This window comes from Triticum urartu, chromosome 2A (genome assembly GCF_056163025.1).
Source record: "Triticum urartu cultivar PI428250 chromosome 2A, HENAU_Tu73, whole genome shotgun sequence".
NCBI classification, from domain to species: Eukaryota; Viridiplantae; Streptophyta; class Magnoliopsida; order Poales; family Poaceae; genus Triticum; species Triticum urartu.
The window spans coordinates 420,634,603-420,778,781 of record NC_141874.1 but is presented as its reverse complement, the minus strand read 5'-3'; positions in this window follow the sequence as shown (position 1 = coordinate 420,778,781).

Here is a 144,179-nt window from a genome sequence, read left to right as displayed (position 1 = left end):
TATACGCCTCGTAGAAGGCCAATGGATCCTACGGCCCGTAGAAGACCAATGGATCATACGGCCCGTAGAAGGCCCATGGATCATACGGCCCGTAGAAAGTCCATGGATCCTACGTCCTGTAAAAGGCCCATGGATCCTATGACCCGTAGAAGGCCCACGGATCCTAGGCCCATAGGAGGCCCATGGTTACAACAGTCCGTGTGTTGCCATGATTATTGTGGCCTAGTTACCAAAACTAGGTTATTGTGGCCACTAAAAAATGCGGAAAAAGAACTGCAGTGACTACAAGCAAACAACTAAACAAGACAATAAGGAAATAAATAAGCAAGCAACTAACGCTAGCCTATTACAGCTACTACACATATTACATCCACTAGGGATCAAAGTTCGGCACCAGTGAAAATATAGGGAACAAAGCAGCATATTACATACACTGGCCGTCAAAATTGGCCACCAGTGCAAATAAACGCAGCAGCAAAACAAGTCCATAACTGAAACAACTTCAGAAGAGCTCAAGAAACATTATCCTGGGTATCCACCATGCTGGCAATAAGCTTAGAAAAGTTATTTGCTTTGTCCTGTTTGGCGCTAAAATCCTCGAATGCCTGCTGTTGCACCAGAAAGTATGCATCTGAATGCTCCAGGGACTTCCGTAGTCCTTCCGCTTCTTGTCGCAGCACAGCTGATCGATGTCTTTCAGCTTGTAGTTGAGACTCAAGAAACCGAACTGATTCAGATAGTGAGTTTGAATAGCTTGTTTAAGCGGTAGTGGCCAGTAACTCGAACAGTAAACCAAGACAGGACTTTGGGGTTGCCTCACTGTCTTCAAGATAGTTTTCCTTAGCTGTTTTGTCAGCTTTGTTGGAGACCAACAAGGATGTCTCACGATCCTGAATCTTATCTGCATTACTTCCTTTATCATTTCTTAAAAAGGCACTCTTCCCCAATATTGTGTCAGCATTCTAAAAGAAGAAACAAGCAGACACATAACAGGTTTAGCATGTACTAGTATATGAAACTCATTTTAGTGAACCAGTTCATTAGTAAGTTGGACAAGATTAAACTACCAAGTCTTCTATTGCCAAGTAGTACATTATAAAAGCATCAAACAAACATATATCTATGTCCTATGGTCACTACATTGTCTTGCCAAATCAAAATAGAGACACGGTTCAAATCATATCAGTTCAAGAGAAAGCAGCACTGAAAGAATACAAAGCATGGGAAACTAAATGGCACAACAAGATTTTAGATGGGTACCATAGGTCTACATGTACAACAACACTATTGGCCCTGCTATGATGCTAGTAATGTGCATGATATGAGAAGTCAACTGTATACACAATTGAAAATGAAATCAACAGAGCTATTTATAAGAGCAGACCTGTTAAACAAACATGCGTAATCATACATGTTGTGCCATTGGAGTTTCCATTGGATAGTTCAATTTAAAAATAAGTTTGTATGAGTAAATACAGTGATACAAGAGCAAAGCATTATGCATGATACCAATGGAATCTTAAATGAGAACAGTTGTTCTTCAGGTTTAAGCACTTGTTCTACATGAACAGAGTACAGTAAGACGCAAGCATATAGTACTTAAAATAAAATGAGCTCATAGACCTTACAACATTCTTGGTTCAGGACCAGTAAAGAACAAGGCATTCCCAGTCATCGTCTAGTAAATGTGTGTCAGGAGAACGTAAGGGAATTTGATGAGTTTCTTTGCCAGTGAAGTACGTTTTCTTCAGGTAATTCCGATACTGCCACCAAGCATTCTTGAAGATAGAAAAGGTATTAGCAAAGGATACCTCATCCTGAGTTTCCAAATTGGTCCTTCTCTATAGAGAAAAATGGGAAAATTTGTTGTATTATAACCATCATGGAGGTAGAATGTATGGGACAAAGCAAAGTAATTGCCTTGAATAACATTACTTACACATAACTCATGGACAAACACCTTCACCTGGCATTTTCCTTCATCTTCAGTATAATATTTCCATGATGGGAAGATACACACATAGGATTTAACAACATCAAATGTGATAGATGCTAAACTATGAATGGCTGGTTGTGCTTCCTCCATAGGAATTGGTGTACTAACTGGTGGAGTTGGGGTTCGCCGTGGTAGTACTGGCGCTTTGGGCACTGGAGCTGCCTTACTAAGTACTCTTGTTTGGGAGCTCTGTGGTGGAGATGGTGCTGTGTCAACAGGAACTGGGTTACTATCTGCTGGGGTTGGGGTTAGATTGGGTGAAGCTGGTTCTCTGTCCATCGTAGTAGGGGTAAAATCTGCGAGAGTCTGGGTTATGTGAGGTAGGGTTGGTTCTCGTGCATGTACAACCTGGGTGCTATCTCCACCAAGAGGTAGCACTATTTTATTTGAAGACCTTGTTTTTACTCCGCTAGATACTGCCATCACCCGCTCAAATTCAAATGACTGATAAACAGGAAACATAATTGAATGTACAGACATTGTATGAGAGACAGATGCAATAGATAGTGTGGAAAAAAGACGGCATTAAATAATTGACATGTATATTGTTTAACTAAAACGAATAGCATGACATAATTTCACATATATGATGTCTATCTAAACTGGATACCATAGCATAACACAATTCAAAGATATGATGACTAACTAAACATGATCGCATGACACAATTCACATACATGTTATCTAAGTAACCATGATCGCATGATTTAATTCACATATGTGATTTATATGCTAAGTGGAGGGCATTCTCATATATGATGTCTAAACTAAGAACATGGTGTTGAATATTGTGTATATGATGTCTAAACTATGCAATGCAAGACACCATATGCATGATATGAGTAGTAGAACCGTGCGAAGTTAGAGCATACACCTCGGTGGGGGAATAGGACTCGTCATCTGTCTCTGAATCCATCTCCGAGGAGCTATCGGGACCCAACAAGAGATCTGCTTCGACAGGTAGCACTGTCTACTCTGAAGGCCTTGTTTTCACTCCAGATTTTTCCATCACCCACTCAAATGGCTGATTCACAGGAAGAGTATTTTAATGTACAAACATTGTTGACAAATGGAAATTTAATGAAGAAAAGGGTGGGCTAGATATCATTCAAATATATGATGCCTGGTTAAACAGGATGGCATTGCACATTTAACATATATTATGGCTGGCTAAAAGACATGAGACTGCATAATTCCCATATATGATATTGAAACTAAACAAGTGGCATTACAGAACATGTCTAAACTAAGGAGATGACATATATGATGCCGAAAGTAGGCACTGCAAGGCAACATATGATATGACTAACATCATCATGCCAAGTTAGAGCAAACACCTTGGGGCGTAAATAGGAGTGGTCAGTTGCGTCTGAATCCGCCTCAGAACAAATATCTTCCTCTGGATTACAATCTGGAGAGGGGGGGGAGGGTTTGCCATTGAACCCACCATGGAGCGATGTCTGCATGACATTGTATTGCCGCGCAAAACTCTTCTCCTTTTCTCTACATGTTCAGCATGACTGTGTACAATATCTGACATGCATAAAAAATATAGTGAGAGTATGTAAGGAGAGCATGCAGAAATCTAGAGTAATAGTAACAACCAGTGGATGGATCCAAAAATAATGATAGCAGGGTGATGATTGCTTTAATGTAATAAAAACAGATGATGATTTCTTTACTAATTTGTTTCCCACCCAAGATGAACACCATATGCATGCCCTAGGTGAACCAGATATTAGACAGAGATACTATTCATTGATGCCTCGATATGTTCCCCACAACTAATTTAGAACTCAAGTTTGAACATCAATTTGGACCTGACTTGGATTCTAAGAGGTGAACATGACAATAAAGTAGCAGGTAATATTAAGCAATGCATAACATAAGCAGAAACAAAAGAGTACGACATCTCTTGTGGACCTGTGTACTCCTCAGGTTCATCTGCTGAGTCGATGATGGTGATGTCGTTGCGGTGGGTGCCGACGGTAGGGAAGGAGATCTGAGGCGGCGAAAGATGGTCAGGAGTGATGATGTCTTGTTTGGTGGATGCTTCTATCGATGGAGCAGCTCAGGTGAGCTGGACGACGTCGCGGCAGGAGCAGGACAAACCACACAAAGTTTTCTTCGACACCTACCTGTAACTGAAGTAATTCTGTAAGGGCTCATTTGGCTTGCATGATCCTAAAAACGCAGGGATAGGAGGAAAAACACCGGAATAGGATAGGAATGCACACAGGAAACAAAGCATTTGTGAACATAGGATTTCTGTCAACTTGGGTGTTTGGTTCACAGGAAAAGGAGGAGCAGAGAAATGCAAAGAAACATGGCCAAAATAAAGTGAAATCATATGAAAGCGTGTATAGTTAGAATGTTATTCTGCCACTAATGCACTTGGTCTTGTTTTCATGCATAGGATTTTGAAAAGTAGGTCCAGGTGGATGTTTTGCTCCATTCCTTTCAAAAAAATGCATGAATAATTGAATAGTAGAGTGCCATAGGCAAATTTCCTATTGCTATGTTTTTCCGTTGAACCACAATAGCCCTAATGGATCGACATGAATGTAGAGTAATAAGTGATGCAACAAGTGTACAAACTCTTTGCTGTAGCCGTGTCGACCTCAGCATCATTGGGTTGGTCGGTGAAGAAGTTGAGGTAGAGGTGGCTGTCGGAGGTGTGGAGGAAAATCTGAGGAATCTGTAGACGGCATAAAGGGCACTGCTCTATTGTGATGGATCGTTCTATCCTTGGAGCAGCTCCAGTGAGCCGTAATACGTCAAGCCTGAAGTAGCACAAGACAAACATCATTAATCTCAAGTATGATTCTAATAGCATCGCCAATAGATGATGTAAAATGCATTACCAGAAAGTGATAGATGTAAAATTTACATCACCAAAAACCACCTGACTAGAACAGATGAGGTAAAAACTATTGACTCTGAACTTAACTATCGAAATTGAAATTTACTGTGGAATCTGAATGTTACTATCGAAACTGAATGCAATGGTAGCAGAGGAGCACTTCACATGGGATAGTTTAGGGAGGGCCTGCAGTTCGTCTTCAACCTGCACCCCCCTAAGCCGCCAGCCACCACCGGCCGAACTCCGCGCCGCCTCGCCGCCCCGAAACAACTCCCCACTACCGCCTCGCCGCCCCAAAACAACTCCCCACCGCCGGTCCGCTACCGCCTCGCCGCCCCAAAACAACTCCTCACCGTTAGTGCGCTGCCGCCCTGGCCAGTCCCCCCCCCCCCGCCAAGCTTTTTCTCCGGCGATCCCCACGCCACCGCCCCACCACCGTGCACCCCACAGCCGGCGAGCAGTACCCCACCCAAAACCCTAAGATTGATAGTGGGGTACCTCTTCGGTGAGCCCCCTCCCCGCTGCGGGTGGTTCTTCCTTAACTCCGGCGAGACCCACCACCCCTTGAAAATGGACTGACCCAAAAGTCGATTCAGTCGACTGAAGTGTAGCTAAATCGGAGTAGAGCAGTAGCACAAGCGAGGGGGAGAGCAGTAGCACGAGCGAGCGAGCGAGATCCGGAGCAACAACAGCGCGAGCAAGCGAGCGAGAGCCCAGGCAGCAACAGCAGCGTGAGCGAGCGAGCGAGAGCTGGAGCAGCAGCAGCTGGGCGAGCGAGAGCAGGAGCAGTAGCAGCAGCACGAGCGACCGAGCGACAGCCGGAGCAGCAGCAGATCCGGCTATTATGGCCGCCGCCGCCGAAGGGGCCTCGCACTAGGGAGAGCCATTGTGGAGATGTCGCCCACGGCGCCGGCTTCGAGGTAGCCGCTCCATGGGGGTGCTGGATGGAACACCGTCAGTACCGGGAGGTCGATTTAAGGATAAGGTGCGATGCGATGAGTGTACAACCTCTTTGGTGGCGCCAAGTAGGCCTCGACTTCGTCCGAGGAGTCGGTGAGGATGTTGTGGTTCCGGTGGAGTAGATTAAGGCGGCGCTGTGGGGATGGAGCAGCCGCGATAGACGAGGCGATCATCGGAGCAGCTCCTTGGAGGTGGAGGACGGGGCGGCTGAACCGGCGGGACGACGAGATCGACGACGGATCCTCATCCGGGGAGGTGGATGAGGGACGTCGAGCTGTTGAAGTGGACGATGTCATCGGGGAATAGGCTCCGGCTGGGCAGAGGTGAGGTGGTGGACGGAGAAGGGTAGGGTTTCGCGGCTGGAGCGGAGAGGTTATGGTGTCCTGGGATTTCGAATGGCAAAAAAGAGGCGATGGGAGGGGGACCATGACTTAGGGACGTGCTTGTCCAAAATGTAGGGTGTGTTACAAAAGTACCCCCACCGATTTGAATAGCGGCCCTTTCGGCTCAGAGTTAGAAGGGGGATTTCACGTGTCGGGACTTGGCAGCTGGAGGGAGTTTTCGCGCGGGTTGTAATTTCAGGATAGCAAGGCGTGGGTTGTGAAGGCGCCAGTTTTGGGAGCACGATATCAGAATTTTCGAGATATAACAAAGCGCGGGTTGAATTTTAGGGACCAGCCTAACGTGTAATATTGTACTTGTACGTACCAAATCAATTCGCACTTACCTCAATGAAAAACAAGCCAAAAAATAAAACTATTCACACCACACAAAGAGAGAGTCTTGTCCCGTTTTACTATACAAATGCTATTCAAAGCTACACAAAGAGAGAGTATGAATCCATGTTATGTACAATTAAATTTTTTTGCTGGCTGTATAATGCATGTAACCAACTCATACCAACATTTTAGTGCATTCCAAATGTTTATACTACCGCTGCAATTCGAACTAAATTTGAATTCGTTACTCTATTTCAATAAGAATCTACAATCATGATTGTTGCCAACTTCAACCATCATTCGTGTATTACCTTGACAACACACCACATGATTACTATAGAGATAGATATGAACTATGTGTACTATAAGAACTCGAATTCAATCTTTTGAATACACTTGATGTTGATTCCAAATAACAGTACATTTGATGTACTAACTATATATTCATAATCTAAACCATGTTCCATACGTACACTGTGTTTATCACACAATGTATAGTGCCCCGCCCCCTACATTATGACAAGTATTTAGCCCTGAGATTCAAAAGCCACACATTAGCCCAAAATATAATCAATGTTCTATATATTATATGTAGTACTAGCAAGATGCCCATGCGTTCCACGGAACATCAACATGATCAACGGGAGGCCTTATTTGCAAATATGGAGAGGGGTGTGGGTATCTTTTTTCAAAATTGCCATAGTTTCCTTCCTATCCGTCAGATATAAATCAGACGTCCTATATTACAGGATGGTAGGCACCCATCATCGACAACTTTGTTTTTATAAGAGTAAAGATAAAATATATTATATGTAGTATAACATGTTCATAACCACACCATGTGTATCACCGTTATATAATTCACGCATGCGTCGGTATAAAACACTATGATAAATTCTTCAAATATCCGAATTTGCTTTTTATCAAGGTAGTCAGAATCCCGATTCGACTGCTTGAATCCTACGACTTCATGACCCTACGGAAGCATGTCGATTCAAATCCCACTATGAATCCAAATCTGGTAGAATCCATGTTGGGTCATAATCCAAATCATAGAATCCTGTACAAAAATGTGCAATCCCGACTATGCCACGGACTACGTCCGATTATACTAACTTATCTAAGCCCTTTGTTTAGTTGTAGAAAAATAGTATGCCATCATCCAAACCCCTTTCATATACCTCATGGACCTTTATTCCCCTCCCAAGTCCAAACACTCAGCTGTAGACACCTTTGATCTAGCTCTTAGTAATCCTAGACCGAATTTGAGGATCAGGCTGGTCGACATATGGAATTGGCGAGAAAAGGAGGATGCTTCAAGATTGATCGGAGAAGGAGAGCAGGACCCTTCAAGGTTTAGCATTGTAGGTCAGATAGACAAGTGTCCAACTATTCACGCACTCTAAAAAGAACATAAGTAAATTTCGTGCATTGGAGGTTTAAATGTTCTATATATTTCCCTCTCATATATGTTCCATACATGCGAGCTAGATGGTAGGTTAGCCATAAAAAGAAGTGGAATACAACTAACATTGACGTTTACGTTCTTTGCTCCATATTTAGTGTCAAAACTCTACAGAACCGATATAAATTTCTTGTGTGCATACAAAATATCTTATTTGAGTAAATCTAGTAGAATCCTCGATTCCACGACTCGATCTTACAACTTGATTATGTCTTAGGAAAACCAATATGACTCCGAATCCCGACTCTGACTACCTTGATTTTTATAATGAATTATGATCTCTATTCGTCTTTTACACCCACACAATCCTCTTATCTTTGTAGCTAGCACTAACTTTCTCTCGTGCATGTACACGGCCACATCCCTCTCACCCTCCCTCAGCATTATCTAGCTCCATCGCGCAAATTCTTCTTTTCACTTTAGGTCCTTCACCCACGGTGTGTGTAGGCCCCCAACTCCTTCTTTACCGCACACATCGATCGATATGCCTCTCTAGCCAGGTGTGCCTACCACAAACACAAGCTTCCCCTCTTCTCTTCTCACCGTCCATGCCTCACTCCCACCACTCTTTTCATCGATCTCGTACTCGCACACTCCTTCCCCCTCGATATAGTATGCCTCCCGCACCAACTCTTAGATGCACCCCCCTCTCTCTATCCTTCTCGCATGGCCTTATTTGCTTCTAACACATACATGCATGTATACCGATCGGTCTCCCTACATATACCTAGGTCGACTTTAACTATTTTCCCCCCACCCATCGATTGACGTACCTCACAAGTTATGTCTCTCCTTTCTCTGGCAGAGGACGATTGATCTTCCTATGTAGTTATGTCTTCTTACCATAGCCATATCGTCCCCCCTCATCATTCGTGCCCTCCGTTTGTCTAGCAAGCCTCTCCCAGCATTTGTTAGAAGCAACTCCACTACCACCCCTCCAACACTCTAGCTCTGTCTCTCTCCCAACCTTATTCCTCTCCAACACATATGCATGGATGCCGATCGATCTCCCTTAATACATAAGGTAGGCCTCTCTCCTCCTCCACACATATACCAGTCATTGTACCTCTATAGTTAATAAGGCCTCCCCCACCACACACTGATAGTCGAGCGCTGTAGGTAGGTATCCATGCCACAAAGACAAACTGCACATGTCCCCTCTCATGTTCCAGTAGGCCAGCCACCCTATATTTTGATGTGGGCACACACAAATTGAATGGCACTCTTTAGCCATCGCGCGCGCACACACACACACATCATCCCTCTCTTCGATTCTATGGATACCTCAAGCCGATAATACCTCCACTCTCTTCTCGTGATCACCCCCTTTATATATATGATATATCTAGGACTCTATTTTCACACACATTGCATATGTTACATTTTTTTATTGACATCCCCACCAAAAAAACACTCACGAACCCACACACTATATCTCTCTAGGTGGTGTATGTCTGTCACACAACCCCACGTAGGTGGTGTACGTACACGAAGAGAATAGGTGCACGTACTCACGCTTTGTGCCCAGCCACACCCGCTCGGGTACACAGTGGAGCTCATTTCTACACGAAATGGCAGCCCACGTGCTAATTTGAACGCGTGTAGCGGTTGTTTACCTACGGAGGTCGTGTACCACACGTGCACGAAGCAAAGTTCGACTTGATGCATTGGCGCGTTATTTTAAAATAAAGTTATATCGCTCAATGGCACGTACACAGAATATAAAACAATTTTTATGGAGAAAAAGGTAGTCCGCTCTACTATATAAAATGGAGCATGCCTGCCTGGGTTTGTCTCTCTTTAGAGTATCTCACACAAGGCGGCGGTGGTCTCTCTCTCTCTCTCTCACCATTGGTCACTAATCCAGCCGCATCCCGTCCGCCAGTGGAAAGGGAGGACGTGCATCGTTTCTCCGTTCGACAGTGCCGAGGCAGCACGTCCCAATCTGCAGTACCCGTCGTTCCCTCTGACCAAGCTCCGGTGCGGTAGGGCCTACGCCACCTGCTCGCTGCCGCATTATGGCAGATCCCGCCCGCCGCCGCTCACCTAGTTACATCCCGACGCCCCCTAAGTATCCCCTCTGGCTTGGCTCCACCACCCGTCTTCCCACGTCGCTGCATGTGGAAAATCTTGCATGTGGATCTAAAATAATTCTTTGCCCAAAATGTTGCTCGTCCGGCGTACTTTCCATATTGCAATCTCGTCCCCACACAATTTTAGACAAACACAACCGGCTGTTATCTTCCCTTAGGACATGGAATATGCTTCTTTCTTGTCGTCGCATGTGTCATCAACTGTTATTGGCCAGTAATTGTTTCCTTTCTACCTCTTTTTTGCAAACAGGGCTATCCATTTCACCTCGTTGCTATTGCAGCCTTTTAGTGAACTGCACAAATAACTTTTCTCTTAAGAGTGTTTTGTGCAGTTGTACTAAAATGTCACACGGGCAACGTCTACATTTCAGTGCGACTGCACAAAGGGGGATTGGTTTTGCTCTATCCTCCTCATCGAACTTCGGGCCTAATCTTCTCCAACTATTTGCTTAATCTTCTCCAAATAGTTAGTCTTAAGAGAGACCGCAAAGGTGACAGGCTTCTATTTGTGTGTTTATTCTTTCATCAGCAGTCCTCTATTATCGTAATCACACTTAATATCTTTGAAATAGGTATGCTCAGCTCTATTTTAGTGGAACTGCACAAAATGATCGGAATGTTGCATGCTCCAGACAGCTACTTTTTTCCCAACATGCCTTGTTGATTTAGACAGAGCTGGGGAGACGTTGCTGCCAATGAAAGCATGGGTCAATTTTAATTTAACACCTTCTCACAACTTTATCTTCAGTTGTGATGTAAATATTAGCTCTGATCTCCTAATCATTGAGATGCATTAGCAAGGAAGTTAGTTTTTTATTGTTTCCGAAAGAGCATCGATGGCAAGACACATGAAACAAAAGCTGAAAGCTCAGAGCATTGTACAATTTCATGTCGCTGGAAAATTATTTGTATTCTACATCAATTATGTAAACAAATGCTGGAATCTTGATAGCATTGCCAGAAGCCTCTTTAGCATCCGGGTCGATGTGCCATGCACAAAATTATACTTCCTCTGTTCCTAAATATTTATCTTTTTACAAATTTCAAATGGACATATTTTAGAGTGTAGATTCACTCAGTTTGCTTCGTATGTAGTCACTCGTTGAAATCTCAAGAAAGACAAATACTCCGTAGTATATTTAAGAATGGATGGAGTAGTGCACAACCGCATGGGAGACTCAGCCAGGTTGTTGCACCGCACTAATAGTGAGAAGTAATGAGCAGTCAAATCATAAGCCCCACCTTTCCCACTATAAGTTGCTCGGAAGGAGCAACCATCAATACGCTCTAAAGTCTCTCTAGTGGAGGAAATGCATGGAGAGAAATGCATCAGAATGAAGCGCACCCTGTAAACTGTGACGGAGGGAGGAGTAGTATGAGGCCCTGTTTGGATCACCGTTTCTCTTTTGAATACACTTGTAAAAAATACACACATGCGCCCGTCGTTTCAATTCCGGCTGGAATTTTCACAGCGGCCAGTAACTTATCGGTGTAAGTTATACGCCTCCGTATTGAAATACAACCATTCCAAGCATGACCTGAAGGTGCAAAACTAAGTACGCGTATGGCCAGACGGTCAATGCACTCCCTCTTGGAGCAAACCGATCTCAATTGAAGGTAAAATGGCCAACCCGCCATTCCTTGAGAGAGACGAGGAGCGAGAACACACAGACGGGCTTGCACAGAGGCAAGATATATTCGAGCATGGTTGATCGATATCATCATTACATGTTTGATGCTTTTTAACACTACCATTGGGCTACCGTTTTCTGCCCTTCTCCCGAATAAATGTGTACTTTATCAAAGAATAAAATAAAATAAGAGTACAGACGGTCCACCATGTAGTTCTAGTAGTAGTACTACTCATACAACTATAAACCTTGCGCTTGGCTCTTCGCCTCTTTGTGAAGTCGAACAATGATGGTACTCCCCATGTTGGGTACTACAGTGTATGCCTATGGCAATCTGACATCAAATGAACTGCTGCATGTCCACCGCCTGGGCGAAGGTAGGTTGCATTAGTCGAAAGATGTAAGCGAGCTTCACCTTGTCCTACAAGCTTCTCCTCGTTCTGCGAGTTGATGGGACACACCAAAAAGTAGTGCTAGTCCATACTCCCTCCTTTTTTGGTTAATATGGCTTTTTTTTTTGCGGGTAAATGAGAGAGCTTTATTCATATATAAGCATTCTTAGGATGATCAGCCAAGAGACTGGTCACTAGGAAGCGAGGTACCCTGCAAAAAAAGAAGAAGGAAGCGAGGTGTTTCATCAAGCCAGCTATCGGACACATTCAAAGTGCAGCAAGGACGGTTCGCACAAAGATGCGCCGCAAGGTTTGCTAACCGGTTTACATGCTGAATAACAAAAAGGGAGGAAATATTACTGAGGAATCCTATTTGTAAAAGGATCTAAGCCAGAATTAGGCGAGAATTGTGGCGAGTGTTCCATGCAATCAACTTCCATTATCACATGCGAGAACCCTCGAAGGGAACCAAATGTGTTGAAGATTGCTTTATCACATTTTTAAAATATAATAAGAGTGCAGATGCTCCTCCATCCAGTTCCTAGTATGGTATAGTACATACCTCTATATTAGTAGTACTAGTACTAGTAAACTTTGCGCTTGGCTGTTCGCCTCTTCGGGAAGTCGAACAACAATATATACGAGTACTAGTATAGTGTATGCTTCTAGCAATCTAACACCGAATTAACTGTTGCACGTCCACCGCCTGAGCGAGGGGGAGCTTTCATTAGTCAAAAGTTTCTCCTTGTCCTGCGAGCCACTGCGCGCAAGCTTCTCCCGTCCTGCACGCTTCTCCTCATTCGGCAAGTTGATGGGACACAACAAAGTAATGCTAGTCCATACTGCCTCCTTTCCGGTTAATATGGCTTAATTTCAAACGAGATAAATACACTATCTGTCACTATATATTTGTAAAAATACGGTCAGTGGACTTCTTAATATGCTCATTGCGCTCAATATATACATTTTCTGGTGTTTATATGGTCGCTAGCTCACCCTGGCTGAGTATGTGTGTGCATGCACATGTAGGTTGAGCACTTGAGCGTGACCGTGTGTGTTCCATCGTGTGCTCGGACATGCATGAATTAGGGCGTCACACGCGTTTTTGCGTCTATGTGTACGTGTGACTGTTTCATGCATGCACGAGGTTGTAGTCCCTTACATTCACATGTTCATAAGTTAATGCTTTGTCAAAAGGTTGCATGCAAGGTTTAATCGTTCGTTGTTCACGCATGCATTCCTGATATGAATACTACATTGGTAAAGACAAATTCTTGAGGAAAATGAGCCCATGAATTGAGTACAAAGGGGACCAATAAGCCAGGACGGAGGGAGTACCAGTGGTGAACCGGAAGGAGGGAGTAGGTACCAGTAGTACAGTACTATGTAACAACATGCAGTAACAAAATTCCTCTATGCGCATCCTGTCTACTCACGTGTCATGCAAGAAAATAGAGATAAGTACAAGTGAGAGTCAGGAACGGTCATACACGTAGGTGGAGTACGTGTAGGGGCCACCAAGGAGTAGTTAAATCACATAGTAAGTTAGTCGGAAGAAGCAACCATCATTTCACTCTTCAATGATACGTACGCAATATAAAATGGTTGATATGGAGAGAAAAAGAAAACCACTATATATAGTTATATACACTAGCAGGAGCCTAAGTTACAAGCCTACTTGCTTGGGTTGCTCTCTTCACAAGCATAGAACAATGGTGGCCACACCGCTGGTCACATATCCGGCCTGATCCCGCCGCTGGGGGAAGGGAACAATCTTCTACTTAGACGCGGTGGACATCGGCGAGGGAGAAAACCCACAGTCGGTGCGTCCCAATCGGGGGTCCCCGCGGGATGGGCTGATGTCGCATCCCAACCGCCCTTCTAGCTACAGCCCGACATCCCAGGTAGTACATCTTCCTTTTGGAGCTGGCTTGCTCCACTGTCGCAGCTCCCCACGTAGCTCCATCTCCATGTCGATCTTTCTCTACTTCTACGGTCTTCTATTTGTGACTAGTAATAATGTACGTGCAATGCACGTTTATAATAGGTAAGAAATTACTTGCACGTTATATTAGGTAAGATATATCTGTTGCACGTTGGTATTTGGTAAGATATCAATTATCTTGGCCATCAATTACATGGCAGATTTCAAGGGATAGTGTTGAGTCAAAATGTGTTTATAACCAATGGCAGTGGTGGGTAATTAGAGCGTTAAACGTGTTTGGTGCTCAACATTGGAGCGATTTGAACCACTAGATAACATGATTTGATGGCCAAGATGGTTTGGATCTGCCCATTTGGGTCTTTTTATATTGGTATAGATTAGTTTATGTCTCATGAACTAGTGCCAGTACTATTATTCTAATCACACTTCTTCAATATCTTTGCCATCAGGGATGCTCAGCTCGATTTTAGTGGAACTGCACAAAAGCATCATATGATCCGAGGGTGCCCGCTGTCTTTCCTTCGACAAGTTCTACCAAGCCAGGAAATTAAATCATGTTTAGGGTTTAGGGTTTAAGGCATAGTGACCCCATCAGTAGTTTTTCTTTTGTACACGCTCTCACAACTTTTGTCTTTAGTTATGACATAAATATTGGCTATGATCTGTGAATCATTTAGATGCATCAGCAAGCATGTTAGTTTTCCTTTGTATTTAGTGGAATGTTGTAACGGGGCAACCTTGGAGTAGGAATGAAAATGGAGTGGAAAGTTTCCGTTTTTCCGGAGAAAAAATGGAAACAGAGAGAAACCAACGTTTCGTTTCATTGGATCACGCCATCGAGCAAAACCAACGTTTAAATCACGTCTGTCACATTCGTGTCTCACCCTCCTCCATGGCTCGATCCCACACGGTCGCTCGACATGCCACTCACTGCAAACCGAGTATACGCTAACTTCCCGCCTGCTTGTCGATGGATCGCGCAATGGAGTACTAGCACTAGTGGAAGATATTGACGAGTTGGGGGAGGATAGCTAGTTGTAGCATGGACTCCCAAGAACTTTTTACATGCATGTTATGGCCGGCTATTGCGACCTTTGAATGAGGAGCAGTCGTGTGCACTAGGAAGCGGCGTGGGCGACACTCTCTCGGCCGGCGTGCCACTTCAATGTCGGCGCCAGCAAGAGGTCGCGTCCGCTCTGGCCGGGCATGAATGCGGCACTGACAGTTTCAGGCGGGAAGCACGCGCGGGTGATGAAGAGGGTTCGGGTTGGTCACGAGCGGGCGTGGCAGCAGTCCAGATACCCGCAAACAAGAGATGATGTACGTTAATATTGCTGCGTATATAATTAACAACGTAAATAATGTGCTAGTTGGACAAATATGATTAGAGATGGAGATGGAATTTTACATAAACACGGATATGCATGTCTATGTCTTTTTGTTTTTTTGCGGGAACAAACTTGTATTACTCACATAGCCAGGCTACACTCAGAGTTACAAAGTTCGACAATGCCATTAGGGCCTGAACCTAGCCAAACAGCGATACGGCTACTAGTCCTACCAGAATGAGCTAAAGTATGATAGACAATGTTGTTGTTTGGTCGAACATGAGCAATACAAGTGTTTTGGAGTGCCATGAGCGATCTAATCTCACGCACCAAAAAACCAAACCGAGATCTATCAAGATCTTGATTCCTAATCCTCACCATATTTATAGCTTCAAGGCAGTCGGTCTCGATATTGATATTTGGAGCTTAGACTCCCCATGTACTTTATTATATTAATATAACTTACCGTAGAACGATTGTTCTACGGTGTGTGGGTCAAAAACAAAAGATTAGTCCACTGCAATAGGAGCGACAAACCCTCTTTGGTGGCCAACAATTCTGCTTCCAGTGCGTTCGCGCAATAACACAAGCTTCTACATGAAGAGAAAATTATAGCACCCCCATGATCCCTTAGGCCTTGTACAATGGTAGATGCTTAGGGAGGTGCTTAGAAAGATAAACCGGATTTTTCTGAAGCACCAATGCTTATTTCTAAATGAGAGACGCTTAGTTAAGCGTCTACCCTGTACAAATAAGGAATGGTGCTTAAGGAAAGCCTGGTTTATTTCTCTAAGCACCTCCCCTAAGTACCTACCATTGTACAAGGCCTTAGATGCATGTACCATCAGTTCCGTTCTCTGGCAAGAAGGAACCATCTGTATTCAGTTTTACCCAGCCATCCTCAGATGCATGTCTATATCTATGTGTGTGTGCGCGACGACTGTCACGACCTGGAAGCGGGGGCGTGTTTTTGATCGAGTTTTCTTTCTTGGTACGTTAAAAAATTGTCCGCCAGTTTTCGTTTTTTTCGGGAACGTGCGTATTCTATTTAAAACCACTGCTATGGAGAGATTTTTTTACTCCATTGTACATATAGCCTCTTGTTTGATTGGGTTTCTCGCGTCTTGCTCTCTCACCCTCTCCATATCAAAACAAGATGACAGTGTCCACTCTATCTCTCTCCTCACCGGTGGTAACAGATCCGGCTGAATCCCGTCCACTGCGGGAGGTGAGGAGGTGCATCGTTGACGTTGTCACCATCGGCGATGGAGGAAGCCGATGCACACCGTCCTCTCAGAGTCGGCGCTGGTGCGGATGAAGGTCCTCCACACCCTTGTTCGGTGCTGTCGTGTGGGCAGATCCCGCCCGCCCGCCTAAGCGACATCTTGCCCACCTGAGGTCTAACTTCTTGTACTGGTCCAGCTCCCAGGTCGCTGCATGCGGGTTTTCTTCTATGTGACTACTCCCAGCTCCCCATATATAGTAGCTAGCGTTCGTCGGTTGGTCCAACATCACCTACTATTATAGAGGAAATGCCACTCGAAAAGTTGTCCTGATTTATGCCTCGGTGGAGGTATACATGTTGTTTCGGCAAAAAGTACATGGTGGTTGTGCGGTCATTGTCCATATGCTCCTATTGCTGCTGCTAATCTAATACTATTACTGTTTAAATGAAGAAATGCTTTTTTTCTCGGGTATGATGGTTTAGTTCCCATCAAGAGAATCATGATTCTTCTGTTTGTTGGTCTACTTTTCATTAATTCTTATTGACAATCGAGATGTCGTTGTTAATCTTGTACCACTGCCAAAACAAAGTAACAACACTATATCCTTTTTATATTTTTGCAAACAGCGATGCGTATCTCCATACCCGGGCATGTCTTCCTCAATTTTAGTGGAACTGCACAAAATTGGATGGCCATTGTTGTTCCACCTCACTGTCCTCTGCCACGTGGTTCTTCCTTCCTCAAGCTTGATTAATGAGGAGAAACAGACCACAGTGAGGATTTGTCGAACTTCATAGGTTCCTCACCCAAACTTGATGCCAAATGGATGATGCATCACCACGATGACCTATCGATGCTCATGGTTGCGCCTCATGGTTGTGTCAGATGGTGAAGCTGATCGATTTTCCATGAAAAACAAGCTGTCTTCCATCAGTGCTCTTTTCTTGTTAACCACAAAGATGATATCCTTCATCAGTTCACCTTGGTTGCATTGGAGACACATTCATCTTTCACGTTGGTGCAATTTTATCACATAATTGGCTATGAACCAAATGTTTCCTCGAAGAAGGATCGACGTTGGTACTACGAGCATAAGTTTTGTATTGATTCCTAAGCCTTCTCACAACTTTGTCTTCAGCTCCCCTGTAATTTTATTTGTCCAGCTAATAACTTTGATTTAAAAAATGGCATGGACTAAAAACCCGGATGGACGTAGTAGCCCTCCATTTTTATTTACTCCGCATATTAGATTTTATTGAAGTGAAACTTTGTAAAGTTTGACCAAGTTTAGGTCAAACACAACAAACCATAATTATTGAGAGAGGGAAAACTATACATACTATCAAAACTTTCCGATAATTGAAATTAGAATTCTTTATTTGTACACACTCTCACATGTTCCCGATAATTTGGCACATGTGTGGTTGTTCACTTAAGAGAGGGTAGTGTACCGCACGCCCCAGACAGGAAGTGCGACCAGGACGCATGGATCGTTAGTTCATCGGAAGTAGTAGTTTTCTTCACTGGTACGTTAAATTAAGAGTTTCGTTTCGTACTTACACAATTTAAAATGATTGTTATGGAGAGAATAAGAAAACCACTCCACTATATATTAGTAGTATACACGAGTACTATATGGAAGCAACTTCATTGACTTAGTGCACCTGCCTTTGGGTTTATGATAGGTGGGCCCAAAATGTGCCTGACCCACCTATCATACAGGCAAAAGTAGGTGCAGTTAAGGCACCAGAGCTCAGTCCATACTATAGTATATATGTAGTACTATATAAGCTGGAGCCTCAGTGCTTGTTCGCTAGAGTTTGCACTCTCCACACTCTCGCCACACTACATATATATACACGTTGGAGGCTCAGCGTTCCTTTGCTAGGGTTTGCTATATTCACAGTCTCTCACCCAGTCACCCTCTTCACCAAATCTAAACAAGACTGCGTTGGACTCTGTCCCTCTCTCCCCTCTCACAGCTGGTGAACGAGGCGTCAGGATCTCGTCGCACCGAAAGGGGAGGAGGTGCAGTGTTCACTCTATCGCCTTCGGTGAGGGAGGCAATCCACTGCCGGCTGCGCTGTTCTCTTTCACCCAGCGCCTGTGCGGGAGGGCCACCGACCCCTTCTTCCTTGATGACGTACGTAGTGTGGGCATATCTGGCCTCCCGCCCCACGCCTTGCCACATCCTGACGACCCTAAGGTATAAGTTTCTTTGAAACCGTCATTGCTCTAGCTGCATGCGGATCTTTTTCGATTCTGTAATTGAATCTAGGTCTTGGTTCAAAGAGGAAAGAAGGGTGCGGTGGGGTGGAGCATGAATCTAGGACGTGGTTCAACGAGGAAAGAAGGGAGGGAAAGTAGTATAGACTAGCTATCCAGCCGCTTTCTTGGTCGAAAACGGAAAAGGTGGTAACCCAGTACACACATTTGTAAGGAACCAATCCCTTTATTGAAAAGGGAAAGAAACTAGGGGGCGGGTAGTTTGTGCAGGACTAGCTTTGTTGCCCTCACATAGGAAAAAGGTTCAAAGAGAACAAATATGGAACCAACACAGATATGCTGCTTGGCTCCATACTCTGCATCACCCATTTATACGTGTGGACGCACATGGTGTTGGCATGTCCCATACAACTATTTTGCTGTTGTTAATCTAAGAATGCTGCTGGAAAATTGAAGCAATGCCACTATTAAAAGTAAATTACATTCTGAACGAATGTTGTTTTAAGAGAATGCCTTTGTTAATATGAATCAATGCAACCGTTTTAGAAATGCTACTATCCTACTTTGTTTTCCATCAAGATAAGTTAGATGCTTCTTTTTGTCGCCATTTGTTTTAGCCTCCTTTATTGGCCAGTAATTGTTTCCTTTTGCGCCTCTTTTAAAACAGGGATATCTATTCAACTTGTTGCAATAGCAAACTTAAACATCACACCAGCGACTTTGCTTGATTTCAGTGCAACTGCACAAAACGAGATTGGATTTCCTATTCATGTTGGCAGATTCATAGGTGATCTTGTGTGCGTCATGACAGGTTGATACTTGCCTTCATCCACATGATCGTGTAGTGTGTTTTGAGATGATGTGCTACTTGTATTTGTATTGTTTTAAATAAATGCTGAATTGAAGCTATTGTATTGCTCCCTTTTCCCATTAAGTAGTGAACAAAAAAAGGTACCAAAACAGACATGATGCTTGTTGCTTTGTTACAACAAACTCTGCACCACCCCCTTTATAAGTAGATGGAAGCACATGGTGTTGTTGCGCCCACTCTCCCCTGGAACTGTTTATGCTTTTTCTTAATCTAATGCCGCTGGTAAAATTAAGCAATGCCACTCTTAGAAATAACTACTGAACTATTTTAAGAGAATTTCTCTGTTAATATGAATCAATGCAACCGTTTTAGAAATGCTACTGTCCTATACTTTGTTTTCCATCAAGATAAGGTAGATGCTTCTTTTTGTGGCCGCATGTTTTATCCTCCTTTATTGGCCAGTAATTGTTTCCTTTCTTGCCTCTTTAAAACAGGGATATCTATTCAATTTTTTGTTATAGCAAACTTAAATGTCACGCCAGCAACATTGCTTGATTTCGGTGCAACTGCACAAAACAAGATAGATTTCCTATTCGTGTTGGTAGATTCGTATTTTATGTTGGTTGTCTCATGAAAGGTCAGTACAGGCCTTCATCCACATGATTGTGCAGTGTGCTTTGAGATATTGTGCTACTTGTATTGGTACTGTTTTAAATAAATGTTGAATTGAAGCTATTGTATTGCTCTCTTTTTCCCATTAAGTAGTGAAAAAATGGTACCAACCCAGACATGATGCTTGTTGCTTTGTTACAACAAACTCTGCATCACCCCCTTTATAAGTAGATGGAAGCACATGGTGTTATTGCACCCACTCTCCCCTGGAACTATTTATCCTTTTTGTTAATCTAATGCCGCTGGTAAAATTAAGCAATGCCACTCACAGAATTAACTATTGAATCTTAGTTCAAAACTACAACACTTTTTAGGGATTGGCAGAATTACTATTTTTGTGGACGCATGTTTCATCCTCGTTTATTTTGCCAGTAATTGATTCCTTTTTTGCCTCTCTTAAAATAGGGATATCTATTCAACTTGTTGCCATTGCGACATTTTGCTTCGCTACGTGCAACACTTATGTTTTATGAGTGTTTTGTGCAGTTCAACTTGAATGGCACACCGGCGACTTTGCTTAATCTTGGTGGAACTGCACAAAAGGAGATCATGGATTTTCATATATGTGTTGGGATTTCTTTCAAGTCCTCCACACGAGTTGTTTCAAATCTTGGTGAAGAAAGGTCAGTACCGGCTTTCATCCACATGATGCTACAGTGTGCTTTGAGATGTTGTGCTACTTGTATTGGTACTGTTTTGGATAAATGTTTAATTGAAGCTATTGAACTACTGTCTTTTACCATTGAGTGGGCAAAAATTGTTCCAATCCAGACCTGATGCTTGTTTCTTTGTTACAACAAAACGCTGCATCACCCCCTTTATAAGTCGATGGAAGCACATGGTGTTGTTGCACCCACTCTCCCCTTAAACTGTTTAAGCTTTTTGTTAATCTAATGCCGCTGGTAAAATTAAGAAATGCCACTCTCAGAATTAATTAACTACTGAATCTTAGTTCAAAACTGCAACACTTGTTAGAGATTGGCGGGATTACCATATTTGTGACTTCATGATTCATCCTCCTTTATTGGCCAGTAATTGATTCCTTTTTTGCCTCTGTTAAAACAGGGATATCTATTCAATTTGTTGCTATTATAGACCGGATTTCGATATATGTGTTGAGATCTCTTTTAGGTCTTCCTCACGAGTTGTTTCAAATTTTGGTCTTGAAAGGTCAGTACCGACTTTCGGTACCAACTTTCCTCAGAATTAACTACTGAATCTTAGTCCAAAACTCCAACACTTGTTAGGGATCAGCGGGATTACCATTTCTGTTAGGGATCGGCCGGAGTACATGTTTAATAAATGTATTGTTCAGATAATGTCTCTGTTATTATATATCAGTTATAGTGTTTTACAGATGGTACTATCCTTCTTTGTAGTTCTTTCTACATGTTTAACCAAGGTATTGTTAAGATAATGTCTCGTTTAAAATTAATCAGTCGCATTGTTTTAGGAATGGTACTTTTCTGCTTTGTCGTTCTTTATACATGTTGAAACAAGGCATTGTTAAGATAATGTCTCAGTTAATATGAATGAATCACACTGATGGAGAAACGCTACTCTCCTGCTTTGTTTCCTGTTAAGATAAGGTAGATCAGTAGATGTTTTTTTCTGGGAGTACAAGTCATCAACCGTTATTTCTCAGTAATTGTTTCCCTTATACCTATTGTTGCTTACATGGATATCAAAATTAAAGCTCATTTTTATTCTGACTTTGATTTTAGTTGAGCTACACAAAAGGAGCCAATGTGTCTAAGGCAAACTGCTGCATTAGTGGGTCCAGTTGGTTTTACCACTTTGCAGAAAGAAACAGTCACTGTTTGCGCTACATTACAGAAGGAATGATCGAGAAGCTTTACAGAGTATTAGTCGACGCTGGTGACATGACTAGTCCGCAGAGAGCACAGGAAACTCTACAACACGTGGAGTGCACTGGGCAAAAAGTTCCCAAACAAGTACAAGAAGCCATGACAGGACTCCAAGTCTGTCAATGTCATTCTAAGAAACAATGATGGGGCATCTAGGTATGTGTAAGTGCATCTAGTGCCACCCCTAGTTGGTTTTGGAGTATTGATGACAAACCTAGTTGAGGGACTAATGTGTTTGTGAGAATTGCAGGATAACACAGGTAGAAGTCCCTCATTGATTCAGTTTTCCTACCAGAGATGACCCCTAAAAATGTATGAAGACATTGAAGTCAAAGGTGGTATATGAAGATATTCACATTGAAGACTATGACAAGAGAAGACACCACATGAAGCCTATGGAGCTCGAAGACTTAGATCTTTCGTAGTCCTCTTTCTTCTGTGTTGAGTCATAGGAACCACCGTACTGTTAAGTGGGGTCCAAGAGAACCAATCAGAATGACTGAAGTGATGCTTAAACAAAACCTATGTCTTCGAGTGAAGACTTTGAGAGCGAATCTTGTCCAGAGTCGGGCAAGTCAGCTTTGCTTGAAGCCCAAGTAAAGTTGCCATGTGAGTTTGAAATCTGACCGTTGGAACACGTGTCAGTTCCTTAGTGACCCAGAGTCATTTCAGACAAATCAGGTCGGGTTGCCAAGTGGCTATAAATAGCCCACCCCCTACAACCATAAACGGTTGGCTGCTCAGATTCAGAGTACGGCTTTTGTCATTTGAGAGCAACCCACCTCGAAGCCTTTGAGAGAGAATTCCTTGCGAGGATAAAGCCCTAACCACCCAGAGCCAAAGAGAATTAGGCATCACTTAAGTCTTCTTGTCTGTGTGATCTGAAGACTTATTACACTTGAGGACTGTGCATCCTCCAGCCGGTTAGGCGTCGCGTTCTGAGCATCCAAGAGACATTGTGGATTACCGGTGAACGAAGTCTGTGAAGGTTTGGGAGTCTACCTTGAAGACTTACCAGAGTGATTGGGCGAGGTCTGTGTGACCTTAGCTCAAGGGGTATACGGTGAGGACTGGGTGTCCTGAGCTGCGTGTTCAGGACTGGGTGTCCGGGACTGTGTGTCCTAAGGTTTAAATACCTAGCCGCACTAACCAGACTTACAGTTTTCATAGCAACTGGAACTGGTCCAACAAATCATTGTCTTCAGCGAGTCACTGGTTTCATCTTCCATTCCCTTTTACTTACTGTTACACCTTGTGAAGTCATTGCATGTTCGCACTATCTTTTGTCTTCACTAAGTGACTGCGTGTTCTGTGTGGCTTCACAATATCTTCCTACCTGATCCTTACTACATTGCTGCTATTAGTCATTGTGCTTTCACTCTATTGAATACTTGACTATGGCTTGCCTAGTGTAGTCTACCTTCTGCTGCAGGGTAATAGGTTTATTTCTATCGTATGTCTTCATAACTTCCACGTTTTGAAGACTTTCGTAAAAATCGCCTATTCACCCCCCTCTAGTCTATATAACGCACTTTCAATTGGTATCAAAGCAAGGTGCTCCCTTGTTCTGTGTGATTCGGTTTAACCACCTGGAGTTTTAGCTATGTCGACTGCAGGGATAATTAAAGTCTCCGCTGCGTGCCCCGTCTTCGATGGAACTGAATATCCCTACTGGAAGAATAAGATGCGCATGCATCTTGAAGCCATTGACGTCGACCTATGGTATGTCGTCAAGAACGGCGTTCCCAAGGCTGGAGAAGGTGTCACTGCTGCTGATGTCAAGAAGTTCGTTCAAATGGACTCTACTGCCAAGAATATCATCTATGGTCATCTGACCAAAGGACAGTATGGCCGTGTGAGTGATTTGGAAACATCTAAGCTGGTCTGGGACTGGCTCTCCAAGGTCAATGAAGGCGTCTCAACCCAGAGAGATCAGAGAATCAGTGTCCTTCGCAACCTCTTCAACCGCTTCAAGCGAAATGACAATGAGAATGTCCAGCTCACATTTGACCGACTCACTAACATCACAAATAAGCTTCAAGCCCTCAGCGCTACTGAGATCACCAAACATGAAGTCGTCAAGACACTACTAAGATCACTTGATAGTTCATTTTACACCCTAGCCCTGATGATTCAAGAACGCCCTGATTTCAAGACACTCGATCCATCTGACATACTTGAGAGGCTCAACACACATGAGTTTCGGCTTTCTGAGAAAAGAGATATCTACGGTCCAAACTATGGGCGAACTCGTGCCTTGAAGGAAAAAGCTGTCTCCTCATCTGAAGAAGAAAGACAGCAGTTCGGATGATCCTGAAGACATTGGAAGGGAACTTTCTATGCTTGTGAAGAAGTTCCAAAAATTCACCAAGAAGAAAGGTTTCAGAAAGTCTTCCCGATCAAGCTCAAGGAATGATGAAGCTTCTGCTCATGACTACAAGAACAAAACATGTCACAAGTGCAAGAAGCCTTGCCACTTCATCTCTGAGTGTCCACAGTGGGACAATGAGAACAAAATGAAGAAGAAAAGCAAGGAATATGACTCTGACGACAAGAAGAAGAAGAAATAGTCAAAGTCTTCTTCCAAGTCTTCCTCAAAGTCTTCATCACACAAGAAGAGCTCATCTGGCATGGCACGTGCGTTTGTTGGCAAGGAAATGGATTCAGAGGAGTGCGCTTCTGAGGAGCCGGAGGTGGAGTCTGAGGAGGAGTCCGATTCAGGCGTCGCAAGTCTGGCTACAGCATACGTTGCCAAGTCCATCTTCAACACTGAAGACAATGACTTCATCACCGACACCGATGCAAATGACAAGGACTACTCCGCTTCTACCTACTGCTTCATGGCACGCGGTGCCAAGGTAAACACACGCACTACTCACTATCAAACATCTAGTGACGATGACTCTGATTGTGGTTCAAAACCCAGCTACAAAACACTTGCTAAAATTGCAACTGAACAACAGAAAGCTATGGAACATATTCAAAAACTGTTAGACAGAAGCGATGATCTGTTAGGTGCTGAAATGACTCGATCTGAATCCTTAATTGAAGACATAAAAAATCTTCACGTTAAGTATGAGGAACTTGAAAGTCGTCATGAAACTCTCTCAACAACTCATGAAAAGCTTTCCTATGATTATCTTCAAAGGATGCAAGATCTTGAGAAATTGAGAGCGGCTCATGAAGATCTTCAAAAGGAAAACGAGTCACTTCGTGCCAAACAGATCAGTTCCGCTCAGGAAGGATTTGAACCACCATGTCTTAAATGCATTGAGCGTGATAATGCTACTTCTATTGCTGAATGTTCTACTGCTATTACTGTTGCAATATCTTCAACTGTTGATGTGGTAACTAACCCCTCTGCTGAGGATACCACTGCTATTGCTGATGAGAATGCTAGGTTGAAGACATTGCTTGAAACAGGGATGTACAAAAGTCTTAAAGGGCATCAGACACTATGTGATGTCCTCAAAAAGCAGATTCTGAACCGAAACCCGAGGAAAGAGGGTGTTGGGTTCGTAAGGAAAATGAATGCTGATGGCTCTTACTGGAAACCTGAGCAGTACCCCAAAACCACGTGGGTTGCTGCAAAGGAACCTTCAGCAGATCCATCCAATCTATTTGGCTTCACTTGTGCTAACCCCATTATCATTGATGAATCCCTTGATGCAAACTACAAATTGTTTAAGAATCAGAATGGTGAAGTGTTTACCAGGTACATTGGTACTAACTGCAGGAATGGACCGCCTATGAAGAAGATATGGGTTCCGAAAAGGTGTCTGGAGAATCTTCCTGTGAATGTCATCATGACACCTCACGTGAAGAAGAAAAACCTCAGACCAAAGGCTTCATACGGTCCAAAGGCTTCATACAGACAGAGGACTCACCTGAGTCGCACTAACGCAAATGTTTTGCAGCGAAACCATACTCAGGCATATGAATATGAGAGTGGTTCATCAAACCGCCATGTTCATAAGACCAAGAACTATTCTGCTTATTCTTATGAGTACTATTGTCCGCCTGCAAGACTATTTGCTAGGGCTCCAAAGCCAAAGTTCTCAGATGCTGCACTTAGACTTATTGCTTCTAAGCCATCCTTGAAGATGTGGGTGGCTAAGAAAGCTTAACTCTCTTTTACAGGGAAAGGTCTCCAGCAGAAAACCAAAATCGTCTGACACTATTGCTGGGGACCTTAAACATCTTGTAGGGCGCAAGATCAAATGCCCAAATGGTCTTACTATGTACTTCGTTCCTGAATCGCTTGCTACTCACCCTATTAGTCCTAATCTGGATCTAAGCTTTCATAACCCACTGGTTCGTCAAATGTTTTTGCTTCACAATGCTCTTCGTGAAGCCTATCCCCCTAACTGCACTGTAGGGTATGACACCAGCGTCTTCAGAATGGATTATTGATAGTGGGCGTACAAATCACATTACTGGCAAAAGAAGCCTTCTTATGGACTCAACCTTACGTCCATCCGACAAGAGCCACATCACATTTGCTGACACTGGTAAAAGTAAGGTATTGGGTCTAGGTAGAGTTGCAATCTCAAGGGATCAACACATGGATAAAGTCATGCTTGTTGAATCCCTTGGCTTCAACTTAATGTCTGTCTCAATGCTTTGTGATTTAAACATGATCGTAATATTTGGAAAATATCGTTGCCTTTTTCTAATGGAATATGACAAGTCTCTAGTATTTGAAAGGTGTCGAAAAGATGATTTGTACATGGTAGATTTCTCAGCAGGACCACCGCTTGCCGTATGTCTTCTAGCAAAAGCTTCAGAATGCTGGCTCTGGCATCGGAGGCTTGGGCATGCTGGCATGAGGAACCTCCACACCCTGGCAAAGAAGAAGCATGTCATAGGCATCGAGGGCGTCAAGTTCAAGAAAGATCACTTATGCGGTGCCTGTGAGGCAGGAAAGATGACGAGGGCCAAACATCCCTCGAAGACAATCATGACCACTACTCGACCCTTCGAACTGCTTCACATGGATCTTTTCGGTCCCACTCATTACTCAACTCTTACTACTACTGCTTGTCTCTATGGCTTTGTCATTGTTGATGATTATTCTAGATATACTTGGGTGCACATAATCCTTTACAAGACTGAAGTGCAGGATGTCTTCAGACGCTTCGCCAATCGAGCAATGAACAACTATGGCGCCAAGATAAAGCATATCAGAAGTGACAATGGCACTGAATTCAAGAACACTGGCCTTGATACATATCTTGATACCTTGGGCATCACACATGAATTCTCAGCCCCATACACCCCACAGCAGAATGGGGTCGTCGAACGCAAGAACAGAACACTCATTGAGATGGCCAGAACGATGTTAGATGAATACAAGACTCCATGAAAATTCTGGCCTGAAGCCATTGATACTGCATGCCATACAATCAATCGTGTTTATCTTCACAAGTTTCTGAACAAGACATCTTATGAGCTCCTTACTGGCAAGAAGCCAAATGTCAGTTACTTCAGAGTATTTGGCGCCAGGTGCTGGATCAAGGACCCACATCACACCTCAAAGTTTGCACCAAAAGCACATGAGGGTTTTATGCTTGGATATGGAAAGGATTCACACTCCTACAGAGTCTTCAATCTCTTTCATTACAAAGTGGTTGAAATAGTGGATGTGCGGTTTGATGAGACCAACGGTTCACAAAGAGAGCAACTGCCAAATGTGCTAGATGAAGTTCCATCCAGTGAATCAATCAAGCTAATGGGAACTGGAGAAATTGTACCTTCTGAAGCTCATCCTGAAGAAGAACTTATCATCTCAGCACCTGATCAACATGAAGACAATGCTCAGCCTGAAGACATTCCTTCTAACAACGACAATGATCAGCAAGAGCAAAATCTTCGCCCTGTACATCCTCGCGTTGCCAATGAAGTGCAGATTGAAAGAATAATTGATAGCATCAATGCACCTGGTCCACTCACTCGTTCAAGGGCAACTCAGCTAGCAAATTTTTGTGGGCACTTCGCATTTGTCTCAATAACAGAACCCAAGAAAGTTGAAGAAGCCTTCATGGAACCTGAATGGATTCAAGCTATGCAAGACGAGCTTCAACAGTTTGAGCTGAATAATGTATGGGAACTAGTCAAGCGTCCCGATCCTCGGAAGCACAACATAATAGGCACCAAATGGATATACCGCAACAAGCAAGATGAGCATGGTCAAGTTGTCAGAAACAAAGCTCGTCTCGTTGCTCAAGGATATACTCATGTGGAAGGCATTGACTTTGATGAAACATTTGCTCCTTTGGCTAGACTTGAAGCCATACGCATACTGCTGGCCTATGCAAATCATCACAACATACTTCTTTATCAAATGGATGTGAAGAGCGCCTTCCTCAATGGCAAGATTGAAGAAGAAGTGTATGTTGCACAACCTCCTGGCTTTGAAGATCCAAAACATCCTGACATGGTATAAAAGCTCAACAAGGCACTATATGGCCTCAAATAAGCCCCTCGGGCCTGGTATGACACACTCAAATACTTCCTGAAGTGCAAAGGCTTCATACCTGGTTCTCTCGACCCCACTCTCTTGAGGAAGACATATGTTGGTGAACTGTTTGTGTGCCAAATATATGTGGATGACATTATCTTCGGCTGCACCAATCAGAAGTACAGTGAAGAGTTTGGATATATGATGCAAGAGCAATATCAAATGTCTATGATGGGAGAGCTGAAGTTCTTTCTCGGTCTTCAAATACGACAGCAACGCAACGACATCTTCATATCTCAAGAGAAGTATCTCAGAGATTGCCTGAAGAAGTTCGGTATGCAAGACTGCAAAGGCTTCACGACGCCAATGCCAGCCAAGCATCATCTGGGTCCTGACGACAATGGTAAAGAGTTCGATCAAAAGGTATACCGCTCCATGATTGGTTCTTTACTTTATCTATATGCATCTAGGCCAGATATTATGCTTAGTGTTTGCATGTGTGCTCGATTTCAAGCGGCACCAAAGGAGTCGCATCACTTAGCTGTGAAGCGAATTCTTCGATATTTGGCTCACACCCCAACTCTGGGATTATGGTATCCAAAGGGCTCAGAGTTTGATCTGGTTGGATTCTCGGATGCTGATTATGCTGGTGACAAAGTTGATCGCAAGTCTACATCAGGCACATGTCACTTTCTGGGACGATCACTTGTATGTTGGTCTTCAAAGAAGCAGAACTGTGTATCTCTCTCCACTTCTGAATCTGAATACATTGTTGCTGGATCTTGCTGCGCTCAGCTTCTACGGATGAAGCAAACGCTCAAAGACTATGTCATTCATCTGAAGCAAGTGCCACTCTACTGTGACAACGAAAGCGCCATCAAGATTGCCAACAACCCAGTTCAGCACTCGAAGACAAAGCACATTGAAATTCGTCATCACTTTCTCAGAGATCATGTTGTGAAGGAAGATATTGATATCATACACGTCAACACTGAAGAGCAATTGGCAGATATCTTCACCAAGCCCTTGGATGAGAAGAGATTTTGCAAGTTACGATGTGAGCTAAATATCCTGGAATCCTCAAATGTCCTGTGATCAGGCACACATCCTAACCCTTATGCATATTGACGACTTAGATGTGCAACACATGAAGTAAAGTATATCTTCAATCAATGAAGACATACATTCTAAGTGTGAATACATTAATGTGGAATTTGACTTCGGAGCGCCACGATAATTGTGCGCCGTGTCTGGGTCTAATACTTCCTATACGGTGGGTAACGCCACCACCAAATGTTCTATTTTGAAGTGTTTCACTCATGGCGTTACCTTGCTATGTCTTCACATTTGGTTTGGCTTCAATCTCAACATGTCTTCATGATTATCTTCACTATGTTGATTATATATATATACTAGTGTTCTGTCCTCTACAGCATTCACTTATAGCTATGTCTTCTTGTTGAATCTTTTGAACTAAGTGAATGTGATCGGACCCTAACCTCTCTATGCTATCTATCTCAAACTCTATCTCTCCAAATCATATGCATTCTATTGAAACTGTCGAATGTCTTCTCTGCGTCCTTGTCAGCAGAAGATACAAAGACAAACTTAAGTCCACCTTCAATGCTCATTCCTCCACATGAAACCCGGAGAAGTAGGAACGACCACCCAACAATCCAGGCGTGCGTGGGACGTGGAACAAACCCCAAAATTCTGCATAATGGCCACATGTTCCTCAGATGCGAATCGTCAAGGGCACCTATGTAATAACGCAGTGCCGCCCCTGTACCTATAAATACACACTTCACGGCGGTCATTATCTCTTCTTCCACTCTCGCACGAACCCTAGCGCCACCGCTAGCCCTCGACGACGCCGGCGACGAAGCGCTTTGCTGCCGCAACCTCTCCGATGCCATCTTCACGCCGACCATGGACATCGTCCTCTCCGCCGTCGCCGTAGGTGTCCTCCGTCACCAAGTTAGGGCACGGAAGATCGAACTGCTCGGCCTCATCTTCCACTCCGTCTAGCAGTTCTTAGTGTGGTAAATAAAACTTCCTTTTTATGGCACCGTTGATCCTATGGCTTTGTCACTTTCTACCACAAGCAATTTCTATTCACACAAGTTAGATCTCTCTCATACTGCATCTCATAACATGCCTAGTATATTCACTTATGCTTCACAAAGTAGTTAGATTCCTCACTTGTACTGATCTCTGGATTCGTACAAATCTGGAACCAACTCCTTATCTATGAGTGAATGTCTTCGCACGATGAGGTCAATGTCTTCTAAACTGATTTATATTCAAAATCTTCTGAGAATGCATATGACCTCTTCCCCTTCCCTCGCACCTTAATGCTGTCACAGGTACATGTCCGTGGGAGAATCCCTTGGTTCTCATAGTCTGCATTCATTTGCAGAATTGTTACAGCATCATATAAATTCTCCCGAAGCAAGTTCCTGTTTGTCCAGCGAGCGAAAATCTTTGAAGCCTTTGAACGTGTTGAAGCCTTTCAGTTTAAAGTTCATGGCTTCAGAGAAATCAGCAAGGAAGGGTGGCAGAAAGCGTCATGGAGAAACATCTAGAGATCTGCCAGATGACCTCTCAGAACTGTACAAGACAGATCCTGAAGAGGATTACAATCAGCGCAAGACCCGAATCCAATGGATTCGAAGATATTGGGCAGAACAATGGTTAAAATACCGATTTGTAACCCAGGAATATGCTGAGAAAAATGCCATCAAGAGACCGTGGGGAGACATCCTATACAAGAATCTTCAACCCAGGTCCAGAGATGAAGCCATTGAACAAGGCTTCTATCCCTGCATGATCCGTGGGCCACAGCCTGTTGATGCACACCCATCGTCACTACTATGGTGTCGTGACGACATTCTGTTCAAGCGCAACTTCCAGTTTGCCCAGAACTCAGCGAAGCAAAACAAGAAGACATTGGGACTAGACTTCAACCCTGGTCCCTCAGCTCCAAGGGCTGATGGCACACGAGATGCAGAACCCAATGTCGTCGGTCCTTTCTACAACCTTGAAGGCCTCATCACCCATATCTTAGTTCAAGGGACTGCAGTGAATGAGCCTGCAGCTGACGCTGAATCAGATGAAGCGCCTGCAGCACCGAAGCCAAAGAAATTGAAGAAGCCTAAAGCTTCAAAGCCTGCCCCTTCACCAAAAATCTCACGGGCGAAGCCACTGGAAACTGCACCTCCTGAAGATAGTGTGCAGTCCGAAGATTTATCACGCATCTCCGAGCCCTAGAAGGACAAGATGCCTCTGCCACACACCGGCCAAGAGCTAACAGCTGCTGCCATTCTGCGCAATGATGCCATTGATCTGTCAAGTGATGAAGATCTTGCAGATGACGCTCTTGAGAAACTCATCAAGAGCAAAGAAGAAGCAGAAATCTTCAATGATCTGCCTCTCTTTGATGTAACAATCATCCACAACTTCATTGATGAATGGTTTGACATGCCAAACATCAGCTTCGACGATCTCCAACTACCCATTGGCCTCAGTGTCTCCTTCCATGGCGCCATTGCTTCAGAGTTAGCTATCGCCCAGCGCATTGTTGAACTGAAGTAGAAGATTGAATTTCAGAAATCTCAGTTCAAGAAGCATATGGCCAAACTTAGCGTGCAAGACGTGAAGAATTTCAAGATTATGCTGCACGAGCTCAAGGAAGCCTTTCTAAAGAAACGTGCAGAAGCTCAGGGTTCTCGTGAGCGCATGAAGGTCCTGGCTGATAGGTGTGTGCAAGCCTACAATGAGGCTGAGAAGCGCAAGGCCATTGGGCGTCCTGGCATCGACCACAGGATGGCTGCCAAGAAGCAGAAGAAGCCCGCTATGGCTGAACCTGAAGCACCAAGGCAGGAGGCAGATCCCCTTGTCTTCCCAACTAGCATGACTGGCCCGAAGCCAAAGGTCAGGTCAACCACTTCAGAACTGAAGAAGACCAGGACTGCTGAGGCTGAAGCAAGGAAGAGAAAACATCCTGAAGCCTCTACTACTGCCCCCGCCAAGAAAAAAAGAATGACCAAGAAGGAACGGGCTGCTCCCATAGAGCCCTTGATTGTTGAACCCATTTCCATGGTTCACGCTGACGCCGATCCACAAGAACATCAACTGACTCTCCATGAGCCTGCTTTCACAGAGGCTCATGAAGCTGAAGACTTTCCAGCAGCTGATCCCATCGCTGCTGAAGATATTGGTCATCATGACCATGTTGAGGATGATGCAGCCCTTCCTCAGCTAGAACACCAATAGGTATCATCGCCTGTGCTAACGCACAGCGAACTCATCAGCATTGGTCGTCCACTAACGCCAATTGCACAGGATGCTTCATGGGCGGATCGCCCACAAGAGAATGAAGACCTTGAGGCCCAGCCAACAGCAACTCCACAGGCGTCACCCGCATTGCACAGGCTTCGCAAAGGTCCAAGGCCTCAAGTCTCTGCTGAAGACAATCCGGCTGCATCAGCCGCGGAAGAAGAAGTCCCACAAGTTGCCACTCCCCTATCCCACCAAGAAGTAGTTCTCGAGGAGAACGTGATCGTGACCGATCCTCCTGCTCGTCAAGTGGAGGTTGAACATCTTGAGGCTGCCACCACCAACACCACTGAAGCCACTGACGCTGTCATGGCTGAAGCTAATGTGGAGCCCTCACCAACAAAAGCACCAGAAGTCAGCGAAGCCACTGATCCCGCCACTTGTGTTCCTGAGTCTGCTGCCGGTCCCCAGTTCGACTATCATGTTGAGCACATGCCTCAGGTACAGAAGCCAATCCCAAGATTGCCAAGGTTCCCAGGTCCTGCATCAGCACCTGGCTCCTTCAATAGCAATGGCTTCAGAGCAGACAACACATTCTTTAACAGCTCCAGGAACCCCTACTCCAGGGAAAGAATATCACCTGATCGGTTCTGGAGTTATCTGCAGCGAAGCTATTACTCATGCATTCTTTACAACCAAGGTCGCATCTTCCCACACAAGCGCCTTGACATTGAAGCAATAGCTGGTCTGCCCTGTCTGGAAGAAGCTCTGGATTGCTTCAAAGAGGTTTGACTACTTCCATTCGTCACTGACCAAGAGCATTGGAATGAAGAGTTGCTCTAATTCTTTGCCACACTTCACATCCGCGGGTATAGCAGACATCCGAAGACTTGGGTCCTGGAGTGGATGACAGGAAACGTTCATCACGAAGCCAAAGCCTTTGACATCATTGAGCTCACTGGTTTGCCCACTCCTGGCGATCTCTACGAGCATGGCTGTCAGCTTCATAGTGAAGCTATTGAGAGCATCTTTCAGAAGACTGAACCTAATATGAGTCAGATGCTTAGTATGATGAAGCCATTGCCCCAAGATGCTGCTTATCCCACGGAGTTCTTCGTTGAAGACCTTGAATATCTGCCAAGAACCATTTATCACATCATAAGGCGAACTCTCTGGCCAATCAAAGGACATTCTCCCCATGCCAAGCTGGAAGGTACAATGAAGACTTTGGTCTTCTACATTCCTCATGGAAAATGCTTCAATACACAGGATTTCTTCATTTGCCAACTTGCTGCATCTGGCTCTAATCTATTTGGTTTGAAGTTCTACGCCCCTTGGGTGATGCGGCTGATCAAACTTCACTCCGCTATCTCATATCAGCCCTCGGCCCGCAACCATTGGATCTTTTTGCCTGATGTGGATATGTCTATTGAAGCCATCTATCCTGAGCCTGCCAAGGAACCTCTCAGTCTTCAGAATGCAGAGCATCAAAGTTTCACTCAGAACGTTGAAGGCGTGGAAGCCATAACTCGTGTGTATCCTTTGGCTGGCACTACACGTGCACCGCATCCTGCTCTCACTGAAGCCACTAACAGTACAACTGCTCCACGACCCAAGAAGCGCACTCGTGTTCTCAACGACCGAGAGCTTCTTGTGGCTCTTCATCAGAAACGGGATAGGCATCATGACTGGCTGAAGCGTCAGATGCAAAGCCTCTTGGTGGATGTTAATCGCATTCGCAATCTTGCCACGAAGAATGCTTTTGTTGCCCATGAAACCTCTCACCGCACATGGAAAGGGCTAACGCTGATGTGTTCTGAAGATAATCTTCAAGAGGATGGCTTCACTGAGTGATTCAAGTTTGACTCCACACCTCCTCGAAGGGCAGTGCTGCGACAAACTCCATCCCTTGAAGACTCTGAGTTCTCTTCCTCTGCTGCAACTGTGAATGCCAGAGTGATCGAGGATGAAGACGATGCTACTTCACCGCCACCTCCTTCAGCACACTTCGACTCTGCTCCAAGCTCTTCAGCACTGCCAAACACCACCAATGACCCTGCTGCTTCACCTACTCCTCATGGGAACGAGTAGATGCTCTATGTCTTCAAACCTTTTTGGTCCTTACTGACAAAAGGGGGAGAAGCATATGAGGTTGATAGTCTTCAAGCGGGTCCATATGGGCGGGTGCTTTATATTTTGCTTCGTGCTTAAAACTCTCGTTTTGCTACATTTGGTTATTTGAGTTGTAACACTTAAACTCGATGGTCGTCTGCTACTTATATGCCACCTTGTGTTGTGATGATAAATTCCGCATGTGCGACGATAAATTCCGCACTTGGATCATTCTGCAGACGTCCATTTTCCATTATGCATGTCATTATCTTCATATAATTCCACATGCATAGTGGATTGTCATCATAAGTTGAAGTGGATCTCCACAAGTACAACCTGCCATGTGCATTTGCATTCCAAAAGCAAATTACTTATATGCACATCTTCAGGGGGAGCCCTTGCAACTTATGAAGACAATTCCTTATCCTTTACAATTTCACAGATTATATTCCCCGTTGAAAACTTCAACTAGTTTGTCATCAATCACCAAAAAGGGGGAGATTGTAAGTGCATCTAGTGCCACCCCTAGTTGGTTTTGGAGTATTGACGACAAACCTAGTTGAGGGACTAATGTGTTTGTGAGAATTGCAGGATAACACAGGTAGAAGTCCCTCATTGATTCGGTTTTCCTACCAGAGATGACCCCTAAAAATGTATGAAGACATTGAAGTCAAAGGTGGTATATGAAGATATTCACATTGAAGACTATGACAAGAGAAGACACCACATGAAGCCTATGGAGCTCGAAGACTTAGATCTTTCGTAGTTCTCTTTCTTCTGTGTTGATTCATAGGAACAACCGTACTGTTAAGTGGGGTCCAAGAGAACCAGTCAGAATGACTGAAGTGATGCTTAAACAAAACCTATGTCTTCGAGTGAAGACTTTGAGAGCGAATCTTGTCCAGAGTCGGGCAAGTCAGCTTTGCTTGAAGCCCAAGTAAAGTTTCCGTGTGAGTTTGAAATCTGACCGTTGGAACACGTGTCAGTTCCTTAGTGACCCAGGGTCATTTCGGACAAATCAGGTCGGGTTGCCAAGTGGCTATAAATAGCCCACTCCGTACAACCATAAACAGTTGGCTGCTCAGATTCAGAGTACGGCTTTTGTCGTTTGAGAGCAACCCACCTCGAAGCCTTTGAGAGAGAATTCCTTGCGAGGATAAAGCCCTAACCACCCAGAGCCAAAGAGAATTAGGCATCACTTAAGTCTTCTTGTCTGTGTGATCTGAAGACTTATTACACTTGAGGACTGTGCATCCTCCAGCCGGTTAGGCGTCGCGTTTTGAGCATCCAAGAGACATTGTGGATTGCCGGTGAACGAAGTCTATGAAGGTTTGGGAGTCTACCTTGAAGACTTACTAGAGTGATTGGGCGAGGTCTGTGTGACCTTAGCTCAAGGGGAATACGGTGAGGACTGGGTGTCCTGAGCTGCGTGTTCAGGACTGGGTGTCCGGAACTATGTGTCCTAAGGTTTAAATACCTAGCCGCCCTAAGCAGACGTATAGTTGTCACAGCAACTAGAACTGGTCCAACAAATCATTGTCTTCAGCGAGTCACTGGTTTCATCTTCCCTTCCCTTTACTTACTGTTACTCCTTGTGAAGTCATTGCATGTTCACACTATCTTTTGTCTGCACTGAGTGACTGTGTGTTCTGTGTGGCTTCACAATATCTTCCTACCTGATCTTTACTACATTGCTGCTATTAGTCATTGTGCTTTCACTCTATTGAATACTTGATTATGGCTTGCCTAGTGTAATCTACCTTCCGCTGCAGGGTAATAGGTTTGTTTCTATCGTTTGTCTTCATAACTTCCACGTTTTGAAGACTTTCATAAAAATCACCTATTCACCCCCCCTCTAGTCGATATAACGCACTTTCACTATGGTAATCTGTTTACCATACTTTTAGTTTGTTAGTCCACCAATTGGTGGGTTGACACTAGGGCCAATATTCATGTGTGTGCTGATGTGTCTTTGTTTTCTTGTAGCATATAAATACGAAATCCACAGGGATGTCAACTTGATTTTAGTGGAACTGCACAAAATGTTCAGATGGTTCGTGTCCTGCATAATACTTCATAATGCAGAATACATCGAATGGTTCTCTAATCATTCATCGTCACCTTGAGCCACTAGACTATTAGATGACAAACTGATGACAAACCCTGCCCGTTCCACGATCATAGGCATTACATATTTTTAATGGGAAAAGCTTGTCAAAGGTTAATCCTTGATGTTAGCAAGAAGACATTAGTCTAATATATTGGAATTGGAAAACCCTGTCAAATTTTTCTCACTGATGTTAGCTAGAAGACATGCATTTGATATTTTTGAGTGGGACGCCCTTTGCTATGAGAAACGTCAATCGTTTTTCCTATTCCTGTCTTCAGTTCAAAAGTAAATATTTACTCTGATGAGATGCATAGTCACATGAATGTTGACTTATGTAAGGTATTTTAAGAGTTTGTTCTGAGTGTTGTCTATGTAATGCCAGGCCTTGTGAGTTTGATTGCAAAGTTGAGCTTGGAATGATGTGGCATGCGGCATCACGAGCTGTTCACCATGCCTCCTGAGAATATTGCTTCATATTGTTTTGCTTGTTGAGCTAATGTGTGTCACTTGCATATTAAGAAGATCATCCTCTTCTGTTGTTTTTGTGCTTAAGAAGTTCATTGTCTTATGTTCCATTCATAGCCTATACGACAACTCGGGTAGGTTAGAGGTGCAACCATATGATCTTCCAACCAACTCATCATCTTAGGACTTGATTGGATCGTCGTTTTCCAACCAAAACCGCTTGTAAAACTGACGCTTGTACATAAAAGTAGATGGTCTCGGGCGAAGCGTTTGGTTGGTCGATTTCGACTAGTAAAATATATACTGGTCTCTCAAATTACACGTGTAACTCGCCAGTTTTCGCTATAGACCTCGGGCCCTCGGTTTCATTATGCTTCTATTTTACGCGTTGTTTTCGATGACGAGTAAATTACACTTGTATCTTAATATAGGTGTGAAATAAACCAGAGCTCCCAAGCGCGGCCTTACCGTTTCATGCCATCTTAGTCTCTTGAACGTGCTCATAGGTGCCCGATGGTCCTGGCTTCCTGAATGAGGAGCGGGCGCTGTATGAGACCATCCATAAGGCCCGCAAGGCCCTCTCTGTCGTCCTTCGAGTTGTTGCGCTCGCCGTGGCGCCGAGGATTGTCAACATGGTCAACAAACATGAGGATTCAGGACATGACTTTATTTTGACTGGATGATAGTTGGGACCCACTAGGGCCATAGCCGTACGTATGCAAGTGCCTCCTTATTATGCACAACTATATTTTTTTTGCTTCCTCCTGGTTTCCTGACATCACGGTCCCACACCATTGTCAACCTACATAGTCAATAAACTAGAGAATTGCACAAGGAGCGGATGACAGCTGGGACCAAGCAGCTCGAGCAGTATTTGTGTTTTTGGGGTGTGAGCACTGCAGAGTTTTTCTTGAGCGATGTTTTCGTTGTTGTTCAGAGGAGAGCAGGGTATTAACTGGGCGAGCTGTGGCCCGTCTAGCCCACGACAGATATCCAGCCCATATATTAATTTTTTTCAAGTTGAAAATGGCTAGCCCAGCTATACTTTTTTTGAGGAATACCTAGGCAAGGTCGGCTTGTTATTCTCCGCCCCGATGGGCTGCAAATCTTTCCTGGGAGGCATGCATTAGGCTTAACAAGAAAATGAGCTTTAAGAAATAATAAATGGGATGTAATTATAAAAACTGGGCTGTAACTATAAAAAATGCACCGAACACGTAATTAGTTTATAAAATATTATTTTTGGATTTTGAAAATTTTAATTTCATTAATTGTTGCACGTGTAATGTTTCGTTGGATTTTTACGTAAGACAAATTTATATTGAAATTGTATTTAATCTGACTAGAAATTTCGGGATAAAAATATTTCAGATCCCATCAAAATGTGGGAAATTTTATTGAATTCTGTTCTGAACATTTGGTTGAAATTATTAATCATTGTCCTATATAGAAAATGGGTTGTACTTTTAACAAACTATAAGTGGGCTGTAGTAAATTCAATTAGAATTAAAAAATGGGTTGTACATTCTTACAAATCACAAATGGTCTAGAAATTCTCAGCCACACACTTGTGGGCCTAGTAAATTGACGCGTCCCCTCAAAAAAAAGTTGACGCGTATGCAAGGCTTTATCAACTTATAGTCAACACATGGTTCTAGCAACAATGGCCGTTCGATGTCCATCCAATGGATGTCGTGCTTCTTCTTCAATCTCAGATATTCTAGCTTCACCCACCCTAAAACTGATTCCTCCCCCTGACATCTGGGGCGCACCGTTTTGGAGGCAAACCTGTGGGCCTACTAAGTTGACACTTGCCGAGGGCTTTGTCAACTTAGTCAATATAAACGATTCTAGCTGCAGTGATCGTACGATGTCCATCCAACGGCCGTCGTGCTTCTTCAACCTCTGGCCTTCTTGCTCTAGCCTGCCAAAGCAACACCGGTCGTGCCGCCTGCTCCTGCCTCCCGTGGCCGGCTGTGCTGCCGCGGAGGCCTCACAACCCCCTACTACTCCCATCGTTGGCCAGGCCCTGCGGTGACGGTATCCTCACACCGCAGCCGAACTAGTGAACCCTCGTACTCCTCTCCGCGTGGGCATCCACTGCCGCGTCTTCCCCGGCTCCACGTCGTCCCCTTCCTAGGCCTCGCCGTTTTCCACCGCCTTGGTGCTCTCGGCGCGGCGTGGTCAATCTGGTCAATGACCGACTTCCGTCGGAAGAGTACTGTACATGGAGAGGCTGAAGCTGGGTCCACGGCCGCAAGAATGAAGTGCCTCCTTATTACGTGGAAAATAATTATTCCTCCACCTGACAATAGAGACCCACCGGACGAGCAATCGTATTTCGCAAAAAAAAAACATTTCCCCCTGACTGCTAGGACCCACCAGCTACATCTTCGCACGCAAGGAAGTGCATCCACATTACGGGAAAAAATGATTCGACCCCTAACTGCTGGGACCCACCAGCTACATCTTCGCACGCAAGGAACTGCGTCCATATTACGAAAAAAACGATTCGCCCCCTAACTGCTGGGACCCACCAGCTACATCTTCGCACGGAAGGAAGTGCCTGACAGTCGGGACCCACCTGGTCAAAGCGTACGTAGCGTTGCCATTCTGGTCACGAACGTGTACGTACATACAAGTCGATCGGTCTGTCTGCAGGCTGCAGCGATGAACCGTGGCCGTGCAAGGAAGGGCACGTGCTGTAGTAGAGGCGAGCAGGTGTCGTAGTAGAGGCGCGCACGTAGCATGTACACGTACGTACAGCGGCCAGGGTGCAACAAAGAAAATACGGCCACGTACCTACATACGGGCAGGGTCCCAAACACCAACTCACGCATATGTATGGCCAGGGCTCGTGTACATGGCTGTGGCTGGGTCAGAACGGAGAAACTGCGTTGTCGTCGTGTTCATGGGGAGCCAAACGGCTGGCTCGGAATGGAATGCATCGTCGTGTTCATCGGGAGCCAACCGGCTTGGACGGAACAACCGATGGAAACGAGGCCTGGCGTATCGCAAAACGGAGGAAACGACCTTGTGTTCGACCGGCCACGGTGGAAACAGGATCCTGTTCATCGGGAGGGGTTTGGCGTACCACAAAACGGAGGAAACGGACCTCCTACGGTCGAAACGGGGTCCTGTTGATCGGGACGGGTGTGGCATACCGCAAAACGGAGGAAACAGACTTGTGTTGGAGCGCTTCGGTCGAAAAGGGGGTCCTGTTCATCGGGAGGGGTGTGGCGTACCGCAAAACGGGACTCCATGGGATACTGTTCATGTCCACCGTCGACCTCCTCCAGTGTCCACGGGCTACTGTTCATCCATCATCGACCTCCTCCAGCCTCCACCTGCGACTGTTCATCAACGGCCTCCTGTTAATCCAGCCTTCACCGCGCGCTCCTCCACCGGCACGGGGGTCCTGTTCAACCATCCCTCTCCACGGGGGTCCTGTTCAACCACCCCTCCATGGGCTACTATTTGTAGGATCTAGAAGTAGATGTGTCTAGAGGGGGGGGATTAGACACTTAATGCTAAAGTTGCAATTTTTAAGCTTTTTCGGTTTAAGTGGAGTTTAGGCACAATTTCAACATACATAATACATTTCAAGCAAGCATGCAAAGAGTATATGAGCAGCGGAATGTAAAGCATGCAACTTGCAAGAATGTAAGGAAAAGGGTTTGGAGAGTTCAAACGCAATTGGAGACACGGATGTTTTTCCCGTGGTTTGGATAGGTGGTGCTATCCTACATCCACGTTGATGGATACTTCAACCCACGAAGGGTAACGGTTGCGCGAGTCCACAAAGGGCTCCACCCATAAAGGGTAACGGTTGCGCGAGTCCACACAGGGCTCCACCCACGAAGGGTCCACGAAGAAGCAACCACCCACAAAGGGTCCACGAAGAAGCAACCTTGTCTATCCCACCATGGCCATCGCCCACACAGGACTTGCCTCACTAGCGGTAGATCTTCACGAAGTAGGCGATCTCCTTGCCCTTACAAACTCCTTGGTTCAACTCCACAATCTTGTCGGAGGCTCCCAAGTGACACCTAGCCAATCTAGGAGACACCACTCTCCAAGAAGTAACAAATGGTGTGTAGGTAATGAACTCCTTGCTCTTGTGCTTCAAATGATAGTCTCCCAAACACTCAACTCTCTCTCATAGGATTTGGATTTGGTGGAAAGAAGATTTGAGTGGAAAGCAACTTGGGAAGGCTAGAGATCAAGATTCATATGGTAGGAATGGAATATCTTGGTCTCAACACATGAGTAGGTGGTTCTCTCTCAGAACATATGAGTTGGAATGGTGTATGTGTTCTGATTGCTCTCTCAACGAATGAAGAGGAGGTGGAGGGGTTTATATAGCCTCCACACAAAATCCAACCGTTACACACAGTTTTCCAATATCGGTGGGACCGAATCAACAAACTCGGTCGGACCGGAAAGGTAAACCTAGTGACCGTTAGAGATTTTCGGTGGGACTGACATGCAACTCGGTAGGACCGATATGGTTAGGGTTTGGGCATAACGTAATCTCGGTGAGACCGATTACACAAACTCGGTGGGACCGATTTGGGTAATAAGTGAAACTGAGATTTGGTCAAGCAAACTCGGTGGGACCGATTGCATATCTCAGTGGGACCGAGAATATTGCAATGGGTAACAGAGAGTTTGCAAGCCCATCTCGGTGAGACCGAGATCCCATCGGTGAGACCGAACTGATTAGGGTTTGGCAGTGGCTTATGACAGGTGAAACTCGGTGGCGCCGGATAGGAAGGATCGGTAGGACCGAGTTTGGCTTAGGGTTTAGGTCATATGTGGAAGTGCGAAAGTAGCTGAGGATTTTGGAGCATATCATTAAGCACATGAAGCAAGAGGCTCATTAAGCAACACCTCATCCCTCCTTGATAGTATTGGCTTTTCTTATGGACTCAATGTGATCTTGGATCACTAAAATATAAAATGAAGAGTCTTGAGCTTGAAGCTTTAGCCAATCCTTTGTCCTTAGCATCTTGAAGGAGTTCCCACAACCTTTAGTCCATGCCACTCCATTGTTGAACTTATCTGAAACATGCTAGATAGAAATGTTAGTCCAACAAGAGATATGTTGTCATCAATTATCAAAACCACCTAGGGAGCACTTGTGCTTTCAATCTCCCCCTTTTTGGTAATTGATGGCAACATACATCAAAGCTTTAGATAAAGATATAAAGAACAGCAAGAAAAGCTTTGGAAGGACATGTAACAAGCATAGGCTCCCCCTACATGTATGCACCCATGTAAATATGAAATATAGAGGCATGTGAGAGCATAACCATGACAGAGTAGGCAGTGTGTTACATGTATCTTGGCCATATGCATCAGAGCAAAAGATTATCAAGGAAAGTACCTTCATGCTCATGAGTCCTTCTTGCAAACAGTATGTACATAAGCAAGAACTCCTCATACTCATGATTTTGATGCATATACTTACCTTGTGGTCTTGAGTTGGCTTAGGATGAAATGAACCTGCACAAACAAAGTTAGATAATACAGGTACATCCACTAGCCAGAGCAAACAAAAGAAACCACAAGAATACCAAGACTGGGATGACATGTAGAGAGTGAGTACAAGGTACCACATTGGATTCAACATGTCCCCAAGAATAAAGATATGCAATGAATTTGACTGATTTCATTCCCTTAGGTGTCTTGCTCCCCCTGAATCTTACATGGGATATTGGGAGAAGATAGGGAACATAAAATCAGAGCTGAAAGATACAAATGAATAGAACTTAATGCAAATACATGCATCTGGGATCCTTGAGACTTTCTCTCCCTGGAAATCTCTCTCTCCCCCTTAACAACATCTGGGATCCTTGAGACTTTCTCTCCCCCTTGAGGTCTCTCTCTCCTACAAGCTTTGATGTGATCTCTCTCTCCCCCTTTGACATCAATTTCCAAGAAGGTTTTTCCTGGAACCCGTCGAATAGGTTTGGTCCTTGAGATTCAGCACAAAGCAGAGGATAAAATTGTGATGCTTGTAGAGGACAAGATTCATTGAGTGGAGCTGGACCAGAAGAAATGTAGAACAAGTGGCAAACTGTTTTTCTGATTGCAAAGTCGGTGGCACCGAGTGGCATATTTCGGTGGTGCCGAAAAGATTCGGTTGAACCGAAAGTTGCAAGTCGGTGGAACCGAGTTTACATAGAGAAAAACACTTGTCACCTCAGCTCACTAGACATGTAGGATCTCACAAAGATTTGCAATGAATTACCTGAAGGATTTGCAAGGAATTAAATGCAGAAAATGCAGAACAAAAACAAAGAGAAAAGAGAAGAAACTGAAAGATCTAGATGAAGTTTTTTTTGTTTTTGAAAAGGAGAAAGAAAATAAACATGCATGAGACAAATGCTATAACACAGAAAAGAACACAAGAGAACTTCATCTACAGTTGGGCGGTGACATAGTCACCTATGTTAGAGTATATTGACTTAGGAGTCAAGTGAGAACACTTGATCATAGGTCATACTCATCGTTTAAGCTCAAAATGGGGTTACCTTTTTTCGTTTAAGCATCTTGATGTATTCACATCTTGTTGAGTTGCTTTGACTCATGTCTTGGAGTAAAGCTTCTCTAAGATGGAGTAACATACCTTGGGTGGTGGTGTGGTTCTTGCTCATGAAGTTGAACTTGTGTGGGTGCTCAAGGTCGATGTAGCTCATCAAGAGTTGGGAGCACCACTTGGAGTTTGAGTCCATCTACCTACATGGGTTAGTTCTTGCAAGGAAAAGCACTTGTGTATCCAAAAATGACAATCATGAAGCTTAACATATAATTTGTCAAAGGATATGTTTGAATGGTTTTGTGCTTCCTTGTCTTCAACCACTATCGTATAGAGTCTTGGTGATGTAGAGATTGCTCAAGATGTGAGTGATTCGCAATCTCATGGAATTAGATTCAACCAAGCAACTACATGGGTTAGACAACATGCAAGGTATAACTATATCCAAGGCATAAGATAGTTATCATAAGAGATATATCATGGATTAGTCATAAGCTCATGTCTTGCACGTATCCAATGGAGTTTCTACTCCAAGTTTGAAGCATCAATGATGTTCAATTCTCCTCTCAACCTGCAAAACACTTTCTCATCAAGTGGTTTAGTGAATATATCCGCTAATTTCTTATCGGTGCGTACATGCTTAAGATTAATGTCACCTTTAGCAACATGATCTCGAATGAAATGATGAGGAACTTCAATATGCTTAGTTCGAGAATGTTGTATAGGATTATGACCAATTTTGATAGCACTTTCATTGTCACAAAGCAGTGGAACATGTTTCACATAAATCCCATAATCTTTAAGAGTTTGGGTCATCCAGAGTAATTGAGCACAACATGAACTAGCGGCAATGTATTCAGCTTCGGTGGTGGATAAGGATACCGAGTTTTGTTTCTTGGAAGACCAAGACACAAGAGATCTACCAAGAAATTGACAAGTACCTGAAGTGGACTTTCTATCAACCTTGTCTCCGGCATAATCCGAGTCGGAATAGCCAACAAGATCAAAAGAAGACCTCTTAGGATACCAAATGCCAAAATTTGGTGTATGGATTAAATATCTCACTATCCTTTTCACGGCCTTAAGATGACAATCTTTAGGAGCAGCTTGATATCGTGCACACATGCACACACTTAGCATAATCTCGGGACGTGAAGCACATAGGTATAACAATGAACCAATCATAGAGCGATAAACCTTTTGATCAACCGGTTCACCATCTTTGGTCAAATCATTATGTCCACTAGTAGGCATGGGTGTAGACATACCTTTGCATTCTTGCATATTGAACTTCTTGAATAAGTCCTTGGTGTACTTTGTTTGAGAGACAAATGTACCTTCCTTAGTTTGCTTGATTTGCAAACCGAGAAAGAATTTGAGTTCACTCATCATAGACATCTCAAACTTCTCTGACATTAGCTTTCCAAACTTTTCACTAAAGAGAGGGTTAGTTGAACCAAATATGATATCATTGACATAAATTTGGCATACAAATAGTTCTCCATTAACCCTTTTAGTAAAAAGAGTAGAATCAATTTTACCAATTTCAAAACCACTTGTAGTAAGGAACTTGGTCAAGCATTTATACCATGCTCTAGGAGCTTGTTTAAGACCATAAAGAGCCTTGTGAAGTTTGTAAACATGATTTGGTTTCTTAGGATTGATAAAGCCGGGAGGTTGTTTGACATAAACTTCCTCCTCTATTTCACCATTTAGAAAAGCACTTTTAATGTCCATTTGGTACAAGGTGATATTATGGTGATTAGCATAGGCAAGTAAGATGCGAATGGACTCAAGTCTAGCAACGGGAGCATATGTCTCACCATAGTCCATACCTTCGACTTGTGTGTACCCTTGGGCGACGAGACGTGCTTTGTTGCGAACCACTTGTCCATCTTCATCTTGCTTGTTGCGAAACACCCATTTGGTACCAATGATGTTGTGGTTGTTGTCGAGCTTCTCAACCAATGTCCAAACTTGGTTTCTCTCAAACTTGTAGTTCTTCATGCATAGCGTTTATCCAATCCGGATCTTCCAATGCTTCTTCAACCTTCATAGGTTCAATGCTAGAGATGAATGAATAGTTTTCACAAAAGTTAGCTAGACGAGTTTTTGAGCGAGTGATTCTCCCGGCTTGTATATCATTTAGGATTTGCTCGACGGGATGATCTTTGGCAATTCTTGCTCGAACTCGTGAAAGCTTTTGGTTGGGTCTTCGTTGAACATCTTCTTCATCTTGTTCTTCTTCTTGGCCTTGTTTATTGTTGACATCGTCGTTTTCTGGTCGTGGTGGAGAAGGAGTTTGTTGATGTTCGTCTTGATGTACTTCCTCGTCTTCTTCATCTTGATGTGTCCCACTTGTGGATGCTTCCGTATCAACTCTTGGTTCACCTTGTCGTGAAGTAGAAGCTTCCACTTGGACGGACGAGGTACTCTCCTTCACCTCCGTTGGACGAACTTTTCCAATGGACAAGTCTTGGATTGCTTCTGAAGGGTCTTTGTCTCCTACATCAATTGGCAATTGCTCTACTTGCGAGCCATTAGATTCATCAAACTTCACATCTACCGTCTCTTCAACCTTTAGGGTGAAATTGTTGTAGACATGGTAAGTGTGAGAGTTTGAGCCATAACCAAGTAGAAAACCTTCATGAGATTTAGGAGAAAACTTTGAACGATGATGCTTATCAAGAATGTAGCACTTTGAGCCGAATACTCGAGAATAGCCAACTTGGGGTTTGTTACCGGTGAGAAGCTCGTATGCCGTCTTGCCGAGTAGCTTGTGAAGATATAAGCGATTTGTTGCGTGACAAGCTGTCTCAACCGCTTCTGCCCAAAATTGCTTCGGCGTCTTGTATTCATCAAGCATCGTTCTTGCCATTTCGATGAGCGTCCGGTTCTTCCTCTCAACAACTCCAATTTGTTAAGGTGTGTACGTAGCCGAGAACTCGTGTGAAATCCCTTCTTCGTCAAGAAAGGTGTCCACATTTGCGTTCTTGAACTCCGTTCCGTTGTCACTCCGAACCTTCTTGATCTTCACGTCAAACTGATTTTGGGCCTTCCTAGCGAAGTTTCTGAAGATCTTCTGGACCTGCGACTTGTCATTAAGAAAGAACACCCACGTAAATCTTGAAAAATCATCAACTATAACTAGACCAAAAGAATTTCCACCGAGACTCTTGTAGGCGTTGGGACCAGAAAGATCCATGTGAAGTAGCTTGAGTGGCCTCCTTGTGGTCATGATGTTCTTCACGGGATGTCTTCCTCCAACCTGTTTACCTGCTTGACAAGCACTGCAAAGTCTATCCTTATCAAATATGACATCGTTAACTCCAAGGATATGATTTCCTTTAATAAGCTTGTCAAGGTTTCTCATGCCGACGTGACCTAGTCGTCTATGCCACAACCAACCTTTTGAGGATTTAGCAACAAAGCAAGTTTTAGGTTGTGCCTTTTTAGAGAAATCGACAATGTAAAGATCACCTCTACGCAGACCGGTAAAGACCATTTTATGATTGTCTCGACAAAATACTTGGCAATCTACCTCAGTAAATAGGACATTCAAACCAAAATCAGCAAGTCTAGATACTGAAAGTAAGTTGTAGCCGAGAGATTCAACGAGCATGACATTTTGAATGGAACTATCATGTGAGATGGCCACCTTACCAAGGCCAACCACTTTACCTTTTGAATTATCACCAAAGGTGACATATTTTCGAGGGCCGTCATTTTCGGCAAGCTCACGAAACATCTCTTCATCTCCGGTCATATGATCAGTACATCCACTATCAAGAACCCATTCTTTTCCTCCTGATTCATATCCCCGAAGATTTGCCATAAGACCAAAATGTCTCATTGCATCATCAAGATCGAAGTCACTATCATCATCATCATAGTATCCATGTTCATCATGATCTTGTGACTCAGCATTTCCCAGAGAGGGTAATTCATTACATAAATGATCATCAAAGTGGTCACTTTTATGAATTCTTATAGCTTTGAATATGATATCATTAATGATTCCAACATCTCCTTTAGCATGCTTAAGATTGGTAAGTTCAAATAGACAATTACCAAAACTAGGATCACTAGAGTTCATCTTACTCAAGGCAATAGATTTATGGAGAATTTCATCCAAAGTTTTCAAGGAATGATCGGGAAATCGTTCCTCAAGAAATTTCCATATAGTATAGGCATAGTTTAGAGTAGGCAAACTAGCAATCAAATTTTTGGGCAATCCTCTAATGATGAGATCAATAGTTCTAAGATTGCGAATCATGTCAATATCTTCATCTAGGGTAGGATGCAAAGGATCAATATGAGGTGCACAAGGGCTAGCAATATACTTGTTCAAATGATATTGATTGAAGATTACAAGCATCTCATTTTTCCACTCGTGAAAATACTCTCCATCAAGAATAGGCACTCTATGTCTAAGACTCCCTAATGTAGACACATCCATCTTCCTCCAATGGTGATTAAACCAAGGCAATGGAGACCAACGCTCTGATACCACTTGTAGGATCTAGAAGTAGATGTGTCTAGAGGGGGGATTAGACACTTAATGCTAAAGTTGCAATTTTTAAGCTTTTTCGGTTTAAGTGGAGTTTAGGCACAATTTCAACATACATAATACATTTCAAGCAAGCATGCAAAGAGTATATGAGCAGCGGAATGTAAAGCATGCAACTTGCAAGAATGTAAGGCAAAGGGTTTGGAGAGTTCAAACACAATTGGAGACACGGATGTTTTTCCCATGGTTCGGATAGGTGGTGCTATCCTACATCCACGTTGATGGAGACTTCAACCCACGAAGGGTAACAGTTGCGCGAGTCCACAAAGGGCTCCACCCACAAAGGGTCACGGTTGCGCGAGTCCACACAGGGCTCCACCCACGAAGGGTCCACGAAGAAGCAACCACCCACAAAGGGTCCACGAAGAAGCAACCTTGTCTATCCCACCATGGCCATCGCCCACACAGGACTTGCCTCACTAGCGGTAGATCTTCATGAAGTAGGCGATCTCCTTGCCCTTACAAACTCCTTGGTTCAACTCCACAATCTTGTCGGAGGCTCCCAAGTGACACATAGCCAATCTAGGAGACACCACTCTCCAAGAAGTAACAAATGGTGTGTAGGTAATGAACTCCTTGCTCTTGTGCTTCAAATGATAGTCTCCCAAACACTCAACTCTCTCTCATAGGATTTGGATTTGGTGGAAAGAAGATTTGAGTGGAAAGCAACTTGGGAAGGCTAGAGATCAAGATTCATATGGTAGGAATGGAATATCTTGGTCTCAACACATGAGTAGGTGGTTCTCTCTCAGAACATATGAGTTGGAATGGTGTATGTGTTCTGATTGCTCTCTCAACGAATGAAGAGGAGGTGGAGGGGTATATATAGCCTCCACACAAAATCCAACCGTTACACACAGTTTTCCAATCTCAGTGGGACCGAATCAACAAACTCGGTCGGACCGGAAAGGTAAACCTAGTGACCGTTAGAGATTTTCGGTGGGACTGACATGCAACTCGGTAGGACCGATATGGTTAGGGTTTGGGCATAACGTAATCTCGGTGAGACCGATTACACAAACTCGGTGGGACCGATTTGGGTAATAAGTGAAACTGAGGTTTGGTCAAGCAAACTCGGTGGGACCGATTGCATATCTCGGTGGGACCGAGAATATTGCAATGGGTAACAGAGAGTTTGCAAGCCCATCTCGGTGAGACCGAGATCCCATCGGTGAGACCGAACTGATTAGGGTTTGGCAGTGGCTTATGACAGGTGAAACTCAGTGGCGCCGGATAGGAAGGATCGGTAGGACCGAGTTTGGCTTAGGGTTTAGGTCATATGTGGAAGTGGGAAAGTAGCTGAGGATTTTGGAGCATATCATTAAGCACATGAAGCAAGAGGCTCATTAAGCAACACCTCATCCCTCCTTGATAGTATTGGCTTTTCCTATGGACTCAATGTGATCTTCGATCACTAAAATATAAAATGAAGAGTCTTGAGCTTGAAGCTTTAGCCAATCCTTTGTCCTTAGCATCTTGAAGGAGTTCCCACAACCTTTAGTCCACGCCACTCCATTGTTGAACTTATCTGAAGCATGCTAGATAGAAATGTTAGTCCAACAAGAGATATGTTGTCATCAATTATCAAAACCACCTAGGGAGCACTTGTGCTTTCAATCTCCCCCTTTTTGGTAATTGATGGCAACATACATCAAAGCTTTAGATAAAGATATAAAGAACAGCAAGAAAAGCTTTGGAAGGACATGTAACAAGCATAGGCTCCCCCTACATGTATGCACCCATGTAAATATGAAATATAGAGGCATGTGAGAGCATAACCATGACAGAGTAGGCAATGTGTTACATGTATCTTGGCCATATGCATCAGAGCAAAAGATTATCAAGGAAAGTACCTTCATGCTCATGAGTCCTTCTTGCAAACAGTATGTACATAAGCAAGAACTCCTCATACTCATGATTTTGATGCATATACTTACCTTGTGGTCTTGAGTTGGCTTAGGATGAAATGAACCTGCACAAACAAAGTTAGATAATAGAGGTACATCCACTAGCCAGAGCAAACAAAAGAAACCACAAGAATACCAAGACTGGGATGACATGTAGAGAGTGAGTACAAGGTACCACATTGGATTCAACATGTCCCCAAGAATAAAGATATGCAATGAATTTGACTGATTTCATTCCCTTAGGTGTCTTGCTCCCCCTGAATCTTACATGGGATATTGGGAGAAGATAGGGAACATAAAATCGGAGCTGAAAGATACAAATGAATAGAACTTAATGCAAATACATGTATCTGGGATCCTTGAGACTTTCTCTCCCTGTAAATCTCTCTCTCCCCCTTAACAACATCTGGTATCCTTGAGACTTTCTCTCCCCCTTGAGGTCTCTCTCTCCTACAAGCTTTGATGTGATCTCTCTCTCCCCCTTTGACATCAATTTCCAAGAAGGTTTTTCCTGGAACCCGTCGAATAGGTTTGGTCCTTGAGATTCAGCACAAAGCAGAGGATAAAATTGTGATGCTTGTAGAGGACAAGATTCATTGAGTGGAGCTGGACCAGAAGAAATGTAGAACAAGTGGCAAACTGTTTTTCTGATTGCAAAGTCGGTGGCACCGAGTGGCATATTTCGGTGGTGCCGAAAAGATTCGGTTGAACCGAAAGTTGCAAGTCGGTGGAACCGAGTTTACACAGAGAAAACACTTGTCACCTCAGCTCACTAGACATGTAGGATCTCACAAAAAGATTTGCAATTAATTACCTGAAGGATATGCAAGGAATTAAATGCAGAAAATGCAGAACAAAAACAAAGAGAAAAGAGAAGAAACTGAAAGATCTAGATGAAGTTTTTTTTGTTTTTGAAAAGGAGAAAGAAAATAAACATGCATGAGACAAATGCAATAACACAGAAAAGAACACAAGAGAACTTCATCTACAGTTGGGCGGTGACATAGTCACCTATGTTAGAGTATATTGACTTAGGAGTCAAGTGAGAACACTTGATCATAGGTCATACTCATCGTTTAAGCTCAAAATGGGGTTACCTTTTTTCGTTTAAGCATCTTGATGTATTCACATCTTGTTGAGTTGCTTTGACTCATGTCTTGGAGTAAAGCTTCTCTAAGATGGAGTAACATACCTTGGGTGGTGGTGTGGTTCTTGCTCATGAAGTTGAACTTGTGTGGGTGCTCAAGGTCGATGTAGCTCATCAAGAGTTGGGAGCACCACTTGGAGTTTGAGTCCATCTACCTACATGGGTTAGTTCTTGCAAGGAAAAGCACTTGTGTATCCAAAAATGACAATCATGAAGCTTAACATAGAATTTGTCAAAGGATATGTTTGAATGGTTTTGTGCTTCCTTGTCTTCAACCACTATCGTATAGAGTCTTGGTGATGTAGAGATTGCTCAAGATGTGAGTGAGTCGCAATCTCATGGAATTAGATTCAACCAAGCACCTACATGGGTTAGACAGCATGCAAGGTACAAATATATCCAAGACATAAGATAGTTATCATAAAATATATATCATGGATTAGTCATAAGCTCATGTCTTGCACGTATCCAATGGAGTTTCTACTCCAAGTTCGAAGCATCAATGATGTTCAATTCTCCTCTCAACCTGCAAAACACTTTCTCATCAAGTGGTTTAGTGAATATATCCGCTAATTGCTTATCGGTGCGTACATGCTTAAGATTAATGTCACCTTTAGCAACATGATCTCGAATGAAATGATGACGAACCTCAATATGCTTAGTTCGAGAATGTTATATAGGATTATGACCAATTTTGATAGCACTTTCATTGTCACAAAGCAGTGGAACATGTTTCACATAAATCCCATAATCTTTAAGAGTTTGGGTCATCCAGAGTAATTGAGCACAACATGAACTAGCGGCAATGTATTCAGCTTCGGCGGTGGATAAGGATACCGAGTTTTGTTTCTTGGAAGACCAAGACACAAGAGATCTACCAAGAAATTGACAAGTACCCGAAGTGGACTTTCTATCAACCTTGTCTCCGGCATAATCCGAGTCGGAATAGCCAACAAGATTAAAAGAAGACCTCTTAGGATACCAAATGCCAAAATTTGGTGTATGGATTAAATATCTCACTATCCTTTTCACGGCCTTAAGATGACAATCTTTAGGAGCAGCTTGATATCGTGCACACATGCACACACTTAGCATAATCTCGGGACGTGAAGCACATAGGTATAACAATGAACCAATCATAGAGCGATAAACCTTTTGATCAACCGGTTCACCATCTTTGGTCAAATCATTATGTCCACTAGTAGGCATGGGTGTAGACATACCTTTGCATTCTTGCATATTGAACTTCTTGAATAAGTCCTTGGTGTACTTTGTTTGAGAGACAAATGTACCTTCCTTAGTTTGCTTGATTTGCAAACCGAGAAAGAATTTGAGTTCACTCATCATAGACATCTCAAACTTCTCTGACATTAGCTTTCCAAACTTTTCACTAAAGAGAGGGTTAGTTGAACCAAATATGATATCATCGACATAAATTTGGCATACAAATAGTTCTCCATTAACCCTTTTAGTAAAAAGAGTAGAATCAATTTTACCAATTTCAAAACCACTTGTAGTAAGGAACTTGGTCAAGCATTTATACCATGCTCTAGGAGCTTGTTTAAGACCATAAAGAGCCTTGTGAAGTTTGTAAACATGATTTGGTTTCTTAGGATTGATTAAGCCGGGAGGTTGTTTGACATAAACTTCCTCCTCTATTTAACCATTTAGAAAAGCACTTTTAATGTCCATTTGGTACAAGGTGATATTATGGTGATTAGCATAGGCAAGTAAGATGCGAATGGACTCAAGTCTAGCAACGGGAGCATATGTCTCACCATAGTCCATACCTTCGACTTGTGTGTACCCTTGGGCGACGAGACGTGCTTTGTTGCGAACCACTTGTCCATCTTCATCTTGCTTGTTGCGAAACACCCATTTGGTACCAATGATGTTGTGGTTGTTGTCGGGCTTCTCAACCAATGTCCAAACTTGGTTTCTCTCAAACTTGTAGTTCTTCATGCATAGCGTTTATCCAATCCGGATCTTCCAATGCTTCTTCAACCTTCATAGGTTCAATGCTAGAGATGAATGAATAGTTTTCACAAAAGTTAGCTAGACGAGTTTTTGAGCGAGTGATTCTCCCGGTTTGTATATCATTTAGGATTTGCTCGACGGGATGATCTTTGGCAATTCTTGCTCGAACTCGTGAAAGCTTTTGGTTGGGTCTTCGTTGAACATCTTCTTCATCTTGTTCTTCTTCTTGGCCTTCTTTATTGTTGACATCGTCGTTTTCTGGTCGTGGTGGAGAAGGAGTTTGTTGATGTTCGTCTTGATGTACTTCCTCGTCTTCTTCATCTTGATGTGTCCCACTTGTGGATGCTTCCGTATCAACTCTTGGTTCACCTTGTCGTGAAGTAGAAGCTTCCACTTGGACGGACGAGGTACTCTCCTTCACCTCCGTTGGACGAACTTTGCCAATGGACAAGTCTTGGATTGCTTCTGAAGGGTCTTTGTCTCCTACATCAATTGGCAATTGCTCTACTTGCGAGCCATTAGATTCATCAAACTTCACATCTACCGTCTCTTCAACCTTTCGGGTGAAATTGTTGTAGACACGGTAAGTGTTAGAGTTTGAGCCATAACCAAGTAGAAAACCTTCATGAGATTTAGGAGAAAACTTTGAATGATGATGCTTATCAAGAATGTAGCACTTTGAGTCGAATACTCGAAAATAGCCAACTTGGGGTTTGTTACCGGTGAGAAGCTCGTATGCCGTCTTGCCGAGTAGCTTGTGAAGATATAAGCGATTTGTTGCGTGACAAGCTGTCTCAACCGCTTCTGCCCAAAAGTGCTTCGGCGTCTTGTATTCATCAAGCATCGTTCTTGCCATTTCGATGAGCGTCCGGTTCTTCCTCTCAACAACTCCATTTTGTTAAGGTGTGTACGTAGCCGAGAACTCGTGTGAAATCCCTTCTTCGTCAAGAAAGGTGTCCACATTTGCGTTCTTGAACTCCGTTCCGTTGTCACTCCGAACCTTCTTGATCTTCACATAAAACTGATTTTGGGCCTTCCTAGCGAAGTTTCTGAAGATCTTCTGGACCTGCGACTTGTCATTAAGAAAGAACACCCACGTAAATCTTGAAAAATCATCAACTATAACTAGACCAAAAGAATTTCCACCGAGACTCTTGTAGGCGTTGGGACCAAAAAGATCCATGTGAAGTAGCTTGAGTGGCCTCCTTGTGGTCATGATGTTCTTCACGGGATGTCTTCCTCCAACCTGTTTACCTGCTTGACAAGCACTTCAAAGTCTATCCTTATCAAATATGACATCGTTAACTCCAAGGATATGATTTCCTTTAATAAGCTTGTCAAGGTTTCTCATGCCGACGTGACCTAGTCGTCTATGCCACAACCAACCTTTTGAGGATTTAGCAACAAAGCAAGTTTTAGGTTGTGCCTTTTTAGAGAAATCGACAATGTAAAGATCACCTCTACGCAGACCGGTAAAGACCATTTTATGATTGTCTCGACGAAATACTTGGCAATCTACCTCAGTAAATAGGACATTCAAACCAAAATCAGCAAGTCTAGATACTGAAAGTAAGTTGTAGCCGAGAGATTCAATGAGCATGACATTTTGAATGGAACTATCATGTGAGATGGCCACCTTACCAAGGCCAACCACTTTACCCTTTGAATTATCACCAAAGGTGACATATTTTCGAGGGCCGTCATTTTCAGCAAGCTCACGAAACATCTCTTCATCTCCGGTCATATGATCAGTACATCCACTATCAAGAACCCATTCTTTTCCTCCTGATTCATATCCCCGAAGATTTGCCATAAGACCAAAATGTCTCATTGCATCATCAAGATCGAAGTCACTATCATCATCATCATAGTATCCATGTTCATCATGATCTTGTGACTCAGCATTTCCTAGAGAGGGTAATTCATTACATAAATGATCATCAAAGTGGTCACTTTTATGAATTCTTATAGCTTTGAATATGATATCATTAATGATTCCAACATCTCCTTTAGCATGCTTAAGATTGGTAAGTTCAAATAGACAATTACCAAAACTAGGATCACTAGAGTTCATCGTACTCAAGGCAATAGATTTATGGAGAATTTCATCCAAAGTTTTCAAGGAATGATCGGGAAATCGTTCCTCAAGAAATTTCCATATAGTATAGGCACAGTTTAGAGTAGGCAAACTAGCAATCAAATTTTTGGGCAATCCTCTAATGATGAGATCAATAGTTCTAAGATTGCGAATCATGTCAATATCTTCATCTAGGGTAGGATGCAAAGGATCAATATGAGGTGCACAAGGGCTAGCAATATACTTGTTCAAATGATATTGATTGAAGATTACAAGCATCTAATTTTTCCACTTGTGAAAATAGTCTCCATCAAGAATAGGCACTTTATGTCTAAGACTCCCTAATGTAGACACATCCATCTTCCTCCAATGGTGATTAAACCAAGGCAATGGAGACCAACGCTCTGATACCACTTGTAGGATCTAGAAGTAGATGTGTCTAGAGGGGGGGATTAGACACTTAATGCTAAAGTTGCAATTTTTAAGCTTTTTCGGTTTAAGTGCAGTTTAGGCACAATTTCAACATACATAATACATTTCAAGCAAGCATGCAAAGAGTATATGAGCAGCGGAATGTAAAGCATGCAACTTGCAAGAATGTAAGGCAAAGGGTTTGGAGAGTTCAAACGCAATTGGAGACACGGATGTTTTTCCCGTGGTTCGGATAGGTGGTGCTATCCTACATCCACGTTGATGGAGACTTCAACCCACGAAGGGTAACGGTTGCGCGAGTCCACAAAGGGCTCCACCCACAAAGGGTCACGGTTGCGCGAGTCCACACAGGGCTCCACCCACGAAGGGTCCATGAAGAAGCAACCACCCACAAAGGGTCCACGAAGAAGCAACCTTGTCTATCCCACCATGGCCATCGCCCACACAGGACTTGCCTCACTAGCGGTAGATCTTCATGAAGTAGGCGATCTCCTTGCCCTTACAAACTCCTTGGTTCAACTCCACAATCTTGTCGGAGGCTCCCAAGTGACACCTAGCCAATCTAGGAGACACCACTCTCCAAGAAGTAACAAATGGTGTGTAGGTAATGAACTCCTTGCTCTTGTGCTTCAAATTATAGTCTCCCAAACACTCAACTCTCTCTCATAGGATTTGGATCTGGTGGAAAGAAGATTTGAGTGGAAAGCAACTTGGGAAGGCTAGAGATCAAGATTCATATGGTAGGAATGGAATATCTTGGTCTCAACACATGAGTAGGTGGTTCTCTCTCAGAACATATGAGTTGGAATGGTGTATGTGTTCTGATTGCTCTCTCAACGAATGAAGAGGAGGTGGAGGGGTATATATAGCCTCCACACAAAATCCAACCGTTACACACAGTTTTCCAATCTCGGTGGGACCGAATCAACAAACTTGGTCGGACCGGAAAGGTAAACCTAGTGACCGTTAGAGATTTTCGGTGGGACTGACATGCAACTCGGTAGGACCGATATGGTTAGGGTTTGGGCATAACGTAATCTCGGTGAGACCGATTACACAAACTCGGTGGGACCGTTTGGGTAATAAGTGAAACTGAGGTTTGGTCAAGCAAACTCGGTGGGACCGATTGCATATCTCGGTGGGACCGATAATATTGCAATGGGTAACAGAGAGTTTGCAAGCCCATCTCGGTGAGACCGAGATCCCATCCGTGAGACCGAACTGATTAGGGTTTGGCAGTGGCTTATGACAGGTGAAACTCAGTGGCGCCGGATAGGAAGGATCGGTAGGACCGAGTTTGGCTTAGGGTTTAGGTCATATGTGGAAGTGGGAAAGTAGCTGAGGATTTTGGAGCATATCATTAAGCACATGAAGCAAGAGGCTCATTAAGCAACACCTCATCCCTCCTTGATAGTATTGGCTTTTCCTATGGACTCAATGTGATCTTGGATCACTAAAATATAAAATGAAGAGTCTTGAGCTTGAAGCTTTAGCCAATCCTTTGTCCTTAGCATCTTGAAGGAGTTCCCACAACCTTTATTCCATGCCACTCCATTGTTGAACTTATCTGAAACATGCTAGATAGAAATGTTAGTCCAACAAGAGATATGTTGTCATCAATTATCAAAACCACCTAGGGAGCACTTGTGCTTTCACTATTCATCCAGCCCTCCACCGGCTACTGTTCAACCAGCCCTCCATCGGCTACTGTTCAACCAGCCCTCCACGGGGTCCTGTTCATCTAGCCCTCCACGGGGTCATGTTCATCCATCGGCTCGATTGATCGGGGTACTGTTCATCCAGCGGCAACGGCCTCTACTACCACGGGTTCCTGTTCATCCAACCCCCACCGGGAACTATTCATCCAAACCCCCAAACAACGCTCACTGTTGATCAAAAGGCAGCATCGATCGGCTTCAGTTAGCAGCATTAGCGAAGGAATCGCTCGATCGGGTTTAGTTAACAACCATCGATCGATCGCTCGGGTTCAGTAATGCGTAGCCTACAGTGCAATCGCTCGGGTTCAGTTAGAGCCCAACGCCTTGCTCGGGTTCAGTTAGAGCGCAATGCCTCGCACACATGCGTGTATGTACAAGAGAAACGTGCATTGCTCGGCCCCCGACCACCCACCGTAACCGGGAACTCCCCAGATATTTTCCTAGCCCTCGCTTCTACCATGGTTTTCTCCATCATGGATGGCCCAAAGAATGTCATGCAGCTGCGTCTCCAGCCCACCCAGGACGAAAAGCCCATTTTCTAGCATGATTTTTTGTCATAGAAGTAGGAGCCCACCACATCTATGATGATACCAGGTTTTGTCACAATTATCGTCATAGAAGTGTCATAAGTATGACAGAAAAAAATTCGTTCGGCCCAAAATGTCACGGATGTGTCTTTTTTTGTAGTGATCGGAGGACATTCAATCAACTTGCCACAGATATTTGATGTGCCTTAGAAGTTCAAGGTTATGAGCCTGATTGTTGAAACAATCAAGAGGACAGCTGCTAATCAGAAAAGATCTTGTGGGTATGCTCCACATATTAAGGTGCTCATCAACTCCAAGATGGGCACAGGTACTTATCTTTTGGACAAGGAGCATCTACCTTTGAGACCAGAATTTGAGGACAACACTATTGTGATGAATGAGGACGATCCCACATCCGTGCAAGCACAAGAAAAGAGAGAAAAGGCAAAGGCTGAGAAAGCTGCAAGGATGCCAAGTGTTGAGGAAGCATCTCAAGTGTTCTTAAAGACAAAACAAGATCAGCTTGCTTATCTAATTCAAGAAACTTTGAGGATTGAGAAGGGCTTGGCCACCCTGAACAAAAATCAGGAGAGCTTGGAGAGGATTATTGAAACCAAATTCTATGATCTTGATCTGAAAGTGACTGAGATGCAGACAGTTGTTGAGCAGCTCCAGGAGGAAGCAGAGGAGAGGAAAGGGCAGGCTACCACAGATGCATTTCAGAGAGTGCCCAGAGGTCAGAGATCTGCTGCAGTGCCCATGGTTGACACTAGAGCTAGTACTTCAGCACCAGCAGCTACAGCTTTAGTGCCACCTCCAGTTGCCACTCCACCAGCTCCAACAACGTCTACAGATGCTTTCATCCTTGGAGTCCTCTATACACCACCTCCCGAAGACCAAGCCTAGAGACGTATAACACTATGCATTTTCAAACTTTTTGGTAACTTGTTGCCAAAGGGGGAGAAATGTACAGATCATAGGCTTCGAGAGAGAGTGTCTTTGCCTCTTTGGTCTTTTGCTATTTGGTTGATACTTCTATGTGTGCTTATTTAATACTCTTTATGTTTGTGTGTGAGATACTTGTATGATCATGTGTTTGATCATATCCTTCCTTAATGCTTGCTTGAATGATATTATCTTTTATATCTCATATATGATCATTCACTTTGCTTGGTGATAAGTGCATGTTTTTACCTTATATCATTTTGAGCGCTCCACCAAGATGTATGTGACATGGAAGAGTAACCCATGATCCTAATCGATTGTGCATTTGCATTCAAAAGAAAATTTCAAATAATGCACAAATTTAGGGGGAGCTCTTTCTTACCACATACTTCTCAAAGCGACGATGTATTTCAATCTTATTATCATTTGTCGAAGCTTTGATCTATATGTTGTCATCAATTACCAAAAAAGGGAGATGTCATCAATTACCAAAAAGGGGGAGATTGAAAGTGCAACTATCTCTGGGTGGTTTTGGTAATTCCTAACAACATATAGCCCATTGAACTAATGCTACTACAAGATGATCATTTCAGAAAGTTCAGTGACTGGGATGGCATGGATTAGGAATGTGGACCCCTCAAAATGCTAAGGACACAAATTGGCTCAAGCTCGAGACTCTACATTTTCATTTTAGTGATCCAAGATCACATTTAGTCCATAGGAAAAGCTAGTACTATTAAAAGGGGATGAGGTATTGCTTAATGGCTTGCTTGCTCAAAATGCTTAGTGATATGTTCAGAAAGCCCTCAACCACTTTCTCATATCCACATATGTCCCAAACCAAAAGTCAAACTCGGCCCCATCAAAATTATCTATCCGGCGCCACCGAGTTCACTTGACATAGCCACTTCCAGAAACCCTAGTCACTTCGGTCTCACCAATAGGGATCTCGGTCCCGCCGAGATGGGATTGCGAACTCTCTGTTTCCCTTCGTAATGTTTTGGTCCAACCGAGATGAGCTATCGGTCCCACCGAGTTCGCAATGCAAAATCTCTGTTTCCCTTTTGTAACGTTTCGGTCTCATTGAAATGAGCGATTCGGTCCCACTGAGTTTGCCTGACCAACTCTCTGTTTGCCTATTACAGAAACCGGTCCTACCGAGTTTATGTGATCGGTCTCACCGAGATTATGTTATGACCTAACCCTAATGAAATCGGTCTCACCGAGTTGACATGTCGGTCCCACCGAAAATCCTAACGTTCAAATTTTGAACTAAATCGGTCTGACCGAGTTTCATGATTCGGTCTCACCGAGTTTCGTAAATTGTGTGTAATGGTTAGATTTTGTGTGGAGGCTATTTATACCCCTCCACCCAATCTTTATTCATGGAGAGAGCCATCAGAACGTGCCTACACTTCTACCATTCATTTTCTGAGAGAGAACCACCTACTCATGTGTTGAGACCAAGATATTCCAATCCAACCATAAGAATCTTGATCTCTAGCCTTCCCAAGTTGCTTTCCACTCAAATCATCTTTCCACCAAATCCAAATCCTTCAGAGAGAGTTGAGTGTTGGGGAGACTATCATTTGAAGCTCAAGAGCAAGGAGTTCATCATCAACACACCATCTATTACCTTTTGGAGAGTGGTGTCTCCTAGATTGGTTAGGTGTCACTGGGAAGCCTCTGACAAGATTGTGGAGTTGAACCAAGGAGTTTGTTAGGGCAAGGAGATCGCCTACATCGTGAAGATCTACCCAAGTGAGGCAAGTCCTTCATGGGAGATGGCCATGGTGGGATAGACAAGGTTGCTTCCTTGTGGACCCTTCGTGGGTGGAGCCCTCCGTGGACTCGCGCAACCGTTACCCGTTATGGGTTGAAGTCTCCATCAATGTGGATGTACGATACCACCACCTATTGGAACCACGCCAAAAATCTCCATGTCTACATTGTGTTTTCTCCCTCCAAACTCCTCCCTTTACCTTCATGTGCAATGTTTTACATTCTGCTGCTATCCTCTTAGACTTGCACGTGTAGGTTGATTACATGACTTGTGCTAAGTTGCTAGATTACATGACTTGTGCTAGGTTGCCAAGACATAAAATTCGGAAAAGGCTAGATTTTTATTTGGTCAAGTAGTCTAATCACCCCCCTCTAGGCATAATTTCTATCCTACAAGGGGTCTGGCGTACCGCAAAACGGAGGAAACAAACTTCTCTTGGACCTCCTACAGTCGAAACAGGGTCCTGTGATCGGGAGGGGTGTGGCGTACCGGAAAATGGAGGAAACAGACTTGTGTTGGAGCGCTACGGTCGAAATGGGGGTCCTGTTCATCGGGAGGGGTGTGGCGTACTGCAAAACAAGACTCCACAGGATACTGTTCATCTCCACTCTCGACCTCCTCCAGCCTCCATGGGCTACTGTTCATCCACCGTCGACCTCCTCCAGCCTCCACCTGCGACTGTTTATCCACGGACTCCTGTTCATCCAGCCTCCACCGCTCCTCCACCGGCTACTATTCAAAAAACCCTCTCCACAAGATCTTGTTCAACCACCCCTCCATGGGCTACTGTTCATCCAGCCCTCCACCGGCTACTGTTCAACCTGCCCTCCACGGGGTCCTGTTCATCCACCCCCAACCGGCTCGATCGAGGTCCTGTTCATCCAGCAGCAACGGCCTCTACTGTCTCGGGGTCCTGATCATCCACCCCCACCGGGAACAGTTCATCCACCCCCCCCCCCCGACAACGCTCACTGTTCATCAAGAGGCATCATCGACCAGCTTCAGTTAGGAGTAGTAGCGAAGGAATCACTCGGGTTCAGTTAATAGCAAGGGATCGATCGGGTTTCAGTAACGTAGCTAGTGTAATCGCTTGGGTTCAGTTAGAGCCCAACGCCTCGCTCGGGTTCAGTTAGAGCGCAACGCCTCGCACACACGCTCGTACGTGTACGAGAGAAATGTGCAAAGCTCCGTGCATCGCTCGGACCCGACCAACCACCATAAGCGTGAACTCCCCGATATTTTCCTCGCCCTCGCTTCTACCACAGTTTTTCCCGTCGTGGACGTCCCAAAGAATGACATGCAGCTGCGTCTCCGGCCCGCTCAGTACGAAAAGCCCATTTTCTTTCACGATTTATTTCATAGAAGTAGGAGCCCACGACATCTATGATGATACCGAGTTTTATCACAATTATCGTCATAGAATTGTCATAAGCATGACAGAAAAAAATTTCGTTTGGCCCAAAATATCACGGATGTGTCTCTTTTTGTAGTGTATGCCAACTCAATAAACACCTTCGTAGATACATGTAGAGCATATTTATGATCACCCAGTTACGTTGTGATGTTTGATAACACATAAGGTATTCCTCCGGTATCCAGGAGTTGCATAATCTCATAGTCGAAGGACTATGTATTTGACATTAAGAAAGCAATAGCAATAAAACTGAACGATCATTATGCTAAGCTAACGGATGGGTCTTGTCCATCACATCATTCTCCTAATGATGTGATCCCGTTATGAAATGACAACACATGTCTATGGTTAGGAAACCTTAACTATCTTTGATAAACGAGCTAGTCTATTAGTGGCTTACTAGGGACATGGTATTTGTTTATGTATTCACACATGTATTTAAGTTTCCGATCAATACAGTTCTAGCATGAATAATAAAACTTTATCGTGAATAAGGAAATATAAAATAACAACTTTATTATTGCCTCTAGGGCAAATTTCCTTCAACTATGTATAAGAAACCACCTTTTCCTGTTAGGATAAAGGAACATGCTAAAGTTTCAACTGTGGTTAACAAAAGTAATATTAGAGAACCTAGAACCTCTGAACAAATTAAAGTTGAACCTAATGTTGATATGGCTAATGCTCTCTTGGTCGATAATGCTGATGGGCATGTTATTTACTTTTGTGATGAAGCTACTAGAACATGCATGTTGTCTCAGTTAAGATAGGAGATCATTGTGATCATGGCTTATTTGATTTGGGTGCTAGAGTGAGTGCTATTCCATTTACTTTATATCAAGAAATTATGAATGATATTACACCTACTGAGATAGAAGATATTGATGTTACTATTAAGCTTGTGAATAGAGATACTATTACACCACTTGGGCTTGTTAGAGATGTTGAAGTCTTGTGTGGAAAAATAAAATACGCTACTTCCAAAATTCTTGGTTCTCCACAACATGATTTTTGTCCCATTCTATTTGGTAGACCTTTCTTGAACATCATTAATGCTACGATTGATTGTGCTAAAGAAACTGTCAGTGTGAACTTTGGTGATATATCTCATGAGTTCAATTCCTCTAAGTTTTGTAGACAACCTCGTGATAAAGAATTGCCTGGTTAGGATGAACTTACTGGTGTTGCTTCTAGTGCCGTACCTCCTACTGATCCATTAGAACAATATTTGCTAGACCACGAAAGTGATATGCATATGAACGGAAGTATATAAGATGTTCTTTGATCAACCACCTATCCTCAAACATAATTTTCCATTTGAAACTCTAGGAGGTCCTCCTCCGCATAAAGGTGATCCTTTGTTTGAATTAAAGCAATTGCCTGCTACATTGAAATATGCTTATCTTGATGTAAAGAAGATATATCATGTTATTATTAGTGCTAACCTTTAAGAGCATGAAGAAAAGAGATTACTAAAAACTATGAAGAAGCGTTGTGCCCCTATTGGATATACTCTTGGCGATCTTAAGTGCATTAGTCCCACTCTATGTCAGCACAAGATTAATATAGAACCTGATGCTAAGCCAGTGGCTGATCATCAATGACGGTTGAATCCTAAAATGAAGGATGTGGTAAGACCTAAAATATTAAAGCTTATAGATGCCGTCGGTGTCCTGGGAACAAGGGTACCCAGATTTTCCTGCCTGTGGCCCATGACGTGGCTCCACCAGCGGCCTGGTATAGCCCATCATCCGCAACAGCAACTCAAGACCCTCGCGAGGGGCCAAGCCTCGCGAGGCGGATGATGCCAAGACCTCCCTAGGGGCAGCCTCACTATGCTGGCTCCCGAGGAGCAGAGATATCAATGCAATGGGCACCTCCCGAGGTTCACGTGACGTGATCCATGACGACCAAGGCCAGGCCGGCGCCAGCACGCGCAATGTACCAGGTTCCTCTTTGGTGCTAAAGAGGTAGGCACAGGAAAGGAGTCCCAATGCTTCGGGTAAAGGTTTCCATATCGGTGCAACAAGACCAAGGCCAGCAGGATGGAGGTCACCGTGGATCCCACAACAGCGTCACCACCAAAGCCTTTGGCACGCGAAGATCACCTTTTGTTAGGATAGCTTGTACTAGTTGTCCCCCTTCAAACTTGGCTGTTGTAGGACCCCTTCCCGCCTAACATTTGGGAAGAGTATCAGGGCCTCTATAAATACGGCTAGCCACCACCGTAGCAAGGGACGGATCATTCGGATCATGCTCACACACATCAGCTCATCAAGCTCAAGAACATCTCTCCTCAGGAGGCAGTTCATCCATTGTACTAGTTCATCCCTAGCCCTCGAGGCAATCCACCACCACCACATTGGAGTAGGGTATTACACCACAACGGTGACCCAAACCAGTATAAACCTATGTGTCTTGTGTTCCTTAGGTTCGTCGAGCTAGGCCGTGGAATCATCGAGCGAGCGAACTAGATAGGAAGAGTACTTCATGCGCACCCCAGTGTTCGAACCTCAAGGGTTGGCCGGAAACCACGATCCTACATTTGGCGCGCCAGGTAGGGGGTGAGCCAAAGCTTTTCCTCCGACGATCCACGCTCCACCGCTCCGCCTATTTCATGGATGATGCTCGTCGAGCCCGCGCCGAGCGCCGAGCCGCGCTCAATGCTTGCGTCGCTCAAATGGCGCCAGTCGGCGGGCCTCCTCATTGCTCTCCATTGCCCGGTGCCAACGCCGCCACTGGCCCGGTGGCGAACGAGCAAAAGGCTTCGTCATTCCACCCCTCTGTGCAGCGGGACGGACGCTGATACGTCTCCAACGTATCTATAATTTTTTATTGTTCCATGCTATTATATTATCTGTTTAGGATGTTAATGTTCTTATTTATACACTTTTATATTATTTTTGGTACAAACCTACTAACCCAAGGCCTAGTGCAAATTGCTATTTTTTGCTTATTTTAGTGTTTCGCAGAAAAGGAATATCAAACGGAATGTAACCTTTCGGAGAGTTATTTTTGGATCAAACGTGATCCAGGGGACTTGGAGTGGACGTCCAGAAACCAACTAGGAGGCCACGAGGCAGGGGGCGTGCCTACCCACCTGGGCGCGCCCTCCACCCTCGTGGGCCCCTCGTGGCTCCACCGACCTACTTCTTCCTCCTATATATATCCATATACCCCAAAAACATCCAGGAGCACCACAAAACCCTATGTCCACCGCCGCAACCTTCTGTACACAAGAGATCCCATCTTGGGGCCTTTTCCGGAGCTCCGCCGGAGGGGGAATCAATCATGGAGGGCTTCTACATCAACACCATAGCCTCTTCGATGATGTGTGAGTAGTTTACTTCAGACCTTCGTGTCCATAGTTATTAGCTAGATGGCTTCTTCTCTCTCTTTGCATCTCAATACAATGTTCTCCTCGATCTCCTTGGAGATCTATTTGATGTAACTCTTTTTGTGGTGTGTTTGTCGAGATCCGATGAATTGTGGGTTTATGATCAACTTTGAACAATATTTGATTCTTCTCTAAAATCTTTTATGTATGATTGGTTATATTTGCAAGTCTCTTCGAATTATCAGTTTGGTTTGGCCTACTAGATTGATCTTTCTTTCAATGGGACAAGTGCTTAGCTTTGGGTTCAATCTTATGGTGTCCTTTCCCAGTGACAGTAGGGGCAGCAAGGCACGTATTGTATTGTTGCCATCAAGGACAAAATGATGGGGTTTATATCATATTGCTTGAGTTTATCCCTCTACATCATGTCATCTTGCCTAATGCATTACTCCGCTCTTATGAACTTAATACTCTAGATGCATGCTGGATAGCGGTTGATGTGTGGAGTAATAGTAGTAGATGCAGAATCGTTTTGGTCTACTTGTCTCGGATGTGATGCCTATATACATGATCATGCCTAGATATTCTCATAATTATGCACTTTTCTATCAATTGCTCGATAGTAATTTGTTCACCCACCATAATAATTATGCTATGTTGAGAGAAGCCACTAGTGAAACCTATGCCCCCGGGTCTATTTTCCATCATATAAGTTTCCAATCTATTTTATTTTGCAATCTATATCATAAAAATACCAAAAATATTTATTTTATTATTATTATCTCTATCAGATCTCACTCTCGTAAGTGACCTGAAGGGATTGAAAACATCTTTATCACGTTGGTTGCGAGGTTCTTATTTGTTTGTGTAGGTACGAGGGACTTGCGTGTAGTCTCCTACTGGATTGATACCTTGGTTCTCAAAAACTGAGGGAAATACTTACGCTACTTTGCTGCATCACCCTTTCCTCTTCAAGGGAAAACCAACACAGTGCTCAAGAGGTAGCAATAAGGATTTCTGGCGCCATTGCCGGGGAGATCTATGCACAAGTCAGGACATACCAAGTACCCATCACAAACTCTTATCCCTTGCATTACATTATTTGCCATTTGCCTCTCGTTTTCCTCTCCCCCACTTCACCCTTGCCATTTTATTCGCCCTCTTGCTTCGTTCCCCTTCTCTTTTCCGTTCGTCCCTTTTTGCTTGCCTCTTGCTACCATCATGTCTGAAATTGGGGAGTTTATCGTTGATAAGGATACTAATATGGAAAACTTTGATGCTATAAATGATCCTCTTGAAAATCCTACTATTTTACACACTAAAAAGTTTCGGATTGGTAGCGGTAATATTATTGGGAAGGGAGTTATTCAAGATTTCTTTACTTGTGTCGGTGCTTTGCCCACCATGAGCGGGTCTATTCTTCATAAAACTAGTAGTCTCGCGGATGCTATATCTTTGCTCATAGTTGAACTTGAAAGACAATTTTTACATATGCATCCTTCCATACAAAGGATTTTCCTAGAATTTTCTAATATTGAGCATTCTTCTGTTAAGCGAGCAGTGACCATCTTTTTAGCTCATGAGTTCAGATTTATAATAAAATAGGCCAATGAAATTTTTGTGTATTATAGGGTGGATGCCGGCCGTCCTCCCATAGAAGCAACCCTTTTTATCAAGAAGACATTATGCGTTTATGATCTTTAGATCATGTTGCTTTTAATGAAAACCTTAGAAAAAAGGTTCCTACAGATGTTGTTGTTAATAGGATCTCTGAACTTAATGATAATTTTGCTATCCAGAATAATGGGTTAGGTTTTTCCCTTGAACAAAGGCTCATGACTTTTTGCTAAAAGAATGCTTATAATGATGAATTGGTTGTGCAATATAAGGGGCCAAAGGAGGAACCAATACCTCCCGAGCTTGATCTTGGGGGCTTTTGTCCCATTAAATTTAGCCCTTTTGATTACGTTTGCTTGCCACAAAGAAAGCTTGCTACTGAACGTAGGGAGTATGAGATGAGTTTTCGCGATTTACCTTATCATTATCATGGCAATACCTAGATCTATTCTTGCTTTTATGCCTAGCTAGGGGAGTTAAACAATAGCGCTTGTTGGGAGGCAACCCAATTTTAATTTTGTTTCTTGCTTTTTGGTTCTGTTTAGTAATAAATAATTCATCTAGCCTCTGTTTAGATGTGGTTTCATGCTTTTAATTAGTGTTTGTGCCAAGTAGAACCTTTGGGAAGACTTGGGGAAAGTCTTTGCGATCTTGCTGTAAAAAACAGAAACTTTAGCGCTCACGAGATTTGCTTCCATTTTTTACTGGAGAGCGCGATTAGGTTGATTATTTTTGCAGATGATTAATAGATAAATTCCTCACGTCCAGCAATTTATTTTAGAATTTTTGGGGTTACAGAATATTCGAAACCTACAGATTACTACAGGCTGATCTGTTTTTGACAGATTCTATATTTCGTGTGTTGTTTGCTTATTTTGATGAATATATATTGTGTTGAGCAGAATTTATTTATATTGGTGTTATGAACCATAGAGAATTTGGAATGCAGTAGGTTTAACACCAATATAAATAAGGAATGAGTTCATTACAGTACCTTAAGTGGTGGTTTGTTTTCTTATACTAAGGGAGCTCATTAGATTTTCTGTTTAAGTTTTGTGTTGTGAAGTTTTAATGTTTTGGGTAAAGATTTGATGGATTATGGAACAAGGAGTGGCAAGAGCATAAGCTTGGGGATTCCCAAGGCACCCCAAGGTAAAGTTCAAGGACAACTAAAAGCCTAAGCTCGGGGATGCCCCGGAAGGCATCCCCTCTTTCGTCTTCTTCTATCGGTAACTTTACTTGAGGCTATATTTTTATTCACCACATGATATGTGTTTTGCTTGGAGCGTCTTATATGATCTGAGTCTTTGCTTTTTAGTTTACCACAATCATCCTTGCTGTACACAACTTTTGAGAGAGACACACATGAATTGAAATTTATTAGAATACTCTATGTGCTTCAATTATATCTTTTGAGCTAGATAATTTTGCTCTAGTGCTTCACTTATAACTTTTGAGCTAGATAATTTTGCTCTAGTGCTTCACTTATATCTTTTAGAGCACAGTGGTGGTTTTATTTTATAGAAATTATTGACCTCTCATGCTTCACTTATATTATTTTGAGAGTCCTTTAGAACAGCATGGTAATTTGCTTTGGTTATGAAACTAGTCCTAATACGATAGGCATCCAAGATGGGTATAATAAAAACTATCATAGAAAGTGCATTGAATACTATGAGAAATTTGAATGATAATTTTTTTGAGATATAACGATGGTGATATTAGAGTGTGCTAGTTGAGTAATTGTGAATTTGAGAAATACTTCTGTTGAAGATTGCAAGTCCCATAGCATGCACATATGGTAACCGTTGTGTAACAAATTTGAAACATGAGGTGTTCTTTGATTTCCTTCCTTATGAGTGGCGGTCGGGGACGAGCGATGGTCTTTTCCTACCAATCTATCCCCATAGGAGCATGCACATAGTGCTTGGTTTTTGATGACTTGTAGATGTTTGCAATAATTATGTGAGTTCTTTATTACTAATGTTGAGTCCATGTATTATATGCACTCTCACCCTTTCATCATTGCTAGCCTCTTCTGTACCCTGCATTCCCCTTTCTCACCTTGAGAGTTGGTGCAAACTTCACCGGTGCATCCAAATCCCGTGATATGATACGCTCTATCACACATAAACCTCCTTATATCTTCCTCAGAACAGCCACCATACCTACCTATTATGGCATTTCCATAGCCATTCCGAGATATATTTCCATGCAACTTTCCACCATTTCATTCCTGGCACGCTTCATCATTGTCATATTGCTTTGCATGATCATGTAGTTGACATCATATTTGTGGCAAAGCCACCATGCATAATTTATCATACATGTCACTCTTGATTCATTGCCCTTCCCGGTACACCGCCGGAATCATTCATATAGAGTCATATTTTGTTCTAGTATCGAGTTGTAATCATTGAGTTGTAAATAAATACAAGTGTGATGATCATCATTAATAGAGAATTGTCCAAAATAAAAAAAGAGAAAAAAAGAAAGGCCCAAAAAAGAAATAAAAAGAAATAAAAAGGGGCAATGCTACTATCATTTTTCCACACTTGTGCTTCAAAGTAGCACCAAGATCTTTATGATAGAGAGTCTCTTGTTTTGTCACTTTCATATACTAGTGGGAATTTTTCATTATAGAACTTCCCTTGTATATTCCAACAATGGGCTTCCTCAAATGCCCGAGGTCTTCATGAGCAAGCAAGTTGGATGCACACCCACTTAGTGTCTTTTGTTGAGCTTTCATACATTTATAGCTATAGTGCATCCGTTGCATGGAAATCCCTACTCCTTGCATTGACATCAATTGATGGGCATCTCCCTAGGCCGTTGATTAGCCTCGTCGATGTGAGACTTTATCCTTTTTTGTCTTCTCCACATAACCCCCTATCATTATTCTATTCCACCCATAGTACTATATCAATGGCTCACGCTCATGTATTGCGTGAAAGTTGAAAAAAGTTTGAGATTACTAAAGTATGAAACAATTGCTTGGCTTGTCATCGGGGTTGTGCAAGATGAGAGCATTCCTGTGTGACGAAAATGGAGCATGACCAAACTATATCATTTTGTAGGGACGAACTTCCTTTTGCCATGTTATTTTGAGAAGACATGATTGCTTAGTTAGTATGCTTTGAAGTATTATTATTTTTATGTCAATATTAAACTTTTGTCTTGAATCTTTCGGATCTGAATATTCATGCCACAATAAAGAAAATTACATTGAGAATTATGCTAGGTAGCATTCCACATCAAAAATTCTATTTTTACCATTTACCTACTCGAGGACGAGCAGGAATTAAGCTTGGGATGCTTGATACGTCTCCAACGTATCTACAATTTTTGATTGTTCCATGCTATTATATTATCTGTTTTGGATGTTAATGGGCTTATTTATACACTTCTATATTATTTTTGGGACTAATCTACTAACCCAAGGCCCAATGCAAATTGCTGCTTTTTTGCCTATTTCAGTGTTTCGCAGAAAAGGAATATGAAATGGAATCCAAACAGAATGAAACCTTCGGGAGAGTTATTTTTGGAACAAACATGATCCAGGGGACTTGGAGTGGATGTCAAGAAACTAACAAGGAGGCCACGAGGCAGGGGGCGCGCTAACCCCGTGGGCGCGCCCTCCACCCTGTCGGCCCCTCGTGGCTCCACCGACTACTTCTTCCTCCTATATATATCCAGATACCCCGAAAACATCCAGGCGCACCATGAAACCCTATTTCCACCGCCGCAACCTTCAGTACCCAAGAGATCCCATCTTGGGGCCTTTTCGGAGCTCCGCCGGAGGGGCAATCAATCACGGAGGGCTTCTACATCAACACCATAGCCTCTCCGATGATGTGTGAGTAGTTTACTTCAGACCTTCAGGTCCATAGTTATTAGCTAGATGGCTTCTTCTCTCTCTTTGGATCCCAATACAATGTTCTCCTCGATCTTCTTGGAGATCTATTTGATGTAACTCTTTTTGCGGTGTGTTTGTCGAGATCCGATGAATTGTGGGTTTATGATCAAGTTTATCTATGAACAATATTTGGTTCTTCTCTGAAATCTTTTATGTATGATTGGTTCTATTTGCAAGTCTCTTTGAATTATCAGTTTGGTTTGGCCTACTAGATTGATCTTTCTTGCAATGGGAGAAGTGCTTAGCTTTGGGTTCAATCTTGCGGTGTCCTTTCCTAGTGACAGTTGGGGCAGTAAGGCACATATTGTATTGTTGCCATCGAGGATAAAAAGACGGGGTTTATATCATATTGCTTGAGTTTATCCCTCTACATCATGTCACCTTGCCTAATGCATTAGTCTGTTCTTATGAACTTAATACTCTAGATGCATGCTGGATAGCGGTCGATGTGTGTAGTAATAGTAGTAGATGCAGAATCGTTTCGGTCTGCTTGTCTCGGATGTGATGCCTATATACATTGTAATGCCTAGATATTCTCATAATTATGCACTTTTCTATCAATTGCTCGACAGTAATTTGTTCACCCATCGTAATACTTATGCTATCTTGAGAGAAGCCACTAGTGAAACATATGGCCCCCGGGTCTATTTTTCATCATATAAGTTTCCTATCTATTTTATTTTGCAATCTTTATTTTCCAATCTATATCATAAAAATACCAAAAATATTTATTTTATTATTATCTCTATCAGATCTCACTCTCGTAAGTGACCGTGAAGGGATTGACAATCCCTTTATCGCGTTGGTTGCGAGGTTCCTATTTGTTTGTGTAGGTACGAGGGACTTGCGTGTAGTCTCCTACTGGATTGATACCTTGCTTCTCAAAAACTGAGGGGGATACTTATGCTACTTTGCTGCATCACCCTTTCCTCTTCAAGGGAATTCCAACGTAGTGCTCAAGAGGTAGGAAACGCACCGCCACACCGTCGCTGACTCCGGCCGGCTCGTCGTCCCATGCTCGTCATGCGCCCACGGACGTGCAGGCTGCGCTGGTCATGGCACACGAGCTCCTGCGCTATCGCCCCATCAATGACCTCTACGATGTCTGGCTGGACCGCATCGCCGAGCTTGTCAGCGCCGTTGGGGGCTCTCCTACCCCAGCCCTCTCGTTGCCTTGCCCGCCTCCTGCTGCGGGCGACGTGGGCCACGGAGCGCCTCCAACACCTCTGCATCAAGACGGCGCCCTCGAACCTAGACGTGTGGCCCCGCGGCGCGACCTTCCACGTAGGGCGCCTGCGCATGAAGAAGGAAGCTGCCAAGAAGTCCCTCAGCCGCAACAAGGAAACGCTCCTACACTCCCAGCACCACGGCGTCACCACTGCAGGATGGTCCAAATGCGACACTACGATCAGAGACCCTTCAAGAAAATGTGTGCAATGCAATGATTGCAAATGGTGGTGTAGGAAAACCGTCAAAATAGGTGCAAAACGTTTGCGATGACAGATGCATCAAACCCGATTTAGAATTTAGTTGTGTGTGCAATGCAGGGCATACGGTTCAGCTCAATGAACTGTTTGTGATGAGGATGCACAATAGAAATGGGCAGACAGATGAAGGCTTGTGCGATATACAGCATACGGTTCACTGGGATGAACGGTGTGTGATTAGGCAACACAATGGAAACGGTTCAACTGAACAAGATGTGTGTGATTCACGGCAAACAGGTCCGTAATCTGAAATGTGTGCGAAGACCAATAATAACACAGACGATTGCTGCTAATAAGCCATGTGAATTGCTCTGTCTACAGTAGAATAACATGTATATATATAAATGAAATAAACATCCAATTACATAAGTGACTATACAGATCATTCGCACACACCTCAATAAACAATTGCATGCATTCTAAAGTAGGAGAAACGATCGTGTAGTCATCTACTTCTTGTGACGCTCCCGCCACTTCTATGTGGCTCGATCCCTCGTCTGGGTCAGGAAGAAGACAGTTCCTCATGTCAACGATCCGCCTGTACATCTCGTAGCTTGTGTACGCGTGCATGGCCGTCTACTTGACATGTTGTTCATCCAGTCTCTTATGCCACACATTGTGCCAGGCGTTCTTGTCCTTATTGCTCTCTTGCTTCATCTTCGCATAGTAGGGGTCGATTATGGCCGAGGCGAGGTCAACCAAGGAGTTTAGTTTGCTTTTGTCAGTGCCCCAGACCTTGTAGTGGTGCTGGATGTTGACAAGATTCGGGCATTTCAATTCCGAAACCTCGAGCGCTTTTAGATCGTTGGTGGTGTCCACTATAGAGAAACTATAGTCGGAGGTCTTGATAAACCTATAGAAACGCTCGCAAGGCTTTGTGGCAATGTGGAAGTGGTAGACGAGGACGTCATGTCGCACACACAACTGGGTGATGGCAACCTTCTAATCATGCCCGGCACGACCGATGGTGTACTCGAGGTCGAAGCCGACCACTCGGTACTTTTCCTCGGCAAGGAACTACTCCATAGTTTGGATGGAGCTCTCCATCGAGACCGGATCATTCGTGTACACCACCAAGAGGGCCTTCCCCCTCACGTGGGTGTCCACTACATGATGCGTGCTGAACTGCCCGCCGTTGTCGTCATCGGCCTCTAGGAGCACCATTGGAGCCACGGGGAGTGCCATTGGAACCGTTGCATGTCCTCTCTGTATGTGTCCTCGTGGGTGTGCTTATTGTGACGTGTGAGACGAGAGATGAAGTTAAATGGCCGCAGGAATAAAAGGGAGCTGAGCGGCCTTCATTCTCGGCGCGTCCCCATGGCAGTTTTTGCAGCGGGTAACTGCATCGTCGCGCCGCGCTCGGCGCAACCGCTTGCACACGAACGTGCGTGATCGTGCGCCGGCCCAAAACACTGGCAGTGTGCATGGAGGGACAAGGGCAGAGCACCCGGAGGGACGCGAGAGCAGAGCGTGCGCGGCGGGACGCGAGCAGAGCGCGCCGTGGCCGCCTGAACCGCAAGCAACCACACGAATGGAGCATTTGAACATGCAATAAATGGTCGCCTACAAGTCGGCCGACAGTTGAATCGCTGCGTATAGAGCGGCCATGTGGTACCACCTCCGTCTAGTCTATAGTCTCCATTATATTGCATGCCATACTTTGCACTCAAATTTAACCAACAAAATGTTAATGCATGTTTTAAAAACTATATAATTGGAAACTATGTTCAAATACAAATCCAACTATATAATCTTTGGTGACATGCATTCGTATTTTATTAGTTATATCATACTTATAAGCCAGGACGGTGGTATAGTAGGTATTTAAATCGCAAATGTTTTTTTATTAACCATATGTGTACGTGGCCTTTCGTCCTCCTCTCGCATGTCTTGTCACCCTGCTGCCGCAGACAGCTTCCAACGCAAGCTTGCGCAACGCGCGGGGGCGTTCTTTTTGCCAAACGGTGGCGCCAATGAATCGTCGGTGAGCCCGTTCCCGCGCAACCTCGAAGGTTCCCGTGCAAGCTTCACGCCCGACTCGGTGAAATCCCCCAAAATCCCAATGCTTACCGGCTAGCTATAAAAACCCTCACATCCGGCAAGTCCCGCGTCGCATTTTCCCCTCCATCCATGTAGGTTATCTCGTCTGCTTCTCGCACATTCGCCAATGGCACCAATCCGTCTCATCTCTCAGCCACTCCGCCATCATCAGAGGACAGCTCTAGCTGGGAGGCTACACCATGGCGGCGGCGCAGTCCCCGACATAGTGTAGTGCATGTGGCGTCCCTGTTGGGTGTGCGTGGAACACCCACCACATGCTCCGCTACCGGTGCCCATCGGCAGCTGTTGCCGGCCGCAGTTGCCGCCACACCACTGTCGAAAGCCAGGGCCATCACCCGCTCTGCCGCAGCGGCCCGAACGTGGGAGATGGCCGTCATGGCCGCCACCCCACTGCCAGCCACTACGGCTATCACCCGCTCCGCCACTGCGGCCCGAAGGCGGGAGGTGGTGGTCGTGGCCACCACCCCATTGTCGGCCGCCATGGTCGCCAGCCCACCGTCGACCGCCAGGGTCATCACCCGCTCCACCACGGCCGCCCGAAGGCGGGAGGTGGAGGTGGATGCCCGCACGTGCAACAGCGACCTTGCGCGCTACATCGAGTTCCTGCAGGAGGAGGAGGAGTGCCTCATCGAGCATGCAAAGAGCCTTACCACCATAGTGGCAGCGGCACATGCCACCTCAAAGGTGAGGAATCAAGAGATCTACGAGGAGAACCACCACTTCGAGAGGGGTCGTCTGGAGCGACAGGGGGCGTTCGAGGCGAGCGTCGCTGAAGCCGCATTAGCGGGAGGCACCACATTGCGGTTGCCCAGCTCGTCGGTAGGCTCCTCCTCCTCTGCCTCTTGCTTAGCATGCTCGGCAGAGGAGAGGTAGCCGGAAGTAGTACAAAGCCCCTCCGCAGTAGTAGTAGTATTTAGGGGTGATTTTGTTCAGTTCATCTGACTATAGATGTGGCGGAACTGTACAACGTACTTAAAATTAGCTAGTATATATAGTTGAACTAGCTATTTCAGTACGTGGTTGGCAACAATTGGGGAAAAGTTTGGTCGGTTCAGCTGTTGAGTTGAACTGTTTGTATAAATTAAGAACGACTGCTTAATCTATGAATGAAATCTATGCTTAATTACTGAATTGTAGTTGCAAAAATTAGATACTGCTAGTGATTTTTAGCTTCATATTTTGACAAATCGCAGTGCTACAAGGATGGACAAATCTTACCAAATTGTTTGTACATGGTTCCACACGGGTCATCCAAAACAACTGTTTGCGTTGAAGGGATGCACAAATCCTGCGTTGCTCTCACTTTGCATACGGCTGATCTATCTAAAACGTTTGCGATCAAGAGCTGCAGAAATCCTGCTCGGCACTTTTCTCTTGGCTTCCTGGGGAAGCTGTCGGTTTGCATACGGGTGTTCTAACTAAAACATTTGCGATGAGTGTTTTATATTTAAAAAGCGAATTAAACTGCGGCTTGGGCGCCATTAATGGAGAGTATGCGAGCAAGGTGGTCGGCCATGAAAGTCAAAGGGCTCGCTACCTAGTGAGACCACGCAGCGTACAGCTTGCATGCTTCCTGGTGAGCCTGCGCACTCAAGGACAGCTTGCATGCCTCTCGGTCAGCCTACGCACCGGACGGCGCTCGCATGCCTCCCGTTCAGTCAAGGTCAAGCACCTGTCCGCACGGCACCTCCTACAGCCATTAAAACCAAGACATGTGGCATCACATGAATGGTTAACAAAATTTTGGATTTACTAGAATTTAAAAACCAGGCATCTCAATGTTTTGCCGGCAATCAATGGTGCACTGGTGTTTAAAATTCATTCCCATTTATTGCATGGGACCTAAGCATGCACCCAAGGACACATATTTAATTTTTCAACCAATTTATATGCACTGGAGCATGTGCATGTAGTTCAAATTTGAATTACGCACATAAATGCGTTGAAAACTCAGTTAATGCATAAAAATGTCCAAACAAACCTCGAAAAATCACAAAAATTCACACAATACTCCTGTTGTTCTATGATGACACGAGAAAATTTTTTGAAAGCAATAAGATGCAATGGATATTGTTTCGTCCACAAAGGTGGGACGTTCCCTACCGAAAACCATCATGCTTGTTGTGAGAAGCTCCAGTTTGTGAGAAGCATATACCCAAACCTGCCCCAAATGGGAATAAATTTGTACCACGGCATGTTGATGCCGCTCCATGATAGCATGCCAAGTTTGATGAATTTCAGACGAGTTTTCAATTTACAAGAATTTAAAACCCATGCATCACAATGTTTTGCCGGCAATCAATGGTGCCCCGGTGTTTGAAATTCATTCCCATTTCTTGAATGGGACCTAAGCATGAACCCAAGGACACATATTTGATTTTTCAACCAATTTATATGCACCAAGCATGTGCATGTAGTTCAAATTTGAATTATGCATATAAATGCATTGAAAACTCAGTTAATGCATAAAAATGTCCAAACGAACCCCGAAAAATCACAAAAATTCACACAACACTCTTGTGGTTCTATGTTGACATGAGAAAAAATGTGAAACCAATAAGAGGCAATTGATATCATTTGGTCCACAAAGGTGGGCGTTCCCTAAAGAAAACCATCATGCTTGTTGTGAGAAGCTCCGGTTTGTGAGAAGCATGTACCCAAACCTGCCCCAAATGGGACAAAATTTGTACCACGACATGTTGATGCCGCTCCATGATAGCATGCCAAATTTCATGAATTTCAGACGAGTTTTGGATTTACTAGAATTTAAAAACCAAGAATCTCAATGTTTTGCCGGCAATCAACAGTGCCCCGGTGTTTCAAATTCATTCCCATTTCTTGCATGGGACCTAAGCATGCACCCAAGGACACAAATTTGATTTTTCAACCAATTTATATGCACTAGAGCATGTGCATGTAGTTCAAATTTGAATTATGCACATAAAATGCATTGAAAACTCTGTTACTGCATAAAAATGTCCAAACGAACCCCGAAAAATCACAAAAAATCACATAGCACTCATGTTTGTTCTCTGTTGACACGAGAAAAAAATTGAAAGCAATAAGAGGCAATGGATATCCTTTCGTCCACAAAGGTGGGACGTTCCCTACCGAAAACCATCATGCTTGTTGTGAGAAGCTCCGGTTTGTGAGAAGCATATACCAAACCTGCCCCAAATGGGACAAAATTTGTACCACGGCATGTTGATGCCGCTCCATGATAGCATGCGAAGTTTCATGAATTTCAGACGAGTTTTGGATTTACTAGAATTTAAAAACCACGCATCTCAATGTTTTGCTAGCAATCAACGGTGCCTCGGTGTTTGAAATTCATTCTCATTTCTTGCATGCGACATAAGCATGCATCCAAGGACACAAATTTGATTTTTCAACCAATTTATATGCACTGGAGCATGTGCATGTAGTTCAAACTTGAATTATGCACATAAAATGCATTGAAAACTCAGTTAATGCATAAAAATGTCCAAACGAACCCTGAAAAATCACAAAAATCACACAACGCTCATGTTGTTCTATGTTGACACGAGAAAAATTTGAAAGCAATAAGAGGCAATGGATATCGTTTCGACCCCAAAGGTGGGACGTTCCCTACCGCAAGGCATCACGCTTGTTGTGAGAAGCTCCGGTCTGCGAGAAGCATATACCCAAACCTGCCCCAAATGGGACAAAATTTGTACCACGGCATGTTGATGCCGCTCCATGATAGCATGCCAAGTTTCATGAATTTCAGACGAGTTTTGGATTTACTAGAATTTAAATACCAGGCATCTCAATGTTTTGTTGGCAATCAACGGCGCCCTGGTGATTGAAATTCATTCCCATTTCTTGCACGGAAGCATGCACCCAAGGACACAGATTTGATTTTTCAACCAATTTATATGCACTGTAGCATGTGCATGTAGTTCAAATTTGAATCGTTCACCTGAAATGGCTAGAAAACCAATTTAATGTATAAAATGTTCAAAGGAACCCTGGATAATTATAATTCTTTTACGACACACATATAGTTGCATGTTCGCTCCAGATAAAAGGTCTAGAAATTCAAACACTGCCCATTGCCGCTGTGACCCCATTTTGTAATTCAAATCAAGATGAAAAATCAAGTAGATCACACACAGTTTATTATCAGCAACCGTGTGAGATGTAGTACAAAATATCTTGGAGCACCGTCGGTGTATAGTACGCCTATGGCTTATGCAAGAACGTGCGTCGGCTACAGTCCACAGCAGGCGTCTCGAGCACACTAGCTCGCTCCCCAAATATCATTTCACTGTTCAATCGTTGCCGGTGAAAGATGGGCATGTGGAACCGCGTTGTGAGGGCAACTTCGGTGGCCCACTCCGGCGAGAGCGCAGCCGTAGCTGCCATGCGCGTGCTAACAAGGTGCATGAGCGCGGTCGCAATTTGCGACCAGGCGGCAAAGGCAGCCCAAACGGCCACTGTTGCTTCTCAGGTGGCGGCCGCAACATCTGCCTCGGGGATAGCAACTGGCGAGAGCGGCATAGCAGTTGTCCGTTCTGCAGTGACGGCCTGAGCCCTGATGGAGGCCTCTCACGACCATGTCGAGGCCGCCCACGCCCAGCTCCTGGCGGTCACCGCACAAATCGAATGAAGCTTCTCCGACAACGGTCGGCAACCCACGGCCGAAGAGATGGAAATCGCCGAGAGCGTCCGAGCAGTCGTCCGTTCCTCCTCCGTATACCTTCCGAAGACAGAACCCGTCCAAGCCCAGATCGCATCCGCCCACGCCCAGCTCATGGCGGCCTTTTCCAAAGGGATAGAAGACGCGGATGGTGAGATTCTTGCCAAGTATGGTGCGATGGATGCCATGGAGTCCCTTCCCCAGGAGACCGTCGGGTGCGAGCTGGACATGGAGGCAGCGACGGAGATCGACGAGCACCAACCGTAGTAGTACTCTATGTTTTGTTAATTAAGAGCGTCGGTCTTTAATTTATTAGAGTAATGTTTAGGTTAGCTAGCTCTGTTTAATTGCTGAACTTGCTCGATTAAGAAGTGTGGGTGTGCTATAGTCTCCTTTGTGTACCCAAATTATGCAAGGACGTACGAGGATGACCACTGTAACCATGGAAATTCGAACCAAAACTTTTGACGTTCAAACTCATCACACATGCGTTAAGCTATCAGAATCGTTTGTGATTGCCACATATCGTACACAGTTCTGAATAAGGGACCGTGTCTGATGACACTTTGCGCGCCAGTTTTTTGGTTGAAGCCATTCCAAATTTTCGGCTTCCGTGGAAATATCTGCCTCCCCGCCCCTTCCCCTTACCAAAAGCCATATTTCCCCTCTTTCCACCTTCCTTTCCAAGTTGAAACCTTCATGCCTTGCTTGCAGCGCCGCCGCCTCCTCGCCGGCGACTCTCCTTCACGCTACTCGGCCTCCTCTATCCACGCAGGTAATCCACACCCGAGCCCCATCCTCATCCTCCTTCCACATCCCACATGCCCCGACTGCCGGCGCGAGTGCGACACCTTCCAACCAAATCACCGACCCCTCCACCAAATAAGTGCCGGCCCAAGTCATGGTGCACGTAGTATAGCCAGGACCTCAAGGAGCATTTGGCAGCGGAGCAAATCGCGGCCGCACGCGTGGATGAGGTCGCGATGGCTGCCATTCGTGCTGACCCCGAGATCTTGGAGGAGCACCTTGCCAATTGCTAGCTACGCCAGTTAAGCATGCTCGGTTTAACCGTTGCGCGCGCTGCTCCTGCCTTTCCTTCACAAAATCTAGTGAATTGTGCTATCTAATTTCACCATGCAATCTGTTGCTCTAGTGTATATGTTCTATATGTCATGCAGTGTGGTGCTCACTTATTAACTGTTTTGTTAATTAGTTGTCATCTTCAGTTAACTGTTTGGTTCAATTCCACAAATGTGATGTTCAATTCTTTAGGCTACAATTTTGTATTGTCTTCCATGTGAGAAATAAATTGAATTTATGTTTACAAAATTGTGGGTGCATTCTTTTATTATATACCATGTGAGGAATAAATTGAATTTGGCTGTAGTAAATACATGAGAAACAAATACAATTGCTACAATTGGCTGTAGTTAACTGTTTGGTTAACTCTCTAATCTTCTATTAGGAGTATGTTATATTGTGCAATGTGGTGCTAAGTTAATGTTTGGTTCATTTGATGTGGTGTTTAGTTAACTGCTTGGTTCAATGTTATATTGTGCAATGTGGTGCTCAGTTAATGTTTGGTTCATTGTTGTGGTGTTTAGTTAGCAGGTTGGTTCAATTCTGCAATGCGATGTCCAATTGTCATGGGTAGAATTTTGTATTGTTGTGCATGTGAGGAATAAATCGAATTTGGCTGCACTTAATACATGAGAAACATATACAAGTGCTATATTTCCTAGTTCTTAATCATGCTTGGTTTCGGTAAATGGGTTTTCTGTGTGGCTTCAATTAATCTGATGAATCTGCAATGTGCTTATTTTTCATCAACATATTTTACTGATAGCATGCAAACCCTTACTTAACCTGATGACTAACTACATTATATGTGTTGCAGGGAAACAATGGGAAGCACTGAGGTTTACAATCGAGATTAGCACGTGCATGGTCCGTTGTCTAATAGCACATTATTGTGAAATTGCAGGAACCATTCTAATATTTTGGTTTTTAACAATTTGGTCTTGCACATGTAGGTCTTGCTTCAGAGGTTTTGACCCACTGTTCGACCCTTTTGCATATGGGGAAATGAGGTGTCCATGAATATGAATCAAATCAAGAAACTCAGAAAGATTGTTAGGATAAAGAAATTAGCGACAAAAAACAACAAGATCTTTGTCTGCAAAATGAAGAAGACATCAGTTCACTACAAGATGTTGCTAACTATTATACCTTGCCTTTTTTTATTCCTTTGCCCCATTTCCAATATAGAGAAGATATTTATGCACATCCTTGTTTTCAGGCCTTTCCAAAGCATTTCACTGATGATTACCTCTCAAACCACCTCTCTGGTCAGGAGGCGAGGAAGGTTTTCATACAACACCCACGGTTCAATATTGAAGTGTTCCTGAAGAGGTCGAAGGACGGACAGTCAATTATCCACAGGCACTGGCCTAAAGTTGCAAAGACGTTCAACATGAATGAACACTCAATATTCGCCTTCTGCTTCAGCAGTTTTCCAGATGAGATGCATCTGTCTATATATCGTCTATGATGCTAATTTCGAAAGGTTCTACATGTTGCATGTGGAACTTGCTGCTAGTGCATTTGTGTAATGGGGTAGCTGAGTGCTGAAGCTATATCATGTTGTACTCTGATGTATTTCAATTATGAAATTCTGCTTCCTTAATATGGAAATGAAATATATTGTGTGCTTAATATGAATGTCAATTAGATTAGTAAATCAATTATTAATAATAGGGTAATTAGCCTGCTAATGGCGAATTAGCCTGCTAATTGGGTTTTGATATTGCAGACGGTTGTTGAAAAAATACCATGGGCGATGACCTCAGGTAACGCACACAGTTTCTAGGAATAGACCGTGTTGGATCAATGAACAATCACACACGACTTTCTCTTGAAAACTATTTGCGTTAGGCCACCTTGCGCAAACGATTACCACATCAAAACTGTGTGTCATGGACAGCCTTTGCCACACAGTTTCTTCTACGGACCGTGTGTGCTACATTCAATAACGCAAACGATTTAACGGGAAAAATTGTGTGTGATGTACCTATGAACGGAAATGTTTTCCTTGGAGCGACTGTGTGGGATGTGCATATGAACAGAAACGTTTAGCGGGGATTGGCTATGTGCGATGTACCTGCAATCGGAAACAATTTGGCCGTATAATTGTATTTATTTAGCTCTACTATACATATTTCCGTATTTGAGTGCTCGTCGGTCGCACACGACCTCATTTTGCTGAATGTGTGTGCCAGGAGGGCATATCCCCGACGGTCTCTAGGCTGTGTGGGAAGGACCCCCCTATCGTCCACACTCAATTGGTGATGGTTCCAAATGTTGTCGTGGAAAGGGGTAAAAAAACGTTTGTTTAGGACCGACGCGCACCAGTGCGTCAAGACCGTGCACCACCCGTTGTGGCGGCGCGTGGATACCAAGACCAGGCTCCGCCCCCGCGATGGGCTCCAGTGACTACAGCAGGCTGCCGCGCCTTCACTCCTGAGCTACACAGCGTCCTCTGGCATGGCAATTTCAAGCCAGACCTGCTTCCATGCTACGACGGCACCCCCGACCCTACCGAGTTCTTGCAGCTCTACGAGCTAAGCATCGAGGCGGCCAGCGACGACGAAATGGTCATTGAGGGAGTCCTGGATTAGGGGGTCTCCGGACAGCCGGACTATCTCCATTGGCCGGACTGTTAGACTATGAAGATACAAGATTGAAGACTTCGTCTCGTGTCCGGATGGGACTCTACTTGGCGTGGAAGGCAAGCTAGGCAATACGAATATGGATATCTCCTCCTTTGTAACCGACCTTGTGTAACCCTAACCCTCTCCGGTGTCTATATAAACCGAAGGGTTTTAGGCCGTAGGATAACAATCACAACATACAATCATACCATAGGCTAGCTTCCAGGGTTTAGCCTCTCTGATCTCGTGGTAGATCTACTCTTGTACTACCCATATTATGAATATTAGTCAAGCAGGACGTAGGGTTTTACCTCCATCAAGAGGGCCTGAACCTGGGTAAAACATCGTGTCCCCTGCCTCCTGTTTCCATCCGGCCTAGACGCACAGTTCGGGACCCCCTACCCGAGATCCGCCGGTTTTGACACCGACATTGGTGCTTTCATTAAGAGTTCCTCTTTGTCATCGCCGTTAGGCTTGATGGCTCCTACTATCATCAATGGCGATGCGGTCCAGGGTGAGACTTTTCTTTCCAGACAGATCTTCGTATTGGGCGGCTTTGCACTGCGGGCTAATTCGCTTGGCCTTCTGGAGCAGATTGAAAGTTATGCCCCTGGCCGTCAGGTCAGATTTGGAAGCTTGAACAACACGGCCGACATCCGCGGAGAGTAGATCTTCGACGGATTCGAGCCACAGCCGGGCGCGCCGCACTATCACGATGGGTATGACCTAGCTCTGTCGCCGAACAGTACCCCAGAGGCCGCCCCCACATCAGCTCCGACCCTTAGCTCGGAGGCAACTGCGCCAATCAAGGACAGGTGGTTGGACACCGCCTCAGGGGCTGCAGTCTCAGCGGCGATCGAGCCGAACACCTGCCTAACCCTCTGCGCAGCCCGTGACTCCAAGGTGCCGGACTCTTTTCCGGACTCCGAACCATCCGCGCCCCTGCCAATCGAATCCGATGGGGCGCCGATCCTGGAATTCACCGCCGCGGATATCTTTCAGCACTCGCCCTTTGGCGACATTCTGAATTCTCTCTTTGTCAGGAGAGCCCTGGCCGGACAATGGCCAATAGGATTGGGATGCGGACGATGAAGAAATTCGACACCCACCCACCACCCACTTCGTAGCCACTGTCGATGATTTAACCGACATGCTCGACTTCGACTCCAAAGACATCGACGGTATGGATGACGATGTAGGAGACGAACATGAACCAGCGCCTATAGAGCATTGGAAAGCCACCTCGTCATATGACATATACATGGTGGATACACCCAACGAAGGCAATGGCGACGAGATATGGGAGGATGACCCCTCCAAGAAACAACCCAAGCGCCGACATCAGCAGCGCCGCTCTAAGTCCCGCCAAAGAAAAAGTGGTGATACCGACACAGGAGATAATACCACTCTGGATAGTGCCGAAGCAACAACAATCCCCTCCAGCAAGATTTAGAGCAGGAGGATGAAGGAGCCAGCTCTCCTAAGAGAGCGGCAGATGGAGAGAAGGAGGATGATAATTACACCCCCCCTCCGAAGACGAGGCAAGCCTCGGCGACGATGAATTCGCCGTCCCAGAGGATCCCGTCGAACGAGAGCACTTCAAGCGCTGGCTTATGGCCACGGCAAATAGCCTGAAGAAAAAGCAGCAGCAGCTTCAAACTGATCAAGATCTGCTAGCTGACAGATGGACTGAAGTCCTCACGGCCGAGGAATATAAACTCGAGCGCCCCTCCAAGAATTACCCAAAGTGCAGGTTACTACCCCGACTGGAGGAAGAAGCGTATGATACGGCTGATCGGCCACCTCGTGGCCGCGATAGAGAGGCATTCTAGCCAAAAGCTTAGCCTCCACCCTGACGCCATTCAAATAAAAAGGCATCGGGAGATACGCCAGACCTGCGAGACATATTGGAGGACAAAGGAAAGCATGCAAGATCGATCTACAGATCATGACGGCGCACCACTCTGCGAGACGATAAACGTCACGACGGATACAGTAAAAGCAAATCCGGCCGGGCCGAACACAGCGGGTAAGACCCATTCGAGCTGCGTCACGGTATAGCCCAATACATACGCGCTGCACACCCCTTATGCTTCACAGACGAAGTAATGGAACATCAATTCCCAGAAGGTTTCAAACCTGTAAATATTGAATCATACGACGGCACAACAGATCCCGCAGTATGGATTGAGGATTTCCTCCTCCACATCCACATGGCCCGCGGTGATGACTTACACACCATCAAATACCTCCCACTAAAGCTCAAAGGACCAACGCGGCATTGGCTTAACAGCTTGCCAGCGGACTCCATTAGCTGTTGGGAAGATCTGGAAGCCGCATTCCTCGACAACTTTCAGGGCACTTATCTGCGACCACCAGACGCCGATGACTTGAGCCACATAATTCAGCAGCCAGAAGAGTCGGCTAGGCAATTCTGGACTCGGTTCCTTACAAAGGGGGCACTATTCCGGCAGCCCCTCACCAGCATCTCCCTGGTGCGCAGCGTCTTCCCAGCGCGGAGGCAGTACTCCACCTCCTCCTTCTCACAGCGCTTGATGTACCGATCTACCTCTTGCTGGCGGACGAGCGCGAACGACCTTTCCATTTTGTTGGGCGCCCACCGAAGCTCCTCGTCGGTGGCACATTAGAGCTTATCGTCCCACCTCCATGCAGCGATGAGGCGCCCAACGCCTTTGACCTTTGTCGCGAAGTACCCGTCTTCGTACACCTCTTCCGCACAACGACGTGCCCGCCCCCAAAGCTCCACCGCCTCCTTTTTCTAGGCGGCATCACGGGCTTCACAGGCCTCCTGGTACCTAGCTTCCTCCTGCGCCATCTCCTTCTTGAATACCACTTGCTTGGCTTTCTCAGCTAGCAGCAGCGACTTCCACAAACAATGATTCTACTGGCCCCAAATCCATTCGAAAGTTGGGGGGTCCGGTGAAACCTCGTCCGGCGGCGCGCAGGGGTCCTCCTCGTCGATGCTCTTCGACTGAGCATCCTCGAGGGATGGCGCCTCCTCGTTGGTGCGTGGGCAGATCGGCGGCGCCATGGCCGTGATTTGAGAGAGAGAGAGAGAGAGCAATGGAAGGATGTAGATGAGAATGCAAGTGGGACGACGTGAGCAAGGTAGTATATATTGGCCGCCGGAACCTAGTTCGACGGGAATAGTACACATGCCGGTCGCCGGAATTTACGAGTACTGTAGTTTGAATTACACAAGATTCCCATAGCAAAATCTGTGTGTGAACTTAATAGCCGACGGTTTCCAATACAGAACCGTGTCTGATTAATAACCCGCGTAAAATAGAGTGCTAATCGTGTGGGGGCGATTGTCTTGCCATATCTTTAATTTTTCTTTTTTGAACACCAAATATTTACATCGTCTAATGATTTTTTATTGTTTTGGAATTTAAATGCCATGGCACTCCATGCATGTGTCCAAGCCATGAGACCAATATGTTTGAAAGTTCTTTCGATGCAGTTCAAATTTGGATTACGGTCATTAAATGGCTAGAAAATCACTTAAATGTCTTAAAAATGTCAAATGACCCCTGAAATTTTCCAAATTTTGACATGACGGTTGTATTAGTGCATGTTATATCTAGAATTTTTTTGAAGCCCATAAGTTGTCCCCTGTTCGTCATCAAACATGCATTGTACCCTCTCGAAACCACGAGCCTTCTAGTGAGTTGCTCCGGTTTGTGAGGGGTGTGTGTCCAAACATTCATTAAACAGGCCAATTTTCTTACCATATCTTCTTGGTGGCATGACATTACATCAAAGCAAGGTTTCGTGTTTTTCTGATCATTTTTTAATTTTTTGGAATTTAAATGCCATGGCACTCCATGCATGTGTCCATGCCGTGACACCAATATATTTGAAAATTATTTCTAATTTACTACACATGGAATTAACTCGCACATAAGTACACAAATATGATTTTTCAAACTGTTATTGTTAGCTATCGCATGTAGATGTAGTTCGAATTTGAATTACGGTCATTAAATGGCTACAAAATCACTTAAATGTATTTAAAAGGTCACATGACCCCTAGAATTTTACAAATTTTCACATGATAGTTGTATTAGTGCACATTAAATGCAGAAAAACATTAAAGGCCATAAGAGGAAGCTATCTCCCCTTCGTCATCAAACATGCATTGTTTCCTCTCAAAACCTACCCCACCCCCCTTTCTCACTGCCTTTTCTCCCCGACCACAAGTCACATTTCCCCTGTTTCCTCTTTCCTTCATTCTTAACCTATTGGCGCTTCCTCGCTTGCGTCCTTGCTCTCTCTGTCTCGCATCCTACCGTTGGGGTCGCCATGGTCTTTTTCAATGACCTCTCCAACGTTTCCTCCGATGATTTTCTAGCCTTGTAGTAAGTTGCTCCGGTTTGTGAGGGGTGTGTGTCCAAACTTTCGTCAGATAGGCCTATTTTCTTACCACATCATCTTGGTGGCATGACAATACATCAAGCAAGGTTTCATGTTTTTCTAATGATTTTTTAATTTTTTGGAATTTAAATGCCATGGCACTCCATGCATATGTCCATGCCGTGACACCAATATGTTTGAAAATTCCTTCTAATTCATTGCACATGGAATTAACTCGCACAAAAGTACACAAATATGATTTTTCAAACCGTTATAGTTAGCTGTTGTATGTAGATGTAGTTCAAATTTGAATTACGGTCATTAAATGGCTAGAAAATCACTTAAATGTCTTTAAAAGGTGAAATGACCCCAAGAATTTTCCAACTTTTCACATGATAGCTGTATTAGTGCACGTTAATTGTACAAAAAAAATTGAAGGCCGTAAGAGGAAGCTATCTCCCATTCATCATCAAACATGCATTGTTCCCTCTCGAAACCACGAACATTCTAGTGAGTTGCTCCGGTTTGTGAGGGGTGTGTGTCCAAACTTTCGTCAAACATGCCAATTTTTTGACCACATCATCTTGGTGGCATGACATTACATCAAGAAAGGTTTCATGTGCTTCTGATCATTTTTTAGTTTTTTGGAATTTAAATGCCATGGCACTCCATGCATGTGTCCAGGGCGTGAGACCAATATGTTTGAAAATTCCTTCCAATTTACTACACATGGAATTAACTCACACACAAGTACACATATATGATTTCCAAACGTTATGGTTAGCCATTGCATTTAGATGTAGTTCAAATTTGGATTACGATCATTGAATGGCTAGAAAATCACTTAAATGTCCTAAAAAGGTCAAATGACCCCTAAAATTTTCCAAATTTTGACACGACAGTCATATTAGTGCATGTTAACTGTAGAAATTTTTTGAAGCGCGTAAGAGGAAGCTATCGCTCGTTCGTCATGAAACATGCATTGTTCCCTCTTGAAACCACGAGCCTTCTTGTGAGTTTCTTCGGTTTGTGACGGGTGAGTGTCCAAACTTTCGTCGAACATGCCAATTTTCTTACCACATCATCTTGGTGGCATGACATTACATCAAGCAAGGTTTCATGTTTTTCTAATCATTTTTTAATTTTTTGGAATTTGAATGCCATGGCACTCCATGCATGTGTCCATGCCGTGACACCAATATGTTTGAAAATTCCTTCTAATTCACTGCACATGGAATTAACTCGCACACAAGTATAGAAATATGGTTTTTCAAAACCAAACCATTATGGTTAGCTGTTGTATGTAGATGTAGTTCAAATTTGAATTACGATCATTAAATCGCTAGAAAATCACTTAAATGTCTTTAAAAGGTTAAATGAGCCCTAGAAGTTTCCAAATTTTCACATAATAGTTGTATTAGTGCATGTTAAATGTAGAAAAAAAATTGAAGGCCGTAAGAGGAAGTTATCTCCCATTCGTCATCAAACATGCATTGTTCCCTCTCGAAACCACAAGCATTCTAGTGAGTTGCTCCAGTTTGTGAGGGGTGTGTATCCAAACTTTCATCAAACATGCCAAATTTTTTACCACATCATCTTGGTGGCATGACATTACATCAAGCAAGGTTTCATGTGTTTCTGATCATTTTATAGTTTTTTGGAATTTAAATGCCATGGCACTGCATGCATGTGTCCAGGGCGTGAGACCAATATGTTTGAAACTTCCTTCCAATTTACTGCACATCGAACTAACTCGCACACATGTACACAAATTTGATTTTTCAAACCGTTATCGTTAGCCATTGCATGTACATGTAGTTCAAATTTGGATTACGGTCATTAAATGGCTAGAAAATCACTTAAATGTCTTAAAAAGGTCAAATGACCCCTGAAATTTTCCAAATTTTGACACGGCAGTCATATTAGTGCATGTTAACTATAGAAATTTTTTGAAGCCCGTAAGAGGAAGCTATCGCTCGTTCGTCATCAAACATGTATTGTTCCCTCTCGGAACCACGAGCCTTCTAGTGAGTTGCTTCGGTTTGTGAGGGGTGTGTGTCCAAACTTTCGTCGAACTTGCCAAATGTTTTACCACATCATCTTGGTGGCATGACAGTACATCAAGCACGGTTTCATGTGTTTCTAATCTTTTTTTTTAATTTTTTGGAATTTAAATGCCTTGGCACTCCATGATTAATTGTGTCATAGCCGTGAGACCAATATGTTTGAAAATTCCTTCCAATTTACAGCACATGGAATTAAATCGCACACAAGTATAGAAAATATTACTTTTCAAACCGTTATGGTTAGCTATTGCATGTAGAAGTAGTTCAAATTTGAATTACGACTATTAAATGGCTAGAAAATCACTTAAATGTCTTAAAAGGTCAAATTACCCCTAAAATTTTCCAAAATTTTAAATGCCAGTTGTATTAGTACAACAAATTTTCGAGTACATTTAAAACACCATCCATTGCCACTTTACTCCAAATAAAAATATCAACAACATCACACACAGTTTTTTGTAGGAACCGTTTGCGATGAAAATTTGTGGGTCCATTTAAGTCTTCCTCAAGCTACGCTGACTTGTCTCTCGAGTGCCGGCAACCTCTGAATCCACGAGTCCCGATCCCCATTCCCGCAACCCCTTCTTGCAAAGATGACACCGTGAAAACACTTTGTGAAGGACGAATGGTGGTCGCGTCCTCCCCAAGCGCCGCCACCTGCGTGGAGCGGGCGGCCGCCTACGCCAAGAGTGCCTCTGCATCCGCATTAAGCACGGACGCATCTGCCGAGAGGGCATTTGCGGCAGCCGACAAGCCAGCTGCAGCAGCCGAGATGGCTGTAGCTGCTACTGCGATGGCGGCTGCAAATGCCTAGAGCACTCGTGCTACCGTCTGTGCCGCCAATGTCGCCTTGGCCTGGGTCGAGGCCATCCATGCCAAGATCGAGGATGCACATGCCAAGATATTCTAGGCCACCTCGGAATCCAGCATGCAACCCACGTCCGAAAAGGCAACGATGGCCATGGAGCACTTGCTTCCTCATGAGATCGCCGAGCGGGAACTGGAGATGCGGGAGGCGGCGGAGATCGAGGAGTGCCGGGAGGAGGAGTTGCGCGTGGACGAGGTCAAGATAGAGAAGAGTCTGTCCGTCAAGGAATCAGCGATAGAGTAACAACGCGAGCTCTGGCGCAGCCACTACTATGAGTACTACAACCTTGAGGGCAGCACCGAGGATGAGGACGAGGACGAGGACGCGGTCGACTTCAGCAAGGGGAACGCGGAGTCCACCAACGGCGGCTTGTCACCTGGATAATTCATCGACGTCTCATCTCACACCGATGATGCATAGGTCGGCGCGGTGGTGGCTTTGTTGAAATTATGCGTACTTAGGCTTTGTTTTTAATGATGGTCTTTTGTTAGAGCAATGTTTAGGTCAACTGGCTCTATTTAATTACTAAAATTGCTCAATTTAGTAAGTGTGGTATGTGTGATGTATGCTCTTTTGTGTGCCCAAATTAGAAAGCGATGTTAAATTATGCAATGCCGTGGATGAGGATAGTACCTAGGGAAATTTCAACCAAAATTTGAATTATCAAACTCATCTCATGCGCGTAAAGAAGAAGAATTGTTTGCAATGCACACAATCGTTCAAAGTGAATGGTGTCCGGCGGCACCGCGCTCAAAGTTTGCCTGCACATTTCAAATTTTTTGGCCTGCCGCCAAAATATCTACCCCCACCCCCCCTTTCTCACTCCCTTTTCTCCCCGACGACAAGTCACATTTCCCCTATTTCCTCATTCCTTCATTCTTAAGCTATAGCCACTTCCTCACTTGCGTCCTTGCTATCGCTGTCTCGCATCCTACCGCTGGGGTCGCCATGGTTTTCTTCAATGACCTCTCCAACAGTTCCCCCGATGACGACTCCTTCACCACCTGGGTATGCCTCTCTTCTCTCTCTCGGGATATGACTTGGAATGAAGGATTTTAATCTGGCGGTCGATTTGTGTCATTTCTTCCTCTTGTAGCTCCCTAGGACCATCAATTGCAACGAATGGAGCGGGGTGGCTGAAGATCTGTTTGCTTGTTGTCACCATCAATCTCCATGCGTGAAGCTAGTTGCTTTTCAATCTGTGGACAGTGGGAGGAAGTTTTGGGCATGTGCAGAGAAGGTTAGCCACACTTTCGTTGTTACAAATCATTTGTTAGATGTGATTCAGACAGTGTCGTTGTGCTATGTTATTCTGGATGGTAAGACAGTGTCATAGTTTGTACCTAGTATCTAAAAAGGTTGCCATCTAATCAACGGTGCCATTAGAAAATTATTTGGCACCACCTCAGTAGTTTGTGCAGCCAAATTTGTTCCACACATCGGAGCAGCCAAGTAGTAAAATACTAAATCTTTATGGCACGAAGGAACGGGGCATCGGAGCAACTAGGTGCTTCGGATTCCGGGTCCCTGATTTTTTTCCGCTGCATCGGCTCGCCAGTGCAGGGCACCGGTGCGAAATGTAGCAACAGTTGTCTTTACACCGGTTTTGGCATACATAGTGGACGACCTTAGTACTATTAGGTCTATGTTACTAAATTTGTGCATGTACACACCCGTTAGTATCAATTTGCTATCATCCAAACACTGTCGCTATGCTATTGCAGTTATATTTAGCTTCCTCATAAAATGTTCAATTTGTATTTGTAGTACATGAGTAAGAACTTGTAGCATTGTTGTAGTTAATTATAGCTTCTCATGTTTCAGAATTTGGTTGTTGTCTCAGTAGCAATTAATTCATTTGCACATTGATCTTTTTGAGAAGATATGTCATAATTAAGCGGTTTCTTCAGTTTTTCAAAATAAGTATTGGTAATTTTCTATGTAGATATAAACCCATTTCCCCTACAATTGTTACTGATCTAGTTTTAAATATAATAGGATGAACGGAAGTGTTCTTACCTGGAGTGGGTTGATCAAGAGTGGACACAGTCTTTGAAGATGTGCCTAGCAAAGCTCTGCAGCATGTACGAGGAAGAGAACAGAGGTAGGCTTAGAGAAAGTGTTGTGAATGCTGAAGAATATTTGAAGACGTGGGATAAAAAGAGGAAGGTGGAGAATGACCTCCGATTTTTTAAATCAGACTTTGCTAAGATGGTGTTGGCAATGGAGGAGGCACTTTCCCAGTAGGCCAGTGCAAAACAGGTTCTTACTAAGCTGAAACCAGAGGTGGATAAGATGAGCCTGGGTGATCTCAATTCGGGAAATGAATATAGTGTTATAATATTGCACTAATATTATTCTTATGAAGCTGAACTAGCTATATGATGTGTTGTGCTATTTTCAGGTAGCTATTGTACTATGATGTTAAAATATATTTATGTACCTGATATGAAATTGGCAAATAGCTGCTCGATATGAAATGTGAATTTGTGTAATAATGGAATTATTAATTGTAAACTAATAAACCTGCTAAATGGTTCATGTAACTTTGCAAACGGTTCTAGCGGTAAAAGCGGTTGTGATGGATAGCCCAATGCCATACAGTTTTCTTCGTCAAATCATGTGTGATGTAATTGAATAAAAGCAAACAGTTAACCGAGGCAGAGCGTGTGTGATAGTTACACCTATCACACACAAGCCTATACATCAAACTGTGTGGGATGCATGTACGAATGGCAATGTTTTCCCTGGATTGACTGTGTGGTATGTACATACGAACGGAAACGTTTTCCCAGGATAGACTTTGTGGGATGTACATAAGAGCGAAAACATATTACTTGGATTGACTGTGCGGAATGTACATTACAAACGAAAATGTTTGTTTGGAAATGACTGTGTGGGATGTACTTACGAACTGAACCGATTGAGCATGTATAATCATACTTGATCGCCCGCCCGTCGCACACGACCTCATTTTGCCGAGCATGTGTGCCAGGAGGGCCTATCCCCGATGGTTTCTGGGTCGTGTGGGAAGACCCCCCCCCTATCGCTGTCACTCACTAGGCGACGGTTTACAATGCCATCGCGGAAAGGGGTTACAAACAGTTTGTGTAGCACCTCGTTGTACTTGTGTTAACTCATTGCTTATCCTCAAGCAATTCAGTTAACAAACTAAAAGTAACAAAGAATTTCTTTTATGAACTCTTTTGTTCTTGTGTCCATATATATGCTTAAATAATACCTAGGTTTTTAGCAAAGATCATGACTAACCATACAAATGATAACTCTTAGAAATTATGTTCACTCATATCAATGGCATAATCAACCAGCGAGCAATAATAAAATATATCAAATGCCAATACTTTGTCGAAACAATCATGATATAATATGACAATAATGGTATCTCACTAGTCCTTTCTAAGACCGCAAAACATAAATGCAGAGCACCACCAAAGTTCAAGCAGTGACTAAACATTATAATTCATGGTAGAAGACATCAAGTGATGATGCACACAACATTTACTATACCCAATGTATGAGAATGACAATAGTGCTCTTAGGATTGGTCTTTGTTAGAGAAGGTGATGATTCAAGACAAAGGTAAATAGATAGGCCCTTCACAGAGGGAAGCAGGGATATGCAGAGGTGCTAGAGCTGAAAGCTTAAATAAGAGATAAATATAATTTTGGGAGACATACCTTTCCTATCAACGTTAAGACCAAGAGTTATCAATATCTTCCATGCTAAACACATTAGCGATGGTTCCAAAGCGGTAAAAGTAAAGTTTACTCCCCCTCCACCAACAAACACAAGCCATGGCTAGCCGAATACTTAGGTGGCCCCCACACAAACAACAATCAGGTAGAGTTTGTTTTATTATTATTGCCATTTTGATCATGGACCTGGCCATCCCGATTACCATCCCCTATGATGCAAGGATGGGTGAATAAACACTCATCATGAGAATAAGCCCCTTAGCATGGAAGATACTGACTGCTCCATGTCGCTCCATGAGCGGTACGGGCACACAAAACAGATGTTCATTTGAATATTTAGAGGTGGCACCTGCAAATTTACTTGGAACGATAGAGTAATACCGCATATAGGTAGATATAGTGGACTCATCTGGAATAATGTTGGTTTAAGGATTTTGATGCACAAGTAGTATTCCCACTTAGTACAGGTGAAGGCTAGCAAATAGGTTGAAGTGACCGACTAGTGAACGAAAACGGTCATAATCATGCATTATGAATAATTAACATTGAATACTTGCATGAGTAGGATATAAACACCATGAACATAAATATCATAGAGGCTATGTTGGTTTTGAATCAACTACATGCGTGAACATGTGCCAGGTCAAGCCACTTGAAACATTCAGAGGAGGATACCGTATCATAATACCACATTACAATCAGTTTAATGCATGTTGACACCCAAGATAAATCATTATCCACTCGTAGCTACTTAAGCATGGCATGAGCAACTATAATCTCTAATTTTCATCAGAAACATGTTTTATCATAATATGGTGAATCATGCATACTGAGTTAAACATATTTAAAAAAACAAAAATAAGTTGAGTTCATAACCGCTTTTCCTTGCCTCAGTCGCTTCATCAAATACCGTCATTATTACCTTTCACCGACACGACCGAATGATATGAAAATAATAACAGTGCAAGTGTGCACTACTAAAGAAAACCCTAGTAGTAGCACTTGAAATATGCATAGCAGTAGCGCTGGGTCCAACGCTACTACTAGCGCGCTACAGCTAAGTTGTAGCAGTAGCGCTGGAATAGGTAGCGCTACTACTAAGTATTGTTAGCAGTAGCGCTTCCTGGACCAGCGCTACTGATAACTATCTGTAGCGCTTTTTCATGTGAAGTGCTGCTGCTAAGCCAGCGCTACTGCTAGGTGCTCTCCAGCGCTACTGCTAATGTTCCTACTTTCGCCGACCCTCACCCCCTACGTATTTGTGGTGTATTTATACAGGCTTTGTACAATAGTTTCACCATATGATACTAAACATACACTATACTCATCATATCATTAACATACAATAGTATCATCATACCATCATCATCATCATCATTCAACACAAATATCATCAAATCTCGAAAATAGCGATACACAAGTGCGATCATGTCATGTCTCGAATAAGTGCAACTGCATGATCATGGTACACACACAAGTTTCGTCATCTCTATCTAAACCATGATGTAGAAGAGAAGAGCGATCAGCATGAGCAAGAGAGCGACTATGTAGTACCGGCAGTCCCGCCCCTGCTCATGCTGGAGTGTCCACCTCAAGTAACTACTTTCCGCTTCGGCTCTGTTGTCGAACCCTCTGTGGCTAGCACCCGGGTACCTGTGCACCTGGGCCTGAGCGGCTGGCCAGTGGTCGTAGACTCCTGGAACCCTCCCAACGTACATGGCATAGTAGCCCTTCACCATCTCTGATCTATGTATCTGCATCGTGAGTTGATGAATTGAATGATAATATGCAACATAATGTACTTAAGAAAACAAGGAGGCATAATTAGCAAAATACAAGCAACCAATAGTAAACATAAATGACGAAGTTCCTCATACCCAAACTAATTAACTAGAGCAATCTACGCTAGTTCAGGACCACGGTTTAGTTACATCATATAGTTTCGCCGTGCATAAATTCAAAGTTTTGCCATAGAAAGACAATAGTGACACATTGTCATCAACAATCAGTCCTCCATGTCGGCGGTCCAATCTTCATAGTTAGGGAGGAAGCACCCAAGCTTCTTGAAAGGCTCAAGGTCCAGATGTTGAGCGAGTAGCAGTGCTCGGACATCTTCCCGCGTGATTGGCCCATGGTAGAACATCCATGTTGGTTCGAGGACCTGCTTCATGATCACTTGGGCAAGTTCACACTGTACGTGATAAAACTCAGCTCTGATTCGATGATCCATGTCCTTCCTATGCTTGTGTCCCAACTAACAATAGCGACATCATTGGTAGTAGGTGACATGCGAAGGCGTTGATTATCCCTTCTGTACTCGAGCAGGTGATGCATGAGGTAGAATACATCAGCCATACTGGTGTGCGGTTGCTGGATGCAGCAGAAGTCGGTCTTATGACCGAAAGCCAGCCCGCGATTCATGTACTTTTTCACCTTGATATATCCACCAAACAGGCTGAAGGTTAATAGGGCACTATCGAGAACACTCTTTATGTGCTTGTAATCCTTTTCCCTGAGGTTCTTCGATGAGTCCAAGTACATCGCATGGGAGTATTTCGAGGACAGAACGATGAGGATGGCGCCCCCACCCCCCGCTGCGCAAATTAAGTACACCTCAAATTAGCCTCCATGCTTGAAAATGAATGATTAACACTTAGGAAAGGATATGTGCGGATGACTTACGTGGGATGATAAGGCAAGAGAATCACTTCCTTGTCCTTATTAGCGATCATGAATTCACCGAGGTACTTTCTCGCAAAGTCATGGTGCTCTTTGCAAACTGCCAAGAAGCTCTCGTCCATATAGAATGGGTCCGCTACGTAGATATATTTGATGTTCTCAACCCTGATGTAGTGGTTCAGATATAGTGCATACATGCGGATGAAATGGAAATCCAGCTTGGTCAAGTGGAACATGTCGTAGATGTAGTCAAATCGCATGATGGACTTATTCGCAGGCCATCTCTCGACGTACAACCTCCCACCCGGCACCTGAGCCGCGTAAAGCGGGTATCCTGGTTTTTCCGCGACCAGAAGGATTTTCTCTCTGGTCAGCACATCTTCATGGAGTCTCCTTAGATCATTGTTCACTATGTGCTCTAGCGCTTTCGTAGGTAGGATCGGCTAGCCGACGACATGGAAGCATTGCGCACCTTCGACAGGTATTCTGTCTACCACCCGGGGCTCTAGAGGCGGCTTGCTGCTTGAAGCAGCTCTGGCTCCTTTAGGGCCTTTCTTGTCCGGTCTCCTCCTTTGCTTCTTGGTGGGTGGCGGTAGTGAGCCCACCATACCTTCCCTAACCACCACCCCCAGTGTCATCGGGCTAATCAGTGGACGGGCTTCGGGGCGTTGCTAGGTACAGGCGGCATCTGGAGGTGTCTCCTGCAAGGATCACTTGAAGAGAGACTTTTTGCATTCCGCCTTAGGACATTCCGGCTCTGGAAAATCAGGCAGCATCAAGTCATCATCTCCACGCTCATAGCCTGAGTCTTCGCCGTCCTGAGCCATCAATCCTCCATCATCATAGGCGGTATTGAAATACTTGTCTGGGTCATCATCATCATCCTCCATGTCATCATCAACATTTGCTTCTTTAACAACGGGGGCTACATCATCTGGCGCTAATGGAGGCTCTCCCTCACGTCGTCCGCTATCACTCGCCACGACAGGTGCAGGTAATGTGGTAGGTGGGGTGGTGTTCAGACCTTCTTGAGAAGGTGGCGTTGGCGTGATACTGGGAGCCTCGAGACGAAGAAGAGACTTGGGCCAAGGCAAGAACTAGCTCTTTCATGAGCCAATCATCTTAGGGGTCTCGTCGTCATTGACTGGTACCAGAGGAGGCAAATCCTTGAATCCCGCTAAGACACTGGCCATGTTAACCTTGAAGATGCCATCGGGCATCTCTCGGTTGTGGAACATGCGGTCCTTTGCCTTTCCCACAGCCACCTTCTGGCCCTTGATGTCATAGAGTAGGGTGCACGGGGTGTCGTTGGCCTACGAAGGAGACATGTCTGCGACGTCAAACATCCAAAAGGCAACTGAAACGGAAGACTATAGACATGCTGGTGAAAAGGGTATGATGCGTAATTACCGTGAGGGCATCGAGCTCAGCCAGCGATGAAGGCCCACTGACCATGCAAGAGACGGAGGTCAGGTTGCTATGAACAGGAGAGGGACCTTTTGCGGTTGCTTGAGCAGGTGCTGGTACTCTGGTGTTTGCCAAATTGTTCTCGAGAAAGCTGGGATGGGGAAAGTCCTCTGGCCGTGCATTTTGATTATTCTTCATGAAATCCCATACCGGAAGCAAGCTGACCACCGCGTCAGTGACCGCTGCAGAGACGGCCCGAGCAACCCTTCTTTGGTCTCAGCTTTGGTCTTATCGACCGCAATCTTGACCTTCTCGTCGATGCTCTGCTAAGTGACGACTGAGCATCTCTTCCTTCTTTCCTCTAGCTCCTCGGGGTAGCACGTCTTCCACAAGGCGCCATCTCCGACACTGTGCACACGTCCATAGGACGGTGGCTTGTCCACCGGGACCTTCTTCAGTATGTTCAGGGCCCGGTTTAAAGTGGTGTCCCACTTGGGCCTCGCCGACGACTATGACGACTCGTCGCTTTCGGATGCCTTTTGGTGCTGATCTTTCTGCAAAAGGAACATGGATGGTTTACTAATGTGACAAAACTTGAAGTTGAATTGATTGGAAGCTGTAATAAGATAATGTGGTAATATAACAATTACCCAAAGTCTCATGAAGTCCCTCATGATCGGGTGTGTGTAAAGGAGCTTTTTTTCTTTGTCCCACTTGTACCGGGCCCTGATCCGGTCATGCTCCAGTGGGTCGGTGAACCCTGCCAAGGGGTCTGGGATTCCGTGACTTTCACGTTCGGCATCCTCCTTGGCCCATACGGCCCTCTTCCCCTCGTAACCACGACTTTTGAGCCGGTGGGGAGGCATGTTCGTGGCCTGGAGCGCCTTCAGTTTCTCCGACTTTGCCTTGACTTCTTCTTTAGCACAATTCTCCTTGAATTTTGCAAAGTCCTCTTCCCTTATTGCTGGATTGTCAGCATGAATCTTCGTACACGGTTCATTCTTCGCAATTTCCTTTTTCACCCGAACTTTCCAGGAGGATAAGTTGTTGGTGAACATCACCATCGCCTTGTCATTTATCTTTGTCATGGTGATGTCTTTCCATAGATCTTCATATTATTTTTCATTGCCGCCGGGGAACAAGAACCTATTGTGCAACTTCTTTAGGAGCATGTTCTCCATATGTGGTATCTGCCTCAACCTCTCGTCGTTGATGTTGGTGGTTTCCCTGAGGATGCATCCAAGTTGATTGCCCCAGCACGAGCGTGCTTCCTCCGGCGCCGTTGGCTCAAACTTCTTGAGGTGCATCTCCGTGACCACAATTTGTTCGATGCCAAGATCGTTTCATCTTCGTGTCCTCTTCTTCTTCGGTGCTTTACCAGCTACAACAGCATCGTTGCCAGTCTCGGGGGTGGTGTCGGTGCCGGTGCCAGTGTCGGTGTTGGGGTTGGTGCCACTGCCACCACCATGCAATCCCATCTGGTGTTGGTCAGGTAATCAAAATAGTGATTTGCTCCCTCGATGGGGTCTTTGAGGCGAGCAGAACTACCCGCGACTTGGGCATCGGTAGACAGGTTTCCTATTCAATTATTGTAAATAAAGGATATAATGAAAAGAAAAAAGGGGCCTATATTTGGTCAAAATATTGATTCATTCCCCTTCCGGAAAATTCCGGGTACTCCATATGTCCTAGTTTCTAGCACAAGTCATGCAGAAAATCACGGAAATTTTTGGCATGACCTTTGCTAAAAAGTGGACATATGGAGCGCCTGAAATTTGCCAGAATGGAAATGAATCAACATTCGGGCAAAACATAGGCCACTCAGATATTTTTCGACAATTGCCACAAGTTCATATAACAGATTTGATGCTACCTCAAGAGAACATGGCAACATTATAGACAGATTTCCAAGACTTAGCAAATTAATCATTAGGTACTGCCCTAAACAAATTTGCGCTAGCTAAATTTGCTCATTTGCTAAAAAAATTGGCCCTAGCTATATTTGCTACTACCCTAATTATCTACAGTTTTTAATTTGCTACCATTTTTATACCTAATTTTTTGCTACTATTTTTATACCTATTTCTGCTAACTTGCTACAAAAATTTATTAACTTGCTAAATAACAAAAAACAAAAATTTTCTAATAGCTACCACCCTCATTTGCTAAATTTGCTAATTTTGTTTGCTAAATTTGCTAACTTGCCCTAAAATTTGCTAAATTTGCCCTAAACGGAGGCTCGGGCCAGGGAGAGGAGATGGAGAGGAGGGCAGGGGAGAGGAGAGGCTTACAGCGATGGAGCTCAGGCTCGGACAACGGCGGTCGAGGGCGGCGGACGGCGGTGGCGGCGGCGAGGTTGAGGTTGCGCGGACATGGGAGAGGCGGGGGCGACATTGTGGTAGAGGGCGGGCAGGGGAGACGCTGGTAAGGTCGAGGGCGGGCTCGGGAGATGGCTGGCGACCAGGTCGACGACAGCCATGGGCGACGGCCGGCGGTCGAGGATGACGGACGGCGCGAGGGCGGGCAGGGCGACGGCGGAGGCGACAGAGTGGGGGAAGAGGGTGTGGGGAGAGTGGGTTGGGACTTGGCGGACTTGGCAAAATTTGAGCCCTCGCGGTGGTGAACTAAAAATAGCAGTAGCGCTGGTTTAGGATCCAGTGCTATAGCTATCTTAGCAATAGCGTTGGGTTGTAAATCAGCACTACTACTAATGGCACATAGTAGTAGCGCTTTTTTAGGATCCAGCGCTACTGCTAAAAAGATAGCTATAGCGCTGGATCCTAGAAAGGTGCTACTGCTATCAGTTCCAATTTTTATTATTTTCTATTTATTATTTTACTTTTCTAGTTTTTAGTTTTATTTTTATTTATTATTTTCCTTTTCTCTTCTGTTTACTTTCCTTTTTCTTTTATACTGCTTTATCTCTTTTGTTTTTTTTCATCCCGACGACGGCGTCTCCCTCTCCCCCACTGCGTGCATATCACCGGAACCATGCATGTGGTGGTAACATATCAGTTGACCGATAATGGTTACTTAAGTGCGCACACAAAATAGATACATATATATAGATGTAGGTATCTGATCAGCTACCTCGACGACGTTTCACATTGAGCTTCTTCCCTTTCTTGTTCGTTCCCGAGTAATTGAGACCCTCCTTGTGACTTTTCTAGAGCCATGGATTACGATGTTTCTTAGGTAATGTAGTATTGATTCTTCTTTTCACGTATGCTTCATCGTCATCGTCATCTTCCCTCATCGGGTTGCCATATTGGTCGTAGTCTTCCTCGTTGGCTACTTCATCTATTCCGATGATGCTCCTTTTGGATCTCCTCATGACAACACGGCTGGGATTGGCTGGGTAGGTTACGAAGAAGCATTATGTCATGTGCTTAGCGTGTACCCATGGCTCATTCTTGGCGATGACGTTAATGTTCACAAGAGTGCTCTTCGCTTCGGGTATAGACATGGTGGTGAAATACTTGTTTTCTCTTACGACGTCCTTGGCCCATCTGACACGGAACATCGTCGCATCGTGCATTCCAGCATAGTCAAGCTCCCAGATCTCTTCGACCCTTCCGTAGAATCTCTCGGTTGTGCCATTGGCATCAGTCACGCATTGAATTGTCACCCCAGAGTTCTGGTAATCACTATCCATGTCTTTGGCCTCCATGTAGAATGTGTAACCATTGATATCATAGGACTGATAGGTCGCAAACTTGGGCGCGGGGCCATGTGCTAAGGCGTGTATGAGCAATCCGTCCGTACTGCCCTCTTCCGGGGGATTTTCAAGAACTTGCTATTTAAACCAGCGCAAGAAAGTGGCATTGTGTTCTACAGTAACTGCCATCATTCGTTGACATAAGCTGCTGATACGTTGTTTCATCTGTGCACCTCGTGCATCCGTAGTATCCGTGGCACACCTAGCTTGAGGTGTACCTGAGCGAGTCTTGGATTAGGGGGTCTCCGGACAGCCGACCTGTTAGACTACAAAGATACAAGATTGAAGACTTCGTCTCGTGTCCGGATAGGACTCTACTTGGCATGGAAGGCAAGCTAGGTGTCTGTGTCAAAACCAGCGGATCTCGGGTAGGGGCTCCCGCACTGTGCGTCTAGGCCGGATGGTAACAGGAGGCAAGGGACACAAAGTTTTACCCAGGTTTGGGCCCTCTCGATGGAGGTAAAACCCTATGTCCTGCTTGATTAATATTGATGATATGGGTAGTACAAGAGTAGATCTACCACGAGATCGGAGAGGCTAAACCCTAGAAGCTAGCCTATGGTATGATCGTTTATATAGACACCAGAGAGGGATAGGGTTACACAAAGTCGGTTACAACGGTAGGAGATCTACATATCCGTATCGCCAAGCTTGCCTTCCACGTCAAGGAAAGTCCCTTCCAGACACGAGACGAAGTCTTCAATCTTGTATCTTCATAGTCCAGGAGTCCGGCCGAAGGTATAGTCCGGCCATCCGGACACCCCCTAATCCAGGACTCCCTCAGTAGCCCCTGAACCAGGCTTCAATGACGATGAGTCCGGCGCGCAGATTGTCTTCAGCATTGCAAGGCGAGTTCCTCCTCCAAGTACTTCATAGAAGATTTTGAACACAAAGATAGTGTCCGGCTCTGCCAAATAAGTTTCCACATATTGCCATAGAGAGAATAATATTTACACAAATCTAATGTGCTGACGTATTCTGTAGTGTGACACACCACGGCCAAGCCTTTATCCGAGTCGTTTTATTATCCCACCTCAGCACGTCATGCGAGGCGGTTTCCTTGGCACGTCTTGTTAAAGCAGAGATCGTCTCCCCTTATTCCGGGGTTCTCATCAATACGGGTGTGGGTAACCCAATCGCTTCTAGGACTCCTAGATTATAGGCAAGTCCAAACGGACACGGAGAGGACGCTTGATATTCACCCTCTTTATAAAGGGACAAGGCTTTTATTTTTCCCTCCCGTGCTCAATCGAATCCTTCCCCCACCTCAAGCTCAAACGCCCAAAGTTCAGGTCAGGTGCTCCGAACCTTCAGTCATGTCTGGATCTAGCCTTCAAGGCTGATGGGTGCCTTTCTCCGTCACAGAGGAAGACATCAAAATGTTGAGGGAGGCCAGATATCTGACCGCCGAGATCTTGCATCGGCTGCCTCCCCGAGGGCAGGCCGTCCCCACCCCCGAACCCAACGAAAACGTCGTGTTCGTTTCCCACTTCCTTCGAGGTCTAGGCCTTGCTCTGGATCCTTTCGTCAGGGGTTTGATGTTTTATTACAAGCTAGACTTCCATGATCTAGCTCCGGACTCCTTTCTTCATATCACGACATTCATTGTCGTGTGCGAGGCCTTCCTCCGGGTTACCCCTCACTTTGGCCTATGGCTCAAGACCTTTGAAGTAAAGCCGAAGATGATCGAGGGGCAAAATGCAGCATGTGGAGGTGCCTCAATACGCAAGATGACGGGAGCTCCGTGGCCCAAAGGGTCCATCCCAGAGGTGTCTGAATTGTGGCAACAGGAGTGGTTCTACATCACGGCTCCTAGAAGTGCCAAGTGGGCGGCCGCCCCTGTTTTCCGCTCGGGCCCTCCTCCACAACTGATGTCATGGATAAGCAGAGGTCTGAGCTGGGGTCCAGCCAAGGATGTGCCTATACTGCAAAGCCGCATTTGAGATCTCTTCAATGGAGATTTCAGTTTGGTTGCGGTAATACAAGTTATGCTGGTTCGTCAAGTCCAGCCTTGCAAACGCCGGCCTCTTTGCCTGTGGGAGTTCAATCCCGAGGGACCGCGTGTCATTCAAAATTTTCTCGGCCTGACGCATGAGGAGATGTACGAGTCATTCTTCGGACCTCAGGTGGAGTGTTCGGAAATCACCGAGGACGTGGGCCTGAGTAGTAACCGCGCCGCCGAACAGGTAAGGTATCTTCCGGCCAAACGTACTATCTCTCCTTTGTTACGAAGTTATTTTTTGACCAGCACTGGCTAACAAAGGCGAAGTTGATTCGGTGTTCGGCACCCCTCCCTGAGGGTTTGGAAAATCCGGTATTGGAAAAGATGCTCCAGATCGCACCTTACCCGGAGCCCTTGAAGGAAGATACTATGGAGGATAATACGGGCAGACGCGGGCCCTCAACGCTGCCCATTCTAACCGAGGGAGCGAGCGTCTCCATGAAGGAAAATGACCAGAAGAGGAAAAGGACTTCGCCCGGGGATTCGGAAGCCGAAGCTTCCAAACGGGAGAAGAAGTCTCCCACATAGGGTCATACCTTGGGGGGCGCTGTTGCCGCACAAAGTCCCCAGGGGGATCAATTCTCCCGCGAGTCGTAAGTGACTCGAAATACTTTAATAGTACAGATATGCCATCTTTATCTTCTGAGAGAATAACCACCGCATATATTTTTGCAGTTTGGGCCTTAGCCCCTCTCAAATGAGCTCGTCTTTGGGGGATCTTCTTCCAGAGATGATGGAGAGCGAAACGCCTCCTCCAGACTCCTCCGCTCCGGAAGCGGGCGACCCTGAAGTATCATCGCGGAGGGCCTCTCCGAGTCCGGTGAGGCCGGAAGATAATCCCATTGACCCCCGAAGCTCCCAGTGTCCGGCTCCCGAAGAGAGCAGACAAAAGAGTCCGGCACCGTCTAGTGTGCGATCGAATGTTCTGAGGGAGTTGGTGGGGCGAGCGGCCATCTCAGATGAACACCGTGTGCTGATGAATATGGTGATGGAGAGAATATCGTCCACCGAAAGCGAATTGCATGAAGCTTTTATGAGTCTACTGACAGGCTTTGAGGTACGTAAAAGAATGTATGATAGTCCTGCACATGCTAGGTGTGCCCTGTGTAGATAGTAGCCCCTGAGACTCTGGCTGTCGTCGGAAACGACGACGAACAGAGGATCATATTCCTAGGTAATAACCATACTGCCTCTATGTGCAGGTGATGGAAGCTCCGGTGGCTAGCCGGACTAGCGAGTTTGCCCATTTAGAACGGCAGTTGGATGCGGCAGACGCCGACATCGATCTTGTTAACAAAAGGCTTGACGAGGCACAGGGTAAGTGTCATTATCTGGTAAACGCCACATAGGAAGAGCAACATGATGCCAGTATCTTTAATATGTTGTGACTGCAGATGGAGCTACCACTGTTGAAGCCTTGTGGGCAGAACTTGCCCGAGCCAAGCAACAAGCGAGGTTGGGTAATGCGGCTGCTTTGAAGGCGGCCGAAGAGTTGCATGCCGAGAAGGCCACGCATGGCTAGAGCCAAGACAAGATGGCCAAGATGGCCATATAATTAAAAGCTGCCGCCGACCATTGCCGGGTTCTTGAAAAGGAAAACCAAGCGAAGGCATCGGGCCTTGAGAAGGCTGCTGTGACGAAAAAGGACCTCCGCTCCGCTATGAGGGCAAAGAAGGAGGAGCTGCGGGAAGCCGGGGATATTGTAGCTGGGAAATCCTTTATGTTGCGGAGGAAGTTCAGAGATCCACGGTATGCCCCTCTGGATCGGCTGTGGAGTTCGGAGGATGTATATATGGATTTGGCGGCGTGCGCTGCCGATGCGGCCAAGTATTTCCAGGGTCAGACAGACCGTGAAGTAGACCAGCTGTTTTGGAGAAAATTCCATTCTCCCGAGCGTCCGCTTTCATTGACAGGCCAATTAGCCGAATGGGCCGAACTAAATAGGTTGTCCGGACTCTCCATGAGGTCTGTTGTGGATCAGCTATGGCCGGAAAGGTCAAAACCGAACAGCTATTTCAGCTTGGTGTAGCAGTTCCTTGACGTGGTGCCGCGCATTAATGCGATGAAGAGGTCGGCGTGCATAGAGGGCGCACGGATGGCCTTTACCCGTGTTAAATCATACTGGGCGGAGATGGATGCTACCACTGTTGCAGTGCGAGATTCGGCCATAGGTCGAAGGGCTGCTGAGCACTACTTTGAAGAAGTTCTTGAGGGTGCTCGTTTGATAGAGACCCAGTGCTCAAAAAATATTATGTTTGAGTGATATGTAATCTCATTGTAAGTGAAATGCTTTTATAAATTTTTATAAGGCTATTTTTATACTTTTGCCTGAAAGTAATATGATGCCTCCTGGGCGGCCATTTATGTATACATGTGTATAACCTGAAAGATTGCAGTCGTCGGCTTCAACCCCCACGCATATAATGCGGAGGTGCTCGCAAAAACAGGTGTTCACACTTAACCCAATGTCTTGGTCCTATTAAGGAGGTGATAGCGGAGCGAGCGAGGCAACCGGACTATAATGCTTTAGCACTTTCACTTAGCCATAGGAGTTTGACAGTGGGGCTACTAGATAGCCCCTGGTGGCTCCGCACTCTCCCGATTCCGGGGTGCGTACATGCCTGGCCGGAAAACGGCCCTTCGTTAAGGCGGAGGAATTCTAACATTCCCACAGGTCATCGAGTGGTTGACCAGTCTCACGCTATATCATGACAGTCAGTTTTCGGCTTTCTCTACTGAGGTGCTCGTCCGGATGAACCAGGGCACTGTCGCAGTAGTTCTCCTGGTGCTACCTTAGCCGGTAAAGCGGAACGTAAGGAACCAAAACACAGGAGCCGGGCAAACCCAACATTTGACCAAAGACAATGATTCGGAGCTGATGCATATAGGGCCAAACTCGCGACGTCGAACACTCCCCAAGGTATTCGGTCTTTGTGGTATAAACCGGGCCTAAATAATGGCCTTTGTAAGAAGCCCCTTGTGTCCAGGTACGTGCATTGTTCTAGCGTGGCCACATGCCAAGACGTCAGCATCCTTCTCAACGGTGGATATGTATCAACAAGAGACAGTAAAAAAAAGGTTTACGCAGGGTCTTAATCTAAAAAGAATCCTTGGAGCGGGTCCCTGCTGCACGTATGCGCCTGTGTCTCTGTTGTGCCGTATCCTGGACGGGTGTAGCACGATGATCGTCTGTAAAAGAGAGGAAGTTAAGTGAAAAAGTTGTCGTGCAAAAAGATAGTTTGTTAAAGAAACCATGTATAATTCAAGATGAGAAGAAATTGCCACTCGTCTGCACGTGTTGAGCCCCTTGTATTGACAAATAGGGGTGTGACCATTTATTCGGTATAAGTAGCGGCGTCGGACTCGATTAGTTGTATCTGAGGTCTTGACGACCTATTAGATGCTTTTGCTTCTCCGGTCGCCTTTAGTGTGCGGCTGCCAAGGCAGCCTCACTCTCTTCGGCGCGCAGGGATCACTTGATATTTCCGTGCACTGTAATGATGCCACGTGGACCGGGCATCTTGAGTGTGAGGGAGGCGTAGTGTGGTATTGCATTAAAGCGAGCGAAAGTTTCGCGTCCGAGCAGTGCTTGATAGCCACTTTGAAACGGAGCGATGTGGAAAGTTAAATGCTCGTGGCGGAAGTTATCGGGGGAGCCGAATATAACTTGTAGTAGGAGGGAGCCCGTACAACGAGCCCCTGGGCCTGGCGTTACTCCTTTAAAGGTAGTATTGCTATGGCGAATTTGTATTGGGTCTAACCCCATCCCGCGGATTGTATCCTGATATATTAGGTTTAGGCTACTGCCGCCGTCCATCAAGACTCTTGTGAAGTGATATCCGCCAATTACTGGGTCTAATACCAGGGCAGCCCATCCTGCGTGTCGGATACTTGCTGAGTAATCGCGATGGTCGAAAGTGATCGGTTGAGATGACCAGTGGCAGGACTTCGTGGTGACAGGCACTTGGGTATATTTTCCTAGGAGTGCCGCATTGTTTTATCCCTTGATTACGTGTAACACGTTTACTGTTTTGACTTCTGGTGGAAATTTCTTTTGTTCCCCCGTGTCTTGCTTGGGGGGCTCGTCCTCGTCTTCACTTGGTGCATCCTCCCCCTTGTGTGTGGCGTTGAGTTTGCCGGACTGCTTGAAGACCCAACATTCTCTGTGGGTATGATTAGCAGGTTTACCAGGGGTACTATGAATCTGACATACTTGGTCCAGAATTTTGTTGAGGCTGGACAATTCATCCCTGGTGCCTTTAGGGGGCGGCTTTTGACCTAGCCGAGAGCTTTTGAATCCGGCATTTACTGTCGTGCCCTTCATGCTGTCTTCTTTATTCCGGCATTTGTTATTGCTGTTGCGCCATGATTTCCCGTTTCCATCTCTAACTTCAGATGTACTGGGGTTGCTGGTGCTGCATCTGGCTAGCCAGCTATCATCACCCGCGCAAAAGCGGGTCATGAGGTTTGTTAATGCGGCCATCGTTCTCGGCTTATTTTGGCCGAGGTGTCTGGCGAGCCATTCGTCACGAACGCTATGCTTGAAAGCTGCCAAGGCTTCGGCGTCCGGACAGTCGACAATCTGGTTCTTTTTAGTAAGAAACCTGTTCCAAAGCTTTTGGGCTGACTCTCCGGGCTGTTGAGTTATATGACTCAAATAGTCCGCATCCAGAGGTCGGACATAAGTCCCTTGAAAATTTTCCCGAAAGGCGTCCTCAAGCTCTTCCCAACTTCCAATGGAGCTTTCGGGGAGGCCTTTGAGCCAGTGACGAGCTGGCCCTTTGAGCTTGAGGGGTAGGTAGTTGATGGTGTGGAGATCATCTCCTCAAGCCATATGGATATGGAGGATGTAGTCCTCAATCTAGACCCCAGGGTCTGTTGTTCCGTCGTATGCATCTATGTTTACGGGCTTGAATCCCTCTGGAAATTCGTGGTCCAGCACCTCATCGGTGAAACATAGGGCGTGTGCGGCACCCCTGTAGCTGGGTGTACCGCGTTGTTCGGATGTTTGTTGTGTTGCATTGTATGCCGGGGCGCGCTTGCGTGGTCCATAGATGGATCTTGTTGCACCGTCCTTTGGGTGCGAGCCCTCGCATGGGTCGCGTATTGTATTGTGAGCGGCGTTGTATGCCGCTCTGTGTGGGTAGAGGGGTTGTCTATCCGACCAGGTGGCCGCTTTGTAATTTGGTTGTGGGGGTTCTGAGGCCTCCTCGTCGAATTCGGGTAGTAGCTTCCACTTTGGGTAGCTCTTGGAGGGGCGATTGTCGCCGTACCTTGCTACAGTGCTGAGTATTTTACTCCATCTGAATTGGAGTGTGTCTTGCGCGGCCTTGAGCCTTTGTTTCTGCTTTTCCAGGCTCCTCGCGGTGGCAACAAGCCTTTTACGGGCAGTCTGCTGCTCCGGGTGTTTGTCCGGCGTTATGTCGTCCGGACCATTATCCTTGATAGGATTTGTTTATTCGGTTTGATTATCCGGATTGCCGTTGTCCGGCAGCGGTTCGCCCTGCTCCAGCGCTGGGTCTGTGTGATCGCTATTTCTGTCGAGGCGGGATTTGGGGCGGCGCTTGCATCGCCGCTTTGACTGCTTTTCGAGGGAACAAGCCTTCGTGCGTCCTTCCGCTCCTCGTCGTCATCTTTTGGTGCGTCCACCATGTATACATCATATGACGAGGTGGCGTTCCAGGGACCAATAGGAGCTGGTTCTTCATCGTCTCCTTCATCGGCGTCCATACCGTCGATGTCTTCGGAGTCGAAGTCAAGCATGTCGGTTAAATCGTCGATAGTGGCTACAAAGTGGGTGGTGGGTGGGCTTTGAATTTCTTCATCGTCCGCATCCCAATCTCGCTGACCGTAGTTCGACCAGGGCTCTCCTGATAAAGAGAGAGACTTTAGTGATTTTATAATATCGCCAAAGGGCGAGTGCTGAAAGATGTCCACGATAGTAAACTCCATGATCGGTGCCCAATCGGATTCGATCGGCAGAGGCGCGAATGGTTCGGAGTCCGGAGAGGAGTCCAGCTCCTTGGAATCATGAGTCTCGCGGAGTGCGGGGCTGGTGTTCGGCTCGATCGCCGTTAGGATCGCAGCCCCAGAGGCGGCATCCAACCACCCATCCTCGATCGGAGCGGTTAGCTCCGAATTAAGGGTCGAAGCCGATGTGGGTGCGGCCTTCAGGGCACTATTAGGCGGCAGAGCTTGATCATGCTCGTCATGGCAGTGTGGCGCGCTCGGTAGTGGCTCAAATCCGTCGAAGATAAAGTCCCCGCGGATGTCAGCCATGTAGTTTAAACTTCCAAATCTGACCTGACGGCCAGGGGCATAGCTTTTGATCTGCTCCAGATGGCCAAGTGAATTGGCCCGCAGTGCAAAGCCGCCGAAGACAGAGATCTGTCCGGGGAGACAAGTTTCACCCTGGACCGCATCACTATCGATGATCGTAGGAGCCATCAAGCCTAACGGCGAAGACACAGAGGAACTCCCAACGAAAGCACCAATGTCGGTGTCAAAACCGGCAGATCTCGGGTAGGGTGTCCCGCACTGTGCGTCTAGGCCGGATGGTAACAGGAGGCAAGGGACACGAAGTTTTACCCAGGTTCGGGCCCTCTCGATGGAGGTAAAACCCTATGTCCTGCTTGATTAATATCGATGATATGGGTAGTACAAGAGTAGATCTACCACGAGATGGGAGAGGCTAAACCCTAGAAGCTAGCCTATGGTATGATCGTTGTTGGGTATGTTGTCCTACGGACTAAAACCCTCCGGTTTATACAGACACCGGAGAGGGTTAGGGTTACACAAAGTCGGTTACAATGGTAGGAGATCTACATATCCGTATCGCCAAGCTTGCCTTCCACGCCAAGGAAAGTCCCTTCCGGACACGGGATGAAGTCTTCAATCTTGTATCTTCATAGTCCAGGAGTCCGGCCGAAGGTATAGTCCGGCCATCCGGACACCCCCTAATCCAGGACTCCCTCACTAGGCCATACGGATATGGATATCTCCTCCTTTGTAACCGACCTTGTGTAACCCTAAGCCTCTCCGGTGTCTATATAAACCGGAGGGTTTTAGTCTGTAGGAGACAACAACGACAACATACAATCATACCATAGCCTAGCTTCTAGGGTTTAGCCTCTCTGATCTCGTGGTAGATCTACTCTTCTACTACCCATATCATCAATATTAATCAAGCAGGACGTAGGGTTTTACCTCTATCAAGAGGGCCCGAACCTGGGTAAAACATTGTGTCCCCTGCCTCCTGTTACCATCCGGCCTAGACACACAGTTCGAGACCCCCTACCCGAGATCCGCCGGTTTTGACACCGACATTGGTGCTTTCATTGAGAGTTCCTCTGTGTCGTTGCCGTTAGGCTTCATGGCTCCTACTATCTTCGATAGCGATGCGGTCCAGGGTGAGACTTTTCTCCCAGGACAGATCTTCGTGTTCGGTGGCTTTGCACAACGGGCCAATTCGCTTGGCCATCTGGAGCAGATGGAAAGTTATGCCCCTGGCCACCAGGTCAGGTTTGGAAGCTTAAACTACACAGCCGATATCCATGGAGATTTGATCTTCGACGGATTCGAGCCTCTACCTTGTGCGCCACGCGGTCACGATGAGCTTGACTTAGCTCTCCCATCGGACAGTGTTAAGGAGATCGCACCGGCAGCCGCTCCGACCCTCACTTCAAAGCCAGTTGTGCCTTCCGTGGATGGGTGGATGGACCCCTCCACGGAGGCCTTACCCTCAGCGGCGATCGAGCCGAACATCTACCTTGCCTTGCACGAGAGCCGTGTTGTTAAACTGCCGGATCCTTCTCCGGCCACGGACCCCGAACCGCCTGCGCCCGTTCCTATCGAATCCGATTGGGCACCGATCATGGAGTTTACCTCCACGGATATTTTTCAGCACTCGCCCTTTGGCGACATACTGAACTCATTAAGGTCTCTCTCCTTGTCAGGAGAATCCTGCAGGACTGGGACGCGGACGACGAAGAAATTCGAGGCCCACCCACCACCCACTTAGTAGCCACTGTCGATGACTCAACCAACATGCTCGACTTCGACTCCGAAGACATCAGCGGTATGGACGACGATGCGGGAGGCGAAGCGGAACCACCGCCCACAGGGCGCTGGACGTCCACCTCATCATATGACGTATACATGGTGGACACACCAAAAGAAGACGACGACGAGGAACGGAAGGACGCAACGAAGTCTTATCCCCTCGAGAAGCAGTCAAAGCGGCGGCATAAACGCCGCCCCAAATCCCGCCTCGGCAGAAATAACGATCATACAGACCCAGCGTTGGAGCAGGGCGAACCACTACCAGACCACGACAATACGGAGAATCAAACCGAACAAACCAATTCTGTCAAAGATAATAGTCCGGATAACATAACACCGGACAGGCACCCGAAGCAGCAGAATGCCCGTCAAAGGCTTTTTGCCACTGCGAGGAGTCTGAAAAAGCAGAAGCAAAGGCTCAAGGCTGCGCAGGACACACTCCAAATCAGATGGAGCAAAGTACTCAACGCAGCAGCAAAGTATGGTGGTAATCGCCCCACCAAGAGCTACCCGAAGCAGAAGTTGCTACCCGAATTCGATGAGGAGGCCCTAGATCCCCCACAACCAACAATCAAAACGGCCACCTGGCCGGATAGACGACCTCACGGCCAACATGGAGCGGCAAACAACGCCACTCACAAGCCAATACGCGATCCACACGAGGGCTCGCACCAAAAGGACAGCGCAACCAGATCCATCTATGGACCACGCAAGCGCGCCCCAGCATATGATGTAACACAACAAACATTAGAACAACGCGGTACACCCAGATACAGGGGTGCCGCACACCCCCTATGTTTCACCGACGAGGTGCTGGACCATGAATTTCCATAGGGATTCAAACCCATAAACATAGAGGCATACGACGGAACAACAGACCCTGGGGTCTGGATTGAGGACTATATCCTCCATATCCATATGGCTCGAGGAGATGATCTCCACGCCATCAAGTACTTACCCCTCAAGCTCAAAGGGACAGCTCGGCACTGGCTTAAAAGCCTCCCTGAAAACTCCATTGGAAGCTGGGAAGAGCTCGAAAACGCTTTTCGGGCAAATTTTCAAGGGACTTATGTCCGGCCCTCGAATGCGGACGATTTGAGTCATATAACTCAACAGCCCGGAGAGTCAGCCCGAAAGCTTTGGAACAGGTTTCGTACTAAGAATAACCAAATAGTTGACTGCCCGGACGCCGAAGCCTTGGCAGCTTTTAAGCATAGCGTCCGCGACGAATGGCTTGCCAGACACCTCGGCCAAGAAAAGCCGAGAACAATGGCAGCATTAACAAGCCTCATGACCCGCTTTTGCGCGGGTGAGGACAGCTGGCTAGCCAGATGCAGCACCAGGGACCGAAGCACATCCAAAGTTAGAGATGAAAACGGGAAATCATGACTCAGCAAAAATAATAAGCGTCGGAATAAAGAAGACAGCCCGAAGAGCACGGCAGTACACGCCGGATTCCGAAGATCTCGGCCAGGTCAGGAAAAGCCGCCCTTTAAAGGCGCTAGAGATGAACTGTCCAGCCTGAACAAAATTCTGGACCAAGTATGTCAGATCCATAGAACACCCAGTAAACCCGCTAATCATACCCACAGAGAATGTCGCGTCTTCAAGAAGTCCGGCAAGCTCAACGCCGTACACAAGGGGGAGGATACACCAAGCGAAGATGAGGATGAGCCTCTCAAGCAAGACACTGGGGAACAAAAGAAGTTTCCATCAGAAGTCAAAGCAGTCAACGTATTACACGTGATCAAGGGAAGCAAAGCGGCCCTCCCAGATAAATATGCCCAAGGGCCTATCACCGCGAAACCCTGCCACTAGTCGTCTCAACTGGTCACTTTCGACCATCGTGATAACTCAGCAAGTATCCGACGGGCAGGATGGGCTCCCCTAGTATTATACCCAATAATTGACGGATACCACTTTGCACGAGTCTTGATGGATGGTGGCAGCAGTTTAAACCTGATATACCAGGATACAATCCGCGAAATGGGGATAGACCCAACGAAAATTTGCCATAGCAACACTACCTTTAAAGGAGTAACGCTAGGCCCAGGGGCTCACTGCACGGGCTCCCTGCTACTAAATGTTATATTCGGCTTCCCTGATAACTCCCGTAGCAAACATTTAACCTTCCACATTGCTCCATTCCAATGCGGTTATCAAGATCTACTTGGACGCGAAGCTTTTGCTCGCTTTAATGCAATACCGCATTATGCTTCCCTCACGCTCAAGATGCCCGGTCCATGTGGCATCATTACAGTGAACGGAAGTATTAAGCGATCTTTGCGCGCCGAACAGAATGCGACTGCCTTGGCAGCCGCACACTAAAAACGGCCTCACCAACTAAAGCATTTGATAGGTCGTCAAGACCACGAACGCGGTTAGACGAGTCCGGCGCTGCTATATGTAATTTGTACCGGATTGATGGCCACACCCCTATTACAAATACAAGGGACTCAATGCGCACAGACAAGTGGCAATTTGTACTCATTTCTAGTTATACATGGTTTCTTTAAAAAAATACCTTTTTGCACGACAACTTTTTCACCTAAGTTCCTATCTTTTACAGATGACCATCGTGCTACACACGTCCAGGATACGGTACAACGGAGACACAGGCGTAGACGTGCAGCAAGGACCCGCTCCAAGGATTCTTTTTATATTAAGACCCTGCGTAAACCTTTTTTACTGTCTCTTGTTGATACACATCCACCGAATTCTCAGCACAATTGAGAAGGATGCTGACGTCTTGGCATGTGGCCACGTCAGAATAGTGCACGTACCTGGACACAAGGGGCTTCTTACAAAGGGCACTATTTAGGCCCGGTTTATACCATAAAGACGGAATACCTTAGGGAGTGTTCGGCGTCGCGAGTTTGGCCTTATATGCATCAGCTCCGAATCATTGTCTTTGGTCAAATGTTGGGTTTCCCCGGCTCCTGTGTTTTGGTGCCTTACATTTCGCTTTATCAGCTAAGGCAACACCAGGAGAACTACTGCGATTGTGCCCTGATTCATCCGGACGAGCACCTCAGTAGAGGAAGCCGAAAACTGACTGCCATGATATAGGGTGAGACTGGTCAACCACTCGATGACCTATCGGCATGTTAGAATTCCTCCGCCTTAACGAAGGGTCGTTTTCCGGCCAGGCATGTACGCACCCCGAGGTCGAGAGAGTGTGGAGCCACCAGGGGCTATCTAGTACCCCCACTGTCAAACTCCTATGGCTAAGTGAAAGTGTTAAAGCATTATAGTCCGGTTGCCTCGTTCGTTGCGCTATCACCTCCTAAATAGGACCAAGATGTTGGGTTAAGTGTGAACACACGTTTTTTTGCGAGCACCTCCGCATTATATGCATGGGGGCTGAAGCCGACGACTGCAATCTTTCAGGTTATACACATGTATACATAAACGGCCGCACAGGAGGCATCATATTACTTTCAGGCAAAAGTATAAACACAGCCTTATAAAATTTCATAAAAACATTGTGTTTACAATGGGAATACATATCATTCAAACATAATATTCTTCGAGCACTGGGCCTCTATCAAACAAGCCCCCTCGAGAACCTCCTCAAAATAGTGCTCGGCAGCCACTCGGCCTATGGCCGAACCCTGCGCCGCAACAGTGGTAGCGTCCATCTCCGCCCAGTATGCTTTAACATAGGCAAGGGCCATCCGCGAGCCTTCTATGCACGCCGACCTCTTCATCGCATTAATGCGCGGCACCGCACCAAGGAACTGCTGCACTAAGCTGAAATAGCTGTTCAGCTTTGGCTTTTCCGGCCATAGCTGATCCACGACAGACCTCATGGCGAGTCCGGACAACCTATTTAGTTCGGCCCATTTGGCTAGCTGATCAGTCAATGGAAGCGGACGCTCTGGAACGTTGAATTGCGACCAGAACAGCTTGTCCACCTCACGATCTGTTTGACCTTGGAAGTATTTGGCTGCATCGGCAGTGCTCGCCGCCAAGTCCATATATGCATCTACCGAACTCCACAGCCGATCCAGAGGGGCATACCGTGGATCTCCAAACTTCCTCTGTAGCATGAAGGGCTTCCCAGCCGCAATATCCCCGGCTTCCCGCAGCTCCTCCTTCTTCGCTCTCATAGCAGAGCGGGTGTCTTTGTTCGCCATCGTGGCCTTCTCAAGGTCCGTTGCCTTCGCTCGGTTTTCTTTTTCAAGGAGCCGGCAACGGTCGGCAGTGTCTTTTAATTCTACGGCCATCTTGGCCATCTTCTCTTTGCTCTCGCAATGTGCGGCCTTCTCGGCTTTCAACTCTTCGGCCGCCTTCAAAGTAGCCGCATTACTAATCCTCGCTTGTTCCTTGGCTAAGGCAAGTTCTGCCCGCAAGGTTTCCACGGTGGCAGCTCCATCTGCAGTCACAACATATTAAAGATACTGGCATCATGCTGCTCTTACTATGTGGCATTCACCAGAAAATAACACTTACCCTGTGCCTCATCAAGCCTCTTGTTAACAAGCCAGATGTCGGCATCCGCTGCATCCAGTTGCCCTTCAGTCCGGCAAATTCATGAGTCCGGCTAGCCACCGGAGCTCCCGCTACCTGCACATCAAAGCGGTATGGTTATTACCGGGGACTACGTTCCTCTGTTTGCCGTCGTTTTCGGCGACAACCAGAGTCTCAGGGGCTACTATCTACATAGGGCACACCTAAAAATGTGCGGTACCATCACAAATGTATGTCATTTTACGTACCTCAAAGCCCATTAATAGACTCATAAAGGCATCATGCAACCCGCTTTCGGTGGATGAGATCCTTTCCATCACCGTACCCATCAATGTACGGTGTTCTTCCGAGATGGCCGCTCGCTCCAACAGCTCCCTCAGAACGTCCGACCGCATACCAGACGGTGCCGGACTCTTTTGTTTGCTCTCTTCGAGAGCCGGACACTGGGGACTTCGGGGGTCTATGGGATTATCTTTTGGCCTCACCGGATCCGGAGAGGCCCTCCGTGACGACACTTTGGGGTCGCCCGCTTCTTGAGCGGAGGAGTCCGGGGGAGGCGTTTCACTCTCCATCATCTCCGGAAGAAGATCCCCCGAGGACGAGCTCAGCTGAGAAGGGCTAAGACCCGAACTGCAAGATATATGTGGCGGTCATTTTCTCAGAAGAAAGATAGTATACCTTCACTATTAAAGTATTTTTTGGATCACTTACGACTCGTTGGAGGGCTGATCCCCCCATGGACTTTGTGCGGCAAGAGCACCCCCCGAGGCAGGACCCTTTGTTGGAGACTTCTTCTCCCGTTTGGAGGCCTCGGCTTCCGGATCCTCGGAAGCAGTCCTCTTCCTCCCCCGGTTATCCTCCTTCATGGAGGCGCTCATTCCCTCGGTTGGAACTGGCAGCGATGGGGGCCCGCGTCCGCACGTATTATTCCCCCTGTATCTTCCTTTGAGGGCTCCGGGCAAGGTGCGAGCTTGAGCATCTTTTCCAATACCGGATTTTCCAAACCCTCAGGGAGGGGGGCCGAACACCGAATCATCTTCGCCTTTGTTAGCCAGTCCTGGTCAAAGAGCGATCTCTCAGAAATAACTTCATGATGAACAAAAGATGGTGTGTTCGGCTAGAGGATTTCTTACTTGCTCGGAGGCGCGGTTACTGCTCAGGCCCACATCCTCGGTAGTATCCGGACACTCTATTTGAGGTCCGAAGAATGACTTGTACATCTCCTCGTGTGTCAGGCCGAGGAAACTTTGAATGGCACGCGGTCCTTCTGGGTTGAACTCCCACAAGCGGAGGGGCCGGCGTTTGCAAGGCTGGACTCGACGAACCAGCATAACTTGCATTACCACAACCAAATTAAAATCTCCCTCAAAGAGATCTTGAATGCGGCTTTGCAGTATAGGCACGTCCTTGGCTAGACCCTAGCTCAGACCTCTGCTAATCCATGACATCAGTTGTGGTGGGGGGCCCGAGCGGAAAGCGGGGGCAGCCGCCCACTTGCCACTTCTGGGAGCCATGACGTAAAACCACTCCCGTTGCCATAATTCGGACACCTTTGGAAAGGAACCTTTCGGCCATGGAGCTCCTGCCATCTTGCCTATTGACGCGTCTCCGCACGCTGCATGTTGCCCCTCGATCATCTTCGGTTTCACTTCAAAGGTCTTGAGCCACAGCCCGAAGTGAGGGGTAATGCGGAGGAAGGCCTCACACACGACAATAAATGTCGAGATGTGGAGAAAGGAGTCCGGAGCTAGATCGTGGAAATCTAGCCCGTAATAGAATGTCAAACCCCTAAAGAAGGGATCCAGAGTGAGGCCTAGGCCTCAGAGGAAGTGGGAGACAAACACGACGTTCTCGCCGGGTTCGAGAGTGGGGACGACCTGCCCTCGAGCAAGCAGCCGATGCAAAACCTCGGCGGTCAGGTATTTGGCCTCCCTCAACTTCTTGATATCCTCTTCCGTGACGGAGGAGGGCATCCACCGGCCTTGAAGGCTGGATCCGGACATGATTGAAGATCTGGAGCACCTGACCTGGGCTTTGGGTGTTAGAACTCGAGGCGGGGGAGGGGTTCGATTGAGCACAAGAGGGAAAAAGCGAAAACCTTGTCCCTTTATAAAGAAGGTGAATATCAAGCGTCCTCTCCATAGCCGTTTGGGACTTGCCTATAATCTAGGAGTCCTAGACACATTTGGGTTACCCACGACCGTATTAATGAGAATCCCATAATTGGGGGAACATGATCTCTGCTTTGAAAAGACGTGTCAAGAAACCGCCTCGCGTTATGTGTGGAGCTGGTTGAAGAAAAACGGTTCGAATAATCACCGGGCCATGACATAAGGTCATGCTGCCAAAACAAGTCAGCAAATTAGATTTGCGAAAATATTATTCTCTCTACGGTGGTATGTGGAACTTATTTTGCAGGGTCGGACACTATCCTCGTATTCAAATTCTTCTGTGACGTATTTGGAGAAGGAATCTGCCTTGCAATGCCGAAGACAATACTGCGCGTCGGACTCATCGTCATTGAAGCCTGGTTGAGGGGCTACTAAGGGAGTCCTGGATTAGGGGGTCTCTGGACAGCCGGACTATTAGACTATGAAGATACAAGATTGAATACTCCGTCTCGTGTACGGATAGGACTCTACTTGGCGTGGAAGGCAAGCTAGGCAATACGGATATGGATATCTCCTCCTTTGTAACCGACCTTGTGTAACCCTAACCCTCTCCGGTGTCTATATAAACCAGAGGGTTTTAGTCCGTAGGAGACAACAACGACAACATACAATCATACCATAGGCTAGCTTCTAGGGTTTAGCCTCTCTGATCTCGTGGTAGATCTAATCTTGTACTACCCATATCATCAATATTAATCAAGCAGGACATAGGGTTTTACCTCCATCAAGAGGGCCCGAACCTGGGTAAAACATTGTGTCCCCTGCCTCGTGTTACCATCCGGACTAGACGCATAGTTCGGGACCCCCTACCCGAGATCCACCGGTTTTGACACCGACAGTACCCATAACTGAGATAGTCGTGCACCGTCATCATCAGCGAGGCTCTCATATGGAAATATTCTCCTTTCCCGGCGTCCCATGTCCATGCATTTTCCATAACGTGTCTAGCTCCTCTTGCAGAAGCCCCATATACAGGTTAATACTATTTCATGGTTGTTTCGGCCCTTGAATCAGCATGCTCATGTGTATGTACTTTGTCTTCATGCACTTCCATGGGGGGAGGTTGTACATCCATACAAAACACGGGCCATGTGTTGTGGTTGGTGTTCTGGTTTCCAAATGGATTCATGCCATTGGTACTCGCACCAAGCACGATGTTCCTTGGATCTTCTGCAGCAAATCCATATATGGCGTTGAATGCTCTCCATTGGCTACCATCTACGAGGTGTCTCAGCCTCGCATCATCTCTATCGTCGGGATTCTTCCTCTCCACGTGCCAGCGCATGAGATTTGCTTCCTTAGGATCTACGAAATACCGCTGCAGACGGGGAGTGATCGGAAAGTACCATACAACTTTCTGAGGAGCCTTCTTTCCTGCCTTCTTGTATCGAGAAGCATTGCACACTGGACAACTGGTTTTTCCCCCGTGCTCCCCCCGATAAATGATGCAATCGTTGATGCATGCATGGTACCTAATGTGTGGCAAATCAAAAGGGCAAACTATTTTCTTGGCCTCCTCGACACTAGTAGGACACAGGTTCCCTGCGGGAAGAACTTTATTATGTAGAAACTTCAAATGCTCATCGAGGCTTTTGTCTGTCCATTTGTTTTTGGCCTTCATCTTTAGAAGTTTGAGCGTGAAACTCAAGCGGGTCACCTCGGGATCGCAACCGTCATACAATGGAGTCCTCGAGTCTACTTCAAGTTGCGCCAACTTGGCCTCCTCTCTAGAAGCAGCTCTTTCGCTAGTCGTACTCTTGCGAAGGAGGTCTCGAACATGAGGGTCCTAGACGACTGCACTTAGTAGCGTCGAAGACTGCGGCGTGACTGTCGCCTCTTCTCCACCATGTCCGGACTCTTCTTTGCTGTGTCCGGAATCTTCTCCGCCGCCGTCGTCATTTCGAGACTCTTCCCCGCCGACATGTCCGGTGCCATCGTCTTCTTGTCGATCGGCCATCTCTTCGTATAGCCCCATGTCGTTATTCCCTGTCATGTGGACATCCTCCTCATCATCATCATCTTCTTGAATTATCCACTGAGTATAGCCATCCGTGAAACCATTCATCAGCAGGTGCGCCTTCAAAGTGCCACGATCAAAAGTGTCCAAAAGGACTCCTTCCTTGCATCTTGCACACGGACATCTAATCCCAGTATGATTATTTGAATACATGTCCATCACCACAGATTGCATGTACCGCTCCACCTTCCATCCACTCACCTTCATGACCGACTGCACTGTATAACAAGCAAAAGGGTTATGAATAAATAATACATGCTTCGAAGTCATATATATAAAATTTTGGCATGACCTTGCCTAAAAATAGGACATGTGAGTTTGCTCGAAATTCACCGAAACGAAAATAAATCGACATTTCGGCAAAACATAAGCAACTCGATCATGGGCATGTCACTAGCACAAATCTCAAACACACATATTCTCATTCACACACATATTCCCATTCTTGAAATGAACAACTTTTTACTCACCTATATATATCTCCCGAGAGAGACCGAGAGCAGGCGGTGAATTAGATAATGAGATAGAACAATCGACAGAGCACGTGTGATTGGCTAAATAGCTAGCTAGATCTAGTTATTGTGAGGAGAGGTGAATCTAGCTAGCTAACTAATGGAGAGGGGTTATGGTGGATGGGGGAATTAATGGGGGAGAGAAGAGAGGTGTACTAGAAAGAGAGAGGCCATTTCTGGAGGAGGGTGCCATTAATGAGGAGAGAAGAGAGGTAGGAGGAAGAGAGAAGAGAAACAATGGTGGAGCTAGAGTGGAGAGGGGAAAGGAGGGGGAGAGAGAGCAAAGTGGGTGAGAGGAGGGGAAGCGGGTGGAAAAGGTGGCACTAGCCACAACTAGCAGTAGCGCTGCTTTGCAACAAGCATTGCAGCTATCAGACTTAGTAGTAGCACTTTCCAGGAAAAGTGCTACTACTAAGTGGGGCCCACTAGCAGTAGCGGCACGTAAAAATAGAGCGCTGCTACTAAACTATTAGTAGTAGCGCTTTTTTTTGTACACCGCTACAACTACAAAAACAGTCGGTGGCCCACTCTGGTCCCACATAGTAGTAGCGCGTTTCTGCTTCACTCCGCTACTACTATGGAGTTACTAGTAGTGCTTTCCAGGAAAAGCGCTACTGCTAAATAGCAGCAGCGTTTACTTCTCTCCAGCACTACTACTATGCTACTGCATATAAGCATTTTCCTAGTAGTGGTGTCGTGGACTTGGCTGGAATCTGCAAACATTTTATTCAAGGAGAAAACAAAATAATATGGGCTCTTTATTAGATCAATAATAATGCATAAGAGCCACTCAACATTTACAACGTGGTCTTCTCCTCATACTGACTCAACAAAAGGAAAGAATTTCAGAGAAACACACTGCAATATTTATGGAGTTTTAAGTTTTTTCTTGAAGGAAGCACATTAAAGAAATAAAAACAAAAACGAGAAAAACTATTTACATGGGAAAGCTCCCAACAAGCAAAAGAAGAAATGGGAAATATTTTTGGGTTTTCTTTTAATACTAAATTAAATTAAACTAGAAAGAAAAACCGAAAAGAAGCGAGAAATGTTTTTGGATTTTTCTTAAGGTTTTTTCAAACACACAAGAAGAAAGCGAGAAACTGAAACTAACATGGATTATACAATGAAAAAGTGTGAACACCGACAACTGCAATGAAATGTCTGAACATGAAAGTAATGCCGGTGGGAAATACATACTTGACAGATCACGGGTTCCGGCAAAACCCTCAAGGTTCGGACATGGGGGTGTGCGCGAAGGTTTTCTCCCTATCGATCGACGCCCTAGCTCTCTAAGATGTCGCGGACGAACCCGACGAACTTGCAACACAAAGACACAAGATTTATACTGGTTCGGGCCACCGTTGTGGTTTAATACCCTACTCCAGTGTGGTGGTGGTGGATTGCCTCTTGGGTTGACGATGAACAGTACAAGGGGAAGAACAGCCTCCCGAGGTTGAGGTGTTCTTGTGCCTGGTGCACTTGTGTGGGTGAGATGCCTCTGAATCCGTTCTCGATCCGTCCCCTACTGTGGTGGCTAGCTCTACTTATATAGGCCATGGTCCTCTCCCCAAATATTGAGCGGGAAGGGATCCAAAAATGGCCAATTTAAAAGGGGATAGCTAGTACAGCTTATCCTGACAAAAGTGGTCTTCGCCTGCAAAAGGCTCTGGTGATGACGCCGTCTTGGGCTCCATGGTGACCTCCGTCTTGCCGTCCTGCTGGTCTTGGTCTCGTTGCACTGATATGGAAACCTTTCCTTGATGCCTCGGTACTCCATGACCGCGCTTGCCCCCTTGGCACCAAAGAGGAAGCAAGGACACTACGCGCGGTGGCGCTCGCCTGGTCTCAATCATCATGGCTCACGTCACGAGTACCTCGCGAGGTTTGCCTTGCCTTGATCTCTCCGTCCCTCGTGAGCCTTCCTGGCGAGGCCGCTCCTGAGGAGGTCTTGCGTCGTCCGCCTCGCGAGGCTTGGGCCCACGCGAGGATCTTGAATACCTCGTCAATGAAGATGGGCCGTACAGACCTTCCAACCCAGCCACGCCGCGGGCCGCTGGCAGGCAAGTCTAGGGACCCCCGTTCCTAGGACACCGACGAGAGCCCCCGGGCCCAAGGCACGCTCGGGCTTGTCTTAAAGGCAAAGCCAAAGGTCAAGCATGGAGCACCGCGGGCCCCAAAAGCCTGCGGCTTCGGTTGACGCGTGGCTGTTGATTGGACGTGGGCGTCTCCACTTCCCCATGCTGCCTTGAATCTGCCTGGCTATACGGCCCTCGCAACCTACATAGTTATTCTCCCATCGCCCACGCCTTGCTTCCCCAGTCCCTCTGCTTCCTCGAGACTCTGCTCGTCCTCTCCAATCTGACCTGCACTCTGCTTGCTTCATCGCCATGGCGCCGAAACAAGCAGACAAGGGGAAGAAGCCTCTGTCTTTGCCAAGTGTGCCTCAAGCCGCCGAGCCTGCAGTCGACTAATCCTTGGTGCTCAACGATGAGGCCATGGACAAGGTGCATCCCATGCTCGCCACCAGTTTCAACGAGTGGGGGGAGACGGTGGCTTGGCCTACGTCTCGCGCTCACATTTCTCGGGCGGTCACCGAGGTCCCTATCTTCATTGATGCCCTTTGGGCTGGCCTGATTACCCCTTTCTCTGCCTTCTTCAACGCAGTGGTTGAACATTACGAGATCCATATGCTGCATCTCGACCCCCAATCTATGACTCTCCTCGCTGTCTTCGCCTTCGTGTGTGAAGCCATGGTGGGCATCGGTCCTTCTGTGGCCCTTCTCCGCCATTTCTTCTCATTGCATCTGACTGATCCCCGACAAAGCTCGTGGCACGTGAGCTTCCAGGCCGTGGCTGCGATGGCGGACGTGGGGATCGACTTCGAGCTTCCTCCCTCCACGAGCAAGTTTCGGACCCGGTGGGTATTTATCGACGCCGGTGTGCTCGGCCCTCTGCTCCACGCCCCGTTAGCGCCTGCTGTTTCCCACTCCGGCTGGGGCCGCGAGAGGCTCGCGAGCCCCCGTCTTGTCCCCGCCTGGCTCAGGCTAAGGATGCTGAAGGACCGCGGTGTGACCGCACCGATGGTGGTGAAGGAGTTCATCAAGCGCCGGGTTGCTCCGCTTCAGCACCATTCTCGCCCGATGTGGACCTTGCTCAGCAGTCAGGACCATATGAGGTTTCAGGAGTCCGGGCTCCCCCTTGGGACGCGGCAAACGATGCTCAAGCTCCAGACAGGTTTCCCTTCGCCAGACGACTTGACAAGTGGGGGCTGAATTCGAAGGGAGCATGCCTCCCTTTGACAAGTGGGGGCTGCGTCCAGACAGCCTGGTGGGGTCCCGCGAGAACCCTGCTAGTGTGGTTCCCCTCTTCGTCGCAGGCTCCGAGGTCGTCCCGAATGTGGGTGCAGGGGGACGAGCGTCGCCAGAGGCTGGCGGCATGAGTGCTGATGTGCAGACGCCGCCTGGGGCTCCTGGGGCGTCGTCCTCAGGATCCCGTGATTCTGGGACGCCAGTCGCTGAGTGTAACGCCCTCGATTCGGCTATAGCTCCCACGTGTCGAGGCACGACTTAGAGACATAACCGCATTGAAAGCAATGTCGCAAGTCAGGCAATCATTACAACATCCCATGTAATACATAATAAAAGGGGAAGATAACATAGTTGGCTTACACTCGCCACGTCACATCAGAGTACATAAATAACATCCATCAAACAATCACTCATGGCCCGACTACGGCGCCAAAATGGAAAAGAACCCAACATGCGACAAGGCCCTGAATCAAACCCCAACTAGGCACCACTACTGATCATTGGGAAAGGAAACATAATAACGCTGAGAGTCCTCGTCGAACTCCCACTTGAGCTCGTACTCGTCACCTGGAGCGAAATCACCTGGACCTGCATCTGGAGTTATAGTATCTGTGAGCCACAGGGACTCAGCAATCTCGCACCCTTGCGATCAAAACTATTTAAGCTTATAGGAGTGGATGAGGCAAATATATGTGGAGCTGCAGCAAGCGACTAGCATATATGGTGGCTATCTTATTCGCAAAAGAGAGCGAGAAGAGGAGGCAAAGCACGATCGAGAATCTAGAAGAGCAACCTGCGCAAGCATTACTCCAACACTGTGTCCACTTCCCGGACCCCGCCGAGAAGAGGCCATCACGGTAACACACACAGTTGATTCATTTTTAATTAATTAAGGTTTAAGTTATCTACAACCGGACATTAACAAATTCCCATCTGCCCATAACCGCGGGCACGGCTTCCGAAAGTTCAATCCCTGCAGGGGGTCCCAACTTAGCCCATGACAAGCTCTCACGGTCAACGAAGGAAAAGACCTCCTCCCAAGACGTTCCGATCAGGCTCGGTATCTCGGTAACTCAAGACACTTCGACAGGTTAAAGCAAGACCAGCAACACCGCCCGAATGTGCCGACAAATCCCGATAGGAGCTGCACATATCTCTTTCTCAGGGCACACTCAGATTGTCTTAGGTACGGGTAGGACAGCCCAGAGTTGCCCCTGGTGGCCACCAGTAGCTGACAGGTGGACCAACACTCAGAGGAGCACTAGCCCGGGGGGGTTAAAATAAGATGACCCTTGAGTCTCCAGAACCCAAGGGAAAGAAAAGGCTAGGCGGCAAATGGTAAAACCAAGGTTGGGCATTGCTGGAAAAGCTTTAATCAAGGCGAAATATCAAGGGGTTCCCATTATAACCCAACCGCGTAAGGAACGCAAAATCCGGGAACATAACACCGATATGACGGAAACTAGGGCGGCAAGAGTGGAACAAAACACTAGGCGAGAGGCCGAGCCTTCCACCCTTTACCAAGTATATAGATGCATTAAGATAACATAGCAATATAATGATATCCCAACAAGTAAATAAAAGATGTTCCAACAAGGAACGGCCTCAAATCTTCACCTACAACTAGCAACGCTATAAGAGGGGCTGAGCAAAGCGGTAACATAGCCAATCAACGGTTTGCTAGGACATGGTGGGTTAGAGGTTCAACATGGCAATTGGGAGGCTGAGAAGCAAAAGGTAGGCATCGTAGCATTGGCATAGCAAGAGCGAGCAAACTAGCATAGCAAAGATAGTAGTTATTTCGAGGGTATGATCATCTTGCCTGCACAGTTATCAGAATTGACTGGATCCTCACAAGCAAACTCAACGGGCTCCTCGGTAGCGAACTCGTCTCCCGGATCTACCCAACAAGACAAACAAGCAACAAGGATACAATCAACCACGTGCAAGACCAAGCAATATGATGAAATGATGATATGCTATGCGGGATGCGATGCGGGATGCAAAATGCAAGATATGACAGGAAGTGCATGAACCTGGCCTCAACTTGGAATTCCAAGGGTGCCACTGGATAGAGGGGATCAAATCGCTTGAAAACGATATAAAGATCATTGGAATCGGAGTTACGGTTTGGAAACGGCAAGCGTTTTAAGATATGACACCGGTCTGCGATTTACAGCAAGTAGGCATTTAATGCAACGAAATGGACATGCTACAGCCACCAAACAAGACAACAAAATACATGGCAGGGATGCACACAATATTCTTAACAAAAGACTAGCACTGAGCCACGGCCAATTCATCCATTAAGAGATTCAAACAAGCATGGCAAAAACGCAAATGCAAAACAGATTCCAGACTTAGTGAAATTAACACTAGTCTGAAATTTCAGATCACGATGCTCTCTTCGGAGCAGCAAAACAACATGATAAATGACCTGAACATCACAAGTAAGAACATGGCATGGAGCTACTAAACAAGCTTAACAAAAGACCCAAAGTGACCTGGGGCCAAAAGGGTTCACAAAATATATTAACGGGCACACGAACATAGCTAAAACACAATCAGTTTTCAGACTTAGTGAAAACTGAGACATGCTGAAATATAACTCACGAAGGCATGTAAACGAGCTCGATGCACTCACCATGGTGCAAGTCACAGCAAGGCAAGCATACATCCATTAAGAAGGCACAAAATACAAGCTAGACATGGCAAGAACAATGGCATAGCATGCACGGATCAACTACAATAACGCCGGCAAAATCGCAAACGAGTTGACAATCTGCCCAGATTCACCACGAAGCAAAAGTAGAGCTCGATTGACTCAATCTATGGTGCTCTATAATTGCAAATAAAGACATGGATGGATAGAGCATAACATGAGTAGAAAAAGTCCCTTACTGATCATCCTCAAAAGAGGCACGGATCATTAGGAAACAAGCTGAACATATGGCATCATGAACTAAAATATCCCAGACTTAGTGAAAACAACAAAGTCCCTGAAAACAGATTTACCGGGTACCTCACTTTGCAAGCTTGCACAAGTCATCACACACATCCTAAAAATGCATGGGTTGCACCTCTGGGAAGAAGACAAAATGCTTAACAAAACATATGAAGGACTCACAGTCATAGCATGCACACATTAATCATGGCAAAAATGACAAAAGTCTAAGATGAACTAGTAGATCTGACAATTAACTCACGAAGCCTTCTTATAACAGCATTTTGGGCATCAAGATGAACTCAAATGAAAATGACGCACAGGAATAAAATGATGTACTCGTCGAGACGAACATTTTGATATATTATATGCCCAAATCGGAGCTACGGATCCAAAGTTACGGGCGGTCAAAGTAGGCATAAAAATTAGGGTTCGGGGATAAAAGTCAACCGAGATGATTTTGGATCTGAGATCCAGATCGGGGCTGCACGGAAATCAAGGAACGCCGGGGGAGCACTGTTCGCCGGAGCTTCACCGGAAATGGCGGGGACAGCGGCCGGAGATGGCGGATCCGAGCCCGGGGAGGCGGCGTGGTGCGGCGGCGAGCTTGGACGGGGGCGGCGGCGAGCTCGGACGGGGCGGCGCCGGCGAGGTGGTGGCCTGGCGAGGCGGCGGTCGCCGCCTGGCATCGGGGCGCGGGCTCCGGCATGGAGCCGTGGCGGCGCGGGCAGCGGAGGACGGCGGCGCGGGGCGGTAGAGGACGGCGGCGGAGATGGGCTCGCGGGGGCCCCTCCTGGGCCTCCCAGGCCGGGACGGCGGCGGCGGCGGCGTTGCCCACGTGGCAAGGCGGGACTGGCAGCGGAGGAATGTCCGGCCGGGTCGGATGTGTCCGGCTCGGCGCGGAGATGTTTTTTTTTAGAGCTAGGGTTCGAGGGGGAAGACGAGATCCGAAAATGGAGGGGGTATATATAGGCATAAGTAGGGCTAGGAGAGTCCAAATGAGGTGCGGTTTTCGGCCACGCGATCGTGATCGAACGCTCTAGGACATGGAGCAGAGTTTGGTGGGTTTTGGGCCAAATTTGAGGGGTGTTGGGCTGCAACACACACGAGGCCTTTTCGGTCCCTCGGTTAACCGTTGGAGTATCAAACGAAGTCCAAATGATACGAAACTTGACAGGCGGTCTACCGGTAGTAAACCAAGGCCGCATGGCAAGTCTCGGTCCAATCCGGAAATGTTTAATCCCCACACACGAAAGAAAGCTAGAAATGACCTCCGGATGAGAACGAAGCGCCGGAATGCAAAACGGACAACGGGGAAAATGCTCGGATGCATGAGACGAACACGTATGCAAATGCAATGCACATGATGACATGATATGAGATGCATGAAAACAAAAACAACACACGGAGACAAAGACCCGACCCCGAGAAACAAATATAACTTAACGCCAGAAACGGGAAGAGTTGGAGTACAAATTGGAAAGTCGTATCTGGGGCGTTACAACACTCCACCACTACGAAAAGATCTCGTCCCGAGATCTAGGACTGAGAGAACTCCGGGTACTCAGAACGGAGGTGATCCTCGCGTTCCCAGGTAGCTTCACGGTCGGAATGGTGAGACCACTTGAATTTGAGAAATTTGATTGACTTGTTGCGAGTCTTACGTTCAGTCTCTTCAAGAATAGCAACTGGGTGCTCACGATAGGAGAGATCTTCTTGGAGCTGAATGTCCTCGAAGTTGACGGTGCGGTTAGGCGTCTTGAAGCACTTTCGAAGCTGAGAGACATGGAACACATCATGAACATTTGCAAAGTTTGAAGGAAGCTCGAGTTGATAGGCGAGGTCGCCTCTCTTGCCGACAATCTTGAAAGGTCCCACGTATCTAGGGGCAAGTTTCCCTTTGATATCGAAGCGACGAGTACCTTTCATGGGAGAGACGCGGAGGTAAACATGATCTCCGATCTCGAAAGCCAAATCACGGTGCTTACTATCATAGTAGCTCTTCTGGCGGGATTGGGCTGCTTTGAGGTTATCACGAATGACTTTGCACATTTCTTCTGCTTCTGTGATTAAGTCATTACCCAGCAGCTGACGTTCACCGGTTTCAGACCAGTTGAGAGGGGTACGACACTTCCTGCCATACAGAATTTCAAATGGGGCCTTGCCCGAACTTGCTTGAAAACTGTTGTTGTATGAGAATTCAGCATAAGGAAGACAATCCTCCCACTTCATGCCGAAGGAGATCACACAAGCCCTGAGCATATCTTCAAGAATCTGGTTGACACGCTCGACTTGACCGCTTGTTTGAGGATGGAAAGCAGTGCTGAAGCGGATGTTGGTGCCCATGGCCTTCTGGAAAGAATCCCAAAACTTCGAGGTAAAGATGCTGCCACGGTCTGAAGATATCACTTGAGGAATACCGTGCAGAGAGACAACGCGAGAGGTATAGAGTTCCGCCAATTGAGCTGCAGTGATCGACTCTTTGATAGGCAGAAAGTGAGCCACTTTGGTGAGTTTATCGATGAAAACAAATATAGCATCATTGCCACGCTTGGACTTTGGAAACCCAGTCACGAAGTCCATTTCAATGTGGTCAAACTTTCATTCTGGAATGGCAAGAGGTTGGAGGAGACCAGCTGGCCTTTGGTGTTCTGCCTTCACTCTTCTGCAGACATCACATTCATTCATGAATTGAGCGATCTCGCGCTTCATTCGAGTCCACCAATAAGCTTGCTTGAGGCCCTGATACATCTTCGTGCTCCCAGGGTGGATGGAGAGGAGAGAATTGTGAGCCTCGTTCATGATCACTTTACGAAGTTCACCTTTGGGCACAACAATACGATCCTCGAAGAAGAGAGTGTCCTTGTCATCAAGGCGGTAGCACTTGTACTTGGACTGACTCTTGGCAATCCCAATCTTCACCTTTTTCACCATAGCATCAAGAAGTTGGCCTTGGCGAATCTGGTCTTCTAAGGTAGGAGAGACTTGAAGGTTGGCGAGGAAACCTTGAGGAACAATTTGCAGATTAAGTTTGCGGAAAGCTTCACAAAGCTTGGGTTGATAAGGCTTGAGAATCAGACTGTTGCAGTAGGCCTTTCTGCTCAAAGCGTCAGCAATCACATTGGCCTTGCCTGGAGTATACTCAATACTCGGGTTATACTCTTGAATCATTTCGACCCATCGAGTTTTCCTTAGGTTGAGATTAGGCTGAGCGAAGATGTACTTGAGACTCTTGTGATCGGTGAAAATGTCCACTTTTCTTCCCAATAGAAGATGTCTCCAAGTCAAAAGAGCATGCACAACTGCCGCCAACTCGAGATCATGAGTGGGGTAGTTCTTCTCATTAGGCTTCACCTGGCGAGAGGTATAAGCAACCACTTTCTTCTCTTGCATCAAAACTGCGCCAAGACCTTGGAGAGAGGCATCACAAAAGACCTCGTACGGCTTGGATTGATCAGGCGGAGTCAAAACTGGAGCAGTGATCAACTTCTCTTTCAAAGTGTTGAAAGCAATATCACACTCCGGAGACCAAACGTACTTGACGTGCTTCTGAAGGAGATTAGAGAGAGGCTTCGCGATCTTGGAAAAGTTTTCAACGAATCTTCGGCAATAGCTTGCGAGACCGAGAAAACTGCGGAGTTGCTTCACATTCTGAGGAGGTTCCCAATTCACAATTGCGGATACCTTCTCGGGATTCACGGAAATGCCCTTGGCAGAGATGATATGACCAAGATAAAGAACCTCATCGAGCCAAAATTCACACTTGGAGAACTTGGCGTAGAACTGATGTTCCCTGAGCTTATCAAGAACCAAACGCAAGTGCTTGGCATGATCTTCCTTGTTCTTCGAGAAAACCAGAATGTCATCGAGATAGACCAAAACGAAGTCATTGGTGTAGGCGTTGAAGATGAAGTTCATCATGCGAGAGAACGTCGGAGGAGCGTTGGCGAGGCCAAAAGACATGACAGTGTATTCATATGAACCAAAGCTTGTTCTGAATGCTGTCTTGGGAATATCTTCTTCACGAATGCGAATCTGGTGATAACCCGTACGGAGATCAAGCTTGGAGAATACTTGGGCACCTTTGAGTTGTTCGAACAGCTCATTGATGTTGGGAAGTGGGTATTTGTTCTTGATGGTCTTCTTGTTCACTGGACGGTAGTCAACACAAAGTCGGTCCGTTCCATCCTTCTTCTTCACAAAAAGAACACCACAACCCCACGGAGAAGTACTAGGCCGGATGAGACCCATTCTTTCTTGCTCATCGAGTTGCTTCTTCAGCTCCTTCAATTCTTCAGGTCCGAGCTTGTAAGGACGTTTGCACACAGGTTCTGTGCCGGCTCAAGTTCAATAACGAATTCAACTGGCCGGTGCGGAGGCATTCCTGGGAGCTCTTCTGGAAAGACGTCTTGATATTCGCAAACGACAGGAATTTGCGAGATGGCATCCAATTCACCCTTCTCATTGAGAGAAAACAGACGGATAGTATTATCCCGAGCGGCAAAGATAATTACATCCTCAGACGAATGAGTCAACTGAATCTGTCTGGCTGCACAATCAAGATGTGCCTTGTGCTTAGAAAGCCAATCCATCCCGAGAATAAGATCAATATTCGAGTCACCAAGAACCGTTGGAGAAGAGAGAAATTTGTAGTCACCCAAAGTTATAGAAACATCCGGAGCAATGGAGTTAGCCTGCATGCGCTTACCGGGAGAGACAACTGCTAAAGGACTAGGCAAAATTTGCAAAGGCAACCCATGCTTAGATGAAAACGGTCTCGAGATGAAACAACGCGATGCACTCGTGTCAAAAAGAACATTTGCAGGAATATCATTAACAGGAAGGTTACCCATGATCACATCTGACGAGTCCTCTGCCTGAGCTGCATTCATCAAATTGACCTTGGCATGCTTGGGATTATGCTTGACCACAGCTGTACTTGCCGATCTGACAGGAGGAGGAGGAAGACGCCTCTGGTTGAAACACTTGTTGGCATAGTGACCCTTCTGTTGGCACTTGTTGCACGTGACCTCTGAAAGCGGACGGTGATACGGAGCACTCGATCTTGGAGCTTGAGACGAAGCCTTGTTCTGAAAGCCTGGGTTGGGTGGGTGGGAAGAACCACTGCCACCTTTGCTCTTCTGCTGATACGGCTGACGGAACGGAGGAGGAGAAAGCCAAAACTTCTGCTGCTTGGTCACTTGAGTAGAGGAAGAAGGAGTAACATCTCTGACTCGCTTCCTGGAAGCATCACACCTCAACTGGGCAGCCTCTTGCTTCAATGCCATGTTGTAGAACTCATCGTATCTCAAGGGCTCGAAGAGAACAAGAGCGAGCTGAATATCTTCTCTGAGACCACCCCTGAACTGATATATCATGCTCTTCTCATCAGGCACGTCCTGCTTGGCAAAGCGGGCAAGCTTGTGGAACAATTTGTTGTAGTCATAGACAGACAAAGAGCCTTGCTTCAGATTGCGGAATTCCTCATGCTTGCTTTCAACCAGGCTCTGCGGAATGTGATGAGCTCGGAAATCTCGACGGAAATCATCCCAAGTGATAACATGTCCACCTCTGGAATCCTTGTACTGCTGGAACCATTCTACAGCTTGATCTTTGAGTTGGAAGGAAGCGAACTTCACAAAGTCCTCAGGCCTGACGTTGCTGCACTCGAAATGCTTACACAGATCCACAAGCCAATCGTCAGCATCGGTTGCCGCAACACAATTACTGAAAGTCTTTGGCCCGTTAGCAAGGAACTGGTTGAGTGTAGCAAAGTGACTCTAATTGCTGCCTTGATTCCCTTGACTGCCTTGATTGCGCTCTTGGAGAATTTGCATGATCAGCTGAGTGTTTGCATTGGTTGCGGCCATCACAGCTTGCCATGCCTCTGGAGGAGGTGGAGGCGGTGGCGGATCTGGATTCGGAGTCGTGCGCGTTGGAGGAGCCATCCTGAAGAGGTTGACCACCATTAGCACATTGACCGATAAATATTGAAGCTGAATCCAACGGAATGAAAAATTGCAACATATAGTCTTCACATCCGAACAAAATGAACGAATGCATTCCTCTTCAAATTGTCACATATCCATAAATTGAGAAGCCACATAGAATTAAGGTAGAGAAATAAATCAACAAGGTACGGATCAAGAATGAATAATCGGTAAGAAATCCCAATATCAAACCAATATCCGTGGAAGAAGAACTAGAGCTACTAGAATTCCCACCTATGAAACTCCCGAACCTTTCCGGTTATGCAATCAGGTGTTGGGGATACAGGGGAAGCATAATATCTCACCCAAACTAGCAAATCCTACATCCAGCTGTATCCATCCTTCAACACATAACCAAGAAAACTTCGGAAACCATCTACCTCAACCTTTGAAAAGCATCCGTTATACAAGTTATGGCGATACTCCCGAACTCCCGCCCCAGTACTGGGTGGCGTCGAGGTTATCTCACCAACGAACTGCATAAAAGAGATTTTCGATGTCGGCGAACATATCTCAAGTATTCCAGAATTGCAACGATAAAATTATGATGACAACACCTCAGAGCTCAACTCCCCGGGACACTTCCACTAAACCCCTGACAGGAGGCACCAAGACAGTGTTCTCATCATAAGCCATCGGAACAAATCCAAGATACTCGCGTGATCGTAAAATTTTTTTTAGTGAAATTTGAGAAGAGAAGAGTCAAAACTCCACGTCAGGATGCCTTACCAGAGCGATGAGGAGACTGGGAAGTAAAAGAATTCCTAAGCTCTCCGATATATAATTCCTAAAGACTCAAAACATTTTTCTAGACACAACTCGGTTGCTAAAAACGATCAAGCAATGGGGCTCCTAAGGTCGGGGAAGGCTTTGATACCAACTTGTAACGCCCTCGATGCGGCTATAGCTCCCACGTGTCGAGGCACGACTTAGAGACATAACCGCATTGAAAGCAATGTCGCAAGTCAGGCAATCATTACAACATCCCATGTAATACATAATAAAAGGGGAAGATAACATAGTTGGCTTACACTCGCCACGTCACATCAGAGTACATAAATAATATCCATCAAACAATCACTCATGGCCCGACTACGGCGCCAAAATGGAAAAGAACCCAACATGCGACAAGGCCCTGAATCAAACCCCAACTAGGCACCACTACTGATCATCGGGAAAGGAAACATAATAACGCTGAGAGTCCTCGTCGAACTCCCACTTGAGCTCGTACTCGTCACCTGGAGCGAAATGACCTGGACCTGCATCTGGAGTTATAGTATCTGTGAGCCATAGGGACTCAGCAATCTCGCACCCTCGCGATCAAAACTATTTAAGCTTATAGGAGTGGATGAGGCAAATATATGTGGAGCTGCAGCAAGCGACTAGCATATATGGTGGCTATCTTATTCGCAAAAGAGAGCGAGAAGAGGAGGCAAAGCACGATCGAGAATCTAGAAGAGCAACCTGCGCAAGCATTACTCCAACACCGTGTCCACTTCCCGGACCCCGCCGAGAAGAGGCCATCACGGTAACACACACAGTTGATTCATTTTTAATTAATTAAGGTTTAAGTTATCTACAATCGGACATTAACAAATTCCCATCTGCCCATAACCGCGGGCACAGCTTTCGAAAGTTCAATCCCTGCAGGGGGTCCCAACTGAGCCCATGACAAGCTCTCACGGTCAACGAAGGAAAAGACCTCCTCCCAAGACGTTCCGATCAGGCTCGGTATCTCGGTAACTCAAGACACTTCGACAGGTTAAAGTAAGACCAGCAACACCGCCCGAATGTGCCGACAAATCCCGATAGGAGCTGCACATATCTCTTTCTCAGGGCACACTTAGATTGTCTTAGGTACGGGTAGGCCAGCCCAGAGTTGCCCCTGGTGGCCACCGGTAGCTGACATGTGGACCAACACTCAGAGGAGCACTGGCCCGGGGGGGGTTAAAATAAGATGACCTTTGAGTCTGCAGAACCCAAGGGAAAGAAAAAGCTAGGCGGCAAATGGTAAAACCAAGGTTGGGCATTGCTGGAAAAGCTTTAATCAAGGCGAAATATCAAGGGGTTCCCATTATAACCCAACCGCGTAAGGAACGCAAAATCCGGGAACATAACACCGATATGACGGAAACTAGGGCGGCAAGAGTGGAACAAAACACTAGGCGAGAGGCCGAGCCTTCCACCCTTTACCAAGTATATAGATGCATTAAGATAACATAGCAATATAATGATATCCCAACAAGTAAATAAAAGATGTTCCAACAAGGAACGGCCTCAAATCTTCACCTGCAACTAGCAACGCTATAAGAGGGGCTGAGCAAAGCGGTAACATAGCCAATCAACGGTTTGCTAGGACATGGTCGGTTAGAGGTTCAACATGGCAATTGGGATGCTGACAAGCAAAAGGTAGGCATCGTAGCATTGGCATAGCAAGAGCGAGCAAACTAGCATAGCAAAGATAGTAGTGATTTCGAGGGTATGATCATCTTGCCTGCACAGTTGTCAGAGTTGACTGGATCCTAACAAGCAAACTCAACGAGCTCCTCGGTAGCGAACTCGTCTCCCGGCTCTACCCAACAAGAAAAACAAGCAACAAGGATACAATCAACCACGTGCAAGACCAAGCAATATGATGAAATGATGATATGCTATGCGGGATGCGATGCGGGATGCAAAATGCAAGATATGACAGGAAGTGCATGAACCTGGCCTCAACTTGGAATTCCAAGGGTGCCACTGGATAGAGGGGATCAAATCGCTTGAAAACGATATAAAGATCATTGGAATCGGAGTTACGGTTTGGAAACGGCAAGCGTTTTAAGATATGACACCGGTCTGCGATTTACAGCAAGTAGGCATTTAATGCAACGAAATGGACATGCTACAGCCACCAAACAAGACAAAAAAATACATGGCAGGGATGCACACAATATTCTTAACAAAAGACTAGCACTGAGCCACGGCCAATTCATCCATTAAGAGATTCAAACAAGCATGGCAAAAACGCAAATGCAAAACAGATTCCAGACTTAGTGAAATTAACACTAGTCTGAAATTTCAGATCACGATGCTCTCTTCGGAGCAGCAAAACAACATGATAAATGACCTGAACATCACAAGTAAGAACATGGCATGGAGCTACTAAACAAGCTTAACAAAAGACCCAAAGTGACCTGGGGCCAAAAGGGTTCACAAAATATATTAACGGGCACACGAACATAGCTAAAACACAATCAGTTTTCAGACTTAGTGAAAACTGAGACATGCTGAAATATAACTCACGAAGGCATGTAAACGAGCTCGATGCACTCACCATGGTGCAAGTCACAGCAAGGCAAGCATACATCCATTAAGAAGGCACAAAATACAAGCTAGACATGGCAAGAACAATGGCATAGCATGCACGGATCAACTACAATAACGCCGGCAAAATCGCAAACGAGTTGACAATCTGCCCAGATTCACCACGAAGCAAAAGTAGAGCTCGATTGACTCAATCTATGGTGCTCTATAATTGCAAATAAAGACATGGATGGATAGAGCATAACATGAGTAGAAAAAGTCCCTTACTGATCATCCTCAAAAGAGGCACGGATCATTAGGAAACAAGCTGAACATATGGCATCATGAACTAAAATATCCCAGACTTAGTGAAAACAACAAAGTCCCTGAAAACAGATTTACCGGGTACCTCACTTTGCAAGCTTGCACAAGTCATCACACACATCCTAAAAATGCATGGGTTGCACCTCTGGGAAGAAGACAAAATGCTTAACAAAACATATGAAGGACTCACAGTCATAGCATGCACACATTAATCATGGCAAAAATGACAAAAGTCTAAGATGAACTAGCAGATCTGACAATTAACTCACGAAGCCTTATTCTAACAGCATTTTGGGCATCAGGATGAACTCAAATGAAAATGATGCAATGGTATGAAATGATGTACTCGTCGAGACGAACATTTTGATATATTATATGCCCAAATCAGAGCTACGGATGCAAAGTTACGGGCGGTCAAAGTAGGCATAAAAATTAGGGTTCGGGGATAAAAGTCAACCGAGATGATTTTGGATCTGAGATCCAGATCGGGGCTGCACGGAAATCGAGGAATGCCGGGGGAGCACTGTTCACCGGAGCTTCACCGAAAATGGCGGGGACGGCGGCCGGAGATGGCGGATCCGAGCCCGGGGCGGCGGCGTGGTGCGGCGGCGAGCTTGGACGGGGGCGGCGGCGAGCTCGGACGGGGCGGCGCCGGCGAGGGGGTCGCCTGGCGAGGCGGCGGTCGCCGGCCGGCATCGGGGCGCGGGCTCCGGCGTGGAGCCGTGGCGGCGCGGGCAGTGGAGGACGGCGGCGCGGGGCGGTAGAGGACGGCGGCGGAGATGTTCTCGCGGGGGCCCCTCCTGGGCCTCCCGGCCCGGGACGGCGGCGGCGGCGGCGTTGCCCACGTGGCAAGGCGGGACTGGCGGCGGAGGAATGTCCGGCCGGGTCGGACGTGTCTGGCTCGGCGCGGAGATGTGTTTTTTTAGAGCTAGGGTTCGAGGGGGAAGACGAGATCCGAAAATGGAAGGGGTATATATAGGCATAAGTAGGGCTAGGTGAGTCCAAATGAGGTGCGGTTTTCGGCCACGCGATCGTGATCGAACGCTCTAGGACATGGAGCAGAGTTTGGTGGGTTTTGGGACAAATTTGAGGGGTGTTGGGCTGCAACACACACGAGGCCTTTTCGGTCCCTTGGTTAACCGTTGGAGTATCAAACGAAGTCCAAATGATACGAAACATGACAGGCGGTCTACCGGTAGTAAACCAAGGCCGCATGGCAAGTCTCGGTCCAATCCGGAAATGTTTAATCCCCACACACGAAAGAAATCTAGAAATGACCTCCGGATGAGAACGAAGCGCCGGAATGCAAAACGGACAACGGGGAAAATGCTCGGATGCATGAGACGAACACGTATGCAAATGCAATGCACATGATGACATGATATGAGATGCATGAAAACAAAAACAACACACGGAGACAAAGACCCGAACCTGAGAAACAAATATAACTTAACGCCGGAAACGGCAAGAGTTGGAGTACAAATTGGAAAGTCGTATCTGGGGCGTTACACTGAGGCGATGCAGCACGCGGCTCCCGAGGCTGAAACTTCGGAGGCCTCGGGAAGTCACGGTGAGATGGCGCCCAACTGTTCTACGCAGCCAGGCACCCCTGAAGTTGTTCTCTCGAGCACTTCCCGGCTACACCCATACTGGCCGCCACGTTCAGCGCTTCGGTCGGCTTTGCGTGGACTTCAAGGAGCTCCGCAAGAGGAAATGATCTTCAAGCAGCAGCGGTATCTTCGGGCCATTCAAGCGACGGAAGTACATCGCCGTCGACGAGTAAGTACCTTATCTTGGTGATCTTCTGTGTGATGCCTTCCTTTCCTGATGATTGTCCCCTCCGGACCCCTTCTGCCAAGGCCGTGAAATCTCCTGAGAAGCAGCTCTCTCTCGTTCCGTCGCATCCGCGAAGCTCCAGCCCTGCAGGATCGGGTGCTTCCCACGGAGTGGGGTCAGCCGTGGGAGTTGGTCCATCATCAAGGCGCCCCGAGCTTGCGCCTTCACCGTCCTTTCTTCGCGGCCTTGCTCGGAGCGCAGCAAGCGTTCCAAGGGCTCCTCCCCTGGTCACGGTCGGCGGCTGGCTGGCCTTGACCCTAGGGTCTTCTTCAAGCAGCGGGCCTTGTTCGGTTCGGGCCCCTCGCGTGGGCCGGCTGGCGCCTGGGGCCACACCAGCCCCCTGCTGAGAGCGGGCGCGCCGCGCCGGGCGTCGCCCACAACCCCCATTGTAGAGGGCGAGATGGGTCGTGTGCTCGAGTTCGAGCGCGGGCGGAGCATCGTTCGTCATGAGCTCTTCTAGTAGGCGATGGACGCGATGAACCGACTCAGCGAAGAACTTGAGGGTCTCGACGCGCGCCTTGAGCCCGAGGGTCTTTGGTTGGCGGAGGAGTGGCACAGGCTGAAAGTGGCCATCAACCTCGGGCACCACCAGCGCGAGCTAGATAACATGAAGGCTGAGGCCTCCCTCGCAGCCTCCCGTGAGGCCTGCTCCCGAGCTCTGGAGGAGGCTCGTGAAGCTGACCGCCGTCACGAGGCTGCGGAGAAGCGCGCGTGGGAGCTCCACGCTTGGAGTACATCCCTCGAGAGGCAAGTGGAGGTGCGTAAATCCGCCCTTGCGTCGCTGAGGGGGATGCCTGCCAAGGAAGAGGAGGTTTAGAAGCATGAGGAGGCATTGGCTCTGGAAGCCGTGGAGCATAGCCTCAAGCTTGAGCAACTGGAGACGAGGGAGCGTCAAGTTGCCCAAGCGGAAGATGCCGTCGGGGCTCGCGAGGCCAAGGTCCCGGAGGAAGTCAACCGCCGGGTGGTCGAGGTTCACGTGGATCTTGAAGGTCGGCACGACATGAAGCTGAAGCTTGCGGGAACTGAGGCAGCGGGTAGGACCACTGCTCTCAGGCCCAGGTTAGATGAGGCGGAGAGGCGTGAGGAGGCCACGGCTGCCGCCATGGTCACGGCGCAGGAGGACTTGGCCTCCACCCGCACCGAGCTGCTTTCTCTTCGGAAACGGGTTGATGACGCCAAGGCCGTCGCGCGGCAAAACAAGGAGGAAGTGCTTCAACGGCGGACGCTGGAGCGCCAGCACGCCCCCATGCTTCAGGGCCTCCGGAACAGGGCTAATACCCCCCTGGGCTTCATCTGTGACGAGAATGCACCGCCTCCCCACTCGAATGACTACGCCAGTCACCTGAACTTCTTCACCAACGTGGTGATGCGCCTGGAAGCCCAGTCTAATAGGGCTCGCCAGCTTGTGGAAGAGAGAAGTCGCAGTCTGCTTAGGCGGGCATTCTCCCGCGTCTTCGGCCACCTCTGGAACATTGATCCCAACATCGATTTTGACGCCGCCATTGCTCCCGTGCCGGAAGCCATCCCGGGTAACTTGGCGCGATGGGTTGAAGACCACGTGGATGCGCTGGTTAGGGCCTTCGCTTCTGACGATGACGGGGTAGTGGTTGCGGCGGACGAAGGCGACGTGGTTGATGACGGCGATGTCGGCGCCGGCAAAGGTGGAGGGGTCACTCTATTTTTCTACCATGTTATTGTCCTGCACGAAAAAAATTAATTATATATACTTCCTGATGTTTTGACCTACATATTGCAGAGATATCCCTTGTTCTTTTTTTGTGCTATTTTCGTGACAGATCTAGATCTCCATGGCTTTGTACCAAGCACTGGATTGTGCAACCATCGCGGAGCAAACGCCCCTATAGCGAGGTTTACTATGAGTGGTCGTGTAGAGAGGAGGACACGGGCGTGGAGGACAAGGTCGAAGAAGTTGTGGGAATACGGACCCAAGAGGGAGGGTGAACCATGCCCATGGAGGAAACCAAAGAGAAGGGAGATATCCTTCAACCCTTCCATGATCATCTTTCCCCATTTGAAATTGAATCCCTAAGGGTCTTTGAAATCATTTGCGCTCATAATACATCTCGCACTCGTGAAGTTATTTTGTTGGAAGAGCAAAATATCTCCCTCTGCAGTATCAACCGTAAACTGGAGTATCTGCTAAGGATGAAGCACAAGCCTAGTACTTCTACATCACCGCCATCACCAAAGAAGGAGACTTGAGTACATGGGTATGGGCACTCCCCTTGGCTTGTGCCAAGCTTGGGGGGTGGTGCCCCGGTATCATATCACCACCACTTTTATCATCATTACCTATCTTAGTTCGATCCTTATTTATCTCATGATTTAGAAGAATAAAGTTTTAGTATGATCTATTTTCAAGTGCTTGCTTAGGGATCCATCTATCTATGTAGTCGTGTGCGAGATATATAATAAAGAGTAGTTTGTGTTTTGCTTTGCTTTCTTGTTTCAATCTTAGCAATGAAAAATAAAAGAATAACAGATCATATGCTACTCCCATGGGGAGTAATGACTTCACATACAAGAAGTATAGTTGATAAAATTTGTTGCAAGTTGACATGCATAACATTGGTCATTAGTGTAATCCATGAAAAAGTAATTAAGGAAGAGAAGTCTCACATATAAATATAGTATCTTGGACATCTTTTATGATTGTGATCCCCCATCAAATATTCTATATCAATTAGTTGACGTTGGACAAGGAAGACAACGTAATGAGTTATGGTTGATTACATTCACATAGAAGTTATATTGTTATGGATCTTCTAACATGTGGTGCTTGTCTAGGATCTTTTGCTAGCCAAAAATTCGCACTAAGTAGAGATACTAATTGTGCACCGAAAACCTCTAAGCCAGTTTCATGTCATGAGAGTCCACCATATCTACCTCTGGATTAAATAAGATCCTTCAAGTAAATTCTCATCGGTGCAAACAATAAAAATTTCTCACACATACGTATGATCTTTTATTGTAAGCGAAAGTAAGCTTTGTATGATCTTGTGATGGTGAAGAAATAAAGGCGATAGACTGTATAATAAAGGTTGCTATCACAAGGGGCAATATAAAGTGAGGTTCCTTTGCATTAAGAGCTTGCACACCCAAAAACAAAAAGCGCATGACAACCTCTGCCTCCCTCTATGAAGGGCCTATCTTTTACATTTAAGTATTTTATTTCACGCAAGAGTCATTAGTGTTTATCCCTATTCCTTCTATGTACTCTCTAGTGGAAAGCATCATGTGGTAGATAGATCCAAACATATATATCCACTTGGATGTAGGTGATCATGAGTTATTATTTTGACATTACCCTTGAGGTAAATAAGTTGGGAGGCAAAACCATAAGCCCCTATATTTCTATGTGTCTGACTAAGAATTTTGCTCTATTAATATGCCTTAAGTGTTGATACGTCCATTTCGCATCATGCTTTTATATTCATATTTATTTCATTATGGGCTGTTATTACACATTATATCACAATACTTATGCCTTTTCTCTCTTATTTCACAAGGTTTACATGAAGAGGGAGAATGCTGGCAGCTGCAATTCTGGACTGGTAAAGGAGCAAATTTGAGAGACCTATTCTGCACAACTCCAAAAGTCCTGAAAATTTACGGAGAATTATTTTTGAATATATAAAAAATATTGGGCGAAGAAAGCACCAAAGGGGACCCACCAGGCATCCACAAGGGTGGGGGCGCGCCCTACCCCCTAGGCACGCCCCTGTGCCTTGTGGGCCATCTGGCACGCCCCCAATGCCCATCTTATGCTATATGGTGTATTTTGACATGGAAAAAATAAAGAGGGAGCTTTCGGGACGAAGCACCGCCGTCTCGAGGCGGAACTTGGGCATAACCAATCTAGGGCTCAGGCAGAGCCGTTTTGCTGAGGAAACTTCCCTCCGGGACGGGGAAATCGAATCCATCGTCATCACCAATGTTCCTCTCATTGAGAGGGGGTCAATCTCCATCAACATCTTTAACAGCACCATCTCCTCTCAAACCCTAGTTCACTCTTGTATCTGATCTTTGTCTCAAAACCTCAGACTTGTACCTGTGTGTTGCTAGTAGTGTTGATTACTCCTTGTAGTTGATGCTAGTTGGTTTATTCGGTGGAAGATCATATGTTCAGATCCTTAATGATAATTATTACTCCTCTGATTTTGAACATGAATATGTTTTGTGAGTAGTTAAATTTGTTCCTAAGGACATGGGAGAAGTCTTGTTATAAGTAATCATGTGAATTTGGTATTCGTTCAATATTATGATGAGATGTATGTTGTCTCTTCTCTTGTGGTGTTATGTGAATGTCGAATACATGACACTTCACCATGATTTGGGCCTAGGGGAAAGCATTGGGAAGTAATAAGTAGATGATGGGTATCTAGAGTGACAGAAGCTTAAACCCTAGTTTATGTGTTGCTTCGTAAGGGGCTGATTTGGATCCACATGTTCCATGCTATGGTTAGATTTATCTTAATTCTTCTTTCGTAGTTGTGGATGCTTTCAAGAGGGGTTAATCATAAGTGGGAGGCTTGTCCAAGTAAGGACAACACCCAAGCACTGGTCCACCCACATATCAAATTATCAAAGTAACGAATGTGAATCATATGAGCATGATGAGAACTAGCTTGACAGTAATTCCCATGTGTCATCGGGAGCGCTTTGCTTTATATAAGAGTTTGTCTAGGCTTGTCCTTTGCCACAAAAAGGATTGGGCCACCTTGCTACACCTTAATTACTTTTGTTACTTGTTACCCCTTACAAATTATCTTATCGGACAACTATCTGTTACCGATAATTTCAGTGCTTGTAGAGAATACCTTATTGAAAACCGCTTGTCATCTCCTTCTGCTCCTCATTGGGTTCGACACTCCTACTTATTGAAAGGACTACGATACATCCCCTATACTTGTGGGTCATCAAGACTCTTTACTGGCGCCATTGACGGG